At 41.9% G+C, this 121,896-nt stretch overlaps 2 protein-coding genes across 4 annotated transcripts; one reads left to right on the plus strand and one right to left on the minus strand.

Annotated features, from left to right (window-relative positions):
- The first annotated feature begins 32,176 nt into the window (after positions 1-32,176).
- On the plus strand, positions 32,177-66,090 carry pigu (phosphatidylinositol glycan anchor biosynthesis, class U). Of its 3 annotated transcripts, none has more exons than XM_069884259.1 (12): positions 32,177-32,328; positions 36,195-36,259; positions 39,376-39,435; positions 39,516-39,578; positions 43,958-44,067; positions 45,784-45,884; positions 47,032-47,129; positions 49,727-49,881; positions 51,891-52,034; positions 55,316-55,444; positions 57,848-57,990; positions 63,524-66,090. In XM_069884259.1, exons 1-12 carry the CDS (start codon positions 32,199-32,201, stop codon positions 63,631-63,633), a joined length of 1,308 nt encoding a protein of 435 aa, XP_069740360.1. In that variant the 5' UTR covers positions 32,177-32,198; the 3' UTR covers positions 63,634-66,090. The 3 variants fall into 3 exon arrangements, with proteins under 3 accessions (XP_069740360.1, XP_069740359.1, XP_069740361.1); XM_069884258.1 differs by having other exon boundaries at positions 55,316-55,440; XM_069884260.1 differs by having other exon boundaries at positions 32,304-32,328; positions 43,963-44,067; positions 55,316-55,440.
- Positions 66,091-74,886: 8,796 nt separating this feature from the next.
- LOC138735808 (microtubule-associated proteins 1A/1B light chain 3A) lies at positions 74,887-118,400 on the minus strand. The gene is made up of 4 exons (XM_069884261.1): positions 118,265-118,400; positions 113,374-113,429; positions 105,025-105,131; positions 74,887-75,932 (listed from the first exon to the last, which is right to left on the minus strand). Exons 1-4 carry the CDS (start codon positions 118,302-118,304, stop codon positions 75,770-75,772), a joined length of 366 nt encoding a protein of 121 aa, XP_069740362.1. The 5' UTR covers positions 118,305-118,400; the 3' UTR covers positions 74,887-75,769.
- Between the last annotated feature and the right edge of the window lie 3,496 nt (positions 118,401-121,896).

Below are 121,896 nucleotides of genomic sequence, written 5' to 3' on the forward strand. Positions count from 1 at the left end.
GGAGGTTGCTGCCCGCCAAACTGTGAGGCGCCAAGATGCACGGTTTGAGGCGATATCAGCCCACTGGCGGTGGTCAATGTGGCGATATTTGACAGAGAAATGCTGGAGGAATTCAGCAGGTCTCACAGCGTCCACAGAAGGTAAAGACATATAGCTGACATTTTGAGCCTGAGGCCTCCCCCTCCCCCCACCATCCCCCTTCTTCAAGGCATGAATAAAAAAGCAGGCAGGCATCTGAATTAAAAGAAAGAGCAAGGGGAGGAGTGCAGACCAACAGACAAAAGGTGCTCATTGGATGTGGAGAGGAGGCCAGGAGGGAGAAAAGGTGAGACTTCTTTGCCTCCTATGGATGCTGTGAGATCTGCTGAGCTCCTCCCGCATTTCTGTGTGTTTACCACAATCACAGCATCTGCAGACCTTTGTGTTTCATTCCATGGTATTTGACAATTCCATTGATATTAGATGATTTGATTTAAAAAAATAAAATAAATGAAAACACATCTTTCTAGTGTTTGATGCCATCGTCTTCTACCTCTCCTTTGCCCTCTGCCTTCAGCAAATACTGTCTCTATAAGAGTTGGTCAGAAGCCGGATATTCAGAAGAGAGTGACTCACCAGCTGATTATGTGAGGAACATATCAAGAGTGTGGTGGGACACGACAATCGCCTGGAGGAGAATAATTCTGATAACACCCAAGAACGAACGCATCAAGGCAAACCAGTTGATTAGCATTATTCATCACCAGCACACTCCCATACCACGATCTCTTCTCGCTGCTACCTTCAGGCAGAAGATATAGAAGCCTGAAGTCCAGCACCACTAGGTTCATAAACACCTTTTCTCAGGTTCATGAATTTCCCCATCTTACACCAACCATAAACTACTCCAGGACTACCAAAAGATCTGCCGGCACCATTGAAACATCACATTTATTTTTGTCCTGACTGCAATTATGAACATGGTTGCATGATGCCAGAACCACAATCTTGCCCACCACGTCGCCAAGATTAAGGAGCTCACTGTTGACTTTAGAATGGAGAACCTGTGGGACCATACACCTGGCCATGTTGATGGGATGGCAGAGAGGACGGTTGGTACCTTCAAGTTCCTGGGAGTCCATTTCTCAGAAGACCTCCCACCAGAGTGAGGCAACTGTGAAGAAGGCACTCCAACGCCTTTACTTTTGAAGAAGTCTGTGGAGATTTTGGATGCCAATGAATATTCTATCACACGTCTACAGGTGCCCCTTGGAAAATTTACTGGCCTGGTTTGGTCATTCAATTAGCCAGATGGCTGCAGAAAGTAGCAGGCATAACCAAGTCCATCACAAGCCCAGACCTTCCATGAACTGAAGACATTATGTGAGACGCTACCTCAAGAAGGCAGCCAACATCGTAAAGGACATCCATGACCCGGGTCACAACCTCTTCTCCCTGCTACCTTTGGGGGGGAAAAGGTAGCCTGAAGCCTGAAGTCCACCTCTGGGTACAAGAACAGCAGTTTTCCAAATGCTATCAGGCTCCTGAACCTCCTCTTACTACCCTAATCATAAACTACACCAGCACCAAAAATGGCCTGTCTGCACAAATTTAACTCTAAATGTTTATTATTGGTCTATCTTTTATCTTTATTTTCTATTTCCCTATGGTAATTTATTGTGTCCTATTGTAGTTGTTTTATGAAATACCTGTTTAGCTGCAGCAAGTAATAATTTAGATGCATATGTACGCTGCACAATGTATATGACAATAAACTTGTTATCTCATTATCTTTTTATTTGTCTAACAGTGTATTGTGATCATTTAATTTATACTGTTGTTGTTAGTGTATCGTGTACCTGTGTGGCTACAGCAATTGCAAATTTTGGTCCACTATGTATTGACCTCATATGTATGATAATAAACTCTCATATCATACCTTATCAACCACCAGAGGCACTGTAGCATCTAGCTCAGGATTCCTCAATGCCACCTCTTAGAGCGGAGACCTCCCAAACAAAGAAACACCATCATTTCTCATTCTAAGTCACTCAGAATCTTTCAATATGGCCAGTGCAATATCCTGGAACTCCCCTCTTGAGAAGTTACCTGGAATAATTCAAGGAGATGACTCACTACCACTTTCTCAACACCAATAAGGGATGAGCAATAAATGCTGGTCTTGTTAGTGACGCCCACATCTTATGGCTGGTTGGCAAAATAAATGGTATCTATGGACGAAACTAGGCTCTGACTAATATTTGCAAAGGTCAAATGTCTCTAAACCGATACTCTCTGGAATTAAAAGTATCCACTCAGACAAGCCTGTGGGGTGGGGTTTGAATATTTACTTAAGTCAGTGGTCACTGGGGCAGAGAGGGCTTTTAGATGAGGATTCACTGCACACTTTTCATCTTTGTGTTAAGCAGATCTCTCACAGACTAGCAGTCTGTGACTTGTGGGGAACTGCGAGGCCCTGTGCTTGGGTCTCAGCCATTCAGAATTCCTTTGAGCCTCATTACATCGAAGACAAGATTCAGGATTTCTTTTATTGTCATATAATATTAGAAAAAAAGCATCACAGTAAAGCCCCCTGTTATCCAGAATTCAAGCAACCAGCAGCCTCGAGCAACTGGCAAAAAAAATCACGGAAAATAAATAGGTTAAAAAAATACAGAAGTTTAAAATTGGCATGCCTCACTGTTAGTTTGCCAATCCACGCAACACACAATCTCAAGCAACCGGAAAATACATTTATTCAGCATCTATCAATCCTAACAGATGCCAAATCCCAGTGGTTTTACAGTATACATGAAATTTGTTAACTTTTTGCATGATGTAAGGCAAACAAAGATTAACCGTGAGCAGTACCCGGAACCACTAACGATAGGAAAAAGAAGCAAAAGAGAGACCCTTCAGAGACATGGGTGTCCATGGATTCGCATCCAGGCCCCCCACACCCTCTGCAGCCTCATAGGCTCCTGCTCGATCCATTAGCAACCTGAGTTCCACATCCAAGCCTCCGATATGATCAGGAAGCCTTCAGTGCCTGAGGCCCTTCGGGAACACTTCTTGCCCTCGTGAATCCCGGTTCTGATGCCTAGTTCACATGAGTCAATCTCCACAGGTGTTTGCATTATAGAAGAATTAAGGGTTACAGGAAAAGCTAGGTAAGTGGAGCTGAGTCCGCGGCCAGATCAGCCATAGTATTAAATGGCAGAGAAGACTCAATGGCCAACACGTGTACCTATTCCTTATGTTCTTGTGCACAATCCAAATCAATTATTTGGTTAAGGGGGGGGCCAAATGTCATACTCACAAGTTGGCTCTTTGATATAAAATCAGGTGAGACTGCAAGAGTGGATGAGGATTAAATGCGGTTTAAAAGGATTTTGGACAAGTAGAGTGAATGGGCAAGAGCGTGGCTGATGGAACAATATGAGACCATAGACTTTGATGCCCACATCAGAGTATTTGTTAAATGGCAAAAGATTGAGTAGTGTTGATGTTCAAAAGGAGCTGGCTGTGATTGCTCAAGGCCAACATGCAAGTTATCAGGAGAGCAAGTGGCATGTTTATACCAGAGATGGATAACAGGAGCGTTGAGTCTCCTTATAATTGTAGAGGGCCTTGGGGAGACTGCACCTGGAATATCATGCACAATTTTTCTTACCTAAGAAGGGTTGTTCTTGGCACAGAGAGAATGAAGCTCGTATCTTGCACAATCCCAAGTCTGGTGGCACAGAACCTTTTCAGTTTAGCTGAGAGGAGAATAGGGCCTGGGTTCATTGAAATGAGCTCTCATTGTCCACCTCAGAGGGCAAGCTGTCAGCCAATGCGCATCAGGTTTGCAGACTCTCACAACTACAGCGAATACACCTCCACCCCAACCTCGACCCTCCCTCCTGCTCTATTTCAGCCCATAAGAGTGTGGTGCAGTCGGTGTTTATTAATCCAGTGAGGATGTCTTCTTCCACCCTCCCCCACCCCCCCCCCCCCCCCATGCAATGGTTTTCAGATCCTCATTATTTTCTGGCAAAAAAATTTCTTACAACAAGGCAAGAGATCATTCGCCCCATTGGATATATACTGTCTCACATCACATTGCCGTTCCCTCTAACTTATTCTTTCCCCATTCCTATTAACACCCTCCAGGTCTTAAACACTCCCCGACACACTAGGGGTAATCTACACAGGCCAATAGACCTATCGAATGGACAAGGGAAGAATGAGCCAGGAACACCAGGAGGAAACCCACATAATCAGGGGGGAGAACACGCAATATCTCCCGAGGTCAGGACCGAACTAGGGCCGTCCAATCTGTGAGGCAGCGGCTCAACTTGCTGGACCACTGCTCCTCCCCCCCCCTCTGCTCCATTCATCTATTTTGCTTCAAAAGTTGCCCCATTTATTGACCACAGTTTATTGTTTCTCTTGCACAAGTCACTCGAATTGTGAACATTTATTATCTATCTTATGTATTGTTGATTCTTAATTTAATTCAATTAGTTTAAATCTGATTTTTTTTAAATGCAGGGCGGTAACAGGCCCTTTGGGCCCACAAGTCCGTGCCGCCCAATTACACCCCAATTGACCTACAACCCCCTAGTCTTTTGAAGGGTGGCAGGAAATCGGTGCACCTAGAAGAAGCCCAGGCAGGCACAGGAAGAACGTGCAACTCTTTACGGACAGTGCGTGATTCAAATCCCGGTCCCGCTCGCTGGTGCGGTAACAGCGTTGCCCTGACTGCTATGCTAACTGTGCCAGCCCCCCAATAATCATTCACTATTATAGTTTTTTTTTACAAGTACCTATTCGTTTGCAGCAAGTAAGAATTTCAGTCTATATGTTCATTGCACAATGTACATGACAATAACTATAATTAATTATAATTTGTTTTCACTTCTCTCAACCACCTTTGGAAGTCAATCCTTCTGTTCTCAATACAATAGGTGCTGGATAAACTGGAGAAATATGGAGGCTTGGTCTCAGTAGCCCACTCTGTAATTGGATCCTCGATTTCCTCACCTCCAGACTCCAATCAGTGGCAACTGGCAAGATCATCTTTTCCACAACCTCCATCAGTACTGAAGCAGCACAGGGCAATGTTCTTAACCCCCCTGATCTACTCACTTCACTCACTCCATGACTGTGGGGCTCAGTATGACAATAAACATCGTCTACAAATTTGACCACGATGCCACGATAGTGGGTGTATAAAAGGGGCGCTGAGTCAGCATGCAGGAGGGAGATTGAAAACCTGGCTGAATGGTGCACCAACAGCGACCTCGCACTCAGTGTCAGCAAAACCAAGGAGCTGATTGTGGACTTCGGGGAAGAAAAACCAGAGGTGTGCGGTGATCCTTGGCGGTTCAGAAGTGGAGAGGATGAGCAAAAGGTTCTCACAGAACCTTTCCTGGACCCAGCACACAAATGTCACTGTGAAGAAAGCACATCAGCACCTCGACTTCCTCGGGAGTTTGTGGAGGTTTGGTATGACATCGAAAACCCTGGCAAATTTCTACCAATGTGTCGTGGAAAGTGTGCTAACCGGCTGCATCAAGGCCTGGTATGGGGACACCGACACCTCTGAACATAAAGCCCTGCAAAAGCTAGTGTGCATCGCAGGCAAAACTCTCTCCACCAACGAGAAAATCTACAGGGAACGCTGCCGTTGGAGGGCAGCAGCAGCAGTCATGGAGGATCCACATCCTAAACAACAGACTCATTCAGAAACTCATTTAAACATTCTTACTTTGCATATCATTTATGGCTGAATATTTATTTTCTGCATTGGTTGCATTTCTTTCTTTATTTATATACATTTCTTTCTTTTGTATATTTATCTTTTCTTGTGCACAGGTTTTGCACTACCAGTAAGTAAGAGTCCTGTCTGGCCTGCAGGAAACAGAATCTCAGGGTTGTACTTGATGTCATATAATGCTCTCTGACAGTAAATCTGAAGTTCGTTATATATCTGGAGTGCTAATAAATCTGAACCTTGAAAATCTGAGCAACTTAAAAAGAGATAGTGAGATGGAGAGGTTTACCGAAGAAAGTCCATAACTGAGGTCTTTGTGCTCAAGGCATAACTGATTACTGAGGAAGAATTGTTTCCTCAGAGAGTCATGAAGTCAGTCATACAGCACAGACACAGGCCCACCACATCCATACTGAATATCAAGTCATATTCCACTGACCAGCACATAATCCATAGCCTACCATGCCCCCTCTGCTTTCTTATACCAGAGATCAGCCACTTTCCCACAGTGACGTCGGAAAGAAATAAGGGTGAATTAAACCATGATTCCAGTGTCATCAAGTTTGCAGATGGCACAACAGTAATTGGCCCTCATCAGCAACAGCGATAAGTCACTCTCGAATCAGAATCAGGATCAGAATCCAAATTTATTGTCAGGAACGTGTCACGAAGTTCGTTGCTTTGCGGCAGCGTCACAGTGCAAACATTTCTAGAAACCACCTTACAAAATAAATAAAAATAGTGCACAAAAAAGAAAAAAATCAAACTAAGGCAGTGTCTGTGGTTCATTGTTCATTCAGGAATCTGATAGTAAATGAGAAAAAGCTGTCCTTATGCCGCTGAATGCTCGTCTTCAGACTCCTGTACCTTTTTCCCAATGGTAGCAGAGCAAAGAGGGCATGGCCTGGGTGGTGGGGGTTCTTGAGGATAGAATCTACATTGTGAAAACACCACCTCCTGTAGATGTCCTCGATGGAGACTTGTGCCCACAATGGCGCTGTCCAAGTTAAATACCCTCTGGAGTTTTTTCTTGTCCTGACCATTGGCACTCCAGAGAAGAAATGGAAAATATTGTGATATGGTGCGAGAATAACAACCTGAGTCTCAACATGGACAAGATGAAGGAGATGATCATGGACTTCAGAAGAACCAGGAATGAGTACCCTCCAGTAGTGAAGAGAGTGGAGAGCTCATACCTCCTTGGAGTCCACTTAACAAGTGACCGATCATGGACACACATCTCCTCACTTGTCAGGAAGATGCAACAGTGACTGCACATCCTGAGAAGACTGAAGTGGGTAAGGCTACCAGCCGCTGTTATGTTAACCCTTTACAGGAACACTTTTGAGAGTGTCCTGGCCCACTGCATTACTGTGTGGTACACTTGCTGCAGAAATATGGATTGGTGGTCAATCCACAGGACCATAAGAGTGGTAGAGGGGATCACTGGAGTTTTCCCTTCCCCGATCCATGTGATCTACCTGGATCATTGCCTGAAGAGGGTGCACAAAATCACTGATTACCCCTTCGACTCAGTATCTTTCAGCTGCTTCTCTCAGGAATATCAGAGGATCAGAGCCAGTGCCACCAGGCTGAGGAACAGCTTCTTCCCATGGACAATGAGAATGGTGAACGACCAAAGGAGCTGCTCACACTAACCGTCCGAGGCTCTAATATTCATGAAATAATGTTTATTTATTTGTATATATAAATACTTGTCCTGCATATGTATTGTTCATCTGTATGTGTGTTATGTCTGGTTGTGTATCTGCGTGTTTTGCACTCAGGACTGGAGAACGCTGTTTCATTGGGTTGTACCTGTACAATTGGATGACAATAAACTTGACTGAGTCACACTCCTCTGAAGGACGAGAGAAAAATAGAGGATCATTAAAAAGGCTGCAAGGATCCCTTTCCTCTATTGACAATGTCCACCAGGAGCATTGATGAAATAGGGCTCAAAGAAGTATTGAGGATCCCAACCATCCATCTCACAGTATCTGTGACCCACTACCATCAGGAAGGAGGTACAGCCGCATGAAAATCAGGACTGCCAGGCTGGAAAATAGTTTCTTCCCGCATGCTGCAGGATTGATGAATGGTATCCTGTAACCTTGGGTCTCTTATGAATGAAAAGAGTAAATTATCCCAAAATATTTATGTATATTTATTTTATATTATATCTTTATGTGTATATATATATATATATATATATATATATATATATATAATATATTGTGTGATTATGTAGTGTGCATATGTGTGTGCACCATGGTCCGGAGAAAGGCTCTTACGCCTTGTTGAATATGTACAATCAGGTAGGTGATAATAAACTTGAACTTGAAATAAAAAGGGATGAAACAGAGGTGCAATTTACTCAGTTTTAAAATTAAGGATACCATTTTCATTTTGATTCCAGACCCAAATAACACAATTAAATAGTCTACCTTTCATGTGATTCCAGGAGTTACGTGAATAGAATAATCTAATATCTACAGCTCTAGCTGTCTGTCGTAATACACAAATGTACTGAAGAAACTCAGCAGCATTCATAGGAAGTAAAAAGTAACCAACGTTTCAGGCCTGAACTGTTTGCCAGGAAAGTGAAAGATACCAGGACATAAAGGTGGGGAGAGGGAGGAGAAAGGAAGAGAAGAACAGGCTGAGAGGTAATAAGTGAATACAGGTGGGAGGGTAGAAGAGAAAGAAGCGGAGAGGTGATGGGAGAAGAGGGCAGAGGGCTAAGAAGGCCTAGGGCGGCACGGTTGGTGTAGTGGTTACCACAAAGCCTTTACAGCGGCAGCAATCGGGACCGAACTGGGGTTCGAATCTTGCATTGTCTATAGTGAGTTTGTTTGTTCTTCATGGGTTTCCCCCAGGGGCTCCTGTTTCCACCCACCACTTGAAATGTACTGGGGGGTGTAGTCTAATTGGGTGTAAATTGGAACTCGTGGGCCAAAATGGCCTGTTACCCATGCAGTATTAAATAAATTTAATTTTTAAATTAAGGGTGGAAGTGAAGGGGTGGAAGGATAGGGAAAGAGACAGACTGGGGAAAGGGTTAACAGAAGTTGGAGATCAAGACACAAGCATCTCTAGTTGTGTGTCTGGTCCGTCTCCTCCCTTTTGCTGTTTCACACAGGAACTAGCACCCAATCTGCCCTTGATCTCTTCCCTGAGCATCTTATACTCTCCTATTTGCTCAATCAACACTGATTGCAGACCTGAAAGGGTTAACATTTTTACATTCCACCTTGTAGGCCAAAATAAAAGCATCCGCCCTGTGAGTCAAAAGTCACCACACCTTGGAAAAGCATCAGTAACCAAACCAACAGGAAACCTTGGAGCGGTGAATGACATCTTTTCAAACCTCAGCTCCTGGGATTCAATCAGCGCAAAGTGTTAACCACTCCATTTGAATAAGCAATGCTGTCATTCCAACTGCGACTATTTAAAGCCAGTCTCTTCCATCAAAACAAAGTCACACATCCTCAAGCTGCGAAGAGCTGCTCTTTATAGGAGAGTTGAAACACTTCGGGGTGGGGGGGTTGGTCTTCTTTATTTGATGGGATCTGGGTGGTGTTGACTGAGCCAGAATCGGTCACTGGGACCACTTGGGGTGTTCAAGAATTAATCACATTGCTGAGACTAGGATTGCACATAGACTGGCTAAAAAGAGAACACTTTACCCAGTTAATCAATCATTTTTTTTTATTGTTAGTGATCTCACCATTTTCCCCTTGCATCTTTATTTGGTTGCTTAAATTTAAACTGCTGGTTGTGGTTGGTGGAAGCAAAGACCTTGGAGTTATGCAGACAGCAGCTGCCTGCCCTAATGAACAGTTGTACATCACCTTCAAATCATAAAGGCGTCCCACTGGGATGTTGTCAAACAAACATAGACATTGGTGTGCCCTTTGAGGGAGATATGACGGCTTCTGGCCTGAAAGCCAGAAGGAAAGGGAGATAGTGGGGAGAGAGAGAGAGAGAGAGAGAGAGAGAGAGAGAGAGAGATAGTGGCACAGTGAGGTTTACAGAAGGAGTTCCAGATGTCAAGACCTTGGCAGCAGAGGCTCGGCCACTAATGAAAGAGCAAATACACTGTCTCACTGTGCTGAGTTCAGTCACTTCCTCGCAGTGAAAGGTGTTCCTGATATGGGAATGGTCAAGGGGAACTATATAGATTCGCTCTTTAAAATAAAAAAAACACAGAGAAGGCAGAGGAACTCAGCAGGTCCCACAGCATCCATTTGAGGTAAAGATATATAACCAATGTTTCAGGCCTGAGCCCTCCTTCCTTTACCTCCTATGGACACTGTGAGACCTGCTGAGTTCCTCCAGCATTTCTGCATTTTTACTAAAATCACAGCATCAACAGACTTTTGTGTTTTACTTCATCCTTTTAAACCACCTTCTCAGAATTTTAAAATGTCCAATTACTACAAAATTATGTTAAATATGTATTGGTATAATGTGTTAATTGTCTCTTATTGTTACAGTGGCATAAGGATGTTGGCTAAAGTCATTGCCCAAAATAAATTCCCATTAGCATTAGAATCAGGGAAACATAGGACATTACAGCACGGAAACAGACCCTTCAGCCCTTCTAGTTTGTCCTAAACTATTATTCTGCCTAATCCCAATGACCTGGACCCAGTCCATAGCCTTCCATATCCTTCCCATCCATGTACTTGTCTAAATTCTTCTTAAATGCTAAAATTGAGCCTACATTCACCACTTCAGCTGGCACCTCATTCCACATTCCCACCACTCTCTGTGTGAAGAACTTCCCCCTTATGTTCCCTTAAACTTTTTCCCTTTCATCCTTAACCCATATTCTCTGGTTTGTATCTCACCTACACTCAGTGGAAAAAAAATCGACCTACATTTATTCCGTCTATACCCCTCATAATTTTAAATACTTCCATCAAATCTCCACTCATTCTTCTGCGCTTCAGAGAATAAAGTCCATGCTTGTTTAACCTTTCCTTGTAACTCAGCTCCTGAAGCCCGGGTGACATTGATTCTTGCAAAGGTCAGATTTTCTTCCTAAAAGCACGTTGTAAACCAGAAAGGAGTTTTTTTTTTCACAACAATCTGATGAAATTGCTCGTTTCATCTGCCGATCGGCTTTTCGTCACAATCACTCCACAGCAGACACAATGATCACTGGCTCTCCATTCAGCTCTGGATCGCCTAGAAAACAGCAACTCATACATACGGCTGCACTTCGTTCACTGCAGCTCAGCCTTCAACACCCTTATTCCCTCAGTACTGGTCAACAAGCTCCAAACCCTGGCATCTGTACCCCCCTCTGCAACTGGATCCTTGACTTTCTAACTGGAAGACCACAATCAGCATGAATTGGAAACAATGTCTCCTTCTCACTAATGATCAACCCAGGCACACCTCAAGGATGCGTGCTTAGCCCACTGCTCTACTCACTACACACCCAGGCACAATTTCAATGCTATCTACAAATTTGCCAATTACACCACAGTTGTTGGCAGAATCAAAAAACGGCAATGAGGAGGTGTACAGGAAATAGACCAGCTCTTTGAGTGGTTTCACACCAACAGCCTGGTGCTCGATGTTAGCAAATCCAAAGAGATGATTGTGGACTTCAGGAGAAAGTCAAGGGATCACAAACCAGTCCTCATCAAGGGCTCAGCAGTGGAGAGGGTCAAGAATTTCAAAATCCTGCGTGGCAACATCTCCAAGGAACTGTCCTAGAGCCTCCATGTCGATGCAATCATGAAGAAGCCTCCCCAGCAGCTATACTTTCTGAGGTGTTTGAGGAGATTTTGTACGTCACCAAAGACTTTCAAAAACTTCTGCAGGTGTACCATGTAGAGCATTCTGGCTGTTATGGGCTGCCAACACTCAGGACAAGCAATAAATAAATAAATAGAAAACTTGAGGCTTGTTAACTCAGCCTGCAACATCCAAGCACCAGTCTTCACTCCATCAAGGACACCTACAAGACACGGTGTCTTAAGAAAGCAGCCTCTATCCTCAAAGACTCGCACCACCCAGGCCAGGCCCTCTTCACTCTGCTACCATCGGGAAAAAAGGTACAGGAGCCTGAAGACAAGCATTCAGCGGCACAAGGACAGCTTCTTCCCCTCCGCCATCAGATTCCTGAATTAACAATGACCCACAGACACTGCCTGACTTTGGCTTTGTCTTGCCCTATTTTTATTTATTTGGTCAGGTGGTTTGGATAAATGTCTGCACTGAGATGCTGCTGCAAAGCAATAAATTTTGTGACAAGTCTGGTTCTGATAACAGCTGATGGTGTTTTTTGAGCTCCAGCTTTAGTTATTTACTTGAATATAAATCTTCCAGCTGTCATTTATGGATTTTACAATCCAATCTCCAGGTCAACGGCCCCAGCTTTCTTCAAGTCAAGACATTTAATCCCCATGCTGCTGTACCCCACTACACACCACAGGGATTACACGTTCACCTAATCCCAGCGCTGAATGCATTACAGTGTGTGTGACATTCGAGCTGATGCGTGACAGATTTGGAAAAAACACACAGAGGAACAGGGGTTTAAATGAATCCCCTTACTGAAGCCTGTCAAATGCAAGAAATACAAATTGCGGCAGCAATTAAAATATTAAAGGGTGATTGTTTTTATCTTGCTAAAATGGAGCAGAAATATGTAATATGAAAGTTGTAATCTCTGCTTTGATTTTCATGATCAGATACAGAAAAATTAGTTTTAGACATTATACCAATAAATATATAGCAGAGAAATACATGCAGAATGAGAATTTATTTTATCTTGATCTAAGACAGTCATTTTCAACAAGAACCCTGGAGGCCACAGCCCATTTAAATAAAAGTCTGGTTTTCTTTTCACCTTGCGTAACATAAATATTTTCTTTTAGTTTTATTTTATGTAGTTGGTAGGAGAGAAGTTCGGAAGAAACCAAAACTTGACTGCTTCACAGGGATGGAGACCAATCCTAGGGGGTTCAAAGCCAGAAAAATAAACATCAAGAATGGCTGATATGAGATCAATGAATGTGAAGGCGTGTAGTGTGGAGGGTCATGTGACCTCTCTGGCAGAAACCTGGTCAGAACCCATCACATCTGTCAAGTAAATACTGAGCGCTAAACTTGCCGTTGACCCCTTTAAACAAACACACACCTTCACACACACACACACACACACACACACACACACACACACACACACACACACACACACACACACACACACACACACACACACACACACACACACACACACACACACACGTCACCACTGGCCCCTTTAATCACCTGCCCTAGTACGGGTGTACCTGGGCCGGCCCCTTTACATTAGTGCAGGGGTGTCAAACTCAAATTCACAGAGGGCCAAAATTTAAAACTTGGACTAAGTCGAGGGCCGAACTAAATATTTATTGAAAATTTTCAACAACATCTGCATGTTTTCTCTTCTTTCAACATATGTAATGTTAAACTTTTTCTTATTAAAATAAATGTTTAATAATAGTTTTGGATAAACTCTTTCCAGAAGCATTAACAAATGAGAAATAAAATATTCAATAAATAATATTTCTCTATAGAGGATTTGTCAAATGTTGCTAGTGTGCTGTCGAATAGTAAAATCTGAGGGCTATTGAGAATGTGGGAGAATAACATGATTCCTGAAACAATCAAATGGGTGACTGATTGTGGGCATGAACTCTAGCAGGGTTATTTGCCATGCCCTTTTTCCATTGGTACAGATATCCTTTGATTTACACACTTTTCAAGTTTTATGCCTAATGAGCTTGTATCCAGGTGCAGGATCATTTTTAACCAGGAATATATTTATCACTGTGACATGAAACTATTGGAAGATCGTTTTATCCTGAGATTAAAGTTCATAATACTTACTCAGGCCTGTGTGCGGGAGGGCGGGGTTTGCAGGCGATCGGGTTGGACAACGACAGTGCGGGGGCATCGGCTCTCGCTGCAGGGCGGCATCTCGGCGGATCAGCGGCCCTGTCACCATAAATCGCGGATCGGCCTGCGGCAGGGAGGGGGAGTGGGCAATGGTCCTGGCGAGGTCAGGCCTGAGGCCTCTGGTCTGGGCGCTGGGAAGCAGCCTTGGCTTCCCCTGACACCGGCCAGGCCCCAAAACCAGAGTCCACAGTGAGACCCTGCAACGTAAACAGAGGAGGTGGTGGCGATTAGCAGGCTGACGCCAATGCATTCTGGGATTTGTTGTATTACTGTGCATGCGCTATACTGGCGCGGCGGCCAGCAGGCCACCTCTAATACATTTTTGAAATGATCTTGCGGGCCAAATATAATTATATCGCGGGCCAAATTTGCCCCGCGGGCCAGAGTTTGACATGTGTGCATTAGTGGATATAAAACCCAACATGTGGAGTAGCTGGGTCTCTTTTCCCTGAGGAGAGAACCCCAGCTGCACTCCAGACATTGAGCCAGAGCTGACACTGGAGAATTAGTGAGCCAGTAATGGGTGTGGGGCTCATTGTGGTGCACACTAACTGTTGTTGTAGCGTATTTCTCATCTTCAAATTAACCATAGTGCTATACCTGCACTGGGTCCAGGGGTGGCGAGTACTGTTTGTCTATCTGCATGTTTAACTATGGGAACCACATTTTGCAGCTATCTGAGCATTTAACCGTGGAAACTGCGAGGAACTGCTATCTGTCAGTTGAAGCAAGTATTGATTGTTTAGTTGTACCTTATGTGACTGTGTTGTTTGTGTGTGTGTGTGTGTGTGTGTGTGTGTGTGTGTGTGTGTGTGTGTGTGTGTGTGTGTGTGTGTGTAAGTGTCATCCCTGTAGCAGCTATTGTCAGTGTGGAGGTTTAGAGGGACCTTGGGGTTCGAGTCCATAGGATGATCAAAGGAGTTGTGCAGGTTGATTCCAAGGTTAAGAAGACATACGGTGTATTGTCCTTCATTAATCGTGGAACTGAGTTTAGGAGCCGAGGGGTAATGCTGCACCTATATAGGACCCTGGTCAGACCCCACTTGGAGTACCGTACGCAGTTCTGGTCACCTCATTACCGGAAGTATGTGGAAGCCAATAGAAAGGGTGCAGAGGAGATTTACAAGGGAGCATGCCTTATGAAAACAGGTTGCGTGAACTCAGCCTTTTCTCCTTGGAGCGACAAAGGATGAGAGGCGACCTGATAGAGGTGGATAAGATGGTGAGCGGCATTAATCTTGTGGATAGTCAGAGGCTTTTTCCTAGAGCTGAAGTTGTTGCCCCAAGAGGATACAGGTTTAAGGTGCTGGGGGGTAGGTACAGAGGAGATGTTGGGGGGATGTTTTTTATGCAGAGAGTGGTGGGTGCGTGGAATGGGCTGCTGGCAACAGTAGTGGAGGTGGATACGATAGAGTCCTTTAAGAGACTTTGGATAAGTACATGGAGCTTAGAAAAATACAGGGCTATGGGTAAGCCCAGTAATTTCTAAGGTAGGGACATGTTCAGCACAACTTTGTGGGCCACAGGGCCGGTATTGTGCAATAGGTTTTCTATGCATCTATGATTATGGTGGGAAAGTAAAGATCTTTTGTTCTAATCAATTGCTATCCAGTCTCATTGCTTCTCATACCCACTGAACTTGTTCCTCAAAACACAACATGACAAATCCTGGACTGACCTTCCTGAAATATCAAGAGAAAATGATCAAGCAGCATCTTTGGAGAGAGAAACAGAGTTCGTGCCTGCAACGTTAACTGTTTCTCTTTCCAAGTTCCCTGACCTACTGTTAAGATCTCCAGCATCTGCAATGTTTTAATTGGCATCAGCACTGAAGACAGAAGGTACCTGTGCACCATATCAGCAAGGACAAAGTTCCAGACAAAACAATCATTTTTGTCACTGCTGCCCATTTAAACTCTGTTAAAAAAAAAATGTTTCTACCAAATTGAGAGCAGTAAAAATGCACAGTAAAACGTGGAGAGTGGGCAAAATGATAGCAGTTATTAATGGGAGGTAGGAAAGTATGACAGGAAGAATGTTACCCAAGGGATTGGTGGTGGAAAACTTACTGCTAAGGCCCTAAGCAACCTCCTTCTCGTTCCTCAAATATTTTTGATGTAAAGAAACACATTAAGATTGATAGGGAAGATTTAGAGGGATATGGGCCTAATGCAGGCAATTCTTTTTTCCAAAAATAGACTTTATTCATAATAAATTGTTTACAAAATAGAAAACTGTTCAGTCTTTTCACACCCATGTCAATCATATGTATACATTCCCATCAATGTACATTGTTACATTTATTTCCTAAATACACCATGACCTATACTGTGGCATATTGTCACTTCCCCCCCACCCCCCCCCCCCCACCACCACCCCCCCCCCCACCACCCCCCATTATTTGAGGGTTTTTTCCTCAGATTCAGCCCCTCAATGGCTGGTAACGGAAGAACTCTAGATTGTTCTTTCCCCACATAGTCCTCGTGTTGGCTGCATCGAGCCTCAGTGCGTCCTTCAGCACATCCTCCTGCAGCCTGGAATGTGCCAGTCGGCAACGTTCTCTCACCAACATCTCTCCCCATGTGCTGAAAGATCAACATATTTCAGGCCAACCAAAGTGCAAGCAAATGGGACTAGCTTAGGTTAACAACTTGGTCGGCACGAACATGTAGGGCTGCAGGCTGTAAAACTCTATGACTCTTCAAACTTGAGGTCACTTGCCCTAATGAGAATGGTGTCAGCTGTTGGCTGATAATTCTATTCTGTAGCATCTTGGGAAGTTTCTGGTGGGTGAAACGTGCCATATAAATGCAATATTTTGTTGTTTTTTTTCAACCATATGGTATAAATTTAGCCTGCATTTTCCTATTGTACTGTATTGTAAACAGGAAGCTGGAATAATTATGTTTAACAAAAGCCCACTTATCCCATCTCTCTGCATTTATATGCTGGTCAGAACATGTGTCCTAAAGTGAATAAACAAACCATTGACATATCTCCACCCACTCTTGGTTCTCCTGAAAGCTGGTAACCTGGGTAGTAAGCAAGTCAAACATTTAAGTAAAACATGAAAGTCTGCAGACACCGTGGTTAAAATAAAAACACAATCTGGGAGAAACTCAGCAGGTCAAACACTGTCCTTTATAGACCAAAGATAAAGATACAGAACCAACGTTTCAGGCTTTATCGAGGTATGAGCAAAATGTGGGCAGATGCCCGAACAAAATGGTGGGGAGGAGGGGCAGGGAGAGGCTTCCTTCAGATGTTCTGGTTTCATCTTGAAGATTAATTGACTCCCTAGTATAAGGTAATGGGAAGAAGGGTTAACTGGAGTCCATGAGCATGTGTGAGAGAGGATAAATTGAAGGAAATAGGAAGGGAGATGCTTCTTATGGGTTTCTACATCAGGAGCTTGAAGCAGAATTATGGGCCAAATGGTCTCCTTCTGAGCAATTATAAGATGTTTCACACTTGTAAAGCTGATACAAGAATGTGTGTGGTACCCAAAATGAAACAATATTCAAGCAGACAAAGAATTGTTGGAGAAACTCAACAGGACAGACAGCATTCATGGGTAGAAATGGTTAGTCAATGTTTCAGGACTGAACCCTTTATCAAGACTAAGATAGAATCGGTATAATTATATATACAGTATCAAGGGGGAAAGAAGAGATGTCTGATGATATTGTAATCGGTTTGGAGCTCAACTGGTGTTATTTAAATGATCCAAAAAAACCAATACTTTGATGAAGGCCTCAAGCCTGGAACGTTGGTTATACAGTATATCTTTATCTTTGCTATATGTTGTTTGAGCTGTTCAGAGGCTCTTCTCAGAGCTCGTGATGCTGCCTTCAAGACAGAGGATAGGATGGCACTAAGGTCAGCCAGGGCTGAGCTCTCCCATGCAATCCAGAAGGCAAAACGGGGGTACGCACAGAAGATCCACAGGCAGCTGTGCAACACTGGCAACACAAGGTGCATGTGACAAGGGATCAACTGATCAGAAGTCAACCTTGTGAGTTAAGGACAGTGTTGCTTCCCTTTCAGGTAAATTGAACACATGGTTTGATGAGAAGAGCAGGATAATGCCAAAGGAAACTCCATGTCCCCTGATAAATGGGCCCTCTGCATAGTCGTGGCTGAGATGAGCAGAACCCTATCCAAGGTGAATCCATACAAGGCAGCAGGACCAGATAACATACCTGGTCGGGTACAGTGGGACTGCACAGACCAATTGACGGAGGTCTTCACGGAAATCTTCAAAACTTCCCAGCAACACTCCATCGTTCCCGCAGAGTTAAAGACAGCCACCATCATCCCAGTACCCAAAAGGGCGACAAGAACAGGCCTCAATGACTATATCCTCTGGCACTGACAACCATCATTATGAAATGCTTTGAGTGTCTGGTAATGGAACACATCAAATCACACCTCCCAGAGATGCTGGATGCATTTCAATTCACCTGTAGAAGAAACCATTCCTTGTCACTTCACTCCGACCTTCACTTCACTTCACCTGGAGAAAAAAACCTTATATATGAGGCTGCTCTTCATTGACTTCAGTTCTTTGTTTAACACAATCATTCCCCAGAGGTTGGTGCAGAAGCTGTCCTCACTGGGTATCAACATCCCTCCACCCCTCACACAGATCATCTTTCAACTGCTCCCATCAGGGAAGGGATACAAAAATATCCAATCCAGCACCACCAGGCTGAGGAACAGTTTTATCCCACAGGCAGTGAGAATGCTGCCTGTCTTTCATATTCATGAGGCAATATTTATTTGTATAGATAAAATACCTGTCCTGCATATGTTTGTTTGTCTGTAGGTGAGTTATGGCTGGATGTGTATATGCGTGTTTTGCACCGAGGACCAGAGAACGCTGTTGCATCAGGTTGTTCTTGTGCAATCAGATGACAATAAACTTGACTTGACTTGACTGCCGATTTTGTGTGTTCAAACATTTAAGTTTCAGCTTGACCTGGAGTCCCCCTGCTGGCTTGAGTTCAGGAAGGCAGTACAAGGCAGCAGAATTGGCAAGAGAACACAAGACCAATGACCTCAAAACGTCAGTTCCTTCACAGCAGCTGAAATGAGGTGTTGCTCACTTGAACAGTTTGCAATTTGTAGTGTTTGGGGGATAAAAGGTTCCTGAATGTGACTGCTGTAAAGAAAACAGCTGTATTGACTGTAAACCATTTCAAGAATAAAATACATTTGCTGGTGATTTAAGATATTTAAATTATTTCCAATATCTTAGAGCAGGCATTCTCAACTGGGGCCACGTACATTTAGGTCGGGGGTGGGGGGGGGGAGCACGGATTGAAATCATTAAATATATTTTCAGTAGGAGAGAAATACGGAAGAAACCAACTAAACTTGACTGCTTGAAAGGGCAAGGGGCCCATAAATTTTGACCAGAGTCCTAAGGAGAACATAGCCAAAAAAATAGTTGCAAATGGATGGTTTAGAGAGTGAATCAGATGGATACTAAAACAAGGACAAGACAAGGGGCTGTGTCAAGGATTTTATTTATGTTTGTTTACTTTCACAGTGAAAAACATAGATTTCCCTGTTATCCCAGTATCACAACATTTCATCACCATTTTGGAACCAAAGAACCTTGGAAAACTACAGCACAGAAACAGGCCCTTCAGCCTGTCTAGTCTGTCCCAAACTACTACTCTGCCTAGTATCATTGACCTGTACCTGGGCCATATTCCTCCATCCCCTCCCATCCATGAACCAATCTAAATGTTCCTTTAATGTTAAAATTGAGCCAGCATTCACCACTTCAGCTGGCAGCTTGTTCCACATTCCCGCTATTTTCTGTGTGAAGAAGTTCCATATAGCCATAAACCATATAACAATTACAGCACAGAAACAGGCCAGTTCATCCCTTCTAGCCCCTTGCCAGACACCTGCTCCCACCTATTCCCAATGACCCGCACCCAGCCCATAACCCTCCACACCTCTCTTAAATATTAAAATTGAACCCGCGTCTACCACGTCGGCTGGAAGCTCTTTCCACACTCCCATCACCCTCTGAGGGAAGAAATTCCCCTCAGGTTTCCCCTAAACTTTTCCCCCTTCAATCTCAATCCATGTACTCTTGTTTGAATCTCCCCAACTCTCAATGGAAAAAGCCTGTCCATATTGGCTCTATTTGTCCCCCTCATAATTTTAAATACCTTTATCAAATCACCCCTCAATCTTCTACACTCCAGGGAATAAAGTCCCAGCCTGCTCAATCATTCCCTGTAACTCAAACCCTGAAAACCAGACAACAAATCTCCTCTGCACTCTCTCTATTCTGTTTATATCCTTCCTACAATTTGGCCACCAAAACTGCACACAATATTCCAAATTTGGCCTTATACAACTTCAATCTGACATCCCAACTCCTGTGTTCAATACTCTGATTTATGAAGGCCAACGTACCAAAAGCTTTCTTCACCACCCTATCTACACGCGACTCCAGTTTCATGGAATTATTTACCAGAATTCCTAAATCCCTTTGTTCAACTGCACTCCACAATTGTCGACCATTTAACATGTCTGTCCTTTGCTGATTAGTCCGACCAAAATTTAGCGCCTCACATTTATCAGTGTTAAACTCCATCTGCCATCTTTCAGCCCACTCTTCTAACTGTCTTGTATCCTCCTGCAAGCTTTGAAAACTTTCCTCACTGTCCACAACACTACCAATATCATCTTCATATCATCTGCATATTTACTAATCATATTTACTAATCCAATTTACCACCCTATCATCTAGATCAGGGGTGTCAAACTCAAATTCACGGAGGGCCAAAATTAAAAACTTGGACTAAGTCGATGGCCGAACTAAATATTTATTGAAAATTTTCAACAACATCTGCATGTTTTCTCTTCTTTCAACATATGTAATGTTAAACTTTTTCTTATTAAAATAAATGTTTAATAATAGTTTTGGATAAACTCTTTCCAGAAGCATTAACAAATGAGAAATAAAATATTCAATAAATAATATTTCTCTATAGAGGATTTGTCAAATGTTGCTCGTGTGCTGTCGAATAGTAAAATCTGAGGGCTATTGAGAATGTGGGAGAATAACATGATTCCTGAAACAATCAAATGGGTGACTGATTGTGGGCATGAACTCTAGCAGGGTTATTTGCCATGCCCTTTTTCCATTGGTACAGATATCCTTTGATTTGCACACTTTTTAAGTTTTATGCCTAATGAGCTTGTATCCAGGTGCAGGATCATTTTTAACCAGGAATATATTTATCACTGTGACATGAAACTATTGGAAGATCATTTTATCCTGAGATTAAAGTTCATAATACTTACTCAGGCCTGTGTGCGGGAGGGCGGGGTTTGCGGGCGATCGAGTTGGACAACGACAGTGCGGGGGCATCGGCTCTCGCTGCAGGGCGGCATCTCGGCGGATCAGCGGCCCCGTCACCGTGAGTCACGGATCGGCCTGCGGCAGGGAGGGGGAGTGGGCAATGGTCCTGGCGAGGTCAGGCCCGAGGCCTCCGGTTCTGGGTGCTGGGAAGCGGCCTTGGCTTCCCCTGACCCCGGCCAGGCCCCAAAACCAGAGTCCACAGTGAGACCCTGCAACGTAAACAGAGGAGGTGGGGGCGATTAGCAGGCTGATGCCAATGCATTCTGGGATTTGTTGTATTACTGTGCATGCGCTATACTAGCGCGGCGGCCAGCAGGCCACCTCTAATACATTTTTGAAATGATCTTGCGGGTCAAATATAATTATATCGCGGGCCAAATTTGGCCCGCGGGCCAGAGTTTGACATGTGTGATCTAGATCATTAATATATATATGACAAACAAGGGATCCAGTACTCATTCCCGAGGCACTCCACTAATCACCGCCCTCCATCAATGAGTTAGTGGCAGGACAGAATAGAGCCATAAAGAAAATAATCCTTAAAAGTGTGGGGTGGATTTTGGGAGGATTATTGTATTGTATTTACAATAAATGGAAGGAACCAAGAGGTACCGAGGATTCTTGCTGTACCCAAGGATCCCTGAAGGTGGCAGTACAGGTGCTGAATAAGCCAATGGTTTTGTTAGTAGAAGGGTATGGTACAATTCTGTAAAATATTAGTCAGGCCACAGCCACAGAACTGTGTGCAGTTCTGGTCATTTCATTGTAGAGAGGATGAGAGAGGTCTGTATAGGCTGTAGAAGAGACTCACCAGGGTGTTGCCTGATATGGTGTGATTCAGTTGAAAACATTGGCTGGGATTGCCAGTTGGAGAATTGTGTACAGTTTTGGCATCTTACTTGCAAAAGGATGTGTTGGCATTAGGAAGGGTTCATAGAAGATTTACTAGAATGATACCAAGAATGAAAGGTTAGTATATGAGGAATGTTTGTCGGCACTTGGACTGTACTCAGTGAAGCACAGAAAGATGAGGGAGGACCTCATAGAGTGCTGAGAGGCCTGGACAGAGCAGATATGACTAAGTTGTTTCCCTGGCAGGGGAATCTAGGTCAAGAAGCCACAATTTCAAGATAAAAAGGTGTCCATTTAAAATAGAAATGCAGAGAAATTTCTTTAGCTAGAGGGTTATGAGTCTGTGGAACTTGTTGCCACAGGCGGCTGTGGAAGCGAGGCCATTGGGTGTATTTAAGGCAGAAATTGACAGGTATTGATTCATCAGGGCATCAAGGGTTACAAGGAGAAGGTCGAGGTGAGGCTAAGTGATAAGACTCAGCTCACAATTAACTGGCAGAGCAGACCTGATGACCCATTTCTGCTCTTATACTGTAACTTGTGATCTTGTGACTTCCTGCTGTTATTGGACTCTTAAATGCACCTATCATTGTTGAAAGAAGGCGCTGTCTGTAAATAGTTTGTACGTTCTCCCCATGTCTGCGTAGGTTTTCTCCAAGTGCACCCGGTTTCATCCCACCCTTCAAAATGTACCAGGGTTGTAGGTTAATCATAGGTATACCTCTAGGGTATGGCAGCAAGGACACACACCTGTCCAATATCAAACTCCTGAGTCCCAAGCTCAGCAAAGAATCTCCATCTAACAAAAGAACGTTGAGGTATGGGCGACAGTATGAAGTTCATTAATGACACTATCACATTTTGCTTTCATCGGGTTGTCTTGTACTAAATCAAGTCAGTGTCTTGTCAGGGAAGTTGAACTGCTAGGGTAATTAAGAGGCCCAGGAAGTTTATTGACTCATCTCATCTCATTGTAAAGCTAATTCTAGCCATGAATAGATCAACAAGCACTAGATAAAACAAAGACCTGTGTGGCAGGAATTGTGCAGCTCTTTGTGTGCTTTGTGAAGCACTTTTATTTGTACATATTTGTAAATATAATTGTTGTCAAGTTTGTCTATCATATTTTGGCAAGAGAACAGCTGAATATATGACTATTCTTTCTTAAAAGGCTTTTGGATTAATGGCAGACCACCATCTGTCTCAAAAAAGGCAGTGCCCGGGGTTAACCTGCAAAGCAACTCCAACTGCCCATACCCATCATCTAACTCCCGACACCTGACCACCTCCTCCTCGCTGCTGCTGATCCCTACCTAGCCTTCACCATTGCACCCCCTCCCCCAATCTAACACCCAATGGCCAACTACCCCAGGATCGAGCTGTATCTTACTATATCTTTGGCAATTTATAAAGTTGGAAAATTTCCTAAAAGTATGTGTTAAAATAATGTGATATAATGGAATTTCGAGAAATAAAAGAAACTGAAAACAAACATAAAAAAAGCAAATTAAAAACCAATTTCAAATAAAAAATGAAGCCAAAGGGCAGGCTTCAAATAATTATTTTGCATTTGGCTTTTTCAAATCTAGGCCCCTTGATAATCAGTTTACCCACTGAAATAATTAAGATTTGAGTCTTGATAGAGTTTCAGCTTGAAACGTCGACAGTTATTTTTCTCCCATTGATGTTTGACCTGCTAAGTTTGTCCAGTAAATTGGATTTCAATATAGCATATTCAGTCTCCTGTGTGACTTTAGTTCCCTTACTGTTCGCAAGAGTTACAATAAAACTCTGCAAACCGCTAATTTTTTGGCATATGGTTGAAAAGTGACTTTTACAGGACTCCCTCCAAACTCTTTGAGGACCTTGTTCACATGTTTCCTTGACTAATTGGGCCGTTACTCTTGGAACTATACCTCGGCCCTATTACCAACACTCACCTGAAATTCACAGGGGCCCAGATAATGAATGCTGAGGCTGTTTGAAAGCCAGTTGCTATTTTGACAGAACTAAGTCCATTTGTTCTAAGGGTTTAATACTACCATTAAATTTGAGAAAAGAATTGCAAAAGAGCACCTTGACTGCATAAGTTAAATACATAATTTCAGAATATACTGCAATTGTGACCCACTGAGATCCTCCAGCAATTTGTTTTTGCTCCATGATTTACAGACTTTTCTCCAGTGTGAAAAAAATCTTGAAATGCAAATCTTCATAGTGGTCTGATGTAGATCAGTGCTTGGGGTTAATAGAATGCATGTACATTGTTGGCTGCACCATTTCATCAGATGCAAGGATCGACAATGAGATAGACAACAGACTCGCCAAGGCAAATAGTGCCTTTGGAAGACTACACAAAAGAGTCTGGAAAAACAACCAACTGAAAAACCTCACAAAGATAAGCGTATACAGAGCCGTTGTCATACCCACACTCCTGTTCGGCTCCGAATCATGGGTCCTCTACCGGCACCACCTACGGCTCCTAGAACGCTTCCACCAGCGTTGTCTCCGCTCCATCCTCAACATCCATTGGAGCGCTCACACCCCTAACGTCGAAGTACTCGAGATGGCAGAGGTCGACAGCATCGAGTCCACGCTGCTGAAGATCCAGCTGCGCTGGATGGGTCACGTCTCCAGAATGGAGGACCATCGCCTTCCCAAGATCGTGTTATATGGCGAGCTCTCCACTGGTCACCGTGACAGAGGTGCACCAAAGAAAAGGTACAAGGACTGCCTAAAGAAATCTCTTGGTGCCTGCCACATTGACCACCGCCAGTGGGCTGATAACGCCTCAAACCGTGCATCTTGGCGCCTCACAGTTTGGCGGGCAGCAACCTCCTTTGAAGAAGACCGCAGAGCCCACCTCACTGACAAAAGGCAAAGGAGGAAAACCCAACACCCAACCCCAACCAACCAATTTTCCCCTGCAACCGCTGCAATCGTGTCTGCCTGTCCCGCATCGGACTTGTCAGCCACAAACGAGCCTGCAGCTGACGTGGACTTTTTACCCCCTCCATAAATCTTCGTCCGCGAAGCCAAGCCAAAGAAGAAGAACATTGTTGAATGTGAAACAAGATGCAAACTGGTTTGTAAACACATGACACTTTTGTATTTCAGCAGATCAATAAACGATCAAACCTACTGATAATATTTAAAAATTAGAGTTCTAATCAATGTGTGAAATTTACAAGGATATGTCAGGCGGTACGGCTGGCGTAGCGGTTAGCGCCAGCGATCGGGATTGAGGCTCAAATTCTGCGTTGTCTGGAAGGAGTTGGTATGTTCTCCCTGTCTAAATTAAATTAAATTCACAGGGAGCAACGGCAAGGATTTTTGAGCGTGCTTCACCAAATAAAGCGTGCTTATTCAAATAACGATGATCGGAAACCAATAACCTGGACTGGGAGTGGGTGTCGGACGTGAGTTGCCCTTCTAACAACTGAGAAAAGAACCGCTCCTCGCAGGAAATCACCGATATTCTTAATTGGTACAGGACTAATGATAGGAAATACTTTTAGAATAAATTGGATTGAATAATGCCAGTGGGCATCTGAGCAGGGGGGGATTGAAGATGACACAGAGAACGGTCTTTTAAACAGCTTTTTCTGTATTGATGATCAGGTTGCAAGTAAGGCAGAAGCTTGGACACATAGAAATCCCAATGAATGCCCTAGAGGTGGACCAGGTCACATAATTCCCCAATTAAGCCGCTTTCCTTAGCAAGACAACTACATTACAAAGCCCTCTCTGTTTTTGCTCCTAATCGAAGTGATGGACAAGTACTCCAAGCTGTAAAAAAAAAACTCCATGCATTATAGATAAATGGAATGGCAGCGTTGTTCAGGGAAGTGTATTTCTTTTAGCAGTTTTGGCTGACATGAAAAGAAACTATGCCCAATACACACGCGGCCAATCTTCAAAACTCGCCCAATTTGTGTGTGGAAATCACCCAACTGGCAACTTTATTTGCGATTTTTTTAACAGTGGGGGCGCAATTTCAGTGCTTGCCATAGGTGCTATTTGACCTAGATACGCCACTGGTACAGGCTTGTGGGCTGGAAGGGCCTGTAACTGTGCTGAATGTCCAAATATTAAAATAAGATGCCCTTGCAAATTTTAACTGTACTTTCCTATATATCCTGCGCTTTGCTTTTGTAACACTACACCCTACACCCTATGACTTATTGTAACACAACACCCTGCACTTTTGTTGTGCTCAAGTATGGGTTAAATTGACGCTTGAGAGCGGGTTCACAATCCAAATGGAGAGGGGAGTTGTGGTTGCCCGGCAAGGGACAAGGGGCAACTCAGAGGTGGGGGAGGGGGACATTTGGGGGTTAAGGGAATTTTAGATGTGGGAATAGTGGAAATATTTTATGTTTTAGAAGTGTTGTCTTACAGCGCGTTCAAAAAGAGAAAACAGAAATGGATATGGGGGAAAGGTAATGAGAGGTAAACAAAGTATGAAATGGCCATGTAGAACTATATGACCATAAATATTAATGGAATACATAACCAAATCAAACGGAAGAGGCTGTTAAATTTACTGAAGAAAGAAAAAATTGATTTAGCATTCGTGCAGGAAACACATCTAACTGAAGTGGAACACAATAAATTAAGGAGAGACTGGATAGGACACGTAACAGCAGCATCATATAATTCAAAAGCCAGAGGAGTAGCTATATTAATCAATAAAAATGTACCAATCAAAATAGAGGAGGAAATAATAGATCCAGCAGGGAGAAAGTGAGAAAGTGTCAGATATATTCAGAATTTTGGAATTTGCTCAATGTATATGCACCTAATGAAGAGGATCAAAAGTTTATGCAAGATATCTTTTTGAAAATTGTAGATACGCAGGGGAATATACTGATAGGAGGGGATTTTAACCTTCATTTGGACTCAAAGATGGATAAAACTGGACAAAAGCCTAGCAGAAAGAACAAAGTAACCAAATTTATGGTTAAATCGATGCAGGAAATGGAACTTTTTGGGTATATGGAGGAGACAACACCCAAAGGAGAAGGAATACTCATATTATTCAATTAGACATAAAACATACCCAAGGATTAATCTGTTCCTGTTGTCAGCCCACATCCAAAGGAGAGTTATAAAAACGGAATATAAAGCTAGATTGTTATCGGATCACTCACCCCTGTTATTAGCAATAGAGCTGGAGGATATCCCACCGAGAACGTATAGATGGAGATTAAACTCCATGCTACTTAAAAGACAGGATTTTAGAGTGTTCATTGAGTGACAAATTAAAATGTACTTTGAAATAAATACGGAATCAGTGAAAGATAAATTTATATATGGGATGCAATGAAAGCTTTCATCAGAGGGCAGATAATAAGTTATGTAACTAAGATGAAGAAGGACTACAATCGGGAAATAGAACAGCTGGGAAGGGAAATAGCAAGTACAGAAAAAGAACTAGCAACAAGGGAAGATACAACAAAAAGAAGAGAATTGGCGGAAAAAAAATAAAATACGAAACACTACAAATGTACAAGGTGCAGAAGAACATAATGAAGACAAAGCAGAAGTATTATGAGCTAGGAGAAAAAATGCACAAAATACTAGCTTGACAGCTTAAAACAGAACAAACTAAAAGAACGGTTTTGGCATCAAGGAAAAAGGACAAACAAATTACATATTACCCAACGGAGATAATGAAAACTTCAAGGAATTCTACGAGCAATTATATCAAACTGAGAACGAAGGGAAAGAGGACAAAATAGATGAGTTTCTAGCTAAAATTGAACTACCGAAATTGCAAGAAGAGGAGCAAAACAAATTGATAAAATCATTTGAAATAGAGGAAATACAGGATATATTAAAAAAAACTACCAAACAATAAAACGCCGTGAGAGGACAGACTCCCAATAGAATTCTATAAAACATTTAAAGACTTATTAATTCCTCCTTTCCTGGAAGTAATGAACCAGATTCACGTAACACAAAACATGCCAGATTCATGCAAAACAGCAATAATTACAGTAATACCAAAAAAGGGGAAAGATCCACTAACACCAGCATCGTATAGACCAATATCTCTACTTAACTCAGATTATAAGATAATAGTAAACAGATTGGCCAACTGTGTACCAAAAATACTAAAACAAGACCAAACTGGATTTATTAAGAAAAGACGAACAATGGACAATATCTGTAAGTTCATTAACTTAATCCATGCAGTACAAAGAAACAAGACACCAACAGTGGCGGTTGCCTTAGACACAGAGAAAGCCTTTGACAGAGTAGAATGGAATTATTTATTCAAAGTACTACAGAGGTTCAACCTACCAGAAATATATTAATTGGATTAAAGCATTATATAAAGGACCATTGACGAAGGTGACAGTAAATGGATATATGTCAAACAAATTTAAATTAAGCAGGTCAACTCGGCAGGGATGTCCACTATCTCCCTCAATGTTCGCGTTAGCTATAGAACCCTTAGCAGAACTAATAAGAACAGAAAATAAAATAAGGGGGATAAAAATAAAAGAGAAGGAATATAAAATCAGTCTATTTGCAGATGATGTCATAGTATACTTAACAGAACCAGAATTATCAATAAAAGAATTACATAAGAAATTGAAGGAATATGGAGAAGTATCGGGGTACAAGATCAACGCAAATAAAAGTGAAGCGAATTTAAGAAAGAATTACCATTTAAATGGCAAACACAAGCAATCCAATACCTAGGTATTCAACTAGATAATAATCTAGGCCATCTATACAAAATAAATTATCAGCCATTAATGAAGAAATTACAAGACGACTTAGAACATTGGAAAGATTTACCACTAACACTGATAGGAAGGGTAAATTGCATTAAAATGAATATCTTCCCAAGGATACAATACCCATTTCAATCGTTACCAATTCACCTAACAAAGAAATTCTTCAATGAGCTAAAGAAAATAATAAGGAAATTCTTATGGAAAGGGGGGAAACCGAGGATAGCGCTAGATAAATTAACAGAATGGTACAAACAAGGGGGCTTACAGCTACCAAACTTTAAGAATTATTATAGAGCAGCACAATTAAGATACCTATCAGATTTTTATCAAACAAGGGAAAAACCTGATTGGACCAGATTAGAGCTAGATAAAATAGGAGAGAAGCACCTGAACATACACTATATATTGGAAGAAGATTCAAGTAGAAAGGAAAAAAAACAAATTACCAACTACCAAAATTAATATTGACGCAAAATCAACTAATCCCTTTCACAATAGATAACCTTTCCTTTAGAGAATGGGAGAGAAAAGGGATCAAAAGAATAGAAAATTGTTTTTTGGGAAATCATTTATTATCTTTTGAACAATTGAAGTACAAATATGGTACAACTCACGGTACAATATTTGCATACCACCAACTGAAAACTTACTTGAAGGACAAATTGGGAAGCACGCTGAGGTTACCAGAAGGAAGCAGTTTTGAATATGTGATTACAGACACAATGATAATTAAAAGTTTTATAACAAACATGTACATCAATGATAATTAAAAGTTTTATAACAAACATGTACATCAAACTGCAAGAGAAAGAGAACGATGAAATAAGATGTAAACCCAAACAAAAGTGGGAATAAGATCTAAACATAAAGATAAAGAATGAAACATGGAAAAAGCTATGCTCCAGAACTATGAGAAATACAATAAACACGAGGTTACGCATGATACAATATATTTGGTTACACAGGCTTTATATCACGCCCCAAAAGTTAAATAAATGGGACCCAACAGTATCAGATAGATGTTTTCGCTGTAAGAAGGAAACAGGAACAACAGTACATGCAATTTGGTCATGTGAGAAAGTGGAAAAATTTTGGGAAGATCTAAATCAGGTATTAAATAAAGTCACAAAAAATAACATACCAAAAAATCCAGAGATCTTTCTTCTAAGTAATATAAGAAGTAAAGAACTTGGCCTCGATTTGGATGAAGCACAAAAAGATTTATTTTAATTGAAGGGGAAAAGGCTGAGGCTTGACCAGTTGAAGGATCATAAAACTATGGGGTAGTGTAGATGGTGAGAAGCATTTCCCTTTAGCAGAGGTATAGGTTTAAGATAGAGGGGATCTGAGGAAGATTTTTTTTATCCAGACAGTGGTTGGAATCTGGAATGCACTGCTTGAGATAATGACAGATATTCTCATAACATTTGGAGTGAAACAGGAAAGTCAGCAAATGTTGTGATTGTAGTAAAGACACAGAAATACTGGTAAAACACAGCAGGTCACTCAGCATCCATAGGAGATAAAGATAGATAACTAACGCTTCGGTCCTGGGCCCTTCTTAAGTTATGAGCAAGAGATAGGGAAAGGGAGAGACAGTGAGAGCTAACGGAAACCAGAGAAGTCGATGTGAATGTAGTAAAGCATAAAAGTCCACAGGCCTACGTGATTGAAGGGAAAACACGACGCTGGAGAAACTCAGCAGGTCAAACAGTGTACTTTATATAGCAAAGATAAAGATACATAACCAAGAGTTTGGGCTGGACCCCTTCAGGTATGACATGGTAGGGCAGCATGGTTGGCGTACCGGTTAGCTCAAAGCTTTTACAGCGCCAGTGATCAAGATTGGGACTGGGGTTCAATTCCATCACTGTCTGTAAGGAGTTTGTACGTTCTGCATGTTTTTCCCCGGGGGATCTGGTTTCCTCCCACCATTTGAATCGTACCGGGGGTGTAGGTTAATGGGGTGTAAACTGGGTGGCATGGACTTGTGGGTCAAAATGACCTGTTACCGTGATGTACCTGTATGTCTACATTTTAAGTCTAAATTTAAATTTAAAAGTTTAAAATTATGTTAATGCCTGGTTGGGCGGGTGCCCAGGTGATCTCATAGCATTCAATGAGTTTTTTTGATGCGAACTTGAAATTCCATGACATAGAAGCCTAAGATAATGGGTTTAGTGTAATTAGTGATAACTAATGCAGATTCTCTTGGGCCAAAGGGCCTGCTTCCATGCAATTGGACTCAATGTCTCGGTATATAATTTGTGTGTTTAACTAATTTATTAATTGTGAACTGCTAATCAACTCAGGAGGTAAGATTTTTTTGAAATATTAAGTATTTGTCTAATTTTCATTGTAACTCTATAGCCTAACATTGTGCTCAAGTTCTTCCACTTTATACAATTATTTAAAATCAATGGCAATGCTGGTACGTCTCACAAAGAATGAGCAGACCAAAGCTCCTTTTCAGTCCAACTACTGACGGCTTTAAACAGTCTGTTAAAGTAGCTGACAGTGGTATATTTTAAAATCTTGCAACCACAGGGTCTTGGCCCATGATGGCAGCTCCTATGTTTAGCAGTGGCCTCAAAGGGTTGCAGACTCTGGGAAGCAGAGAACTGGTGCAGGGCACCAGAAAATGGTAAAACCACCCCCCGCCCCCATTTGAGAAGGAGAAGCAGAGGAGAAGACCCATAGGACATTGACCTCAGTGGGGGATCAGCTTTGGAGCTGAAGAACCTACAGTCGGCAGGGTGTTGGCAACTCGTGGCGAGGAACCCACACAGTCCACGGGCCTCTGGTGATTGCAGTCGAAGGCCTCGCACCAGGCTGCGGACTGCTAGAGACTGGCTGTAGGGGGTACCAGGTATTGGGACTTGGATGCGAGAGAGGTTCGAGGGTACTGAGGGCTTGCTGATCTGGAGCTTGGGTTACACATGATTTTAGATATGACTCTATGCGCCTACAGGGGATGCGGGAGAGCTGGAGGCGAATCCATGGATGCTCAGTGACTCTGAACTGACTCTCTTTTGCTTCTCTTTCTCTGACTGTAAGGGGTGCCAGAAATCTCTGCTGATGACGAATCTTATGGCAGACTAAAGCAAATTTCATGTAATATTACACCTGTTTTATTGCCTGACAACAAAGGAATACTGAATATATGAATGTTACAGTTGAGCTGTTAGCCTGCTTGAATAAGAATCCTTCTCATTATACTAAGAATAATGTGATAAATAAACCTAAACTTTAAAATTTTGACGTTCAATATTTCGCCTTATGCAAGAAAGTCTGCAGATAAAGTGCAATATTTTGATGAAAATGCAGGTTTAATATTTCGCCTTTGATATATTGGGTGCAAAATCTCCTTCGCAGGCACCGTAGTTAGGGGAGCGCGTGGGAGTATGGGTGCTGTAGTTCAAGGGCATCGTGGCTATGGTTAACTGCGTCAACGTCATTTCCTCTTCCCCCCACCGGGCTGCTGGTGGTTGGGACAATGGCAGCTCCCTTGATGCTGGTGGTTGTGGTGGCGATCACGGTCCGAGCTATGCTGTTCCGTTCCTCGCTGGCGAACTTTATCTCGGAACGGGTGGAGGTGGTGTCGCCCCTGAACTCCTGGAAGCGAGGTACTTGTGTGGTGCGACGCGGCGGTGGGCGGCCTGCCGGTCTGGGTGTCAGCTCCAGACAGGCATGGAAATACCCTGCCACATTTCATTGACGTGGGGGTAAAGCACGAAAGGCTGCAGGGAAGGGGGTGGAGAACTGGAGGGAAGGGGACGAGGACGGGGAAGGGAAGGGGACGAGGACGGGGAAGGGAAGGGGACGAGGACGGGGAAGGGAAGGGGACGAGGACGGGGAAGGGAAGGGGACGAGGACGGGGAAGGGAAGGGGACGAGGACGGGGAAGGGAAGGGGACGAGGACGGGGAAGGGAAGGGGACGAGGACGGGGAAGGGAAGGGGACGAGGACGGGGAAGGGAAGGGGACGAGGACGGGGAAGGGAAGGGGACGAGGACGGGGAAGGGAAGGGGACGAGGACGGGGAAGGGAAGGGGACGAGGACGGGGAAGGGACGGGGAAGGGAAGGGGACGGGGAAGGGAAGGGGACGAGGACGGGGAAGGGAAGGGGACGAGGACGGGGAAGGGAAGGGGACGAGGACGGGGAAGGGAAGGGGACGAGGACGGGGAAGGGAAGGGGACGGGGAAGGGAAGGGGACGGGGAAGGGAAGGGGACGAGGACGGGGAAGGGAAGGGGACGGGGAAGGGGACGAGGACGGGGAAGGGACGGGGAAGGGAAGGGGACGAGGACGGGGAAGGGAAGGGGACGAGGACGGGGAAGGGAAGGGGACGAGGACGGGGAAGGGAAGGGGACGAGGACGGGGAAGGGAAGGGGACGAGGACGGGGAAGGGAAGGGGACGAGGACGGGGAAGGGAAGGGGACGAGGACGGGGAAGGGAAGGGGACGGGGAAGGGAAGGGGACGGGGAAGGGAAGGGGACGAGGACGGGGAAGGGAAGGGGACGAGGACGGGGAAGGGAAGGGGACGAGGACGGGGAAGGGAAGGGGACGGGGAAGGGGACGGGGACGGGGAAGGGGACGGGGACGGGGAAGGGGACGGGGACGGGGAAGGGAAGGGGACGGGGAAGGGAAGTGGACGGGGAAGGGAAGGGGACGGGGAAGGGGACGGGGACGGGGAAGGGGACGGGGACGGGGAAGGGGACGGGGACGGGGAAGGGAAGGGGACGAGGACGGGGAAGGGAAGGGGACGAGGACGGGGAAGGGAAGGAGACGAGGACGGGGAAGGGAAGGAGACGAGGACGGGGAAGGGGACGAGGACGGGGAAGGGAAGGGGACGAGGACGGGGAAGGGAAGGGGACGGGGAAGGGAAGGGGACGGGGAAGGGAAGGGGACGGGGAAGGGAAGGGGACGGGGAAGGGAAGGGGACGGGGAAGGGAAGGGGACGGGGAAGGGAAGGGGACGAGGACGGGGAAGGGAAGGGGACGAGGACGGGGAAGGGAAGGGGACGAGGACGGGGAAGGGAAGGGGACGAGGACGGGGAAGGGAAGGGGACGAGGACGGGGAAGGGAAGGGGACGAGGACGGGGAAGGGAAGGGGACGAGGACGGGGAAGGGAAGGGGACGAGGACGGGGAAGGGAAGGGGACGAGGACGGGGAAGGGAAGGGGACGAGGACGGGGAAGGGAAGGGGACGAGGACGGGGAAGGGAAGGGGACGAGGACGGGGAAGGGAAGGAGACGAGGACGGGGAAGGGGACGAGGACGGGGAAGGGAAGGGGACGAGGACGGGGAAGGGAAGGGGACGGGGAAGGGAAGGGGACGGGGAAGGGAAGGGGACGGGGAAGGGAAGGGGACGAGGACGGGGAAGGGAAGGGGACGAGGACGGGGAAGGGAAGGGGACGAGGACGGGGAAGGGAAGGGGACGAGGACGGGGAAGGGAAGGGGACGAGGACGGGGAAGGGAAGGGGACGAGGACGGGGAAGGGAAGGGGACGAGGACGGGGAAGGGAAGGGGACGAGGACGGGGAAGGGAAGGGGACGAGGACGGGGAAGGGAAGGGGACGAGGACGGGGAAGGGAAGGGGACGAGGACGGGGAAGGGAAGGGGACGAGGACGGGGAAGGGAAGGGGACGAGGACGGGGAAGGGAAGGGGACGAGGACGGGGAAGGGAAGGGGACGAGGACGGGGAAGGGAAGGGGACGGGGACGGGGAAGGGAAGGGGACGGGGACGGGAAGGGGACGAGGACGAGGACGGGGAAGGGAAGGGGACGAGGACGAGGACGGGGAAGGGAAGGGGACGAGGACGAGGACGGGGAAGGGAAGGGGACGAGGACGGGGAAGGGAAGGGGACGAGGACGGGCGCTCTCCAACCGGATGGCATTAACATCAACTCTGTTAACCTATTCTCCCCCCCCCTTCTCTTTCCATTGTCTCTTTCCCCTAGTTCTCCATCCCCTTTCCTCTCTATCCACAGAGCAATCCCTCTTTCCCCTGCTTGCTGCTGTGCCTTCCCTTGCTTATCCATTTAATGCCATTGAGATTGTGCTCCTCCACTACCATTCTGTTCAGGCACCTTCCAACATTTTTTCCCATACCTTGATGAAGGGCTCAACCCTGAAACATTGTTTGTGTATATTAATCTTTACGATATAAAGTGCACCGTTTGACCTGCAAAGTTTCTCCAGCGTTGTGTTTTTACTTTTGTTTCATTAACATTGCCTGGTTATTTTTAATTATGACTACAACTAAGCAGCTCCACATCAGGTTTAAGACTGCAGCTTTCCATGTGCTCTTCACTGACCAATTTGTCCACAATAATTGGAATCAGTACTGCTCTTTAGTCCATTGTGTCCATGCAGTCTCCTTTTAAAGTAATCCAGTTCTTTTCCATTCTCTTATACTTTCATTTTAAGATTGCAAAATTACTTTCCCAAAGTGATTGTTTCTCTTTTAAAAAGACCTTGTAGGAATAATTCCAGATTGTGTCCATTCACGGAAGTTTATTTTTGATTGGTTGATAAAATGCACTATGCACATGTTGACCTGAAGAAGATTCTGAGCCAATTCAATTCGGATCATGACTTTTCTGTGTGTTTAAAATTATATATTTTTTTACTCACATTCTCACAGCCATTAAAAGAACCAAATTTTTTTTGAGTGATGTCAGTTGAAGAATAATTATTGGTGCAGTTTGATTTTAGTGAACTGTTACATTATTCCTGGTACAGTGAGATGGAAATGTTTATTCCTATGGACTTGAATCTATTGGCTCTTTCCACTTCCACACCATTGATGTGAATTGGCTGAAGTGCACTTATTTTCATTCAATCTTCCCTCACCATAACTGTTCATTGAAGATAATTTCAAAATAAAGCACACATTTCCGAATGCATTGGTTATGGAGGCTGGAACAATATGAGCATTTAAGAGACTCTTTAAAAAAAACCAGACACATAAATGAAAGAAAAATAGAGGGTTATGAGATAGGGAGGATTTGGGTTTTTAGGTGTATATATAGGTTGGCACAACATCACAGGCTGAGGGGCTTGTACTGCACTGCATTGTTCTATATACTATAGGACTGAAACAAGCCCTTTGGCTCATAAACAACAAACTCAATCAAGGATTCATTTAAAGGACTCTTACTTTTCCACTTTATTGATCTTTTAAAAAATTGTCTCTGTATTGCCAGTCAGTGTGCTTACACCTCATTTGTGTACGTTGTGAACAATTTTTTTGCCTTAACAAGAAGTGGTAATTCTGTCTTGGGTTGTGGGTGATGTCATGTATGTACTCTGGCAATAAATCTGAAACCTAAACACTCCTTTTCAGTTGGTGGGATGTTTCTGTACTCTTAGATTGGAGGAATAACACCAAACTACTATAATTTAAAAAAAAATTGTGTTGGCTTGCAAAATCTTAAATTTTTGAAGATTAGTCTGATTCTTTATTCCGCAACTCGTTTATTTCCTTCTGTTTCAGTCGTAGAGGGGCTTTCTTTGCTGGATTTAGGCGTGTCCCCATATACTGGAAATATGTTCCATGAAGTAAGTATTATATAGTCAACTACGATAAATTTGTTGTGAACATTGTGCAATGTACATGTGGACCAAAATTCTTACTTGCTGCAGCCAAACTGGTACTACTTTTTAAATGAAAAGAAACAATAAATAAGATGGATAATAAATATTTAGCTTTGTATTGCTGGTGGAGCTTGGTTAATGTTATAGCGTGATTTATCGCTGGCTTAATTTGCTATTGTGAATGTGACCATGGGACACGCTAATACTTGTCTCCTGATGTCCTTGTGTTTCTCATCCTATTCACCAGCCAGTTCCTGTGCAGGGGAAAGACAAAACTGACGTCAATATTGGAACGGTGATTTTTTTATTATAGGGATGCAATATATTTTTACCCATGTCCAGAGCTACAAAATTTAACTACATAGTATCCTTCACATCCTCAGATTGTTGCAAAATACCTTGTAGCCATGAGAGGTTTTTAAGTCGGAAATACTCGAGTAAACTGAACAACCAATTTGCATATAAACCAATTGTCAGCTCTTGGACTGTACTTGGAGGTACTGAAGGACGAGGAGCGTCCTTGTAGAGGTATTTCAAATTCTGAAAGGCCTGGAAAAAATAGATGTTGTGGCGAGGATGGTTCCCATGGTAGACAATTCTAATGATAAGAGGGCATAACTTCAGGATAAAAGGTGTCAATTTAGAGCACAGATGCGTAAACATTTTAGTCAGAGGGTTGTGAGTCTGTAGAACTTGTTGCCACATGCGGCAGTGGAAGCGAGGTTGTTGGGTGTATTTAAGGCAGAGGTTGACTGGTGTTTGATCAGTCAAGGATCAAAGGTTACGGGGAGTGGGTCTGAGTGGGAGGATGGATCAGCTCATGATTAGAACAGCAGAACAGACTCGATGGGCCAATGGGTTCACTTCTGCTCCTATATCTTGTGATATCCTACAATGACCAGATCAGAGGTGGGGCAATCTCTAGCTTGTTGGTGGTTTGTATGTGGTTCTAACCGTGGTAGTAGTTTGATCTCCATTACTGGTCTGAATTGGGATTTTACTGCTCTGACGTATGGAATTACTTAAAGCTGTTTTTCCAAGTCTGAAATGCTGAATACTTGGAGATCCTGCATTAGTTAATTTGTGAACTGTGTTTCTATGAATTTAATGGTGATTTATGAGTTTGAAATGCAGTATTGCCTTGACAGCCTTTATCATTGATCACCCTGGGCACTTTCAGGAGGCCAATTGCCCCGCATGTAAAGCCGCATTTGTAGGCAATGTGCGGCTGTTTTGAGGCCACCTGAATGTGCAGGAGGCGCTCTTTTTTTATTTATAAAAAAATATATTTTTCATACTGTGAACCATACAACCAAAATATATACAAACGTTTCTCATTAAATATACACAGTGGCATTTTCTCCCTTTTCCCCCTACCTTCCCACCCCCCTCCAAAACCAACATATACAATAAAACCATTAAACAAGGTCATCACACAATGACAAATAAAAAAGAAAAATGTGTCATCTACTTTTACACACTGGATCAAGTCGTTTTGTCTTCTTATCATTTTAGGGGGTGGAGGTCCAAGGCAGTCCCTCTCTGTTAGGTTCCATGTATGGTTAGGAGGCGCTCTTGAGGTGAGCTACGTAACCCTCCTCCGGGAGGGATAATCAGCTCAGCACAGTGGCTTCCCCCAGCCACCTGAATGCAACTGGCTGAAAGCGGATGTTAAATGGTCAGGCTGCCGATCACAGCTGACACTGGGCAGGAGCCGGAGTGGGTTCGGAGCTGCATCCTGTGCAGCTGTGTCCTTCAGGTGGCCAGCATTGTGCTTTAAAAACTGCCACCTGAACGACAATTTGAAGGGCCGCTTCTGCTTCTTCAGGCACATTCTTAGCGTAGAATGGGTTGAGAAATAAATATGAGGAGGCCATTCTTTCTCTTCAAATCGATGGCGAAGACCTTCCATTAAAGAAGTGCTTTGGCCACGATGTCCTCCTGAAAATACGAGAGTCGACAAATGCTGGGGTTGAGTGCAGTACACAAACGTGTTGGAGAAGCTCAACAGATAACGTAGTATCCATCATTTCAGGTTAACCTTTACTTCCTCTGGATGCTGTGTGACCTGCTGAGTTTTAGCAGCACTTTTGTGTATTACAGTAGCAGCGCTGTAGTATTCCATTAGCATGGTGTTGAAGTATCAGGCTGGATGTTTGTGTTCAAATGTTTAACAACCTAGGACTTTCCAACCTAGGTAAATGTTATCTTCTGACCCACCAGAGTTCATGCCATGCGTTTCTGGGTTTTAATTTTGAGGCTCAAGGCAGAAGTTGAATGTTAGTGACGATGTGAAATGCAAGAGGGAAACCATCAAATGCATAATTATTATCTTGTAAAATTTACTGTGAAAGCTGAGGCCATTTTATTGTCTGAACTATTTCAGCATTGCATTCGATTGGTTTTTATCCTGATACCAGTTCAGATTACTAAGATTATAGAACATACAAGATGGCACAGTAGGCATAACTGTTAGCCAATTGCTATTACAGCAACAGCGACCTGGGTTCGAATCAGGCGCTGTCTCCCTGTGTCTACTTGAGTTTCCTCCAGGCACTCTGGTTTCCTCCCCTTTCAGAAACATGTGGTGGGAGGGAGGTGTTGTGGGTTAATTGGGATATTTGGCTGGCCCAGACCCGTGGGCTGGTACTGCGCTGCATGTCTAAAAAAATAAATCTCCAATTCTCATCCAGATGTTGATGCTGCCACAGACATGAAAGAGATTTGAGTATAAGTATAAATGCAGAGAGAAAATGCAGAACTGTTCCTCTCCCATGATTAACTGAAATAGGCCACAGTAATAAGTAAGCTAACAAAACAAGCTGTGGCTGTGATACTCCAGAATACATGCCTTTGATGTCACTTCAATCATTACATGAATATTTGTTTTTATCATAAGGTACCTTGAGTTTCCTTCCTTGTCTAAGTTATTTAAATCAGTTGCACCAAGATGGTTCATACCTTGTGACCCAATGTCATGTTGAAATATTCCAATAAAATCTTTCCCAGAATGTTGGTTATTCTTGTGAACATTTGTCCTTTGTGTTAGAGGTACATTTATTTTTTTTTTAATTTTACAGACTCCACTTATTATATACCTGTTCCATTTCCTTATTGATTATGCAGAATTTGTCTTTATGGTAAGTAATGTTACCAAATATTGACCCTTTTAATTCCTGTTGTGTGACTTTTGTGATCCATGTGCATTTTGTTGCTGCAGGCAATGGACGTTATCACTGCACTTGCACTCTATGTTGTTGCTGAGGATTTCAACAAAGTTGTGGTAAGAATATTGTATTTATTATAACATAATTTATGCGATAAATATTATGTATTTAAAAAGATTTGGAGCCCGTATTTGGATTACTTTAATTTGAAAATTTGAGGCTGGTCTTGAATGTTGCTGGATCTCCTTACCAGATAGTAAATAAATAACGTGAGTTATTCTCCTTATCTAATTCTTTCTTGGCTTCTTTTTCTATTTAGGAGGGTAGGTGGGTTAGAATTAGGTTAATGGGAGGGTTAAGGTTTGGGGGGGGGGAGGGGAGATTAGGAGGGTTTTTTTGTAGTTTCTTTTAGGTTCTTTCTCTGTAACCACAAATGATTATGATAATTTGTTAATATTTTAATTGGGGTTATTACTTGGTTTTCTAATAAATAAAATATTCTTAAAAAATAAGAATATTGTACTTACTAAGTCGGTAACTTCCACCATCAGTTTTAGGGTCTTCATTTAAGAAAGGACCTACTTAGAAGGTTTGGCGAGGTTTCAGAGGAGATTCACAAAGATGATTCTGGGAATGAAAGGGTTATCATACTATAAGTGTTTGACAGCCCTTGGCCTGTACTTGTTGGAATTTAGGAGAATGAGGGAGGAGTCTCACAGAAACATTGAATGTCGAAAGACATGGATGTAGAAAGGGTGGATGTAGAAATGTTTCCCATGATGGGAGAGTCTAAGTTCTCAGACAAGAGTGCACTCCTTCAGAATTGAAGGGCATCCACTTAAGAACAGAGGTGTGGGGGAATTTCTTTAGCCAAAGTAAATCTGTGGAATTTGTTTCCACAAACAGTTGTGGAGGCCAAGTCTTTGGGTGTATTTAAGGCAGGGATTAATAAGTTCTTGATTAGCCAGGGCATCAAAGCTTATGGGGAGAAGGCCGGACAGAGGGGCTGAGTGGGAAAATGGACCAGCTCATGATTAAATGGAGGGGCAAACTCGGTGGGCTAAATAACCTATTTCTCCTCCTGTCTTGTGGTCTTTATCCCCTTTTTAAACACTCAACATTTGTACATTGTTTATAAATGGCTCTCCTGAATGATAAAGCTTCCCACTCGGCAATTCCAGATATTTCCCCATTGTTCAAAAACTCCATTTTCATGTTGTAGTAAAAACCTTTTTTGTGCATTGAAAGTTGGAAAAAGCTAATGAAAAGTTTAGTTAAATCTATGAATTTTCTAGTTCATGTCTCTAATTCTTTTCACGAATGTATTGGTAAAGGTTTGATGGTGTCGCCATCTGCAAGCTCAAGGATTCTATTTTTAATTTATAAACTGCTGTCTCAAGTAGGAACATTTCTCAGCAAATCTTGCAAAGATGCTTGGCTCATACTCCGTGGGTGAGAATGAGAACTGGGGGTCTAGAATTGACTTTGAATCAATGTTATCAAAGTAACCAGGGATCTGAAGCCAGTTTCTTTTTTCTTCTTTGGCTTGGCTTCGTGGACGAAGATTTATGGAGGAGTATGTCCACGTCTGCTGCAGGCTCGTTGGTGACTGACAAGTCTGATCCGGGACAGGCAGGCACGGTTGCAGCGGTTGCAAGGGAAAATTAGTGGGTTGGGGTTGGGTGTTGGGTTTTTCCTCCTTTGTCTTTTGTCAGTGAGGTGGGCTCTGCGGTCTTCTTCAAAGGAGGTTGCTGCCCGCCAAACTGTGAGGCACCAAGATGCACGGTTGGAGGCCCACTGGCATTGGTCAATGTGGCAGGCACCAAGAAATTTCTTTAAGTAGTCCTTGTACCTCTTCTTTGGTGCACCTCTGTCTCGGTGGCCAGTGAAGAGCTCGCCATAAAACACGATCTTGGGAAGGCGATGGTCCTCCATTCTGGAGACTTGACCCACCCAGCGCAGTTGGGTCTTCAGCAGCATGGATTCAATGCTTGCGGACTCTGCCAGCTCGAGTACTTCGATGTTGATGATGAAGTCATTCCATTGAATGTTGAGGATGGAGCAGAGACAGTGCTGATGGAAGCATTCTAGGAGCCGTAGGTGATGCCGATAGAGGACCCATGATTCGGAGCCAAACAGGAGCGTGGGTATGACAACGGCTCTGTACACGCTGATCTTTGTGTGTTTCTTCAGGTGGTTGTTTTTCCTTTGGCCCTTCTAGTTTGTCCTAAACTATTATTTTGCATAGTCCCATTGACCTGGACCCACTCTATTTCCCACAATACCCCTCCCATCATGTATCTGTCCAAATGTTTCTTAAATGTTAAAATTGAGCCCGTATTCACCACTTCATCTGGCAGCATGTTCCACACTTCCACCTCTCTCTGTGTGGAAAATGTTCCCCCTAATGTTCCCCCTAAACTTCTCCCCTTTCACTCTTAACCCATGTCTTCTGGTTTGTATCATGCCTAACCTACTTGTATTTATGCTATACTCAATTTTGTACACCTCTATGAAATCTCTCCTCATTTCAGTTTAACATTTCCCTGTAACTCATCTCCTGAAATTTGGGCAACATCCTAGTAAATCTTTGCACTCTTTAAATCTTATTGATATCTTTCCTGTAGTTAGGTGACCAAAACTGCACTCAATACTCCATAAATGTTGGGATGGAAAGCTGGTGCAATATAAAAGCTCACCTGTATTGCATCATTTACTTAATATATGGAAGAAGATCCACGTAGAAAGGAAAAAATGAATTACCAAATACCAAAATTGTTATTGACGCAAAATCCACTAATCCCTTTTACATTAGATAACCTTTCCTTTAGAGAATGGGAGAGAAAAGGAATTAAAAAAAAATAAAAATTGTTTTTTGGGAAATAATTTATTTAACATTTGAACAGTTGAAGGACAAATATGGAATAACTCATGGTACAATGTTTGCATACCATCAACTGAAAGCTTATTTAAAGGATAAATTGGGAAACAGATTGAGATTACCAGAAGGAAGCAGCTTTGAATATGTGATTACAGACACAATGATAATTAAAAGATTTATAACAAATATGTACATTAAGCTGCAAGGTAAGGAAAACGATGAAATAAGCTATAAACCTAAACAAAAGTGGGAAAAGGATTTGTACGTAAAGATAAAGAATGAAGAATGGGAAAAGTTATGTTCTGGAACTATGAAGAATACAATAAACACAAGGTTACGCATAATGCAGTATAATTGGTTACACAGGTTATATATCACTCCCCAAAAGTTAAAAGAATGGGATCCAACATTATCAGATAGATGTTTTCACTGTAAGAAGGAAATAGGAACAGCAGTACATGCAATTTGGGCATGTGAGAAAGTGAATATGTTTTGGGAAGATCTAAATCAGATATTAAATAAAATCACAAAAAACCACATACCAAAAAATCCAGAGATCTTTCTTCTAAGTAATATAAGAAGCAAGGAATTAGGCCTCAAACTGGATGAAGCACAAAAAAGATTTATTATGATAGCATTAGGAGTAGCAAAAAATGTATAATGTATAATGTCAACTTGGAAAATGGAAGAGAGACTGAGAATACAGCAATGGTTCATGGAAATGAATAAATGTATTCCATTGGAAAAAATAACATATAAAAAATAAAGTCACATTGTTTGAACAAATTTGGGAACCGTACATGGAACATAACAGAGAGCTTGCCTTGGACCTCCATCCCCTAAAATGATAAGAAGACAAAGTGATTTGATTTAGTGTGTAAAAGTAGATGACACATTTTTCTTGTTTGTTTTTCCTTTGTGTGAAGACATTGTTTCATGGTTTTATTGTATTGTATATGTTGAATATTTATTGATTTTGGAGGGGGTGGGAAGGGGGGAGGGAAGGAAGGGGGGAAAAAAGGGAGAAAATGGCACTGAGTATATTTAATGAGAAACGTTTGTACATATTTTGGTTGATATGGTTCACAGTGTGAAAAATATGTTTTTTTTAAAAAAATACTCCATAATTGTCCTTGCCAATGACTTGTACAACTTTACCATGACATTCCAACTCCTCTTCTCAATACTTTGATTTATGAAGATCAATATGCCAAAAGCTCTTTTTATGACCCTATCTACCTTTGCACTACTTTCAGGGAATTGGATATCTGTATTCCCAAATCCCTCTATTCTGTCGCACAACTGAATGCCCTAGTGTTTACCATGAAGTAGTTTTACAACAACATCATAATGTCTGCAACCTCTGCAATATGAATTAAAATCTTGAAGCAGCAGAAAAATTGGAAAAAGGGAGAAGTAAAAATCCACTTGTGATTGATTTGTTAGAAGAATTGCTGTCATAGTACTTGATAGTCTGAACCTGCAGAGAGATGGCCATAAGATTTACTGTGGACTGCTAGGGAAAGTTTACACTTTAAAGAAAATTAAATTAAATATGTTGAATTAACCAATAAATATTGCATGGAAGTTCTCAATTTATTTTTTATTTCTCAGTTTAGGAAGCAGCGGATTGCATTTGAACTCAAAAAATATGCTCCCGATATCATCACACTGGTCAGGACACCTAAAGAAATGTATCATATTCCTCTTAAGGTAGCACTGTTGTAAGTAAGAGATCTTAATATCATTATCAATGCTCAGTTGTGATCAGTCAGGTTGCCAAGTGCTCGGTTTACACAGGAACTGAGGAGGACTCCAGCACCCTGACTCGCGAGGGAGGCTCTAACACCCCAGCGTGCAGCAGGGGACCCTCCAGCACCCCGACACGCAGCGGGGTTGGAGGGGGTGCTCCAGCAACCCGATTTGAGTCCATGATTAAAACTACAGTATGAATATATGCGCTTCTCGGTAGGCCCTGAAAACAGGGACGTGGAGTCCAAAAGGTTAACCTTTGAAAGAAGAGAAAGTTTTCTTGTATGTTACCTTGCATCTTGATGGGGGTCTAGAGCAAGAATAAAACATTGAAATTAAATCCATGCTATTTTGGGTTGATGTCAGGAAACTCTCCTCCGAACAAAAGGTACCAAATGAATTTTAACTTTTCCTTCAAAAATCCTGTTGAGACTTGTAGATGCATGACATTTTTAAGTTCAGATAAATTGTCAGAGTACGTTCATGGCATGACATACAACCCTGAGTTTCTTTTCGTGCTGGCCGGGTTGAATTTCTAATTATCGGTAGTGTGAAAAGATATGTATACAAAAGAGAGAAATGTAAACAAGAGGGAAGTCCAAACAATTTGAAGTACAGTAAAAATTTTGAGATTAAGATTTTTATTATGAATAATAGTTTAACAGAATAACAAAAATAATTGTTAAGAGTCGATTATGATTGGCATTGGATGGCAGAGCAGGCTCAGGAGCTAAGTGGCCTTTGCTTCAACAGTCTTCTTTTCTGTAGGTATGAGCAGCATCTGATCAACGATAAAATGTGTCTCAAACCTGATGATTTGGCAGCAGTATTATATAAATTTAATATACAAGATGGAAGAAACAGATTCTAGCCATTGAAGCCCTAGCAACCCTGTCCGTTTTTGGAGGGTGGGAGAAAACTGGAGCATTTGGGGAAAACCCATTCAGGTCATTGGGGGAGAACATACAAACTCCTCACAGACAGCGCCAGATTTGAGGCTGGGTCACTGGCGCTGTAACAGCGGTGTGCTAACCTTGCTGTTGGAATCTTGCTACTGTGACTTGCTTTCCTGATTTGTTTTTGTAACATCATTTGGTGAAATCAAAATTCAAAAGGTGTTTAATTTGACAGCAATATAAGCAAGACATCATTGGACATTAATTTTGTAACATCATTTGGTGAAATCAGAATTCAAAAGGTGTTTAATTTGACAGCAATATAAGCAAGACGACGTTGGACATTAATGCAGGGCCAACAAGGAGGAGCTAGAAAGATTCGGTAGGTCAGGCAGCATCCATGGAGAGAAATGATCATCAGTTTGGGACTTTTTTGACTTTGAAAAAATGATCCTGACGATCTATTTCTCTCTGGATCCTCCTGACCCGCTGAAATCCTCCAGCTCCTCCTTGTTTGCTCAAGAATCCAGCATCTACAGTTTTTGTTTCTCTTTTTCACTAATTAATGAAGATGGAATTGACTTTTCAACATCTTCACGTCAGCAGAATTGATAACGTGTTCATTAGTTCGGAAATTAAAATCATTAAAAACTATCTTAATTTGCTCATATAAAAGTCATTTTCACAGCATTGTTGTTCCCTACACAGGACTAATGGATGCGATGAGCTCTGTCCCTCACAATCATTGCAAAGTGAGATGTATAAACCAATCTCTTCTGTTTTGTTCCTCAGCTTTCTCCTGAATCCATTCACTGTGCTCACCTGTGTGGCAAAATCGACTTGTGCTATCAATAATGCAATTATTGCAGTTTTTGTTTTAGCCACCGTGAAAGGTGAGCATGGCTTTCTTCTTTCTCAAACATGCAAGCATGTTAATTTTTACTTTGTTCCAACCTGTTCCTGGCTGTTGAGCAGCTGCATGCGATGATTGATTGAGATTTATTTGTTATTTTAAGATTGGGACTGGAACACTAGTGTTACTTAAAATTGAAATTAGGTGAAGCAATAACAGCAAGGGGAAAGTAAGAACAAAAGTTGATATTGTGTTTTAATCAGGAACATTGCTGAAATGAAGGAAGGTTACATTTGATGCAGTTGTGTAACCTTATTCCTGAAAATTTGACAGAGAGCCATTCCATCAGGGTTCATGGCCAAGGTTGCTATCCAGTTTAATACTGCTCCTGTTTTAGCTCTAGTGGCTCAGGTTTGAACCTGACATATGATCCTGTCCATGTGGATTTTACTTCCTGTGATCACATGGATTTTCCCACAGTGCTCTGGGTTCCCCTCAAAAAATAAGGTTGTGGTTGTAACGTTATTGGCTACCACGAATCCAGCACATGTGGATACTTGGAGAACAATGTGCGCATGAAGGAGAATAAGTTGCAGAGAAGTGAGTGGGGAATGTGATGGCTGGGTTTACTTTGAGAGCCAGCATGGGCTCAATAACCAGAAAGGGATAAATTTCAGATTTCCCTTGTTAAATGTGATCGCTTCTCTACTCGTGCAAAAATTGGATCCTTTTGCTCATCAAGACTGTCTCCTGTTCATTTGGGCTGGTACAATTGGACTTGCTTATCATCTTCCACAGGCAAATAGCTTACTACCCCTTGCAGTTCAAGCTCATCACTGATAAATGTTTCGTCATTGAACTCTGGAACCCCAAGCTTTGGAAGGAAAATGAAAAAATTGCCATGAGAGAAAAATATAAATCATTTCATAGCTTGATATAAAATTGTGTACAGTTTAAATATGCTATTAATGATGAGAAAAATCAGATTCTGAAACAAAAATGAAAAAGCTACTAGACTGCTTTGGTCGATCTATTTTCAGTGTAACCTTTCAGTCAGAAACTTTTTTAGATGTACTCAAACCATTGACTTTTCTCTGCTGTTTATATATTGTTCAATAAGCAGCATTTTAAAATTTGTCTACTGCATTTAATTGTTTGACTTTAATTGACATGTTTTCTGTTTCAAGGAAGTGCCTTTATCAGTGCAATATTCTTGGCCTTGGCGGCATACCAATCTTTATATCCTGTTGCATTGTTTGCCCCAGCATTGCTATACCTAGCACAGGTGATTTATTTTTACTCACTATTGCATGTTATTGCTGACAAATTTTTAGTAAAGATAACCATTTCCTAAAGAGGCCTTTGTGGGTAATTGGACTATGCAATGTGGTCTATAATATACAGTCAAGGGCATGGTAACCAAGTTCAATATTTCAACTATGCTGCATTACCCAAGGTCATCGACCCAGCTGTCAAAATGCTTGTTTGTACTTCAACTCGCCAGGAATGAGCGATTGTGCAATCTTGAATTTTGGGAAAGAATATTGAACCATATGTTTGTACTTAAAGCTTTCCAAGTTTAATGCCCTTGATTTTTAAAAACTCTTCAAGGAGCTGGCATGATCCAGAGACAGAATTTTATAGCATTTCACCCCAACTTATCTATGATGACCCAAGCTAGTTTCATTTGCCTGTGTCTGTCCCATATCCTTCTAAACCATGCACTAATCTAAATGTCTTTTAAACATGACGGTTGTATCCACTTCTGCTTCCTTTGGCACTCCTTCCCACCACCTGCGTGGGAAAAAAAAGGTGCTGAAAAAAGGAGCAGATATTTGATTTTAAAAGTGAATGCTACAGTGTAGGTTTGAACCTCCATTACTAGAGAATATTATTAATCAGAAATTTACTTAATTAAACCTATGAGGTACTGAGCCAAGAATATCTTGGAGTTGTGTTTAGTTAACTAATTTTAGTGCAAAGAATGGATGTGGTGCAATTGGCTCCTTGTTTCTGGACAGCTGTCAGAAATTCTATTCCAGATTATATTCCTGCTAGCCTATTTCTGAGGACAGTAGAGAACTGGACTGTGATGTGATATTTCCCTCTTCAGCTGCCATTTTATTCCCACAGAAAGAAATGACTTGCTGCAATCTACTGACAACCAGATTTCCTTATGAACATTGGTTTATTTGGGGTGCAGGGAGGTTTTTTTTTGAGATTCATAGCCTGGTAACAGACCCTTCGAGCCCAAGCCACCCAATTAATTTACAACCCCCTGTACATTTTGAAGGGTAGGAGGAACCCGGAGGAAACCCACGCAGACATGGGGAAAACATACAAACTCCTTACAGACAGCGCTGGATTCGAACACAGGTCACTAGTGCTCTCTAACAGTATTGCACTAACTGCTAGACTAACCATGCTGCAAATGTGCAAAGGAACATTTGCAGGCAAGATGAGGAAGAGAATAAAATGAAAAAAATAATTGGTTTTATGAGATGGATACTGCCGAAGTGTTAGGTTACATTGGCGTTTGTTGATATCATAATTTTGTCCCAGCAAACTCCAGTTTGTTCATTTGTTTGCCACTTGAGGCCATGAATTCTTTTTGATTCCTTCTCTATTCATAATCATCAGTCTCATGTTAGCGAATGAGAGGTTAACGTTACAGCATGTTCTAAGCTTTATTCTGTCTCCAACAGACCAAGTATTCATCCTCCTAGTAGTTATCCAAACATCTATAACCCTGTGAGGAAAAATAACAATATTTTTGGAAGTTTAGAGAAAGAGTTGTTATGAGCCCAGAGGACCCCAAAACCCAGCAGCAATAGAAATTCACCAAGACAAATGGTTACTTAAACAAAAGTTGCTTTTAATTATCTTTAAACATGAAAACAGGATCAAACTTTAACTTATTAATATTAACTTAACCCCCTTCTAATTCTAAGTGCACGTGTATGTAATGTATATATAAGTTCAAAAAAAGTTATTTGATTCACAGTCCAACCTCACTTCTCCTCCATGTTCACTGATATCAGGTAATTCTTATTCTGTGCACAGAATTTAATATTTATGAATCTTCACCAGGCTTTGGTGCTTGAAAGGTAAATGGTTACCGTTCAGGAAGGTTCTTGTCGGTTTTCAGAGAGAGATTTGTTGCTCATTGGTCACCCACAATTGATTCCTTCAGATCCACCACTTCAGTGTCTTGCCGAAGAAACTTGCCCCATCAGGGTTTTCCAAATGATAACCTCTTTCTTTCTGGTCACCACAGAGTTCCTTTTTGTTTCCCTTATTTTGTGAAACATTATGCAGCCAACCATCTCTTGTATGGACCACAAGGGCTTTGACCAGGCTGAACTAAGAACTCACAACCCATCTTCAAAATGGGGGTTTTCCACAAACTTGCCAGCTTGTCATATTCCAGTCCCAGCTACTGCTGAACTGTAGAAATGAATTTTTTCTCCCTCTCTCTCTCTCTCTCTCTCTCACTCTCTCAAAGAAAACCACATGACTGTCGTAGAACAGCCAACTGCCCTCAGACGACGACTCTAGACCTAATCTTCTGAGTTTGTTCATCTGTTGCTTTCTAAAACAATAATCCATTACTCCACAGCATGTCCAATTAACATCTATAAGAAGTCCTTATAGGGATTCTTCAAAGTTTGTGCAAAGGCACTCGGACGGAGCCTGAACTGTCTGGCTTGAGCAGAGGTCCAGCATTTTAAATGAGATCTGATTTGAATTCTGACCTAAACTAAAGAAAAACTGCCACAAGTTATCTCCTATAAAAATATTTATATACAATATAAAATATAACATAATCTGTCAATGTCATAAGATTAATTTGAAATATGTCATTTTTATATCTTTCTACAGAAACACCATCTAATAGTGAGCTTCCACAGTATGGATTTTGTGGTATATTTGCTCAAATATGCAGTCATGTTCATTGGATGCTTGCTGATCTCCTTGTGCTTGTCATTTTTCTTGCTGAGTTCATGGAGTTTCATTCCTTCTACATACGGCTTCATGTGAGTTTCATTTCTTCTACATACAGCTTCATGTGAGTTATTCTAAAACAAAATGCAGTTTTCAAATGATTACAGTAAAACTCCTGATATCCGGCACCAATGGGTATTGGTAGATGCCAGATAAAGTATGTTTTCCAGTTGCTTGAGACTGTGTGTTGTGTGATTGACAAACTAACGGCGAGGTGCGCCAACATTAAACTTACATATTTTCTAACCTATTTATTTTCCACATTTTCTTGCCAGTTGTTTGAGGCTGCCGGTTGCTTGAATTCTGCATAAGGAGTTTTACTATACTTGCTAACCAAGGTTAAGATCTTTTTTAAAAATAGGTTGGGGGGGGGGGGGGGTGGGTGTGGTAACTACTACACGGTGTAAACTTGGGAGAGATTGGAACAGAGAGAAATTTGATTTTTAATTATTGTCTGTTGAGAAATCAAAACTCCTAAGTCTTTTCAAGTACTTTTATAGTTGATTAACTTGTGCAAGGATAATGGGAACAAACTGAACTACTCCCCAGCCACAAAACAGAAACTCCCTTATTTAAAGTTTTTTGTCCTCAGATTTATGGTATGCTTCATCATGGATAACCCTGCATTACATAGATACGAGGTACACCATCTCAGCCAAGCAATAGATTTTCCTGAACCAAATTATACATAGTCATGAACATTCATCCTTGGGCCTCTACAATTTTCCTTCCTTAATGTTGCTTACAAAAGCAGGCAAGTTGGGTCATGTCACAAATTTAAAAAATGAAAAACAGAAACTAAATCTGCCCACTTGTTTTAATGAAGGCCAAGCAAGATGACTGTTTACAGCAAGCGGTCGAGCATTCATACAAAGTTTCCTATCTTCATTTTAATAATTGTTCTTTTTTTAAAACCAAAGATGGTTCTCTTTTGCAGACTGTAGCCCATTGCAGCTGAAAGAAGCTGAGGAGGACTTAATACACAAGATCAATGCCTTGGGGTCTGTTTGTGGGTTGGGAAAACCAGGAGTGCTTCTTCTGTATGACACATTACCCAGTCAAGCCCCTGTTCTTGTGATCAGTTTGCTATCTCCCAGTTAGCCTTTGCCAACTGGTTGCCGTTGGTACTGCTACTTTCCCTAATCAATACATCTCATGAAAATCGTACATTGGAAGTACAATCTTAATGACTTTTGTACGTGACATTATGCAAAAGTGAGGCAAACATCTAAAGATGTAGTTCTTATTTCAGACTTCCTGATGCTCTTTGTTTAGGCCAATGGTTCTCAACCTTTTTTGTTCCACTCACATACTATTTTAAGTAGTCCCTTTGCCATAGGTGCTCTGTGATTAGTAAGGGATTACTTAAGGCAGTATGTGAGTTGAAAGAAGTTTGAAAATCACTGTTTTAAATGTACCTAATTGACTCATTATGTGCACGGTTTCATAACTCCAAAGGAAATGGGCCAATGACAATTTTTCTGAAGCAAAATATTTCGGTAACAATTGGATCTAAAGCAGTGATTCTCAACCTTCCCTTCCCACTTGCATATCACCTTAAGTAATCCCTTACTAATCACAGAACACCAATGGCATAGGGATGACTTAAAGTGGTATGTTAGTGGAAAGAAAAAGGATGCGAACCACTGGTCTAGGTAGCAGTTATTTCTACTGCCTTGCAGTTCCAGCAACCCGTTTCCTCCAATGCTGTCTATGTGTAGTTTACACATTCTCTCTTTGATTGCAGAGCTTCCCACATCCCAAAAAAAGTTAGTTGGTGGTTCAATTGCCAGCTGCAAATTTTACCCTGCAGGTGTGAGGTAGGAGAAATCAGGATGGAAGTTGAAGGAGATCTGAGGGCCAATAGATTGGAGGAAGGCAAAGGAATTACCATGAAAACCAGTGGGCTGACTGGTCTTCCTCTATACTGTGGGAAATATGAAAGGAAGAAAAATTGGAAGTGATGAGACTTTGGCATAAGTTTGTGGGGGGAAAAAAATTAGATCCCCTTTTTCCATCTAAATATTTTTGTTTCTTCCAGCCTTTCTGTTCCAGATCTTACACCGAACATTGGACTATTTTGGTATTTCTTTGCTGAGATGTTTGAACACTTTCGCCTGTTTTTTGTCTGTGTATTTCAAATCAACGTATTCTTCTATACTCTACCACTATCAGTGAAATTAAGGTAAGATAACCCTTTATTGCTGTGTACCATGCAAACTCAACTTTTGTTCTGAAAACACAACTTTGCCTATAATACTCAGCAAACATTTGTGGCAAGAGAAATAAAGTTAATGTCTCTATTACATTAAAACTGCTTTATTTTGTGAGGATTATAATTTTTATTTTTCATTTACTTCCTCGGTTCCTCCCCAAACATTGTTGTATATTGCGTTATAAGTTTGTTTATTTGTCACAAGTAATGAGCACCTTGAAACAGGTTCTTCTGCATAGAGACAGACAAGTTATCTTTAACATTCATTCGGCTGTGTACAGAGTGTGAGATTACAATGAAAAGGAAGATCAATTGACACCAAACTAAGGTAGCATGATCTGGCTGTAACAGGTCTGATAACTGCAGGAAAGAGACTGTCATTAAGGTTGTTGGTGTGTTTCACACTCTTGAGCTCTCTTGCCATTTGGAGAAAAAAGTGTTGTGGCCGCGGTGTGGTGTGTCTTCCATTATGTTGGCTGCCTTTCCTAAGCAGCGGGAGATATTTGGCCTGGAAGTCAGCCTGAAGAAAACTGAGGTCCTCCATCAGCCAGCTCCCCACCATGACTACCAGCCCCCCCCCACATCTCCATCAGGCACACAAAACTCAAAATGGTCAACCAGTTTACCAACCTTGGCTGAACCATTTCATCGGATGCAAGGATCGACAACGAGATAGACAACAGACTCGCCAAGGCAAATAGCACCTTTGGAAGACTACACAAAAGAGTCTGGAAAAACAACCAACTGAAAAACCTCACAAAGATTAGCGTATACAGAGCCGCTGTCATACCCACACTCCTGTTCGGCTCTGAATCATGGGTCCTCTACCAGCATCACCTACGGCTCCTAGAACGCTTCCACCAGCGTTGTCTCCGCGCCATCCTCAACATTCATTGGAGCGACTTCATCACCAACATCGAAGTACTCGAGATGGCAGAGGCCGAAGGCATCTAATCCATGCTGCTGAAGATCCAACTGCACTGGGTAGGTCACGTCTCCAGAATGGAGGACCATCGCCTTCCCAAGATCGTGTTATATGGCGAGCTCTCCACTAGCCACCGAGACAGAGGTGCACCAAAGAAGAGGTACAAGGACTGCCTAAAGAAATCTCTTGGTGCCTGCCACATTGACCACCGCCAGTGGGCTGATATCGCCTCAAACCGTGCATCCTGGCGCCTCACAGTTCGGCGGGCAGCAACCTCCTTTGAAGAAGACTGCAGAGCCCACCTCATTGACAAAAGACAAAGTAGGAAAAACCCAACTCCAACCAACCAATTATCCCTTGCAACCGCTGCAACCGTGTCTGCCTGTCCCGCATCGGACTTGTCAGCCACAAATGAGCCTGCAGCTGACGTGGACATTACCCCTCCATTAATCTTCGTCCGCGAAGCCAAGCCAAAAGAAGAGAGGGGAGCTTAGTTTGCATTTGTTCTGAGCTGCATTCTCAACCCTCTGTAGTTTCTTTTGATCTTGAGCAGAGCAGCTCCCAAACCACAATGTGATGCATCTAGTAAGTTTGCTTGTGATGGTGAACCTGTAGGGTTGTTGAGAGATATGCCAAGCCTCCTTAGTCTTCTGGGAAAGTAGAGGTGTTGGTGTGCTTTCTTGACTGTTGCATCAATGTGCTTGTCACTGGTAATATTGATTTCTTAGAACTTGAAGCTGTCTGCTTTTTCAAATTCAGTACCATTAATAGGGACAGGGTGTGGACTCTGTCCCCTCTCCTGAAGCCACTGATCATCTTCATCTTCTTGACATTGAGGGAGAGGTGGTTACCTTGGCACCATGCCATTGGACTTTCTATCTCTCTCGTTTCTCATCATTTTAATACCCGGCCCACTACTGTGGTGTCATAGGCAAATTTGAAGATGGAGTTCGCGTGGTATTCAGCTATACAGTTGTGGTTGTAAGGGGAGTATAGTACGGGACTGCGTACACATTGTTGAAGAGGGCTTATGTTGAGTGTGATAATACAGGGACGTCTTGCCCTTCCTCTGATCATCCATATATCTACTAAAGCATGGCTGCTGGAAAGCCGTTCAGTTGAGATGGGCAACACTGGTACATTTTTGCCCAAACAATGAGGCAGCATCCATAAAGAGAAATGGTCATTTTTTTTTGTATCTCTTTGTTCTTTACCCAATTTTTTGGATCAGATTGCTATCGGGAAAAGGTAACCATTTGCATCCATCTGCAATCCTGGACTGAGGTTAGATGTATGCCAAGTGCATCAGTTTGCCCCACCATTCAATAATGATTAAAGCTGATCTGTCCTGGGCCTCTTCTCCTCTTCTGCGGTAGTTCCCTGTATCCCACAATTCCCCAATCTGTCTTAAAATTATTTCCTTTTTTTTTAACATTCTCAATAGGGGCCCCACCGATAGAGTACAGATCCTTTAGTACAGCATAATTTAAAATTTAGACATACAGCATGGTAACAAGCCATTTCAGCCCATGAGCCCGAGCCGCCCAATTTGTACCCAATTAATCTACATCCCCAGTACTTTTACAAACAGTGAGAGGAAACTGAAGCCCCCAGGGAAAACCCACACAGACCCAGGGAGAACGTATAAACTCCTTACAGATAGCACTGGATTTGAACCCATCCCGATCGCTGGCGCTTTGACAGTGTTGCGCTAACCGCTATGCCAACTGTGCCTCCCAAAATTGTTTTGGCAACCACTTTGTGCGCAGCATGGTTCTGTGAAATGCAGTGCTGTGATATGTGCAGCCATCCTTAGGAACTAGCAAATGCAATCCTGCTGCAAGGGTCTTACAACAGTAACCATGGTTTGACCATAAAGAGCTTTGGGTTGTTCTCTGATTATGAAACACTGGAAATAAATTCTGGTCCATTTATTCTGTCCATTTGTACTGAAAATTTGGTACAGTGAGAGTGCACTTAGGATATATTCAATAATAATTGTGGAATTTAGAACAAATTATTATAAATGGATTCATTGATGTGATCTTTTTTGTTATTGCTCTATTAATAGAAATAATCGCTTAATAAAGAAAACGGGCAGCCTACACACACCTGTTGTAAATTGGTGTTCTTCAGTATATAATACTGAATTATAATTAGATTAATTAGCTGTTGGATTTTTTGAAACATATTAGATGTTGGGCCTTTAACATTCAGAACCAAGTTTAGTGTGTGGGTTGTAATTTGGATTATTTGTTAGCATTTTTGCAGTTTTCATTTTCGTAAGTGGTTTGTGAATGATATGCTGCTCTTTATTCCTTTGCAGAGATCATCCCATGTTCTTCATGTTCATTCAGATTGCAATTATTGCTATTTTTAAGTCTTACCCTACTGTCGGTGATGTTGCCCTGTATATGGCCTTCCTTCCAATGTGGAATCATCTTTATCGGTGTAGGTACCTGACATTTACTCTGTGATTTTTTTTTTGTGTGATATCTCTATTTTACTGATCAATTAGATGTGGGGCACCACTGTTTAGCATAGCGGTTAGCCCAACGGTATTACAGCACCAGTAACCTGGGTTCAAATTCGGCACTGTCTGTCAGTTTCATCCCACGATCCAAAGATGTATGGGTTTGGCAGGTTATTTGGTCTCATGGGTGTATTTGTGTTGCGAGAGCTCAAGGGCCGGAAAGGTCTGTTGTCATATTGTCTCTTTAAACTTTATTAAAAAATCTCCACTAGGAGAAGCCATCAACCATTGCAATACCTTAATGATATAACAGGTTTTTGATCAAGTCAATCGTGGATTAACAAGCTAAGTAAAAACTTAGTCTGATCTTCTTCTTTCCCAATCTTCATAAAATCTTTTAGTTTTTAAAAAAAATTTAGAAACCCAGCATGGTTACAGGCCCTTTTGGCCCACGAGCTCGTACCGCCCAATTACGCCTAATTGATCTAAACCCCGGTACGTTTTGGAACAGTGGGAGGAAACTGGTGTTGCTGGAGAAAACCCACACATATACAGGATGAACATACAAACTCCTTTGAGACAGCACCAGATTCGAACCCTGGTCCTGATCGCTGGCGCTGTAACAGGGTTACGCTAACTGCTATGCTAATTGCGCCTCCATGTTTTTGCTACAATCACAGCGTTCACAGACTTTCGTGTTTCATTCCAGGTATCTGCCTTTACAGTAGAGATCACTTGCAACAGTGGCCAACTGTAGCCATACCTCAATCATGGCCACACAGCCCCGAGATTGAGTGTACCAAGGATTGTGTGACTACACTCAGAGTCGAGAGCACTGGAATTAATTATAAACAGAAATTTTGGCTCAAGTCCTATTTATGGCAGTCTATTCATTTCAATGTAATTTTTAAAAGAGGAAGACAATAGTCAAGTGATTGCGATGTTGTTCAATGGACATTAAACCCTTAAGGTGTTTTAAAGAAGAAAAATTACTGTCTTTGCCCAATCTTGACCTTTTGTAACATGGTTACTTCTGAAGTATTCTGACAAAGCACTACTGGCTTGCTGCTCAGGATAACCAAGGATAAACAATGTTCATCTTGCATATAGTACTCCCTTCATGGGAAAATTCCTTTTGTTGACTACTTTGGGGAAAACCCCTTGTCCTTCAAATCTTTTGGGCAAAGCAACTGGTTTTGTTGATTGCGTATGATGTGCTGTCATGTTGTGGTTCAGCAGGCTTGGGCTCTGTTCTCAGTCTGAATTCCATTAAATGAGCACACATCTGATGTTAAGTCGGAAGCCCTTTAACAGTAGCAGAGCACTGACATACACCATAAACGTCAGAGACTATCTTACTCCTTCATTGAGCTTGTTCAGCTTGACTTGAGGTTGAACTGGTGCTTCAAGTGAGTTTACGATAACCTGCTGCCTTTTAACTCTGAATCAGTATTTATAAAGTTAGGGGTTCTGTTCTTTTCTTCCTCATTTATTGACTGATTTAGCAATCTAATTCTACCATAGTATAACTCCTTGAGCTGCTGAAAGGGCAATAATACCATATATGCTGGTGTATAGGACGGCCCTCGGAATTTCCACCTAAAATGTTGGTATTGAACAATGCGACCACCCCCCAAATAAATCTGTCACTTACTGCTGAACAGCGGATGCTGTTAAAAGCAAATCACAATATTTTAATAACAAATTATCATGTAAAGTTTTGAATTCTATTAGCGCATTTTAAAATAAACCACTGTCAAGCTCCTGTAACAGGCTGTTTAAAACCTGTACAGAGGTGATAGCAGTTGGACTGGGCTGATGGACCCCGCGGAGGAGCGCTGAGACTTTGCTGATAACTAGCAGGGGCATGCACAAAATTGTTTCTGATCCGGCAGGAAGATGGCGGTGGTGTTGAGACTTCGCTGTCAAGGTTTGGATTTTAGACTCGACGCATAAGATTTTAAGGTAAAATTTTTGTTTCGGATCGTCCTATACAGCGCATATATGGTAGGTATGTTGTCTTTGTTTGTCTTGAAGTGACTTGAGTGCTCATCGACTTTGGAGCAGTGATGTTCCAGCAAACTATTGCATTAGAGAAAAACTCTTATTCTTCATGTCAGATGGGTAAAGTCAATTGTTCTGATTATTACAATGCACTGTAATAATGTCATACTGGTGCCCAACAGCGTTGGGTTGTCTTCTAAGTCCTCAAACTCTGTTGATGTTCAGTGAAAATCTGCCATTTCCTCTATTATGCAAACGTTAGACCCAGTGAGAATGCACCTCTCCTGTCGGCAGCAGCGGGATTGACGCTGATTTCTTCAGCACCAATACCAAAATTGTGTTAAATTACCAAAGCAAAATAACATTTCTTGTATTTTTCAGTTCTTCGAAACATCTTTGTGGTATCGTGCTTGCTGATTTCATCATCAGTGTTGTTCCCAGTTCTGTGGCACCTTTGGATCTATTCTGGGAGTGCAAATTCCAACTTCTATTATGCCATCACCTTGGCATTCAATGTTGGCCAGGTAAGAGTACAAATGGCACCCTGCCCTCAGTGTTATGGTAACAGAAAATTTAGCCTTCAAGGAATTAACACATGACCATCCAAAAAAAAGAGGTACAGAATAAAATTTGCTCTTAGATCACTTTTTTTCAGCTCATACTTATTGGTCCATGTTAAGATGGCGCATCTTTTTTTTTAAATTTTTTATTTTTCACACCATAAATCACATTAGCCATGATATACACTATTTCTTTTTCACACATATACAGTGACTTTTTCTCCCCCCCCCTTTCCTCCCAAACCACCCCCCCACCCCCCCTCTCATCCATTTTAGGTATACAATCTAGGTTGCATTAAGCCAGTCAGACAATGTTGTCATTCAACAAAATTACACCAGAAATTCTACTGAGTCCATTCTTTTCTTTCCTTCTCCTTCCATCAACTTAGGTACTGTTTGTCCCCGGTAGGTTTTCGCTATTGTATTTAATGTAAGGCTCCTATACTTGCTCGAATATTTCAATATTATTTCTTAACCTATCTGTTATTTTTTCTAATGGAATACATTTATTCATTTAAATTTAGTAGTTTCTTCCTTTTAATTTGTTTATGTATTCCATTAATATTTAAAGACATATAGTTCAGCGTAGCCCTTTTATATTTTGTTTATCTTCTCTTTCCGTTTTTCCATCATTACCTTTCCTCCTTTTCCATTTCTGTTTTCTTATTTTCAACTCTTTATAAGACAACATTCCTACAACATCCAACATTTTCCTTATTCTCCTATTTCTATCTTATTTATCCCCAATCTTCCCTTCACCTCCTGAGTTGTCCTTTATCCCTTGTCGGACAACCACATCTCCCCTCTCCATTTGGATTTGCGAATCCACTCGCAAGCATCAACTAATTTTGCAGTGACCGCTATTTCCCCCCACCCCGCCTCCCCCAAAAAGATTTCACTTTTCATATGTCACAAAGGTCACTCTTTTAATTCCCTCCTTATTCTCTCTATTCCATTACCTTCCCTTATTAATTCTTGTCTATACTATCTATATTTTCCTCTAAGTACAGATACATTTATGTATGCTCATTGTCTCTATTCACTCTTATACCTCTTTACCCGCATACATATCAATCGTGATCATTTTTACTCTCATTACCCGTCTTCATCCCTCAGTCTATTTTTGTCTTTACCCACATACATATCAATCGTGGTCATTTTTACTCTCATTACCCGTCTTCCTCCCTCAGTCTATTTTTGTAATTGTTCTGCAAATTTTCGTGCTTCTTCTGGATCCGAGAATAGTCTGTTTTGTTGTCCTGGAATAAATATTTTCAATACCGCTGGATGCTTTAGTATAAATTTATACCCTTTCTTCCATAAAATCGCCTTTGCTGTATTGAACTCTTTTCTCTTCTTTAGGAGTTCAAAACTTATATCTGGATAAATGAAGATTTTTTGCCCTTTATACTCCAGTGGTTTGTTGCCCTCTCTTACTTTTTCCATTGTCTTCTCCAGTACCTTTTCTCTTGTAGTATATCTTAGGAATTTTACTACAATAGATCTTGGTTTTTGTTGTGGTTGTGGTTTAGAGGCCAATACTCTATGTGCCCTTTCTATTTCCATTTCATGCTGTAGTTCTGGACATCCTAGGGTCTTAGGGATCCACTCTTTTATAAACTCCCTCATATTCTTGCCTTCTTCATCTTCCTTAAGGCCCACTATCTTTATGTTATTTCTTCTGTTATGGTTTTCCATTGTATCTATTTTTTGAGCTAGTAGTTCTTGTGTCTCTTTAGTTTTTTTATTAGATTTCTCCAATTTCTTTTTTAAGTCTTCTACCTCCATTTCTGCTGCTACTGCCCGCTCTTCCATCTTGTCCATTTTCTTTCCCATTTCTGTTAAGGTCATCTCCATTTTATTTATTTTCTCTTCTGTGTTGTTTATTCTTTTTCTTAAATCCTTAAATTCCTGTGTTTGCCATTCTTTAAATGACTCCATGTATCCTTTAATAAGAGCAAGTATATCCTTTACCTTGCCTTTCTTTTCTTCTTCTATTTCACTGTACTCTTCCTCTTCCTCTTCTTCTTCCTCTGGGTTGGCCATCTGTTGTTTCTTTGGTGCCCTTTCCTCCTCTTCTTTCTTGTTTCTATTGTCTTCTGTGGTCTCTTCTTGCTGCAGGTGTTCTGCAGCTGTCGTTGCCGGCTGTGGAGATCGACTCCCCAGCTGGTCCCCCCTCCCGTTGGTGTGTTTTTTTTCCATTCGCATACTTCGCGCATGCGCGGTTGCGCACTTTTACTCGGCTCAGCGAGCCATTTTTGTAGTCCATTATTTACCGACCTGAGGGAGCGGGTTTCTCTCTCCGCAGCGGGCCTCTTCGGACAGGTAAGGCCTTCACCTTTTTCCTCCTTTGTCTTCTCTTCCTCTCTTCTTACCGTTGCTTTCGATTTTTCTTTTTTTGTCGCCATCTTCTTTCCACCTTTATACTCACTTTTCTGTAACTTTTATTTCTGTGCCTTTGTGTTTTTCTTTGTTTTTCCCGACTTTTCTGGAGAGGGCTGGAGTTCACCGTCCGGCCACTACTCCATCACGTGACTCCTCCAAGATGGCGCATCTTCACGCTGAGGTCCTGACTTGTTCTCTGGGAACACAGCACCCATCCCTGCAATGAGGTCCCCTGTAATTGTTAAACTGGTACCTAATTGGATTTGTATCCAAGCTAATTTGCCTGGGTAAATGGGCGAGTAATTGTTGATGCATTTCCCCATCTCAGATAGCATTTCATGAGATGTTAATATTTTATTTACAGCAAGGTAGAAGCTGATTCTGGCCATTAAAACCCAATTACACCCAAATTAATTTACAACACCATACGCTTTGAAGGTTGGGAAGAAGTCAGAGCACCCGTGGAAAAATCATACAGACACAGGGAGAATGTACAAATTCCTTACAGAGAGCGCCAGATTCGAACCAGGTTGTTGGTAGCATTGTGCAAACCCTTTTACTAACCATGGGGTACTTGACATTCGATCCAAGAGCCTGCATCAGATTCAATCAGGAGTACTTTCTGAAGGAGTATTGGATTCAGGTTAGAGGATGTTGTGCTTGACAGCCCCAGTAATTTATCCAAGGTCAAGATGATTTGCCTTGTGTCATCTCTTGTATCCCCTGTTCTTGATCAATGAATACAGCAGAGCAAATCTTGTTTTTCTGCATTTCTGCAAATGTGCTGGTTTCATTTTTTTAAATTTAGGTATACAGCACGGTAGCTGACCCAGCCCACAAGTCTATGCTACCCAAATTTCACAATTAACCTTCGACCCTGGTACGTTCTAAAAGTTGGGAGAAAACCGGAGTACCCGCAGGAAACCCACTCAGACACTGGGAAAGTATTCAAATTCCTTAAACTCAGTGCTAGATTCGAACTTGGGTCACTGGCACTAACCGCTAGGCTAACTGGCCTCCATGTGGGCAAAAAAAAAATTAGTAATTCAGCTCTGTATGGGATTCCTTGAGTTTTAATTTTATAGACCTCTAACTCCTGTTGTCATTTGTGAGAAGTCTCAAAGTGTACTTGGGTCCTGTTTTTAAGATGCAGGTTATTGTAGCATAATTTACTGAAATTAAGTCTTAATCGTGATTTTATTTTGCAATAAACTTTCCCTCCCTTCCCTCTGCTCTCAGGGAAAAAAGATGGGGGAGGGGGTACATGTACCTAAAATGGTATATTATATTGATGGTGTTCATGATGTAGCTGACAAACATTATAGATCAAAGCAATACGAGTTGTTTTGTTAGAACTAACCTGCATGTCTGTAATCCCCTTTATGCCATCAAAAGCCCAAAACATTAAAACCAATAAGTAGTTCTGAAGGGCAGAGAGTATGACAGCCAATTTGAGGATCAAGTTCCCACACAGGGAAATGGTGAATTGGGGTGAGGGAAGAGCTAGATCATCTGTTTTGAGGTCAGAGCAATTTCTCTGTTAAATACAGCTGAGCATTAAAAGATTGTGCATAAACCAATATAATAGACATTCTTTTCTTATTCACAGGATGTGAGGATTGCTCGGGAGGGTGACATTTAGTACCATCCCTAACAGCTCCTGAGTTGTTCAATATTTGATTCCTTTATTGTCATGAGACCGCAGAGCCCACCTCACTGACAAAAGGCAAAGGAGGAAAAACCCAACACCCAACCCCAACCAACCAATTTTCCCCTGCAACCACTGCAACCGTGTCTGCCTGTCCCGCATCGGACTTGTCAGCCACAAACGAGCCTGCAGCTGACGTGGACATTTACCCCCTCCATAAATCTTCGTCCGCGAAGCCAAGCCAAAGAAAAAGAATAGTACAGAAAATGTAATATTACACAAAATTGCCTTCTCCCTGCATAAAGGCAGACAATGAGTTGCCATTAGTGTTTTTGCCCAGCCCCTTACAATAAGAGAGAAAGAGAAGCAGAGTCCCTTCAATGTCTCTGAGTGTCCATGGATTCGCCTCCAGTGCTCCTGCAGCCACACAGACTCCTGTTCAATAGTTCTGGATCCAAACCTCTGACACGATCAGGAAGCTTTCAACACCTGAGTCCTCTCGGGAGTTCTTTTTCCCCTCGGCACCCTCTCAAAACCTCTCTCTGATACCTGGTTCCCATGAGCCAGTCTCCAGCAGCCTGTGCGGGTCACCCGACCGCAGGTCTCCCGCTGAGCCCCTCGCTGGTCCGCTGCCTTTGCTGTAGGGCTCCTCCTCGGGGGTGGGGTGGGGGGCGGGGGGGTCCCTTTGTGGTCATTGTGATGGAAATATTTCCACAGTGTTGTTGGGTGGAGAATTGCATAATCTGCATACAGAATAATGATGTCTATCCAGGTCAGAATAGTCTGCACCTTGAAGTTGTAGGATTTGCACCTACCCTTTCAGGTGACAAGGAGCAGATTTGGGAGTTGTTGTCAAGGAAACCCCAGTGAATTATTGATGCAAATGCCAAGCAAGTGGGGATGTTTCATGCTGGTTCCTGAATGTTGTTGGAGCTGTATTTATCCAGATGTGTAGAGAACATTCCATCCTGGCCTTGTAAAACATTACATGCATCCAACAAAATTTGAATAGCACCCTTGGAAGTCCAATTTATTTTAATCGTGGCAAGTAGACCTGGTGGAAAAAAAACTTGTTCTTATTCAATTACAGTTTAAAAAAAAACAGTATCTGGCACTTACGGGATTGGTAAATGCTGGATAAGAAAGTTTTCCTGTTGCTTGAGACTGTGTTGTTGCGTGAATGGAGAATTAACAGCGTGGCGCACCGATTTTAAACTTCTGTATGCTTTACTCATTTACTTTGCGAGATTTTTTTTTGCCGGACGCTTGAGGATGCTGGTTGCTTGAATTCCAGGTAACAGGGTTTTACCCAGTTACAGTAACTATTAGAGTATAGTTTAATGCTGAAGACTTTCACTTGTACATATGTGCATGCGGCATTGCCTATTTTATTAGCGAGATAGATTGTTTCATTGTCATTTAAAATTGATATGATGACTGATTACTACTTGTATTCCTCCACAGATTCTGTTGGTTTCAGATTATTTCTATGCCTTCATTCGGAGAGAGTATCATCTTGTCGAGGGACTTCATTTAAAATCCAAGGATGGGAAAGAGGCACACATTGTCCTTAAATAAGGGACCATTTGCACCCACTTATTAACATTAAAATTGCTGATATTATTTTGTAGGGAAGAAACTGTTGCTAAGGGCATCTTTAAACGAAGGACCTTTGCTCATTGCAGAACAACTATGAATTGCAGGATTCAATCACTTCAATGTATTTGTTTTTATGGACACTGAGCACAGGAAGAAAAGACGTGTTCAAATGGCTGTCAACGTGAAATGTTAAAGAAATTTTATCTAAAGTTAGCCCTTGATTTTATTTTCTAATCTGCAAGAGTCGTTGCACTGCAACGCTAACAGCCTGAGAATTCAGATGCTTCGGGTTCAGTATTCATGTTGTTTGTTTCCCTCAGCAATACTGATGGTGGGTGCCCAGATACAAGGGCTCCGGCAGAATGTGAATAGGTTTCCTTTTCTCAGGTGTTTTCTAGTCTGAGCTACGTGGCAGTAACTTCTACTTTCAAGAGGCTCAGGAATACCACTCATAATGGTGAAATTACACAGGTGTCGTCATTCTAGTGGCTGTTATTTCTTAACGGGTTGTAAGAGTGTGTTTCAGTTGTTCCTTTCAATTGGCGGTGGGGGAGGGGGGGGTTGGGGGGGCTTGACCACATTTCTGAGAAGTAGAGTTGGTCTTGTAAAAATGCATTGTGCGTATTTGAAGTGTGTGATTAATGGGCTAAAATATTACTGTCACGTCTAAATCATTAACTGGACAATACATCGTTGTCCTTGTAATCTGTTACCACACTCTGCTATACATCCCAGAATGATTGTAAGATCCTGTTGATAAAGTGAATAGCCAATACTACTGAAATTTTTGGTTGCATTATAGAATGTGTAATAGAATATTTTTCTAAAGTACATGAGTACATTCTTTGGTTAAGAGGACAATATGAAAGGCAGGCTGTCAAAACTTGTTGGAGCAGGAATGCATCATAATCGATGTCACTGGGGAACACCTCTAAAGATGTGCAATGTTCTATCACGTGCTTCTTCAGACTTGTGATAAGACCTGTTCTATTCCCAAGGGTTGTAATAACTGAGAAACTGGAGTCTAGAAACATGGTTTCCTGTTGTAAAAAAAGTTAAACTTTGATAATTCAGCATGCTCTGGGTTTTGGCACTAGACCAGCATATCTTTCAGACGGTTGTATAGTATTCCTATCAATATCCCAACACATTTTAAAATACACTATTTTTAGATGTTACGCAGTGAACCTGGTAAATTTAAAGAGCCTTGTCATGTTAAAGAAAGCCTGAGACCTGGAGCCTTGGTGAGTCAGGATTTTGGAAACATTAGCTGGTAAAGCCATGTGTTGAACTATTTGGGTCTCAGAATAGCCAGACAATGTATGATTAGAGTTTCGCTGCTCTGATTTTTGGCCTGTCGTCAGCCACCCTTCCATCAGTTCCGACTTGGTGTAATGAATTAGAATGGCATTGGAAGTTGCCTCTGGCGTCTTTGACGTCTGCTGAGCTTTTTGTTTTTTCTGTTTGCTTCCAACCTGATGCCAGTGGGATAAAATGAAGCTTTTCTCTGGCTGGAAGAGCCCAAGTAAAAGAAATCTCAATCTTGATCTTCAGAATAACTTGAGTGCCTCTCTCAATGTTAGACATCCCAAAGGTGATCCATGTGTCTCCATAGAGACAAACACAGACCGAGGCAGTCAGATGACAGAAATCTCATGTTACTCTGGTTCTCATCAGTAAGGAAAGCATTTTTTTTTTGGTCTGTAGTTCCGCACATTTCTTTTGAATGTGGACGATACCTATTCCTGGAGTTGGAGAAAGGTTGGATACTTCAAAGGAAGTAAATATTTGAATATGCAAGCCCAAATTTGAAGCAAAGGTTTGATGCTTTGGTCTGTGACACCTATTATCTAGTACATTTTATCCACGCTTCAACTAAGAGAGAGCAAGTGCTGTAGTTGAAAATGATTTGTGTTTAACAATCAGTTCATTGTGGTGTGTGTCCTAGTGATGTAATAGTAAAGTTTGTAATGTAGAATTATCCTAGGTTTATCTGGCGTTTGATTAGCTGGTACACTTGACTGAATAATAGTTTGGTTCAGATTCGAAGGGCCTGTTTTCTTTGTTGTAATGCTCTATGGTTCCACTAGTCTGCAAGAACCAGAAGAAATTGGTTCTCTCCTGAGCTATAAATAGTGATCCCTGTTGGAAAATAATCTGTGGCTGATTGTTGAGGTAGAACACATTTTATTATTAGTATTTAGACAATGAAGGAGCATGTAGACAAGGATCTGAGGCTCAGCATGCTCAAACCCTTCTCTCAACAATGGCCAATGCTTTCAACCCGAAGCTTGTATGTAATTCAATTGCCAGTGATTTATGTTAACAGCAGCATTAATGGGACTTCAAATATTGTGCTGAGGAGTAAGCCAATTTAAATTGATGGTGCCATTATTACTTCATCTATCAATTAAGATTTTTTTCCCACAATATCCACGTTGTCTAATTTTGCATGGATCTTGCGAGTGACGGTGGAAGGTGCCAAATTGGCTCTTCACTGGGAACTGGAACACAACTTGCATTTTTTGTGTGTGAATGAATACAATTGCTGTGCTTGAGAAAGATCTAATCAATCGTACCAACAGCGTGAGGAATGCCACACTTGAACGCAATGTACCTCATGCTGTGCGCTTGTTCACTGATGGTTTCCTTCCTGTTTATTGGATGTACAACTCCCTCTAAATTCTCCAGAACAACTGCGGTGATGGTGAACTACTGAGCACTGTAAACTTGTGGTCTATTCATTCAAAGCAAGTGTGCTGCTCAACCTGAAAGCTCTGTGGGCGGATTAATCAGGAGTCCGCCACTTGCAACAATTAAAAAAACCATTTGCTGTAAGTTGCACTGATGGTCATCTTTATGCAAATGGCGTCGTCATTGTGCTGAGAAAATTCACCTCTGTCACTTAATGTTCACTGTTATAGTGACCTTTGTGTAGATAATTGTTTTTTGGAAAAAGTTTCCTGTGTTTACAAGTTCAGTCGCTGGGTTATACATTTGATTTCGTTCTTTGTGACGACTAAAAAATTGACCTTCATCACAATAAAATTATTTTTTTAATGAAGACAAAATTATGGAAATATTCAACAGGTCAGGCAGTGCTTGTGGAGAGAGATACAAGATTACATTTCAGACATCAGCTCATTTTCTCCATGGATGCAGCCAAATCTTAAGTGTGTGCAGAATTTTGTGTCAGATGTTCAACATCTGCTGTTATGCTTTTGTAAATTTGCTGTTCTTTATGCTCTTTTCGTAGTAATTTAACTTGGTTTAATGCGCTCCACGCAGAAGGGGACAGAAACTTAATTGGGTTAAGTTGAGACTTTGTATTTTGGAGAGTTTATACCAGTTTTTCTTTTTCTCACCAATGCTGATTTGGTGATGAAGGGAGCCAAAATAGTTTATTACTAAGTCTTGAGAGTAATTACACTGGACAACAAAGATTTTGCTTCCTGGACACTTTTGGATGTATTTTGTGGATTTTGGGCTGGTGATCACAAAAATCCCTTTAACATTTTCCTATCATGTACAGTTTTTTAGATGTAACCTGTTTTTGTGATTTCCTGTCATTTCAAGTCTGCTTCAAGCAGACAAAACCATGAAGTGCTAAGTTGTCATTGAAAATTCATTTTCTGCATTCACACTTGGACTTCTTCCCTGCTGATCTTGGTGCAGTCAGAGACAAACATGGTGAAAGGTTTCGCCAGGACACTGCAACCATGGAAAAGTGGTATCAGGGCAACTGGAATCCATCCATGCTGGCCGACTATTGTTGGACTCCAACCCGAGAGGCATCAGATGCTGAGTACAAAAGAAAATCAGCACCAAAATATTTTTGGGTCAGTTGAACTAACACAATATGGTAGTATCATTTTGCGATTAAACGTGCTAAATTTAATAAAAGTTGATGTTGCTCCAACTTCCTACGCGATACAGCAAATCTGAAATGATCTTTGTGTTCAGCTTGAAGTTGTCTATCATTAATTTTTTTCACTAGAAATTCCAGAATAAAATTCCAGCTGGACTATGAGTGTCATTTGGACGCTTATTTTTTCAGTTTGGTGTAAATCCTTGCCCCCACACACCCTACAATTAGAAGCTGGGGGAACAGAAGCAGAAAATGCTGGACATGCTAAGCATCTGTAGTTAACCATTCAGGTCAAGAATTTCCAATACCTGCAGAGTTATGATCCACTTTATCCTGTGGCATCCAGCCAATTCTGTAAGCAGTGATCGCCACTTCATGCCAGGCAATTTTACTTGTTTGAAAGTCAGAACAGACCGTTAAAACCAGCACTGGATTGAAAAGACAGCAATCGATTTTTTTTTAAATCAGTTTTTAATATTAAATAGAACATAGTATTTGAATGCAGGTCCATAACTCCATGAAAGTGGTGACACGGGTAGATGGGCTGGTGAAGGTATTTGGCACACTTGCCTTCATTGGTTCAGGAGCATCTTGTTACCACTGTACATGATGTTAGTAAGACTAAGAGTATTACGCTGAGTTCCAGTCACCCAGCTATAGGAAAGTTTAAGCTGGAAAAGGGTATGGAAAAGATTTGCAGGAATTGTACCAGGATTGTTGGGCTTGAATTCTAATGAGACTGGATAGGCTGGGACTTTTTTCCCTGGAGTGCCGAGTAGGTTTATAAAAGTCATGAGGAGTACAGAAAAAGTATGTAGTCTCTTTTCCCAAGGTAAGGGAATCTAAAACTAAAATTTATAAAGGGCCTATGGGGCACCTTGTTCACACAGAGAGTGGTGGGCAAATCGAACAAGCTGCCTGAGAAATACTAAAGGCAAGTATAGTTCTAATATTTAATAGCCAATTAGACAGGTACATAAATAAGAAAAATTTCAGCAGCGGGGGGAGGGGGGGAGATATGAGCTGAATGTAGGCAAATGGGACTAGCTCGGGTAGATAATTTGGTTAGTATGAGCAAGTATGGCAGAAGGGCCTGTAAACCTCCTGGACTAGATGTTTACCTGACTATAATAACCCATTTATGAAGCCAAGTCAATAGTTAATTTGTTTTTTGATGTTTTGCAAGACTTGGTGTCAATAACTTTCTGACATATTTGGGGACATTAATGTGTGTGTGTTTTAATTCATTTTCTTCCCTGCCTTGAACAGTTTTGTTTGCCTGACACCTTCAGGATCATAGACATTGCTATGGGAGCTGTATCTATGCCCCGACGTAAGTATGACAATTCCTCCCCTGAAGGAAGTCAGTGAATTCAATAGTTTTGTTATCATTTATTAATGGTAGCTGTTTAGTTTAAACTCCAAATTGAACAGAGTTCCACAATATGTATGGCAAAAGGGGAACTGAGGACCCAGGGTTACTAGGTCAGTGAAAATGCTCAGAAGTCCTGGAGGAACTCAGCCAGTCTGGCAGAGTCCTTCAAGGAATAAGCAAAGAATAGGCAGAGAACAGGAAGGCTCAGAATCCCGCAGCATTTCTGTGATTTTACTGCAATTACAGTGTCTTCAGACTTTCGTGTTTCATTTACTAGTTCAGCGATGTGAAACACGAGTACATCAAGAAATAATTCCAAATAAATATTAATGTAGCTCCATCCTGACAGCAGGGGCTCGTGTGCCTTCTGTCCTGACAGAGATATATTACCAACGTTTCAGGCCTGAGCCCTTAGTTATAAGCAAAAAGCAGCCAGGCATCTGAATTAAAGACTGGGAAGAGAAAAGGGGAGGAGTCCAGACCAACATGGAAAAAACAATGGTTGTTTCACTCCAGAGAGTTACAATGACCAGCTGCTTGAAGGTAATGGTTATATTTGAGAACTGAAGAGAAAGTGATCACCCATTCTGTGTTTTGTCTACTCAGGCAAGAGGAGACTGTCAAGTCCTGTGAATGCAGTGCATTGTAATGCCCCTCCCTTCAAAGCAGCTGCCCAGACTGGGTGGATTACACTACTACTAAGCAGTTTTTAATTAACATTGCAGCATAGATAGCTCAGTGAGATTAATTTTATCCTGTTTTACCCACAGGCATTATTTATGATATTAACTAAAAAGCCCCAAATGATTAAAACATGAATTATGTTGTACTTGAGAATAGGTATCAATCTTCTGAAATCATCCATGAATGTTTGCCATTTCTCTATTTCTCCTCAAACAATCTGTTGATATTGGGTATTATTTAAAAATCTTCTGACAACTAACCCCAAAGATCCTGCTGGTGGAACTCTGAGGGTCGAGCAGCATCAGTGGGAGACATTAGGGGTTTTTATACGTAAAAGGTGTGTAATTGCCTGCTCAAGTATTTTTTTTAAAAAGGCGAATTTACTTTTTATGCTGACATCCGAAAACGCAGATCGTGTGGTGCTTTTATGCAGGGACTGAATCGCCAGCCAGCTTCTGAAGCTGACGCAGACGGGGCGAGAAGTGCGGTAGTGCTGCCTGCCACCGTGACGTCAAACCTATGCGCCGAAAAGGGAAAGCAACCTATATCGAAAATGGCGACTGAGCAACAGGTATGAGTGCTAGTGGAGATCTGTGCAAGCAGTCCTAGGACTCGGGCAGATCTTCTGCAACGTTTTTGATTAAAATTTGTGCTCCTGCGTCGCGGGCTCTTGGCGTCATCACTTTGGAGCCACATTCCTTTTATGAAGGAGGTGGAGCGACCTTGCTCCACCTCTGAGTCTACCCTCCTGGGCAAATGGAAGATGGAGCATGTTCAGTCAATCTGCCTTTGGACCATTTATGGAGGTAATAGAAGCGATTTAAAGACAGAGAATCTATAAAAGAGCCTAAAGAGCTGAAACTCTCCAGTTATATTTCTCACACCATTTGATTAATCTTACAACCTCCTCTCTTTGAGCCTGCTTCTGGTTGCCAAAGAGGCCAACTACTCTTGTATCATCCACAAAACTGATGATTCTGCATGAAGTTGTGAGAGATGGGAAAATTGATCTAAAATTATGAACATGGAAGAAACTAAAGTTCATCAGTAAATGGCTGTAACCAGTACAAACAGGATGAACTTGGGGATTAGGATGCAGGAAAGCAGAGTCAGCACGATTAACATAAGAATCTTCTAGTCTTTGTGACAAGACCATAAGACTAAGATAAGGAGTGGTAAGGAACAATAGAATGTAGGAAGTTGAGGTAGTCTGGATCAGATAAGGGTCTCCTAGCCCTGGACAGAAGTACCAAGTCCTACATATCTAATTAGCTAACCTTACACAGATTTATACATATTAAATTAGCCAACCCTAGACAGGATGAGCCAACTCTGCATATCAAGAGACTGTAGCCCTGAGAATCAGGAAGGTGTGAATAAGGACAATAACATGAAGGGACACCGACAGGATACCCCCCCTGGTCCTCCAAGTATTCTGAAATTGCACGTAGGCAGGCAGGATTGCCTAATGCCAAACCTCTCCAGCAGGAGGCAGAAGAATGTAAGGGGGAGGGTATTCCTATACTGAAATCAACTGTATAAAAGTTGGGTGAGCCCCAGTATATGTGTGTATTCCCAGGGTAAGGGGAAGCACCCAACTTTGCATTGTTGTAGTAATAAATGTTCTTTGTTCTCAATTTTTGTCTCGAGCAATTTCTTTAAAGGTACTTTAATTTCTAACAAAGTGAATCTGACAGCTGTGAGTCCGCAACATGAAATGTAGCAGGCTAAGCACACAGCCTTGGAGTGTGTCAATGCTCATTAAAATTGGTCTTGAGGATTTGCTGCCAACGTGGACTGACAGTGGTCAGAATCCAGTTGCAGAGAGGATTGTTGAGTTCCAGCAAGGACATTTAATCACCACCCTCTAATGATCATGTTGGATACCACAAGCTGAAGTTAACGAACGACAGCCTGGCATAAGGGGCATTGTTCTTCAGGTGGGTCAGATCAGAGTGGAGGGACAAGGATACAGTATCATCTGTGGGCCAGTTTGGACAGGAGGCAAACTGGAACAGGTCCAATGCCACTAGAAGGTGTGATTTGATGCATTCCATTACCAGTCATTCAAATCACTTCATCATGGATGAGGTCAGTGCCACTGGATGGTAGTAATTTAATCCAGCTACTGTCACTCTCTTGGGAAATGGATGATGGTGACTCCCTTGAATCCTGCAGGAACAGTGGAGTGCTCTACTGAGATGTTGAAGATGTCCATTAGGACCTCTGTCAGCTGGACCACACATCCTTCAGCACCCAACCCGGTCTGATCCTGCTGCTTTGCATGGGTTCCTGGATAGGATCTTCCTCACCTCAACTGCAGCTCTGCAGAGTGCCTGTTGTTTTGGTGGGGACAGGGAGCTTTCCTTGGTGTCATAACATTTTATTTCATCCAACTGAGGATGAAAGGTATTTAACCCACCAGGAACAGCATCCTTCCCATAGCTAGACAACCAGAACTGCATGCTGTATTCCTAATTCAGTTTCACTCCCTCCTTAAGCAGTTGTGACGTGACATTCCCAACTCTTCCATTTAACTACTGCGTACCACACTACAGCCCCCCCACATCTCCATCGGGCACACAAAACTCAAAACGGTCAACCAGTTTACCTATCTCGGCTGCACCATTTCATCAGATGCAAGGATCGACAATGAGATAGACAACAGACTCGCCAAGGCAAATAGCGCCTTTGGAAGACTACACAAAAGAGTCTGGAAAAACAACCAACTGAAAAACCTCACAAAGATAAGCGTATACAGAGCCGTTGTCATACCCACACTCCTGTTCGGCTCCGAATCATGGGTCCTCTACCGGCACCACCTACGGCTCCTAGAACGCTTCCACCAGCGTTGTCTCCGCTCCATCCTCAACATCCATTGGAGCGCTCACACCCCTAACGTCGAGGTACTCGAGATGGCAGAGGTCGACAGCATCGAGTCCACGCTGCTGAAGATCCAGCTGCGCTGGATGGGTCACGTCTCCAGAATGGAGGACCATCGCCTTCCCAAGATCGTATTATATGGCGAGCTCTCCACTGGCCACCGTGACAGAGGTGCACCAAAGAAAAGGTACAAGGACTGCCTAAAGAAATCTCTTGGTGCCTGCCACATTGACCACCGCCAGTGGGCTGATAACGCCTCAAACCGTGCATCTTGGCGCCTCACAGTTTGGCGGGCAGCAGCCTCCTTTGAAGAAGACCGCAGAGCCCACCTCACTGACAAAAGGCAAAGGAGGAAAAACCCAACACCCAACCCCAACCAACCAATTTTCCCTTGCAACCGCTGCAATCGTGTCTGCCTGTCCCGCATCGGACTGGTCAGCCACAAACGAGCCTGCAGCTGACGTGGACTTTTTACCCCCTCCATAAATCTTCGTCCGCGAAGCCAAGCCAAAGAAAGAAGAACCACACTATATTGTGACAGATTGTTGTATTTTATGTTTTAAAGGAGATAAATTGTGGCAGGTTTTTTTTAAGTGTAGGTCACCTACAAACACTTCAAAACAGTATTTAAAATGCTGGAGCTCTGCTCAAGCCAGACAGTCCAGGCTCCAGATGCCTCTGCAGAAACTTTGAAGGATGCCTATAAGGACTTCACAAGTAGGTGTTAATTGGACATGCTGTGGAGTAATGGGCTATTGTTTTGGAAAGCAACAGAATGAACAAACTCAGATTAGGTCCAGAGCCACAGTCTGAGTGCAGTTGGCTGTTCTAAGAGTCTATGTGGTTTTCTCTGAGTGTGAGAGAGAGAAAAAAAATTCATTTCTACAGTTCAGCAGTAGCTGGGACTGGAACATGACAAGCTGGCAAGTTTGTGGAAAACCCCCATTTTGAAGATGGATTGTGAGTTCTTGGTTCAGCCTGGTCAAAGCCCTTGTGGTCCATACAGGAGGAGATAGTTGGCTGCATAATGTTTCACAAAATAAGGGAAACAAAAAGGAACTCTGTGGTGACCAGAAAGAAAGAGGTTATCATTTGGAAAACCCTGATGGGGCAAGTTTCTTCGGCAAGACACTGACGTGGTTGATCTGAAGGAATGAGCAACAAATCTCTATCTGAAAATTGACAAGAACCTTCCTGAGTGGTAACCATTTACTTTTCAAGCACCAAAGCCTGGTGAAGATTCATAAATGTTTAAATTCAGTGCACAGTATAAAAATTGCCTGATACCAGTGAACTTGGAGGAGTGAGAAATGAGATTGGACTATGAATCAAAGAACGTTTCTGAACTTATATACACATTACATACGCGTGCACTTAGAATTAGAAGGGGGTTAAGTTAATATTAATAAGTTAAAGTTGATCCTGTTTTCATGTTTAAAGAAAATTAAAAGTAACTTTTGTTTAAGTAACCATTTGTCTTGGTGAATTTCTATTGCTGCTGGGTTTTTTTGGGTCCTCTGGGCTCGTAACAATATTTTAATTTAATCTTCACAGTGATCATCCCAGCATCTCTGCAAATGTTCGTCAAGGCAGGGTCCAAGACCAGGCTCTTCAGCTAATTCATCAACAATCTCTGCTGCGTCGTAAGGTCAGACATGGGAAGGCTCGCTGCTCATTGTGTCGTGTTCCATTTTGTACATAAATCCTCAGCCAGTGATGCCAGCATCCCACAAGTTCAAGACAGAATTCAGGCATGGGCTGATGTGGGAAGATTAGTGCTGAAGTTGTTAAATAAGCAAGTCTGCATATGCTGAGGTTGATACACAAACATGCTGGAGAAACTCGGGTCGTGCAGCATCCCATAGGTTAAAGCAGGCCATTTGGTTGGTATCCTAGCCACACTTGCTCCTTCCAGCATTGCCCCATTTTGCCTGTAGTGTGTGCCATCTACCAAGTAGAACATAGTACAGGAGGGAATGTATTCTGCCTGGAGGTCAGTGACTAGTGGGGTTCCACAAGGGTCTGTTCTGGGAGCCTTGCTCTTTGTAATTTTTGTAAATGACCTTGATCAAGTGGAAGGATGGGTAAGTATTCAGACGATATGAAGGTTGGAGGTGGCCAGAACTGAACAGAATGCTCCAAGTGTGATCTAACTAGAATTTTATACAGCTGCAGCATTAAGACATGGCTCTTGAATGCAATGAAGACCAGTACACCTTCTTAACCACCCTTTCAACATGTGTGACAACCTTGAGGGATTGGTGAAGCTGTATCCCAATATCCCTCTGTTCCTCTACACCAGCCATTTTCAACCTTTTCTTCATCTATGACTTCCCCCCACTGCTCAAAGTTTATTTGGCCCTTCCTTGTGAAAACCACCTACATTTTCAGTACAGAATGGATTAAGGAGACAAGGGGTTGTTTAAATCAAAATCTTTGTATTTCTTTTTGTAAACTGTCATTTTGTTCCAAAAGGAGAAATAAAAATCAACAAATATGAGAATTTCCATGAATGCCATTTCCTTTTTATCACACACATTAACAGGCACCGTGACAACATTTAAAAAATACCCAATGCAATCAGAGGCAATACTCAGAGTAAAGAATAATAGTCGTGTCACAAACAGGAGTTGATCGCCTACGTTACAAAACCGACTAGGTTTATGCTACAATATGACAATAGCTGGGTCCTCCTGAAAACTCGTGCTGTTTATAAAGTGCATTAAAAGCCAATTCTACATGAAATAGCTGATTGTGAAAACCAGGAAAGAGCATAGGCAGCCCCAAGTTGCCTCCCACCCCCCCACTTCCTCCCCCCCACCTGTAAGCACCCATATTCAACGTGCACTTTGAATCGGTCCTGAAGCCATTGGAACTTTTCTTAAATATGTATATATATCTCTCGCCCTCTGTCTCCACTCAAGACCACTTTATAACTTGATATCAATAAACATGCGGTCTTGAGAATCCTCACCACTGGGGCAGTTGGACCATGCATTAATCATATTTGTTTTTTTAATTATTAAAAAAAGGGGGAAAAAAAACTAAGAAAAATGAAGACCAATAATTAGCAAAAAAAACAATTGCCATTCATATACATGTGAGAGAAGGCTGTTCAATGTTTTACATGATCCCAGTACACTATGCAACTTTAGTAATTGAGAGTGACAGAATGCAGGATGGAAATCCTGATGTTTTGCTTTTTTTTGTTTTTTTTTAAAAAAAAACACAGAAATCCTCTCTTCCTCGGCCAGTTAACAAATTGCAGGGATCCTTGCCGTGAATCTGCTGCTCTTCTTCCTCAGCATCCAAAGGTTTCCTGAGAGGCGTACACCATGTAAAGGAAGCCATCCTCATCCTTCTCCTGTTCGTAGATCTCTGAAATGGAGGTTGAGACACTGACCATGCTCCTTTGGTTCACCAGCAGAAAGAAGGCTTGGTTGGGGTTCAGCTGGAGTCTGCGCCTGTGGAAGAGGAGACAACCTTTAACCTTTAAAGGAAAAAAGGTGGGTAGTGACCACGATAATTTCATTTTGCACTGATGCACCTTAAGAGTCTTCAATGATAAACAAAAATGGTACAACACTCAGGAATTTGGGCAGCATCTGTAGAGAGAGAAGCATCAACGTTTTGGGTCTACTGTTAATGATGTAGGATCACTAACTCTCGTGCATACCCTTCAAACAGCTGACCACACAGACATTTCAATTATCATTCGGTTTATTTACAACTAATAAGGCAAGGTGTGGAATGCTCTGCCAATCAAGCAACAGAAGCTGCCTCATTACATGTGTTTAAGGCACAGATTTTTGCAGGGATGGGGAATTGAGGGAAGTAGGAGTGGAGTCCATGGCCAGATCAGCCGTGATCTAATTGAATGGCAAAGCAGGCTCGATGGGCCAGTTGGCTGACTCCTGCTCCTGTTTCTCCCGTTCTTGTAATCACGGTCAAAAGAAATGGTATTTTCTAAGGTTCCCCTCATTTTCCCTTAGGTTTGCTCGGAGAAATGTTGAGGGGATTGATTGGAGACTGTCTTTGAAGAGTGTGATAGTACAGATTCTATCACCAATGTGTATATGTACAGATGGTAGTGTAGGATGACTGTGATTGCCTGAGAGTTTAGCCACACCTACTGGCAGGTCTTAAAAGATTGCTCCTAGCCAGACCAGGCCATTCTGGACTGGTCGACCTACTTGGGATATGCTCCAGTCTTTTAGTTAATAAAAGCCTTGGTTTGGATCAACAAGTCTTTGGTACTTTCATCGTGCATTACAAAGAGCATTCAGGATTTCTCAGGCTCCAGAGAAACCACCCGCAGTCAGAAGAGGAGTCAGACCCTCCGTTTGAAGTAGTGATGAGCCGGTTTGTGTTTCACATGCCTTTGCATTTGTCACAGTGCCATGCTGGTCTAGATCAGCTATTCTCAACAGCAGCCCTGTGGACACAACACATTTAAGTGAAAACCAAGTTTTCTTTTCACCGCAAGTAACAATTTCTTATGCTTTTGTGTAGTCGGTAGGAGAGAATTATGTAAGAAACCAAAATGTGACTGCTTCACAGGGAATTTATTGTCATAAACCTGTTACAAAATTCATTGTTTTGCTCAGCATCACAGTGCAAACATTTACTGCATTTAAACCACCTTACCAAATAAATAAATAGTGCAAATCAAAGCAAGGTTCATCGTTCTCTCAGGAATCTGATGGCGGAGGGGAAGAAGCTGACCTTGTGCTGTTCAGCGCTCGTCTTCTGGCTCCAGTACCACTCTACCCCCCCCCCGCCCAGATGGAGACAGAGTGAAGAGGCCACGGCCTGGGTGGTGGGGTCCTTGAGGATAAAGTCTGCTTTCTTTTTTTTTAAAAAAAAAACTTTTACATATAATTTTTTTATTTTTCACACTGAACCATATCAGCCAAAATATATACAAACGTTTCTCATTAAATATACACAGTGGCATTTTCTCCCTTTCTTTCCCCATACCTTCCCACCCCCCTTCAAACCAACATATACAATACAATAAAACCATTAAACAATGTCTTCACACAATGAAAATAGACAAGAAAAAGTGTCATCTACTTTTACACACTGGATCAAGTCGTTTTGTTTTCTTATCATTTTAGGGGGTGGAGCTCTGAGGCAAGCCCTCTCTGTTATGTTCCATGTACGGTTCCCAAATTTGTTCAAATAATGTGACTTTATTTTTTAAATTATATGTTATTTTTTTCAATGGAATACATTTATTCATTTCCATGTACCATTGCTGTATTCTCAGGCTCTCTTCGATTTTTCCAAGTTGACATTATACATTTTTTTGCTACTCCGAAGGCTATCATAATAAATCTTTTTTGCGCTTCATCCAGTTTGAGGCCTAATTCCTTGCTTCTTATATTACTTAGAAGAAAGATCTCTGGATTTTTTGGTATGTGGTTTTTTGTGATTTTATTTAATATCTGATTTAGATCTTCCCAAAACATATTCACTTTCTCACATGCCCAAATTGCATGTACTGTTGTTCTCGTTTCCTTCTTACAGCGAAAACATCTATCTGATAATGTTGGATCCAATTTTTTTAACTTTTGGGGCATGATATATAACCTGTGTAACCAATTATACTGAATCATACGTAACCTTGTGTTTATTATATTCTTCATAGTTCCAGAACATAACTTTTCCCATACTTCATTTTTTATCTTCATTTTTTATCCTTTGCCAACTTTTGTTTGGGTTTATAGCTTATTTCATCCTTTACCTTATCTTGGAGCTTAACGTACATGTTTGTTATAAATCTTTTAATTATCATTGTGTCTGTAATCACATATTCAAAGCTGCTTCCTTCTGGTAATCTCAGTCTGGTTCCCAATTTATCCTTTAAATTAGCTTTCAGTTGATGATATGCAAATATTGTACCATGAGTTATTCCATATTTGTACTTCAGCTGTTCAAATGATAATAAATTATTTCCCAAAAAGCAATTTTCTATTCTTTTAATTCCTTTTCTCTCCCATTTTCTGAAGGAAAGATTATCTATTGATTTTGCATCAATAGTAATTTTGGTATTTGGTAATTTGTTTTTTTCCTTTCTAAGTGAATTTTCTTCCATATATTGAGTAAATGATGCAATACTGGTAAGCTTTTATATTGCACCAGCTTTTCATCCCACTTATAAAGTATAAGTTCCGGTACCTTCACCCCTATTTTATCTAGTTCTATCTGAGTCCAGTCTGGTAAAAATCTGATAAATACCTTAATTGTGCAGCTCCATAATAATTTTTAAAGTTTGGTAACTGCAACCCACCTTGGTTGTACCTCTCTGTTAATTTATCTAACGCTATCCTCAGTTTCCCCCCCTTTCCACAAGAATTTCCTTATTATTCTCTTTAGTTCATTAAAGAATTTCTCTGTTAAGGGAATTGGTAGTGATTGAAATAAGTATTGTATCCTTGGGAAGACATTCATTTTAATGCAATTTACCCTCCCTATCAATGTTAGTCGCAATTCTTTCCAATGTTCTAAGTCTTCCTGCAATTTCTTTATTTGTGGCTGATAATTTAATTTGTACAGGTGGCTTAAGTTATTATCTAACCTAATACCTAGGTATCGGATTGCTTGTGTTTGCCATTTAAATGGTGATTCTTTTTTAAATTCTGTATAATTTGCGTGGATCCTGTACTCCGATATTTCTCCATACTCCTTCAATTTCTTATGTAATTCTTTTATTGATATTTCTGGTTCTGTTAGGTATACTATGATGTCATCTGCAAATAAGCTGATTTTATACTTCTTCTCCTTTATTTTTATCCCTTTAATTTTATTTTCTGTTCTTATCAGTTCTGCAAATGGTTCTATTGCTAAAGCAACCAGTGAGGGGGATAATGGACATCCCTGCCTAGTTGACCTACTTAATTTAAATTCGTTTGATATATATCCATTTACTGTTACCTTCACCAATGGTCCATTATATAATGCTTTAATCCAATTAATATATTTTTCTGGTAGATTGAACCTCCGTAATACTTTGAATAAATAATTCCATTCTACTCTGCATCTAAAGCAACAACCACTGTTGGCTTCTTATTTCTTATTTTTGAACTGCATGAATTAGATTAATAAATTTACAGACATTATCCGCTGTTCGTCTTTTCTTAAAAATCCAGTTTGATCTTGTTTTACTATTTTTGGTACACAATCGGCCAATCTGTATACTAATAATTTCGCTATTATCTTATAATCTGAGTTAAGTAGAGATATTGGTCTATGTGATGCTGGTGTTAATGGATCCTTCCCCGTCTTTGGTATTACTGTAATTATTGCTGTCTTACATGAGTCTGGCAAGTTTTGTGTTTCTTCTATCTGGTTCATTACTTCCAGGAGAGGAGGAATTAATCTTTTTAAATGTTTTATAAAATTCTATTGGGAATCCATCCTCTCTAGGCGTCTTATTGTTTGGCAGCATTTTTAATATATCCTGTACTTCCATTATTTCAAATGGTTTTGTCAGTTTGTTTTGCTCCTCTTCTTGCAATTTCGGCAGTTCAATTTTAGTTAAAATCTCTTCTACTTTATCATCTTTCTCCTTGTTCTCAGTTTGGTATAATTGTTCATAAAATTCCTTAAAGTTCTCATTAATCTCCATTGGATTATATGTAATTTGTTTGTTCTTTTTCCTTGATGCCAATACAGTTCTTTTAGCTTGTTCTGTTTTAAGTTGCCAGGCTAATATTTTATGGTTTCTCTCCTAGTTCATAATACTTCTGCTTTATTTTCATTATGTTCTTCACCTTATACGTTTGTAATGTTTTGTATTTTATTTCTTTGTCTGCCAATTCTCTCCTTTTTGTTATATCATCCTTTTTTACTAGTTCTTTTTCTGTATCTACTATCTCCTTTTCCAACTGCTCTATTTCTCGATTGTAGTCCTTTTTCATCTTAGTTACATAACTTATTATCTGCCGTCTAATGAAGGCTTTCATTGCGTCCCATAATATAAACTTGTCTTTCACTGATTCCGTATTAATTTCAAAATATGTTTTAATTTGGCATTCAATAAACTCTCTAAATTCATGCCTTTTAAGTAACATGGAGTTTAACCTCCATCTATATGTTCTTGGTGGGATGTCCTCCAGTTCTATTGCTAATAACAGGGGTGAATGATCTGATAGCAAACTAGCTTTATATTCAGTTTTCCTAACTCTCCCTTGAATATGGGCCGACCACAAAAACATATCAATCCTTGAGTATGTTTTATGCCTACTCGAATAATATGAGTATTCCTTCTCTCTTGGGTGCAGCCTCCTCCATATATCCATAAGTTTCATTTCCTGCATTGATTTAACCATAAATTTGGCCACTTTATTCTTTTTGCTAGTCTTTTGTCCAGTTTTATCCAACATTGGATCCAAATTAAGATTAAAATCCCCTCCTATCAATACATTTCCTTGTGTATCTATGATCTTCAAAAAAATATCTTGCATAAACTTTTGATCCTCTTAATTAGGTGCATATATATTGAGGAAATTCCAAAATTCTGAATATATGACACTTTATCATTACATACCTCCCTGATGGATCTATTATTTCTTCCTCTCTTTTGATTGGTACATTTTTATTAATTAAAATAGCTACACCTCTCGCTTTTGAATTATATGATGCAGCCGCTTCATCCCCTACCCAGTCTCTCTTTAATTTATTTTCCACTTCAGTTAGATGTGTTTCCTGCACAAATGCTATTTAATTTGGTAATGTATTCCATTAATGTTTATAGTCATTCATATAGTTCAACATGGCCGTCTCATATCCTGTTTACACCTCATTTCCGCTTCCTCACCACCACCTTTTCCCCATTTTCATCTCTGTTTTCCTTTTGTAAACTCAAGGAATGACAACACATTTAAAACATAAAATACTCTAACAACTCTCACATCCAATAACCCCAAATATCCCTCCCCTCTCTGAGTTGCCCCTTATCCCTTGCCGGGCAACCACAACTCCCCTTTCCATTTGGATTGCAAACCTGCTCGCAACCGTCAACTGATTTCGCAGTGACGGTTATTCTCTTCCCTCCCACCCCAGAAAGTGCTTTTTTTTTAAAAACACATATAACAAAGTTCTCCCTTTTTTCCCCCTTATTTCCTTTCTTCCCTTCTTTAGTTCTTTACTTATACATTGTTTTTACATCTTTATATATATTTTATCGCCATTCTTCATTCTTGTTACATCTCTTCATCTCTCCTGCTGTCCTGCAAGCGTTCTGCAAATTCTTGTGCTTTCTCCGGATCTGAGAACAGTCTGTTTTGCTCCCCAGGGATAAATATTTTAAGCACAGCTGGATGTCTTAACATAAATTTATAACCTTTTTTCCATAGGAGTGATTTTGCTGTATTAAACTCCTTCTTCTTCTTTAAGAATTCAAAACTTATGTCTGGGTAAAAAATATTTTTTGACCCTTGTATTCCAATGGTTTATTGTCTTCTCTAATTTTATTCTTTGCCCACTCCAGTATTTTTTATCTTGTCGTATATCTCAAAAATTTTACTAAGATGGATCTTGGTTTTTGATGTATCTGTGGTTTCGGAGCGAGTGTTCTGTGTGCCCTTTCTATTTCCCTTCCTTCCTGCATTTCTGTCATTCCCAGAACCTTTGGGATCCATTCTTTTATAAATTCCTTCATATCTGTGCCTTCTTCATCTTCCCTTAGGCCCACTATTTTTAAGTTGTTTCGCCTACTATAATTTTCCAACATATCAATTTTCTGAGCTAACAACTCTTGTGACTTTAATCACTTTCTTCCAATTTTCTTCTTGTCTTTTTCTTCCATTTCTACAGCCATTTCTCATTCTTCACATTTTCTACTCTTTTCCCTATTTCAGTCATGACCAGCTCTAATCTTTGCATTTTATCTTCTGTTCTTTTCATTTTTCTTTTAATTGCACTAAATTCTAATGACAACCATTCTTCTAATGCTCTCATTTCTTCTTGAAAAAAGCTATCTTTATTCTGTCCATCTGTTTTACCTTCTATTTCTCTGTGAAGATCTTGGTCTTCTTCCTCTTCTTTTGTGTCTTCTCTTTGTATCTGTGTCTCTTCTGACTTTCCTGATGAGTTGTTTGTCTCACTTTGTCGGGCCTCTTCTTGCTTGGCCTCTTTCTTGCTGTTGGTCCTCTTCTTCTGAACTGCTCATCTGAGCCTCCTACTGCTGCTCTTCTTTCAGCTGAGAGCCCTGGTGTCAGGCATCCCTCAGCTGGCCGCGCTGTCGTTGCCCGCTCCTCGGCTGAGCCCCCTCCCGCCAATGTTTTCCTTCTTAGTTCGCGCATGCGTGGTTGTGCACTTTTGTTTGGCTCAGAGAGCCATTTTTGCAGTCGGGGTGGGGGGGGGTCGCGATTCCACGGGGCCATCATCAACCTCTGAGATCGGGCGCTCTTCTCCATCTCAGCTCCCTGTTTCTTCGTGCAGGTAAGGCCTTCTCCTTTCTTCGGCGTTTTTTTAAATTTCCCGTTTTTACTTTTTCCTACTTGGGTGCCATTTTCTTTCTTTTCTCTGCAACTTTATATTTTATTTCTTATATTTTGTATTTATTGAACTTTTGTCTTCACTTTTTTTCTTCTTTTCTGGAGAGGGCTGGTATTACCCTACCGGCCACTACTCCATCACGTGGTTCCTCCCAAAGCTGCTTTCTTAAGACGCCTCCTCTTGTAGGTGACCTCGATAGAGTGAAGACTGGTGCTCATGATGTCACAGGCTGAGTTAATAAGCCTCGAGCTTTTTCTTGTCCTGAGCATTGGCAACTCCATACCAGACAGTGACAAAACCAGCCAGAATGCTTTCCACCTGTAGAATTTTGAGAGTCTTCGGTGACTTACCTCAAACTCCACACAAAGTATAGCCGCTGGTGACTTTTCTTTGAGCAGAGTCCTAAGGGGACCATAGCTTTAAAAATAAAAGGATGAGAATGGCTGGTCTGGAGGCACAGGCAGGAGAAACAAGGTCGGGGTGGCAGATTTACCACACTATGGGATGTCGCCAATCTTTGCACTATAATAATTTCTTGTACTGTGGAAAACATAGTAACTAATCTGTGCTCAGCAGGATCTCACAGACAATCTAGTAGTGGCCAGAAGGTCTGTGATGAGAGATAAAGGACAAGACACTGGTTAGACATCCAAAGATGGTGGGATCTATTACATTCACCTGGGTGACGGTTTAAATGTATAAGCATTAGATTAGTGGTGCTAGCAAAATTCAAAAATAAGACCAGCTTTACAATCTCTTTTTGCTGATAATGTCAAAACCAACAGGCTGGTGTCTGAAGTTAAATGTTTATTTCTGCAACTGCATGTAATGTAATCCCACTGTTTCTGTTCCAGATTTCCTTTTATTTATGTGAAAAGTAACAGAGGAGAGAGATCATTTTTTAAAATGGTGGAAGATTACATGATCAACTCTTCTTTGTAGCTTGAAGAACCTTGGCTGGTCCTAGAGACAACAGCCTGCTGAAATCCAAAGTTAAACATAATCTGCTGGAGGAACTAAGGGAAGGAGGGAAGCCTTCTCCCACTGAAACTGCTTTACCCAAGCTCCCCCTGCAGATTGTGCTTAACTTGGCATACCCTGCTTCACACTGTTCACCTCTCTGGGATGTTTTACAACAGGAAACCATTCAGAGAGCTGTAAAAACAAATTCAGAAATAATAAAATGCAGACAAGGTAAATATTACAGCCGTTATGAAGAAGGGATGGCAGCAAACCATCTAAGTACAACTTTTTTTTTGGCATGAGCCTGTGCCACCCAATTGACCTACAACCCCCAGTACGTTTTGAAAGGTGAGATGAAACTGGAACCCCTGGGGAAAACCCATGCAGACACAGGGAGAATGTACAAACTCCTTACAGACAGTGCCAGATTTGAACTCTAGTCACTGCCACTGGGAGAGCATTGCTCTCACCATGCCATCAAATGCTTAATAAAGGTGGCAGCTCATGGAATTTCATTCCTTCCAGAAAGTCTGGAGGGTTTTTCATATCCGCCTGGATCACTGCAACCTTGCAGGCGGTAATCCAAGATCTCTACTAAAGATCTCACACTTATTTAAAGGCCAATTTACTATTGATGCAACCTCAAAACAATAGGTTTAATTTATTCACTTGTATTCTGGCTCCAAACATAGATTTAGGTGAGATTCGGCCTCCCTCAACTCTAGATCTTTTTAATATACAACGTGGTTCCCCCCCACCACAAAATTGCATTTACTTTTCATAACATGGCTTACAAGCTTACAAGCCACTTTGGAACCTTCACAGCAGGCTCTCACATAGAGGTAATTGATGACAGCTAATTCCTTTCTTCACTGCTGATTGAGGGATTAATTATTGGCTAGAGAGAACTTCAATGCTCTTGTTTCTTAATGAATAAGGCGATGATTCAGCATACAGGAGAGAGATTGAAAAGTTGGCCAAATGGTGATTTCAGGAAGGGAAAACTAGAGGTGTACGATCCCGTGATCATTGGGGGAGGTGAGTAAATTTAACTTCTTGGGAGTCGCTATCTTAGAGGATCTTTCCTGGACCCCACACACTAATGGCATCATGAAGAAAGCAGTTCCTCAAGAGTTTGTAGTGGTTTGGTATGGCATCAGAAACCCTGGCAAATTTCCGCAGCAGTATGGTGGAGAGTGTGCTGATTGGCTGCAACATTGGTCTGGAATCACCTTGTGCGTAAAGCCCTGCAAAAGACAGTGGATAGGTCATCACAGGAAAAACCCTGCCCACCATAGAGAATATTTACAGGGAACGGTACCATCAGAGAGCAGCAGAGGTACAGGTGCCACAAGCCTCACCACCAGGTTCAGGAACAGCTGCCATTCCTCCACCACAGGACTCCTCAACAACAAACTCAATCTTCCACAGGACTCCACCACAGGACTCCTCAACAACAAACTCAATCTTCCTTTTGTACTTTATTGATTATTTTTATCTTCGTATTTCAGTTTGTTTACATCTTTTTTGTTGTACATGTTGAGTAGTTTTTCTTGCACTGCCAATGTGAGAATTCTGCCTCGCCCACAAGGGGGAAAATCTCAGGGTAGTATGTGTTGTTATGTATGTACTCTGACAGCAAATCTGATCTTTGAACTAAAACTGTTCTATGGGATCCTAATATGTTCCTGGGAATGCAGAAGGGAACAGACATGACCTCCAGGGCAGAAGTTGAAGTTGTCACTTCACATCTTCTTGATCTATGGGTTTCAAGCGTGAGTGAAAATAATCTTCACTTGGCTATAACTGAGCCTTTAACTACAAAACCCAAATCGTACAAGGAAAACACATTCTGGACAGCATTTCCCAAACCAACGATCACTAACACATCTGGGCATGCCACTGTTCGCAAGTTCTCCAAGTCGCATACCACAGGAATTAAACTGCTGTTTCTTTGGGGTCCTAGTTCTGAGTCTCTCTAATGCACAACACCGTGGGAGTCCCTTCACTACGTCGACAACAGATGTCTGAAGGCGACTAGTAATGGTTAGTAAATACCAACCCTACCCACTGCTCACTGTGCAACTGTGCAGATACTTTAAAACTGTGCATAAATATTGGATGTGTTTACCAGTTCAGGTTATTATTTTGAATCAAAATGTTCAGCTAATAATGATCAGAAATACCTCCAACTATGTGCATCTGACTCCAGATCTCATTCTCAAGTTACAATTATTGGCTTATTTTACGGTGTTTCATCATTTCAGTGCAGATGGATGGGCAAAGGGATAGGTTTGCACAAGGTCAAACTTTTTTTTAAATAATTCAAAAATCTGTAATGAAAACAGAAAATGCTGGAAACAATCTTCCACTTAAAATATTAACTCTCTCTTTCCACAGATGCAGGTTGACAGGCTGAATGTTTCTCTTTAAAGCAGAGGAAAGGAAGTTTAATCCTGGACATCATAGTCAATGTTATTAATGTTTAAAGCCCAGGATTCTCAGTTACTACGTACATATGCAAGCAAACTGACTAACCAGTGATCTAAACTGGTATCCAACCATCACAATATCATCAGCCCAAATGCTTTTTAAAAGAAATGGGACGCAAGGTTAGTGTACTGCTTAGCAGGGCACAATTGGAGAACCAGTGACCCAGGTTCATATCTGGTGCTGTAAGTTTGTACATTCTTCCTGTGACTGTGTGTTTCAGTTTCCTCCCACCTACCAAAGGCAAACAGGGGCTAGTAGTTCATTGGTTGCGTGGGTGTAATTGGGCCACGTGGGCCCGTTACCGCGATGTATCTCTGGACTGGAATGCTTTCGGAAAATTAAACAATTTTAGTAATATTTAACCAAGCAACAACCCATGAATTTTCAAAGTTATATACCCCATGAACATGGTTTTTCCTAAATGGTTCAGAAATTCACACGGTCGCCATTTGTAAATATGACACTCGCCTTAGGGGTAAAAGAATCCTCATTGCCTAGTTAAATGGCACACCACAGTCAAGTTCAGCAATATACTGACTTGTAATGGGACAATGTCATATCATATCTGACACCCCGAAATTATGCTTATAATAATGAGTCTATGTGTTTTTAGCCAAGAATGCTTTTTTCCCCTAAAAAAAAATACAGATCGTAAATTATAACACAGGCTGCCTGGAACAAAGACTATGGTAATCTTTATAGTTAAAGAATAGCCTGTACACTGTATTCAACATTGCCTCTAGAGGCTATCTGCCAGAGGAATGGAATGGGTCAAGCAGCATCGGGGTGGGGGAAGAAACCATTGAAGTTATGTTAAAACTCTTTATTGAGACTGGTTAAATGTAGAAGCCAGTGTAAAGAGGATAGGGTGGTACAAGGGCCCTGTGTGGGATTGGTGAACCAGGCAGGTGGGGTGGGGGGAAAGAAAGCGGGAGGGCAGATGCCAAACAAGTGGGGGGGGGAGGGGAGAGAAGAGAAAAAAGGGATCAAGTGGAGAAAGGAGAGTTATTGAGAAGGGGGGGAGAAAATCAGAAGACAAAGGCTGCTAGTTGCTGGAATCTGCTATGGTGAGAATGGTGATGTAGAGAGAACAAAATAATCCAGAACCAAAGAGGAGAGGGGATAAGAATGGCTTCATGCACATCATGAACCTCTGTCCCTTCAAGTTTCTTAAACTTGTTTGTGTTCTGCCTGCTCCACTGCTTTTCCTTCACCAAGAGAACTAATCATTATAGAGTTCATGTCAGAAACAGGCCCTTCAGCCCATCTAGTCTGCACCAAACATTCTGCCTAGTTCCATTTACCTTCACCCAGGCCATACCCTTCCCATCCAAATTGTTCTTAAATGTCAAAATCAAGCCTGCATTCACCACTTCAGCTGGCACCTCACTCCACACCGCGTGGAACTTGTCCCCAATGTTCCATTTAAACATTTCACCTTTAGCCATTGTCCTCTAGTTCCTACCTCACCTAACTCCAATGCATTTATATACTATCAATGCATCTCACTCTGTAGTGCATGGATCCCTTGGTTCATTGCAGATAGTCCGCAGTTACTTGTCATAAACAAGGTTGTAAATTAAACTACAAAAAAAAAAATTCTCTGAAGACTTTCCAGCATAAACAAAAAAACCAAGGGGATTGGGCTCACCAGTCACACCCTCCCTCCACAAGTGGGTCTGTGAGCTTGTTATAGGTGGTACACTGAAGGTGTAGTAAACACACCAAAATGCTGGAGGAACTCTGCTGGTCTTTACAGCATCTATAGGACCTGTAGATGCCGAAAAGACCAGTTGAGTTCCTCTGGCGTTCAGGGTGTTCACACTGAAGGTGGTCCATGGGTGCACTAGTGTAGATCATTCTTGGAGAAGAAAATTATAGAATTTGATAGCTGTAATCAAATCAAGAAGAGAATAAATTTCATACAGTAAATAAGGGAAATAGGTTTATGTTCAGTGGAAGAAAGACCATTAATTTAAGGTGAGTGACTAAAGAAAAGGAATTACACAAACAGTGGTGATTTTATTTAAAATGCAACATTACGATCTGGAAATTCATCTGAAAGGACAAAGGAAGCAGATTCAATAGGACTTTCAAAAAAATGTTTTGATAAATATTTGAATTTTAAAATTACCAGGTTGGGGAGAATGGGGTATGTTCAACAAAAAAAAATGCACAGGCTAGAGGCAGTTTCTGTGCAGTATATTTCTAGCACAATGACTCCAGATGGGCTGAATGTCCTTCCTGAACACCACAAATTCTTCTTCTCATGGACTGTTGTATTGGTTGAAAGTGCAAGTTTTGCTTGTTCATTCTTCAGCTATTCCTTTTGTTTTGCTCTTCCTTGCCCAGATCACAGAAACGGTTATAATTTCTGGTGACGTCCTTTGCACTAGAATGATATCTCCTGTCAACAAGTATCCAATTACTTGTACTCAGAACATGTGCTGATTTGGCAGAACTCCAACCACAACATCTGAGCAGCCAAAGTTCCTTCTGCAGCCTTGTTGACAACTTTTTTTTTTAAATGGTTTTGAATACAATTTTTGAAGATTTAGTTTCCTGTTTCTTGAACTTCATGCTTATGTACAGTACAATTCCAATTATCTGAAATGGTCGGGACCTGGCAGCCCAGTAGCAACAGCAAATCAATGTTGTTTAAACAACAATCAAGGAAAGGCTGTTAAAGCATTTATGTTTAATTTTGATCAAAAAAAATATGCTGGCCGCCGCCGATCACCAACACCTCTCCACCGAGTTCTGCGCTCCTACCTGGGAGCCCGAAGTCCCTGGTCAGTTCGACTCTAAATGATTTGTTTTGGATATCCTCATTTAACCAAAATTTAAACTTTTTTTGATAAATGAGGATTTCAGATAATCAGAGTTGTACTGTACAAATCTGCTGCTTTGTTGCCCTGTGACAACATTGAGTCTGGGTATTGTAGTTCCATGCGGAAAAGACTACAATCCCCTTGATGCACCTCTGGCTGAAGTATATGCATCTCAACTTAAGGAGATATAGCTTAAGTCATGTTGAAGGTCCTATGTCTGGAACCTCCAGTGTTTTCTGTGGGGCCGACAATGTGGGATGTCATAATGCATCACCATCACTGCAGATTTCTGCAACAGATTTCTGTCTCCATCAAAAGCCTCCTCTGTGTACACTTTTTACAGAAGTCACCCTAAGTAATTCATTGCTTCAGCTACTCCAAGACTGATAAACTACACCACTCAGCTGCCCTTGAACAACAACGGTGGAGAGGCCCTCTTGGTTGATAAATAACAGCTGGCCTTCATCACATGTTGCATGTCAGTAATCTAACCCTCAGCTTTCAATTTCTTTAAATCTTGTAGCATACGATCCTTCCAATCCACCAAATTCAATGGTGAAAGTCATCCAACATTTCCCCAAGCTTATTCCACAAACTAGTCTCCAGTTGAAAAGTTATCAAGGATATGGTCACTCATGTGAAGTAGCAGATGGAACCCAAAACCACTCACAGCTAAGTTACTAATGAGGAGTGGGCAGCAATAACCCATCCGCCAACACTGCTTGGTTGGTCAGGAATATAGTGGCTGCGTACCAACTAGCAGACTCTTCCCCTTCAAGTTGTTGATGCACCTCACGCAACCATCTCCTCAACAGCAGGCACAACACTGGCTGGCCTTCTGGATTCAAGGTTCCTATTATTGTCATGTACTAAATACAAAAAATATATACTTCAATTGTATATCTACTGTAAGAGCATTGCCCAGTGCCCTAACAACAAGAGAAAAAGTCAGGATTATGCTGAGTGTGTGGATTCGCCTCGAGTGCTCCCACAGCCACACAGACTCCAGTTTCAAACCCCCGGCAACCAGAGTTCCAGATCCAAATATCTGATACGATCAGAAAAGCTTCAGATCCCGAGCCCCTTCTAATCCTCTCAAATCACTATTGGTGTCCTTCCAATATAGGTCTACGCACAGCAATTTCAAGTGGGAATATTACTTCTTACCAAGCCCTCTTAACAGGTGCTCATACCAAAGATTCAGTAAAATCCATGACCTCTAATCTCACCATTTGGTTCCATTCTTCAAATCATGGAGAGCTCAGCATTCCATCATTTCGAGCCTCTTACAACCCAGATCCCTCACTACCATGCCTCCATCCTTTGCTCCACTTCTCGTGGCCCTAATGCCCAACTCCAAGGTCTGGACATTCTTCCCAAGACCAGTCCAACTATCTGCTCTTCTTCAGAATCTCCATCTTTCACCAAACCTGTCAACCCTGGTTAACAATTCCCACCTTGGCTCAGTCTTTTTTGTTCAAATATGCCTTGTGAAGCATTTGGAAACCATTTAAAATATAGAACCACATAGTAAAGGCCCATCGGCAGGAGGAGTCACGTGATGGAGTAGTGGCCGGACGGTGAACTCCAGCCCTCTCCAGAAAAGTCGGGAAAAACAAAGGAAAACACAAAGGCACAGAAATAAAAGTTACAGAAAAGTGAGTATAAAGGTGGAAAGAAGATGGCGACAAAAAAAGAAAAATCGAAAGCAACGGTAAGAAGAGAGGAAGAGAAGACAAAGGAGGAAAAAGGTGAAGGCCTTACCTGTCCGAAGAGGCCCGCTGCGGAGAGAGAAACCCGCTCCCTCAGGTCGGTAAATAATGGACTACAAAAATGGCTCGCTGAGCCGAGTAAAAGTGCGCAACCGCGCATGAAAAAAAACACACCGACGGGAGGCGGGACCAGCTGGGGAGTCGATCTCCACAGCCGGCAACGACAGCTGCAGAACACCTGCAGCAAGAAGAGACCACAGAAGACAATAGAAACAAGAAAGAAGAGAAGGAAAGGGCAACAAAGAAACAACAGATGGCCAACCCAGAGGAAGAAGAAGAAGAAGAGGAAGAGTACAGTGAAATAGAAGAAGAAAAGAAAGGCAAGGTAAAGGATATACTTGCTCTTATTAAAGGATACATGGAGTCATTTAAAGAATGGCAAACACAGGAATTTAAGGATTTAAGAAAAAGAATAAACAACACAGAAGAGAAAATAAATAAAATGGAGATGACCTTAACAGAAATGGGAAAGAAAATGGACAAGATGGAAGAGCGGGCAGTAGCAGCAGAAATGGAGGTAGAAGAATTAAAAAAGAAATTGGAGGAATCTAATAAAAAAACTAAAGAGACACAAGAACTACTAGCTCAAAAAATAGATACAATGGAAAACCATAACAGAAGAAATAACATAAAGATAGTGGGCCTTAAGGAAGATGAAGAAGGCAAGAATATGAGGGAGTTTATAAAAGAGTGGATCCCTAAGACCCTAGGATGTCCAGAACTACAGCAAGAAATGGAAATAGAAAGGGCACATAGAGTATTGGCCTCTAAACCACAGCCACAACAAAAACCAAGATCTATTGTAGTAAAATTCCTAAGATATACTACAAGAGAAAAGGTACTGGAGAAGACAATGGAAAAAGTAAGAGAGGGCAACAAACCACTGGAGTATAAAGGGCAAAAAATCTTCATTTATCCAGATATAAGTTTTGAACTCCTAAAGAAGAGAAAAGAGTTCAATACAGCAAAGGCGATTTTATGGAAGAAAGGGTATAAATTTATACTAAAGCATCCAGCGGTATTGAAAATATTTATTCCAGGACAACAAAACAGACTATTCTCGGATCCAGAAGAAGCACGAAAATTTGCAGAACAATTACAAAAATAGACTGAGGGAGGAAGACGGGTAATGAGAGTTAAAATGATCACGATTGATATGTATGTGGGTAAAGACAAAAATAGACTGAGGGATGAAGACGGGTAATGAGAGTAAAAATGATCACGATTGATATGTATGCGGGTAAAGAGGTATAAGAGTGAATAGAGACAATGAGCATTCATGAATGTATCTGTACTTAGAGGAAAATATAGATAGTATAGACAAGAATTAATAAGGGAAGGTAATGGAATAGAGAGAATAAGGAGGGAATTAAAAGAGTGACCTTTGTGACATATGAAAAGTGAAATCTTTTCTGGAGGAGGCGGGGTGGGGGGAAATAGCGGTCACTGCAAAATTAGTTGACGCTTGCGAGTGGATTCGCAAATCCAAATGGAGAGGGGAGATGTGGTTGTCCGACAAGGGATAAAGGACAACTCAGGAGGTGAAGGGGAGATTGGGGATAAATAAGATAGAAATAGGAGAATAAGGAAAATGTTGGATGTTGTAGGAATGTTGTCTTATAAAGAGTTGAAAATAAGAAAACAGAAATGGAAAAGGAGGAAAGGTAATGATGGAAAAACGGAAAGAGAAGATAAACAAAATATAAAAGGGCTACGCTGAACTATATGTCTTTAAATATTAATGGAATACATAACCAAATTAAAAGGAAGAAACTACTAAATTTAAATGAATAAATGTATTCCATTAGAAAAAATAACAGATAGGTTAAGAAATAATATTGAAATATTCGAGCAAGTATAGGAGCCTTACATTAAATACAATAGCGAAAACCTACCGGGGACAAACATTACCTAAGTTGATGGAAGGAGAAGGAAAGAAAAGAATGGACTCAGTAGAATTTCTGGTGTAATTTTGTTGAATGACAACATTGTCTGACTGGCTTAATGCAACCTAGATTGTATACCTAAAATGGATGAGGGGGGGGGGGTGGGGGGGTGGTTTGGGAGGAAAGGGGGGGGAGAAAAAGTCACTGTATATGTGTGAAAAAGAAATAGTGTATATCATGGCTAATGTGATTTATGGTGTGAAAAATAAAAAATTTAAAAAAAAGTAAAGGCCCATCGGCCCTTGATGTTGTACCAACCTATGCAAACCCAAACAAACTAAACCTTCCCTACCTCACACACATAACCCTCTATTTTTCCTGTATCCATGGGCTTGTCTGAGTCTTTTAAATGTCCCTATAGAACCAGCCTCCACCAACACCCCTGGCAATGCATTCCAGTCACCCGCCACACTCTGTGTAGCAAAAAAAAATGATCCCAACGTTTCCTCTAAACTTTCTTCCCCTCACCTGGTGTTTGATACTCTCAACCCAGGAAGAAAGTGCAGGCTGTTCCCCCCAGTCTATGCCTCTCAATCTTGTAGACATCCATTACATTTTATTACCTCCTGAAAAGTGCTACATAAATGAAGGATATTGTTCAGAGGCACTGGGGAAAAATACTAACAAAAAAAAATGAACCAAAGACTGTCAAAGCAAGTGACTCCAATGGTCTGGACTAATGTTAACGCAGCTCGTCCTAGACTTTTAAAAATCAGAACTGGGAAGAAGAGAAAGCAAAATTGTTTTCTCTCTCTACAGATGCTGCCCGAACAGTTGAGCTTTTTAAAAAATGTTCAGATATCCAGCATCCGCAGTTTTTAAACATTTCAACAAACTATCACTCTTTTCCCAGAAATACTGCAGTGAGTGAAAAGATGCAACTTCACTCATGTTGATCATTAATATTTTCAACAAACAAAATAACTAGATTTTTAACATAGTTTTCTTCCTTTCTAAAAAGCTCACTATGTCCTTTGTGTCATTTCTTAATTAAATTCTAAATTACAAGCAGGCTTATTGAAGTACACCAAGCACACAGCAGATGGCCTCTCACTGGCTCCCCATTCACCCCTGTTATCACCTACACAAGAGCAACATGCACATCAGGGTACTCTTCATCAATGACAGCTCAGCTTCCCCTCAGACCTGGTCAGCAAGCTTAACCCCCCCACCGAAACTGACCCCCTGATACTGGTCTATGACCTCCTCATCAGAAGGCCAGTTGGCAGTAACTGGAAACCATGTCTCCTCCTCGCTAACAATATGCACAGGCGGACCTCAAGGAAGTGCTTAGTTCACTGCTCTACATCCATGACTGTGTGGCCAGGCACAATTGAAATGCCATCTAGTTTCAAGTTTGCTGATGGCAGTATCATAGATGGCAATGAGAAAGTATACAGGAGCGAGAAAGATCAACTGGTTGAGTGGTGTCACACCAATCACCTTGTACTCACTGTTAGCAAAACTAAGGAACTGATTGTGGATTTCAGGAGGGAGAAAAAAAAAATCAGGAGATCACGCATCAGTCCTCATCAAGGGGTGAGCAGTGCAAAGAGTCAACAACTTCAGATTCCTGGATTTAAATTTCTACAGGTCTACCAATGGGGAGCATTCGGACAGGTTGAAAGGTAACAGGCCAAAGATAATGTGTGATGGGCGGAAAGGTCCTCAGTAATTCTTTGAGCCCCATTTAAGTATCATACCCAGTGAACGTCCCAATGAAAGGGAGACTCTGCCCCAGAGTTTCCTCTCTCAAGTGGAAACAAAGGTTTGCAATGCAACAGGGTCATTGTCCAATATTCTGGCCAATATTGGTCCTCAAATCATTATCATTGAAATAGTAAAAAAAACACAATGCCAGAGAAACTCAGCAGGTTAAACAGTGTATTTTATGTAGAATCACTGAAATAGATTAGCCAGCTAGTGTCTTGCACAGTTGGACCCATTTACACATCTGTCCATTAAAAAAAACATGATTTTAAATTACAGCCAAATCTCTCTTGGTTAAAACTGATTAATTTACTGCACATCTATGAAGAATGGAAAACGTCACCACTTACTGCAAAAGTAGAGACCCTGAATTAACAGTGCAATGGGATCCAATGTAAAGGCAGAGATTTGGACTGTGAGAACTCGGACTGTGAAGATTCAACATCATGAGTGGGCAGTGTCATTTAACTTTATGACAAAGTTTAAAAGGCACCTTCCCTAAAGACATTGCAATCAATCAAGTGTCCTTCAACAACTCTGCATCAACATTCTCTGAAGGCCTATCCTAGGGCAATCGTGTCGATGCAATTATGAAGGAGCTATATTTCGTTAGTGGTTTGAGGAGATGTGATATGTCACCAAAGGCTCTTACAAATTTCTACAGGTGTACCATGGAGAGCATTCGGACTGGGTGCATCACTGTCTAGTATGCAGGTGCCAATGCACAGGACAGGAAGAAGCTACAGAGGTTTATAAACTTGGCCAGTCCCATCATGGACATCTACAAGAACCGGTGTCTCAAGAAAGCAGCCTCTATTCTCAAAGACCATCACCAACCAGGCCATGCCCTCTTTCTCACTGCTACCATCAGGAAGGAGGTACAGGAGCCTGAAGATGAACAAAAACAGCTTCGTCCCCTCCGCCATCATATTTCTGACTGGATAATGACCTAAGAGACAGACCCTCGCTTTTTCTCTTTTCGCACTAATTATTTATTTTTTTAAACCTTGTATTTACGGAATTGTAATTTAAAGTAATTTTGCACGTGTAATGCACAATAATGCTGCCACAAAACAACCAATTTTGCGACAGGTTCATGATAATAAACCCAATTCTGATCCCATCAGAGAAAATTTACAACTCTGAAGGGGGTCACTTGGCCCACTCTATCTGCTGGGTGCTTAAAAGAGACACCCAGCCTGATCCCACCTTCTGACATTTAGTTTATAGTCCTGAAGATCGCTACTCCAAGTACAGGTCCACACCCAAATGTGATGCAAGATTCCGCACCTTTCAGACAGCATGTTCCACCATCAAAAAAAAATGAAACCCTTGTCTCACTTTTAATCTAATCAATTAAATCTACACTCGCTAGTTTTCAAAGCAATTACTGCATCCAGATCTTTCAAAGTTTATGCACTTTTCTGAAGTCTCTCCTTGGTTCCTCTATTCCAACCTCTCTGTCATTTCCTCACAATTAGAAGTATTGCTCTCTGTGGCATCCTGTAAACGTGGTCCCCAAAAGCACACTCAGTATTCAGAATGTGGTCTGACGAACATCTAGACATTTAGAATTAAAATGTCACTGAGCGAGGAATCAGTCCTGTGAACCACTGACTCTGCTCTGACCATTCAGGGTCATCTGACATTACTCCTGTTTTCTTTACTCACCCCACTTCCCCCCAATTCTCATCAACTCCCCTACCACTCAGGGTTAAACTATGCTAAAATATTAAATTTAGATATACAACAGGATAACAGGCTGTTTCGGCCCGCGAGCCTAATTACACCCTGTTGACCCACACACACGGTATGTTTTTGAATGGTGGGAGGAAACCGGAGCCCCGGAGAAAACCACACACACACACTGGGAGAACTTATAAACTCCTTACAGGTAGTGAGGGATTTGAACCCTGATCCCTGCTACTGTAAAGGCGTTGCACTAACTGCTATGCAAATATTATATTTGCATGGTTGGCATAGCAGTTAGCACAAAAATATATCACCTTTAATTGTTATGCTTGGAGTATTTTTTTTGACATACCAGGAAGGGAAATATCTGATTAATTGCCTTGCACTGACGAAGGTGCAAGTTTCCAAGGTCAAAACTTAATGTAGTGCTAACTGGTAGAGACAACAACTTGATATACTGCAAATTTCCAAAGATAATGTGGAAGACCAGCTACACACTTATTTGTCACGGTGGATAAATATCCTTGTCTTGTTACCCTCAGCCCACACTTGGGTCTGGAGTCCTGACCTGTTGTTGGGTCTCCCATGGAGACTGTGCCATCTGTATGCAGAAGAACCAATAAAGTGAAGATTTGGATTTTGCTGTGTGTGGTGGGTAATACAGCAGCATAAAAAAGGGAACGAACACAGCTACTCACTTTGCGAAATTTAGAGCAGCTAATTAACCTCCCAACCTAACATCTTTGGAAAGAGCAAGGAAATCAGAATACCTGAAGGGGAAAATCACAAGGAGAACATGCAAACTCCACACATGCAGCACCAGAGGCCAGGATTGAACCCAGGTCACTGGCAAGCAGTAAATCAACAAACTGCACCCTGCACAATTAACCTGCTACGTTTAATTTTATGCTTTCATTGGTAAACTAAAGCACAGTTTTCGCTTTTTAACTACCATCTTTGCCAGTGGATCTAACTTAGGATCCCATGGGCATGTACTAACTTCCTTCTGTTCCTCCACACTACTTACCATCCCAACTACTGTGTATGATAGTATCTTCCAATCCTTTGGGCATAATCCTGGATTGAAATACAACAGTCAGAACCTCTACTATCTCTTCTCTTGGTTATTTTAACTCCTGAATACATCCTCTTATATCATGTTAACCCTGCTACCCAACTTAACTGTATTATTGGCACATTTTTGTGAAACTGCTGCTCAATACTGTATTTATAAGGAACTTTACCAACATACAACTCACTCCTTTAATTACAAACAGACCCAGTACTTTAAAGGGAGTTCGATGATAGCCTCTCTCACTAATCTCTTGCATATTTTAGAATTATAAAAGATCTTGGGATTTTCTTGATTTCAACTGCCAGTGGTTTTTTTCCCCCTCCATATCCCTTGTTTTCCTAATTCATCTTTTAGTTTCTCATTTTCTTCCAAGTGTTCTGCTATATTATTCCCTTACCTTAATCTCTATGTACCTTGCCATTCAGCAAACTTGGCAGTTCCCCTGACACATTTTTCAACTCCCCTGACACACTGTTCTGATTGACCCCATTGCTGAGACCAACATTTCTTCAAGTAGCCATTTCCAATCCCTTTGACTCACTTCTCAGACGTTTAATTGGTTTTACTCCAAATATGTGAACATTTACTTCATATTTTTTTTTTTAAATTGTTCCTTTCTATAAATGTGCAAAATCGAACTTTATAACAACACTGGACAACAAAGACTTCGCTTCGTGAACTCTTTTGGGTGCATTTTATAGATTTTAGTCTGCTGATTACAAAAATCACCTTAAAAATTTTCTCCCATCATGTACAGTTTTATTAGATAAAACCTATTTTTGTGATTTCCTGTCAAATTTGAAGTCTACTAATATATTGTCCACTAAGCAAGTTGTTTTGGTCAGTCTGAACGTGGCTGGGCATGCATTCAGTACAAGTGCTATGCAAATTTAATTTTAGACATACAGCAGAGTATCAGGCCATTTCAGCCCACAAGTCCGTGCTGCCCAAATACACCCAATTGACCTAAACCCCCATCCCCACCCTGGTACATTTTTGAACAGTGGGAGAAAATCAGAGCCCCCAGGGAAAAACTCACACAGACATGGGAAGAACATACAAACTCCTTACAGACAAATCAGGATTCGCACCCCAGCAGTCCTGATCACTGGCACTGTAAAGATGTTGCGATAACCTCTACGCCAACCGTGCTCTCCCACCCCCCCCCCCCCCACCCCCACAATGTTGTCTTAGGTCTGGGCATGCATGAAAACCATTTAAAGATGTTGTTGAGAATTTTCTTGGCAACTACAGAGCACCAAACTACATCCAGCTGATTGACAATATGCTTCAAGCACACTAAACTGTGAAGTACAATTTATCACTGAAAATTCATTTTCTGCATTTGTACTTGGACTTCTTCCCTGCTGATCTTGGCACAGTCAGTAACAAACAGGGTGAAAGGTTTCACCAGGACATTGCAACCATGAAAAAGTGGTATCAGGGCAACTGGAATCCATCAATGCTGGCCGACTATTGTTGGACACTGAACAGACACAATGTGCCAGCATCATTAACATGTTAAATTCAATAAAAGTAAACATGTTTCCACTTTTCTACATGACACAGCAAATCTGAAATAATCTTTGTGTTCAGCTTGAAGTTGACTATTATAATCCCCAGTTTTATTTCAGGAAGCAAACCTTGTGAAGAAATTTATTGTACAGTGTAATCACTTCTAGACCACTTATCCCTCCAAACTCCTTTTATCGATGCAACACGACCAAAACCAGATCCAGAATTTTGTCTAAAAAAAAATTTTCAAATACAATTTATGCATTTTGTGCAATCAATATCTTTCAATGTAATTGTACATTAGCTAAACTTAGGACAATTGAAATTCCCACCTTTGCCTTCGTGTTTGACCCTGTTCTGAAGTGTACTTACAAATTTGTTTATTTTTCTGCTTTTTAAGTTGGGGTTTATAAAGTACAGTAGACTTCTTGGACACTATCAAATTGTGATGCACCGCTTCAGTTCTATAATTGAACTCTCAATGGGCAATCCTTTCAACCTTCTCCTCTTGGAAATATAATTGTTTCCTTAACATCATTGCAATCCCACCCATTTCTCCCTTTTTATCCTCTCTCTCATTTGAAAATTCTTACCAAGAATAGCAAACCGCCAGTCTCCCTGCATTTACTCCAAGTTTCAGAGCTGGCCAAGTTATTCAATTTCCAGTGTGTACCCCCGTTCATTTTTTGCTTTCTTCTCTGTGTTCCTATTGAGCACAGAATTTTTTTTATTTATCTTTTCTAACATCAGTTCTCGTTGATTTTCTCTCTCCTGTTACCAGGTCTGTGTTTGAATCTTTGTTCAGCTTCTCTTACCCTGCCTGAGAGGTTTAACCTCCCCCCACCCCACCAAAAGGCTTCAACAAAACCCACCCATGATATTGATCCCAACACTATTGAGGTGCAACCTATCTGGTCTATACAGGCCCCACTTGCCCAGAACCAGGCCCCATGTCCCTCCTATTAGAACCCCCTCTGTCCTGTTTCACCTCTCCAATCACATCTTCCATACTATTCCACATTAACTGGTTTGTATGTGAAACTTAGAACTTTACCACACAGTACAGACCCTTCAGCCCATGATGTTGTGCCGACCTAAATAAACCTACTCAACAAACAAAACCAAACGTTTTCTTTCTTTCCACTCACATATTAATCACAGCCGCCCCTGCCCTGATGGCACCTGCCCACCACCCTGCCTTGAGGGGGTCATGGAGGGAGATGGATGAGTGCGGAGATGGGTCGCAGGCTGTACATCCATGCGAGGCAGCAGAACGCAGTGCTCCACTGATTATCCTTCCCCGAGAGGGATTGCAGTCAGCACCTTGGAGCCAACTACAGCACATTCAAGAAGGTAAGTCTCCCGACGCAAGGGCAGAGAAACTCCGCCTTTACAGTCAGGCTTTTTCTTTACATGAAAGGGCCTCAAGTTTCATGAGCAAGACTCTACGTAGATCAACTGAGCGACGCAAGCCTGCAAATAAAGGGTGTATGGTTTGCAGTTTGTTGGGACAAAGTTATTCCCTAGGTCTGAACTAAAAGAAAGAACTCCACAATCCCTTTACCTTCTCTATATCCTCCTTTGCCTTTATACAACTTGTACTGGCATCGATCTTTGTATAATCAGCTTTATATGCCCTCATCCAAAGACTGAGCAGCTAGCAGACCAGAAGCGATAGCTGTGACACCCAGTTGGCTACAATTTTCTGTCCCTTAACTAATCCTTGGCTGTGCGCTAAGAATTAATACAGACATGATTACCTTGTGAATTCAAGAACTGGGCCTTAACATGTTTGTGTGGAACCTAAGCAGGGAAGGTCTGGAGCATGATCACACAGGATTGTGGGAACTGGGAGATGGTTCACATTCTTTCCTGGGGAATTCACCTCACTGACTGCTCAGAATCAAAACCAGAAAACAAGTAACACTGTTCAGTAGAACAGTGTTATTGACCAGAGGGGGCTCAATTCCTCTCATCTCATGGACTGTTCCTTTACAAGGAATATAAATGGGCCATTCAGCCTTCAGAGTCTGTTCCATCTAGATTGAGAATTTATTGTCATATGCACAAGTACAATGTACAGCTGCACCAGAATTCTTACTTGATGCAGTCGCACAGGTATGCAAGGTAACAACAGCACAAATTAAGTTACCACAATGTGTCAAGGCAGATAGAGAAGGACAACACGGTTGGACAAAGCTATTGCAATGCCAGCAACCCAGATTCGAGCACAGCCCTATCTACAAGGAGTTGGCACCCGTGTCTGCGTGGGTTTCCTCTGGAACTCCGGTCTCCTCCCACCTTTCAAAATGTATAGGGGCGGGGGTGGGAGGGGCAGTGGGTGACGCCATCGCAGGATAATTGGGGTATTTTGGGTGGTATGGGCTAGTGGGTCAGAAGTATGCCCACATTTAAAATACGCAGTTGCAGTTAGTACAAAACAGAGGGGGGGGGGGGCGAGGGGGGAAGAGTGAAAGTGATGCAGTAGGAGCAAGATTGCAGTTAAACATCCTGTCAATTTCCACACACATCAACAACCTGGAGGCATTGATGATTGGTGAAGGGATCCCCTTGGTGCTCACACAGATGTCACCCCAGCCCACCTGGTTCAGCACCTCACTACTCCCACAATGGATAAGTTTGGGCTAGAAGACAGTGTGTGTAAAAAGAATAAGGATTCATTCCCATTCTGACATTATTCCTCCTCAATCCCTGGTAATTTTCATGGATGGTCTGAGGTCTAAACTGAACTGCAGGTGATCCGTGAACAATGGGCTAATGAATAGGACGTCCAACCTAATGAAAATACTGCACTTCAGGTCTTCTGCCTATAAATACGCAGTGTAATATGGATATTTGAAGTTTTGGTTGTTCCTGTGTGAACGGCCACTCCCGGAAGGTAGGGAGAATAGAGAAATCACACGAGTTCATTGTGAAAAAAAAAAACATAGTTGATGAACTAGACTTTACCTTTGTTTTTATCTCAGCCACTGCACAAGCCCCATCAAATTTGCTTATTTTATTAAAAAAAAACACACACAAGAGTGGCTTCCAGATTCCTTTCCCATTACATTATTAATGACCATCAGGAGGTTCCTCTGACCCATGTTAGCTCACTGTAATATGGTATGTGATGTAGGACTAGATGTTAATAATCCAATCAGCCCCATCACCATCCTGACTGCACATTGTTCTCCCCGAGTCGACGTAATTCCCTCATGAAAGATCCAAATGCCTGCAACAATGTTGGAAATCATACACTCTACACCTCTGTGTAGATACCTGCTCTCCAATTTGCCCTGTTACTTTTAGCTTCTGTCCCACTTTCTTGAACTATCCCCATTAAAGTCAGACTCATTCAACATAGAAACAGGTCCACTATATGCTAGCCATTGTATTTATCTACATTAAAACCCCTTCTATCTGGCACCAATGGTACATGTCAGATAAGAGAACTTTTCGATTGCTTGAGATTGCTTGATTGGTGAACCAATACAGCGAGACGTGCCAATTTTAAACCCTTTTTTTTTTTACCCTGCCATATATTTCAGCTGATAAAATGACATGAAGCACCTAAAAAAAATCACCCCACCCACCAAAAAAAAAAGATCATCCTGTAGGCCAGAAATAAAAACAATGACCTGAAAATTCTATTCAAAATACCACTTGATTGGTTCCATAACCCACGCAGAACCCCACCCTATAACAAATTTTCAAACGACTGCTATATATATAAAAAAGCTACTGTAGTGCACGCAATTTTTATTTTGCACTAAAATGACAAATGAGGTGTTAAACCAATAAAAAAAATGTAAAATGTAAAAATCACACATATTTAAAATCCTTGAAAATCACTAGCTTCAAGGACTGAGGCAAAGAACCCAGCAAGGACATCCGAAGTCTCGCTGTTTACACGTCATCATACGGTTCCCAGTCGGAATCTGGTGAGTCAGCTTTATCGTCAGTGCCCCCCAATCCAGTGCACTTTTTGAAAGCTTTTATTACAGTCTCTACTTTCACTTTATCCCATGCTTTGATTACAAAACCACACAGCACACCAAGTGATGCAGCAGGCATTGCCCTGCCTTTTGTAAAGGATCTTTCAGCATTCACCATCCAATTATTCCATTCTTCACACACATGATCTTTAAATGGCTTGTTCAAGCAAACATCGAGTGATTGCAAAAGACTGAAGCGCGAATCGCTTTGTGACGGTGCTTCACCCACCAGCTCAGTCAACACATGTATGGTACTGGTATGTTTGAGGGGACATCTTATACCATCAATAGGAGTTAAAACCATTAAATTTGGTCTGAAATTGGGTCTCATGTTGTCTGAAGGTTGCCTTATCCACCAAAATAAACAGTATCTATTTTTTTTTGGCAGTTGCTCTAATTCCAGATAACAGGGGTTTTTTTACAGTATATCAGTCCCATTTACCTGCATATTCAAGTACAAACACAGATACTTCTTAAATGTTCAGAGAGTTTCTACTTCCACCACCTCCTTAAGCAATGTATTCCAGATGTGGATTACAGTGAGGAGAAAGGTCCTCCTCGGGTCCCCTCCAAACATTTTGAGGTAAAGAGGACAACACCCAAGAGTGTTGGAGGAACTCAGCAGGTCACGTAGTGTCCACACAGGGCAATCCACTGAACCCTGATGAAGGGCTGGCTGGAGCCCAAAACGTCAACTGGCTGGTTTCTTCCAATGGATGTTGCCTGACCTGCTGAGCTCCTCCAACGTGTCTGCACTGATCTGGTTCACCAGAATCTGCAGACTCCTGGTTTACTGGAAACAAGGAGGAAACAGAGTAGTGAATCTGAAGAATTCTCTGCCCGAGGAAGCAGCCTCATTGAACGTATTTAAGATGCTGACATAAACACCTTTGAAGAATTAGGGGAATTAAGGGGTATGAGGAATACGTGGAGCAGAGTCCATGGCCAGATTAACCATGATCTTCTTCAATGGTGGACCAGGCTTAATGGGCCAGGTGGACCAGGCTTAATGGGCCAGGTGGACCAGGCTTAATGGGCCAGGTGGACCAGGCTTAATGGGCCAGGTGGACCAGGCTTAATGGGCCAGGTGGACCAGGCTTAATGGGCCAGGTGGACCAGGCTTAATGGGCCAGGTGGACCAGGCTTAATGGGCCAGGTGGACCAGGCTTAATGGGCCAGGTGGACCAGGCTTAATGGGCCAGGTGGACCAGGCTTAATGGGCCAGGTGGACCAGGCTTAATGGGCCAGGTGGACCAGGCTTAATGGGCCAGGTGGACCAGGCTTAATGGGCCAGGTGGACCAGGCTTAATGGGCCAGGTGGACCAGGCTTAATGGGCCAGGTGGACCAGGCTTAATGGGCCAGGTGGACCAGGCTTAATGGGCCAGGTGGCAGAATCCTATTTTTTCCATTTGTATGTTCGCTTTTCTCCCATGCCATTTTGTTTTAGCGTTCCCACCATGAGAAAATTCAGATCATCTCTCCATCCCATATTAGGAACAACTTCCCTGTGTTTGTCCTCCATGAACTACTGATGTTCTACTCAACCTTCTCCCAAAATGATCAAGACCAGCTATTCCTGGTCAACTTTCTGGCTGAAAGCTTTCATCCATGCAATCCTTAATTAAACTATATTCTAATTAAATGTACATCAAAAGTAAATCAGCATGGCTGTATTGACTGGAAGGTGGGCAGCCAGCGCCATTTTCATAGGGCAGGAATAGCAAACACCAGGGGACATCTCTACAAAGTGAAAGGAAGAAAGTTTAGGTGAGACATCAGGGGCAAGTTTTTTTTGACTCAGAGTGGTGGAGTCTGAAATTCATTACCAGGACTCTTAGATAGGCACATGAAAGAAAAATAAAGGGTCAGAAGTAAGAAGAGTTCCTTTTTTTTGGTAGGAATATATATAGGTCGGCACAACATCGAGGGCCAAATGGCTTGCACTGTGCTGTAGTGTTCTAGGTCTATATGTAAATTCTCCTTCTTCTGATTCCCTTTCAAACCAAATCAAATAGGTGGATCCCATCCTTTCTCCACAGGAAGGTAAAACTTACCGAATGATCTTAACAAGTTCACTCATGTTAACATGGTCCGGAACTAGGAACTTGGTCTTGTCCAACACTGGTAGCTGCTTCTCCCCCTTGTATCTTTCGATGATAACCTGTCAACAAATCACACTCTCGGTAAACTTCGAGCATTCCAGGCCCTCAGCCCACATGTCTCCGATGAACATGATGTCCAAATCAAACTAAAACACCTGATAGATCTCCCTTCATATCCATATATATTCCAGTTGGAAGCAGATATAATGGTAGCATTTAAGAAGCTTCTAATAAATATACAGAAGCTACTTAAACAGTACCATTGTATCTTCTTCCACCATTACTCCTGGCAGCCCATTCAAAGCACCTACTACTCTCTATGTAAAATATTTGCCCCGCTTATCTCCCTCAAACTTCCTCCCCCTCACCTTAAGCCCATGTCCTCTTGCATTTTTACCCAAGGGAAAATGTTCTGGCTCGCCACCCTATCAACACTTCCCACAACTTTTATATATCTCTAACTAAAGAGATTGATAGAGTAGGAAAAAGATGAATGTAGAAAGTACCCACATAAATAAACACAAATAAAAATAAATGTAGAAACCACATTGATAGCTTTATAATCCACATGTAGCAAAGGGAAATTTTCCCAGTAGATAATGGAGATTAACTGTCCATGCCTGAGAGCTCAACTATACTTTTGGTTCAGCAGTGCAAAGGAAATTCAAGGTCTACAATTTAATATCTGCATCCCAAATAAATGGAAGGCTGAAAATGCTCTTGGATCCATGAATTTTTCTGGGGAGGTCATTGCAAGAGCTGGTTACTGATATGCAGACAATGGTGGGAGAGTCTAGGACAAGAGAGCATAACTTCAGGATTGAAGGGCATCCACTTAGAACGGAGATGCGGAGGAATTTCTTTAGTCAGAGGTTGGTCAATCTATGGAATTTATTGCCATGGGCAGTTCTGGAGGCCAGTTCATTGGGAGTATTTAAGGCAGAGATCGATAGGTTCTTGATTAGCCAGGGAATCAAAGGTTATAGGGAAGAAGGCCAGAAAGGGACAATAGTGGGAAAAGGGATCAGCTTGTGATTAAATAGCAGGGCAGACTCAATGGGCTGAATGGCTTATTTCTGCTCCTTTGTCTTATGGTCATAACCTCACAATGGGTCAAACATCTTGGAGTTTAAACTACAGACTTCAAACTACTCAAGGCTCCCAGATGAAGGCAACTGTTTCAGAAAACGGACCTATTTATGGTTATAGGTCATTAGTTTGTGGTCTTCAATTACTGTAGTCTCAGCTGCTTGGAAAGGATTTATTTTAATCTTCAATCCTGGTTACTGTCAACAGCCCAAGATGTATGCAAATCTAGTAGATTTACCCATTAAATACTTGATCCAAAGGCTCTGATTGATCTCGGTTGGGGGGGTGGGGGGGCGGTGAATGTTCTGAGAACCAGCGGTGAGTAGACTATTTGGGCAGCATGGTTGATGCACCAGCAGCCCGGAACGAATCCAGCACCATTTCTAAGGTGCTTGCACGTACTCCCAGTGTGTATGTGGGTTTTCCCCAGATGATCCGGTTTCCTCCCAACCTCAAAAATGAAAGGCGTTAAGGATAATTGGGGTATGTGGGCAGTACGGGCTCACGGACAGAAGGGCCATTTACCATGCCGTATTAAATTATTGTATGAGAAAATATTTTCAATCAGCAGACTGTTGGCCCAACAGATACCATGTGCTGGAGCCAGACCAAGTGAGGAGGTTGTTTGTGTAAAGTCTAATCTGAAACCTTGGTATATTCAGAACTGTTTGGTGAGGGGTTCATGGAATGAAAGTCAACAACAGGTGCTAAGAAGAGAGGATGCATCTTTCAAATAGCAGCTAGACCTACCTGATAAATTGCCAACCCAGTGATTAAAAGGGGATCCTGCCCCTACGATGAGTGTGCATCACACACTCACCGGAAGACTGGCCGTCAGTTCTCTCCCCCCCCCCCCAACCCCGTCAGTTGTTGCCCACTGCCAATCAGTCCCCCACTAGCAAATGCAGCTGCAGCGAACCAGGGTGGGGATGCTGCTGTGACTTGCTGCAAACTGGAGCAGCATTCACGGCAGTGAAACGTCGTGCCCTTCCGGATCACGGCAACAACCGTGCTCCCCCGATCGTGGCAGCGGAACTTCATCTAGACTTTCCCTATGATGTACGCAAATGCTGACATCACCAGAATAACCGGGTTGGCTATTCCCCCATTCAATTCGTCGGAGCAGGGCGTCCAGGTAAGTTTTACTTGGTTCACTGACGACCTCTGAGGTGGGTCAGGGCGCTGGTTAAGTTCTGACCCAGTTGGACCCTTTCAAATTGTCATGTACCTGGGTCACTAACCATGCAAATTGCCCGGTTAACCCCATTTTACATGGCAGTTTGAAAGGGCCTACCGAGATAGATATACTTTCAAAGCTGTACTTCACAGCTGCAGCCACGAGGGTCTGAGTCTGACCTCCCATGTTTTATGTTCTGCTTGGGTTTTCAGTTTCCTCCTATATTACCAGAGACATGCCCACATGTTAGTTGGCTAAACTACCCTTTACATTTGAATGAGCTAAAAGTAAAAACACAAAGCTGGAGAAACTCAGCAGGTCAAACAGTGTACTTCATATAGCAAATTTTTCATCTGGGCCCTCTCCAACCAGATGGCAATAACATCGACCTAGCCGGTGTTTGCTAACCTATGGCCTGTTCTCCCTCTCTTTCTCATTCCTATCTTTTTTCCTCCAGCTTTCCGACCCCTTCCCTCTCCCTTCAGAACCATCCCCCTTTCCCCTTGCTTGCTGGTGTGCCCTCCCTCCTTTATCCACCTATTACCTCCTGCCCATGGGACTGTGTACCTCACCCAGACCTTGCTCATACCTTGAAGGGCTCAAGCACGAAACATTAGTTATGTATCTTTCTTTGCTATACTTTGACCTATTGAGTTTCTCCAGCATTGTGTTTTTTTCATCAATCACAGTGTCTACCGACTTTCATGTTTTACATACAAAAGTGTTTATCACATACAAGTACAATGTCCAGCTATAATGAAAGTCTTACTTGCTGCATCTTTTACATAATACACCAAAATTTCAGTATAATTAACACATGGCAATATGAAGAAGGAAAAAAGTATAAAAAGGGAGAAAATAAAATAATATTCTGTACAATACCAAACTCAAAGGGAACATGAAAACAAGAGTAGGCAATTCAGCCCCCCCCCCCCCCCAAAACCTGCCCCAACGCAATAGGTTCGTGGCTGATCTGCCCCAGACTGCAGCTCCTCTGGTTCAATAGTTCCCCATCGCACTCTTTCCTGTGGCCTTTAAATGTCATGCACAATGGAGAAGTATGGAAGACAATTCACCTCAAGGCCCAGGGAAATAAGCAGCAGATGGGAATAATGAGATTGCTTCCCTGGAAGATAGCATAACATGATGGGCTGAATGGCCTTCTTTGTGTCATTAGAAGACAAGATAAATAGGACAGTTTGCTTGTTACCTGCAGGTAAAAGGTGTTTCCACCCTAAAGAGAAAATATGTAAACATCCTTGATATTCAAATGATCAAAAATAAATGATGGTTTCTGGCAAACATACAAGTCAAAATTACTCCAAAGCCAGCCAAACTGAATCAGGTCCAACATCCTTGCAGCAAGGTTTGTTGTGGAGGGAGGCAAAGGGCGAGGGTGGGGAGGCAATTAAACTAATTTGACGGGGAAAACAGGGCACCAAGTAGGTGGAGATATCACAGGGTTGGGAATGTCAGACAAATATAGAAGGAAAACTGGACTGATCTACAAGAGTATATATGGGCATGCAAAAAAAAAAACTGGAATTATAATTAATTTTTGTGGTAACGAAGGGCTATGTTCTGGAAAACTCTTTAGATGAGACCATACAGTTCCAACACTACACCTGGCAGCCTCTTTCAGGCACCTGCTACTCACTCTCTGTAAAAGCCCTGCCCTGCATATCTCCTACAAACTTTTGCCCTCTCACCTTAAACATGTCTTACCATATTCTACATTTCTTACCCTGGGTAAAGGATCCAATGGTCTACCTGTAGTGAGGATTGTGGAGGTCATGTGACCTCTCCATCTGGAACTAAGTCAGAAATTGCATCACCTGCCAATCAGGTTGGACACTGGCCACTCATCAGTGCACACCTGACCACTGGCTCCTTTAAAATCACCAAATGATAACTGAGCCAGACCCACCAGCTTATTGTACTACAGGTATAAAGTCCACCACATGCAGTAGCTCTTCCTTTTTTGCTCTTCAGCCCAGAGGTAAACCATGCTCTATTGCAGGTTGCAAACTGTGTACAACACTGGAGGAGTCGTGGATAAGGTGTGCACAACACCAGGTGATTGAGAGCATTAGTGTGTTATCCCTGTTGCAATCCTCTTGTGTGTGTTTTAATAAAATCCTTGCTGTGTTTTGCCTGTATCCAGACTTGTTGCTCTTTGCACCCATCAAACTTTTCTTTTCCAGAATGGACTCAGTAGAATTTCTGGTGTATTTTTGTTGAATGACAACATTGTCTGACTGGCTTAATGCAACCTAGATTGTATACCTAAAATGGATGAGAGGGGAGGTGGGGGGGTGGCTTGGGAGGAGGGAGGGGGGGAGAGAAAAAGTCACTGTATATGTGTGAAAAAGAAAAAGTGTATATCATGGCTAACGTGATTTATGGTGTGAAAAATAAAAAATTTAAAAAATAAAAAAAAACTTTTCTTTTCCAACCCCACCCTATCCTGACACTTAAGATTTTATAAACTTGTATTCGCTTCCAAAGCTCCAAAGAAAATAACTCAAGTTTGTCCAATCTCTTCTTCTAGCTCATATCCTCTAATCCAGACAGCACCCTGTACCCTTTCCAAAGCCTTCATAGCCTTCCTGAAATGGGGCGACCAGAAATACACAAATAATCTGAACTTTTCTCCAGAGCAGAGATATCTAAAACTAGTAGACTTGGATAAGGGACAAGAGGATTAGAAGGGATCTGAGGAAGAACATTTTCATCCAGGGTGATAATGAAAAGTAGATTTAGACATACAGACCATTTTGGCCCACTCAGGAATGTACAGTGACTGTTGTATCACAGACTGGTTTAGTCATTCAAGTGCCTAGGAATGCAGAAGGTCACGCAAAATAGCAAACATATCTAAGTCATCATGACTCTGACTTCCCATCCATTGCAGGGGGCCATGTGAGGCGCTGCCTCTACAAGGCACCGAACATCATAAAGGAATCCCCATCACCCTGCTCACAACCTCTTCCCGTTAGAGGTGCAGAAAAGCCTGAGGTCCAGCTCACAACCTCTTCCCGTTAGAGGTGCAGAAAAGCCTGAGGTCCAGCACCTCTTGCATCAAGAACAGTTACTTTACCAACAGCTGTCAACAGGGGTGCAGTGCTAAATTTTGTTTTAAGGTGCTGGAGCTCACCAATAACAGCGACAAGGAAGTCACTACTTTCCTGAGTGCACCTGTGGAAATTTGATACGCATTCTATGACATGCCAAATCTTTGAAAGTAGAGGGTTTGTACTCTGGCTGAGTGGGAAGTGGAGGCTCTCACAAGTACCCCAACAGGCACTGTTCTGCTAAGACAGTTAAATGGGATTAATACAAAGCAGTTCTTGGTCAACGTGGACAGTGCGTCAAAGGGCCTGCCTCTGACCTGTGTGAGGCTGACTCTATATTTGACCCAATGTTACAGTGAAGATGCCAAATTTTTTCTCAAGAGTTTAACGCATCTGATCATGGGGCAATGAAAAAGATTCTCCATCCTGAGCAGAGTCCACCTTTCTGATAAGTAGAGGATTGATGACTAGGGGAATGAAGTAGGGGGTGGAATAGTTAATCTCCAAATTACTATGTTATTATCACTCCCAGAGAATAGATCATGTTTTCACACGCATCAACTGGCTGAGAAAGCTACACCTGGACAAAGTGCTCAAGGACAGCAATGCAATGTAACCCGATACGTCAAATACCATTTATTTTTTTTAAATTTAGATAGACAACACAGAAACAGGCCCTTACAGCCCACGAGTCTGTGCCTACAAATTTCCCCCAAATAACCTACATTGTCCAGTATGTTTTAAACCCTTTCTCTTCTCCAAGCACAAGTTCTGTAGAACGTGTTATTACAAAGAGCATTTCTGCCCTATTCCAATGGGATTCTCTTCCCTGGGCCTCACTTCCTGATACGTTCAGCCAGGTCAAACTGTAGACTACTGTGGCAATTCTCTTGAATCTGGAGCTCGGGTTGCCAACAGTTTGAACAGAAGTCTGTGTGGCTGTAGAAGTGCTGTCTCGGAAGGAATTCTTTGCTTCTCTCTCTCTCTCGTATTATTAACGGCGCTGGACAATGCCCATGGTGTCTCTGTTTGCCATGTGGCAAACAAAAGCTGATGTATATCACGTGCTTTACATTTTTAATGCATTATTAAGTGACAATAAAAGGAACCTTTGGAGCATTATTTACTTACATGGAGGCATTTCAATCTAGGCTGCTCTCAGACCCATCCTATCAAGTCCATTGTGGAACCTGACCTCCCATTTATTACCTGATGTAACACATTCTCTCTCACAGCCCCATTATCTCCCCCCCCCTCCCAACCTACCGAAGTGGCAATTAGCCTCCCATGCCACTCATTCTGTTATTATCATATATACCAAGATACAATAAAAAGCTTTGTTTTACATGCTATCCAGGCAAGTCTCTCATACTTAAGAGCAGCAGGTATTCCCATAATAAAATAAAAGTGCCAAGTGCAGTGTTACAAAAACAGCATGCAGAATACAGAGAAAAGCTCGGTTAAAACTGTGCAAGGTGGCCAACCTTTATCCAATGAGAGGTCCATTTAAGTGTCTGATAACAGTGGGAAAGGAACTGGAGCACCCAGAGGGAACCCACACAGTCATAGGGAGAGCGTGCAAACTCCACAGTGCCTCCTCATCACTGAGAAAGGGCACAAAATTCAAAGCCTGCAGCACTGAGCAAGAATACACAGCACATCCATCAATTGTATCACAGAAATCAAAAAAAAATGAACAGGGGTTTGTGGATCCATGGAGGATTTTTGTGGGACATAATGGCCTGTTATCATGCTGTTTGTGTGTCTTTAAAAAACAATCTCAGAATAACCTGAGCTTAATCGTGCACTAATTTGCTACTCTTCTGGGGAAAAAAAAGATTGGATAGGCTGAGTTTCTTTATCTCAGGAAGGGTCTGGTCAAAGTGGTAGATGTGGGCTGGATTTTAATATTTAAGGAAAAGTTGAATAGGTACATAGATGAGAGATGGATATAGGTATATGGATGGAAGGTTATGAGCTGGGAGCGGGTCAATGGTGGGAGAAGGTGTTCAGCATGGTCTAGAAGGGCTGATCTGGCCTGTTTCTGTGCTGTAATTGTTGTATGGTAGATGGTCAAAATTTCTCCCATGGTGGGATGTGTAAGAGGGCAGAGGTACAAGGCAAGAATCTAAGACACACACACCCATACATGGAGATATTCCCCCACATTTAATATTGGGGCAATGTTGAAATCTAATGAGCAAATACATGGGCTTGGACAAAGTGGGGCAAAAGGCCGTTCCCCTGCTGAATGTTGTACAGTAGGGGAAAGTTGTCCTAAACTCCCCATGGAAACAACCAGAGGCGCCGCCCTGAGATGACCGGCTCCCAGCACAAGAAACGCATGAGCGAGCTCTTGAATTTCACAAGTGGTGCCTGGGGAGGCGGGGGGGGTTTCTCCAGCATCCGGCGGCTCAGTTTACGGAGTGCAGGATCTTGAACGCTGGGAATTCAGTCTTGCTTCCCAAAACGCAATGCGGTAAAAAGCAATGATGTAATGCCGTCGCTGCTCGCCACTCAGGAGCCAGCCGGACCTGTTCGTGGGCAGCCTACACAATGTGGCACCCGGGAAGAGGCAGCGCAGCGGAGAAACTGCAGCAGACGCGCCCGTCCAACCGCAGGCAGCAGGACCTTTCAAACCCCATCACCTCTCTCTCCCACTAGCCCCCAGAACAAAGTGAGGAAGATGCTTCCCTGTTGCAAATGTTCCCCGAATCCTGTTTTTAGCCCGGTCAACAGCAAACCCTGACTCGGGTATTCTCCAAAATTCATTCACAATACTAATTTAAGACATCCTGACTGATTATGGAGCAACTCGAGTCCTGTGACGGCTCTTTGAATAACCCTCCTCCCAATCCTCCGCATTCAGCAAATTCCCACCAAGAAACAGGTTAAAAAATATTTAAAACCAAAGCAAATAATACAGCTCAAATCAGACCAAAAGAGTGAAAGGTGACTTACTGGTATCTTGTAAGGATGCTGATCTCTAATCTGTTCAACTTCCTTCACTCGATCAGCTATAGGAAAGGAATTTTTTAAAAAAGACATTACCTGACAGGAACACACTTTGACCCATTGTCAAAAACAAGACATTAAACTGACCCATTTCTCCCCCCATCCCCACTCCTCTCCATTCACCTAGCCTCCCCTTGCTTGCTGCTGTCCCCTCCACCCCCACCTATTACCTCCTGCCTTTGCAACTCCGTAGGTTATGTATTTTTACCTTTGCTGTATAAAGGACACGGTGACCACCATCATGTTTTTACTTCAGCCACAGTGTCTACAGATTTGAGTTTTACCCGATTTCAGATTTTTTGTCATGGCATCACACGAGATTCCTTTTTCCTGTACACAGTGTAATCAAAAGATTATGAAATGTAAACAACTGGCTTGTGCAATACAGAGAGAGCAAAGAACAATCAATAAAAGTGCACAAGAGTCCCCAAATGAGTCCCTGATTGAGTTTGTTGCCTGATGATGGAGGGGTAGCAGCTGTTTCTGAACCTGGCAGAACAAGTCTTGCGGAGCCTGTACCTTTTTCCTGAGGGCAGCAGCGAGAACAGAGAGTGTGCTGGGTGGTGTGGGTCTTTGAGGATTGCAGCTGCTCTCCACACAGCAGTGTTCTCTGTGGATGTACTCAATAGTGGCCTGTGATGTCTTGGATTGCATCCACTACCTTACGCTTAGGGGTAATGGTATTCCCATACCAGGATGCAGCCAGTCAGTACACTTTCTGTAGAAATTTCCCAGGGTTTCTAGTGCCAATTGTCAAGAAATTTGCCAAGGTTTCTGGTGCCAATTTTCAAGAATCTGGATTTTTTTTTTTGAAATTTAGACATACAGTGCCGTAAGAGGCCAATTTGCCCCAATGAGTGTGTGCTGCCCCATTTTATAAATGTAAGGCTGCTGCAAAGCAACAAATTTCATGATGTTTTCTTCACAAGTTCCAATTTTGATTTGGTGTTGCAACAACAAATTGGTCCTTGCGATCGATGAAATGATCCAAGGGCAGCACAGTTGACATAGCAATTAGTGCAATACCTTTACTGCGCCAGCAATCATGACCATACATGGGTTCAAATCCCACGCAGTCTGTTAGAAGTTTGAACATTCTCGCCATGTCTGCATGGGTTTTCTCCAGGGGCTCCAGTTTCCTCCCACCCTTAAAAATGGGGTGTGTGCACTTTATTGATTTTTTTTTCTTTGCCCTCTCTGTATTGCAGTTGTTTACATTTGTTACCTGTTAACAGTTCTTTTGATTGTTTACATGCTTACACTATGTACTACCAATTAGAGGTAATTCTGCCACACCCACAGGGAAAAGGAATCTCAGTGTTATATGTGATGTCATGCATGTACTCTGACAATAAATCTGAAATGTGGTAAAAATGAAAATCTGTGGATATTGAAAAACAATGATAGAGAAACTCAGTAGGTTAGGGTTCTTTATGTAGCAAAGATAAAAATACATAACCGACATTTTGGGCTTGAGCCCTTCATCAGGGTCTGGGAAAAATACCGCTAGCTGAAGTGAACCCCATATCCATGGAGTCCACAGATTCCCTGAATAAAGGGAATACTTTGGGATGGACTATCTCCAGGCAAGTGCAAGGGTTAGAATGAAATTTTTAGATTTAGATTCAACTTTATTGTCATTGAGCCCAGTACAGATACAAAGCCAATGAAATGTAATTAGCATCTAACCAAAAGTTCAAAGAATAGCGCTATTTACAAGTGACTGCAAATAATAAAAGTGAGTGCTCCAGCGAACAAACAAGTATAAAAGTATTATAACTGTTGATTTTTTTAATATTTGGCATCTGTTTTGTATTTTTACTAATTTTCTGTATTTATGTTTACTTGTGCAAAATTTAATAAAAATATTTAAAAGAAAGGGCAAAGTACTGACAGTACAATATGGGCGTCAAACTACTCAGCACTCTGAAGTTCCAACTTCTGCTGGTACTGAGATGGAGACCAGGTTATCTGCTGACCACCTCAGTCAGAAAAGTGGTGGTAACCCACAGTAGCCAGGAAATAGATGGGCAGAGATATCTGTAACCTCAGCCACCACCGCCCCCCCCCCCCCCTCCCGGCCAGGTGTCAGTGGCTTTCTCCAGGTGTCTGCCTGCATTGTGTTTCAGGACTGCACTTGACTGGCAGAAGGAGACCACAGTTGCTGAGGGGATGACCTTACAATAGTTTGACCGCTGTCTTTTTCTTCAGGGTAGGAAATAAATACAAGGTGAGGTGGGGGAGGGGGGAAGGATTCTGAGGAACAACTTCTTCATTCAGAGGGTAGTCCATCTCTTGGAAGGAGCTGGCAGAGTAAGCTTTTAGACAGATATATGGATGGGCAAGGTTCAAAAGGAAATAGATCAAATTCAGCCAAATAAGACTCGCCCACAACGCCAACTTGGTCAGCACAGATGAGATGGATGGAAGGACCGGTTCCCAGCTGCAGGATGGGATGGGCACAACCTTGTTAATCTAAAAGCAAGGGACAACCTCTCAGAACATCAAGAACGAATTTGACAGAAACATCCAGGAATTAAATGTAGCCAGTATTGTCTCCCAGTGGGTCCTTCAAATTAAATCAAAACTAAATTTAAAAGTCATCTGAATTCCTTTAAAACCCCTTCCCTGAAAAATTACTGGAAGGTTAATTCGGGGTCACCCCGACAGAGGATGAGATCAGCGGCAAACAGCATCACTTGGATTGGCTCTGATTGATGAAAGATGTAATACAATTTAGATTCTGGTCGTGACAATATTAAAAATAACATTTCAGGGAGTGGGAGATTTTTTTTGCCACACCTCTTATGAAGGAAGGAGAGGAGGTAAACACGGTGCTGAAAAGAGCACGGCTCGATCTCATTCGATATTTTTGTTGAGATTGTTTGGATGGCGAGGTGTACAGGTGGAGTGCACTGTGTGTCTGTGTACCACGGTCCGGAGATAACGCTGTTGATCATCGTTGCTCAGTTCTTGGCTATCAGTCACGCCTGAACTCTTCGGGGCCGATATTTGAACGGATTTAAGGTTCAAGTAAGGCCCAACTATTCTGGAGAAGACCGGGGGCGGGACGGGAACCAAACCTGATACATGAACAATTATGTCCTTTGGTTCAAAAGCCTTGCTATTAATGCAATTACAGACCACGGAAGGAAAAAAAAATCGCATTCAAATCAGTGTCACCGATCAACATCGAACCTCCACTCCTGAAGAACTGGATGTCAAAACACACGTTTGCAACTTAAAACTGGTCGCCAGTTTATGAAAATAAATTTCAAAGCAATGCATTAAATGACCACTAAAATGTTGCCTGATCTACAAGGTTTTTTTTGTAAATTTAGACATACAACACGGTAACAGGGCCATTCGGCCCACGACTCCGTGCCGCCCGATTCCACCACAACCCCTCACCCCGGTACGTTTCGAACCGGTAACAGGGCCATTCGGCCCACGAGTCCGTGCCGCCCGATTCCACCACAACCCCTCACCCCGGTACGTTTCGAACGGTGAGAGGAAACCCACAGAGACACGGGGAGGGCGTACAAGCTCCTTCTGTCATTATAAACATAATTGAAAAGCAACGATTTAAAAATATACCTGTGATTATGCCCGAAACGTGAGAGATGAACAGCCGCTTGAAAATGCTGGAGCAACTCAGCTGGTCAAACTGTGTCCTTTATGTAGCCAAGGTAAACAGGCGATTCGGGGTTGAACCTTTCATCAAGCCAGAAATGTCGGTCAAGAATTTTTACCTTTGCTACATAAAGGACACGGTTTGACCAGTCGAGTTTCTCCAGTGGTTTTACTTCAACCATAGATTTTCGTGATTTACTTCTTAACCGCTGAAGCAAACCGGACGCTTTACATTTAGAGCATAGGGTGAACGTTACTTGGTCAAAAGGGTAAGAATAGCACATTACAAGAGAACTGGGGCCCCACTAGCACTCCATGGCAAAACAGAATTTCGTTGCTTTATTTAAAAAAAAGGACACAGTTTTAAACATTGTGGCTAAGAGCAGGTAAAATGAGTATTTTAAAATCCTATCCATGCGGGATCGGGGAGGAAGAAAAGGAAAGCAGTGGGGGAATTTTCTTTGTCCATCGTTTTTATCATTTGAAAAAAAGAAAGCGACTATAAAATGGCTTCTAAAGTACCGCAACAATAAGAATTCACAATCCTTCCGAAAGCCATTTCCTGAGAATTGCTACAAGATTAGTCCGGGTCAAATTTATAAAGGTTGCAGATGGGCGGAGGACACTGATGGGATGGGCCCGGACTGGGAATATGAAGATAACCTCGATTGTAATGCAAAGCACTCAACCAGCTGAATTTGAATTTGTAATAACATTGTCCTCAGACTAACCAGAGAGAAGAAAGCGTTCCCTTTGTTAAGCACGTCAGCTAAGAATCCTTCTTTATTATATTTTTTTTAGAATCCTTCTTTATTAACGCAACCGATCACTTTATTCCCTTCCACCCCCACCCCAACACATATTCTGCCAATAATCTAGCCTCTCAGCAGCTGTCGAAATGAATCCATAGCGGTATCACTCCATATCCCAGCCAGTTGAGAGGTCAAAGGCAAACTCCGCAAAAAAAGGGGTGGGGGGGTGGTGTGGAGAAGAAGAGAGAAGGAGAAAGTGAGGGGCAGAGACAGAGAGAAGGAGAAAGCGGAGATTCAAAGAGGGAGAAAAGGGGGAAAGAGACGCACACAAACAATAAACACAAGCCAAGACTCCTTGCCAAGTACCCCATTTCTCGCTTCTCCCCCTCCCAACGATCCTTTTTAACTCTCACATTCTCGCTGGTCGCCGCCTCCGCAGCTCGCCCACTTACCGAAACTTCTCCTCTGTTTGAATGACTTGTCAGAAGGCATTTTCTAGGCAGGAGAGAATCCGAGAAAGATCAGCTGAAGCAGTCGCTGCTGTTCCTGATGCGTCCAAACACAGGGCAATGTAACAAACCGCATCACGTGAGCACCCTGACGTCACCGCAAGGGCCCTTCAAGGGGAGGGCGCGCGGAGACACTGACAAGTTCGCGGATGTTAATTTCACTTCCTTGTCAACATGAAGGGAAGGTGCCAAATCCCAATCAACATTTATTTTCTTTTAGAAACAATTATTGAACTGTATTAGAATGATATGCAGTAATCTTAACATATTGCAAAGCTACAAAAAAGTTCATAGTTTTTAAATATATGTATAATTCGTAATCTCTAGGTTTAGTATTGTTTCAATCTATAAAAAAAAGGATACCTCGCTTAAACCTGAAATCTGTTTCTCTTTCCCTCTCCCCTCCATCCCACCACCACAAACGCTGCCTGGTCTGCTAGGGGTTTTGACTGTACATGAAGAATTCTTCAATTATGTTGAATATTTTCCCTTTCAGGTTGGTCGTTTCGCTTTAATTATGTATCACCTGATGACTCACGGCATCGGACTTTGCTTCATTTCCTTGGGGAATACGGATTGATGATGTTTTTAAAGGTCCAAGGGAATCTGATAAGATAGATTGAGTGAAGATGTTTTCCATTTGTGAGATGGGGATGTTTTATATAAATAGCCATACAGAAATAAGGCAGTCACAAATAATCCATTCAGGAAACTTCTCATAATCGAGGTTATCTTCATTTCTTATTCCCAGTCATAATCTCAGGGTTGAATGACAAATGGCATGTGCACATTTAGATTTGCGAGAGATGGTGCCTCAAAAAGCATCAGTGACCCTCACCACTATGCCTTTTTCTCACTGCTACCATCAGGAGGGAGGTACAGAAGCCTGAAGACACACACAAATTCACCATTACAAAAACAGCATCTTCCCCTCTGCTATCATATTTCTGAGCGGACAATGAACTGATGGACAGGACCTCCTTTTATTCTCTTTTTTTTGCACCAATTTCCTTTCTTAAAATCTTCTATTTACATAATTGTAATTCATTGCAATTTTTCACCTGCAATGTACAATCCTGCTGCTGCAAAACAAATTTCCTGACAATAAACCTGATTCTTTCGATTCTAATACACAATGAAGGTTTCCCACAGGAGATATTGAAGAGGGGTGGAAGAAGATTCAATTTAACCTGTGCGATGAACTACTTGGTGCACCTTCGCATAATTGAATGGAGTACTTACAGATTTATACTGGCTCGATATTGCCTTGTATTTCTCCTCTGTATTTCCATCACTTTTACCATCTCCTTTTGTAGAGGGACCGAGGGATTTTGGCGTCCAAGTCCATAAATTCCTCAAGGTTGCCACAAAAGTTGATAGGGAGGTTAAGAAGGTTTGTAACATATGCTTAGCTTCATTAGTTGAGAGATTGAGTTCAAGAGCTGTGAGATTAATGATGCAGCTCTAGAAACTGTGTGACAGTGCGAAATGGAGAACGAGAAAATGATCAGACGTAGTCGAGTCGAAGTTCAGTAAATTACTTTTACTGAACTTGGACGCCAAAATCCCTCGGTCCCTCTACACTGTTAAGAATTATGCTGTTAACCATGTACTTCGCCTTCAAGTTCAATCTTCTAAAGAGTATTACCTCACATTTTTCCAGATGGAACTCCATCTGCCACTTTTCTGCCCAACTCTGCACGCTATATCCTGTAATCTGTGACAACCTTCTTCACTATTCACAACACCTCCAACCTTCCTGTCATCTGTAAACTGAGTCATCTACTCAGCCACCTGCAGCTTTTGAAAACCCAACGTGCTCCAAATTATGTCATCGCATTGTGACATCATGATGTCACTTAGAACTACCTGAGCCGTTTCGATTGAGCCTCCGGTGATCTGCTACGCAGCTCTATCTCTCTCTTTGGCTTGGCTTCGCAGACAAAGATTTATGGAGGGGTAAATGTCCACGTCAGCTGCAGGCTCGTTTGTGGCTGACAAGTCCGATGCGGGACAGGCAGACACAGTTGCAGCGGTTGCAGGGGAAAATTGGTGGGTTGGGGTTGGGTGTTGGGTTTTTCCTCCTTTGTCTTTTGTCAGTGAGGTCTTCTTCAAAGGAGGTTGCTCTTAAGATGGTGGTTTATGTGACTAATATGATGATAGATGTGAAGTTAGTTGATATTTGGTGAAGGTTTACCTCTATAGAGAAAGTTTTTTTTTCATCTTTTTTTTCATGCTACAATTTTTTTTAAGAATTGATTATTGTTTAAGAATTTTTGATAGATAATGTTACTAACTTTACTAATTTTTTATATTAAGTTTAAGTTAAATATATGTTTCATCTTAACTCCGTTTGTTAAATATATGCATTTAAGTTTGATTTAAATATGTTTTTTAAGTCTGATATCTTAGTATTAATTACTTTTTTTTGTTAGTATTTTAATCGGTTATGTTTTTGTTTTTTTTTGTAAATGGGTTTTTTTTCTTACATATATTATTAACTTTATTAATTCTTCACTCTTTACTTTGGGGGGGAAGGGGGGGTTGGACTAATTTGAGTTGGGTTATTAATGTGTAATAATTATTGGGGAGGGTATAGTTTATTTAGATTACTGATATTGTATTGTAATTTTATTATTTTATTCTTAACTTTTTTTAATGTAATCCTATATGTTATTCATGTTATAAAATCTTAAATAAAGTTTAAAAAAAAAGGAGGTTGCTGCCCGCCGAACTGTGAGGCGCCAAGATGCACGGTTTGAAGCGATATCAGCCCACTGGCGGTGGTCAATATGGCAGGCACCAAGAGATTTCTTTAGGCAGTCCTTGTACCTCTTCTTTGGTGCACCTCTGTCACGGTGGCCAGTGGAGAGCTCGCCATATAACACAATCTTGGGAAGGCGATGGTCCTCCATTCTGGAGACGTGACCTACCCAGCGCAGTTGGATCTTCAGCAGCGTGGATTTGATGCTGTCGGCCTCTGCCATCTCGAGTACTTCGATGTTAGGGATGAAGTCGCTCCAATGAATGTTGAGGATGGAGCGGAGACAACGCTGGTGGAAGCGTTCTAGGAGCTGTAGGTGATGCCGGTAGAGGACCCACGATTCGGAGCCGAACACGAGTGTGGTTATGACAACGGCTCTGTATACGCTAATCTTTGTGAGGTTTTTCAGTTGGTTGTTTTTCCAGACTCTTTTGTGTAGTCTTCCAAAGGCGCTATTTGCCTTGGCGAGTCTGCACACTTTGATTACTGTGTTCAGTTCCGGTTACCTCATTATAGGAAGGATGTGTATGTTCCAGAGAGGGGGCAGAGGGAGGTTTACCAGATGCTGCCTGGATTGGAGATGTTTCATGACGTAAGGTTGAGCAAGATAGGGCTTTTCTCTTCGGAGTGACGGAGGATGAGAGGTGTTTTAATTGAAGTGTAAAAGATTTGAAAGGTATAGATAGGGTGGACAGCCAGCACCTTTTTCATAGAACAGCAATGACTAATACCAGAGGATATCCAGTTAAGGTGAGTGGAGGAAAGTTTAGAAGAGACGTCACGGGTAATTTTTTTTCCCCACAAGGAGTGA

This window comes from Narcine bancroftii, chromosome 6, assembly GCF_036971445.1.
Source record: "Narcine bancroftii isolate sNarBan1 chromosome 6, sNarBan1.hap1, whole genome shotgun sequence".
NCBI classification, from domain to species: domain Eukaryota; kingdom Metazoa; phylum Chordata; class Chondrichthyes; order Torpediniformes; family Narcinidae; genus Narcine; species Narcine bancroftii.

Excerpts from the sequence above, each read along its gene's own strand:
- LOC138735808 (XM_069884261.1), bottom strand. The coding sequence starts at position 118,304 with ATGCCTTCTGACAAGTCATTCAAACAGAGGAGAAGTTTCG. Across the intron at positions 113,430-118,264 it reads CAAACAGAGGAGAAGTTTCG|CTGATCGAGTGAAGGAAGTT; the intron begins GTAAGTGGGCGA and ends CCTTTCCTATAG. Across the intron at positions 105,132-113,373 it reads AGCATCCTTACAAGATACCA|GTTATCATCGAAAGATACAA; the intron begins GTAAGTCACCTT and ends ATTTGTTGACAG.
- pigu (XM_069884259.1), top strand. The coding sequence starts at position 32,199 with ATGGCAGCTCCCTTGATGCTGGTGGTTGTGGTGGCGATCACGGTCCGA. Across the intron at positions 32,329-36,194 it reads CCTGAACTCCTGGAAGCGAG|TCGTAGAGGGGCTTTCTTTG; the intron begins GTACTTGTGTGG and ends CTTCTGTTTCAG. Across the intron at positions 52,035-55,315 it reads CCACTATCAGTGAAATTAAG|AGATCATCCCATGTTCTTCA; the intron begins GTAAGATAACCC and ends ATTCCTTTGCAG.